At 58.4% G+C, this 121,896-nt stretch overlaps 7 protein-coding genes and 1 long non-coding RNA gene across 10 annotated transcripts in view; 7 read left to right on the top strand and 1 right to left on the bottom strand.

Annotated features, from left to right (window-relative positions):
- Positions 1 to 2,042: 2,042 nt before the first annotated feature.
- LOC121151751 (TBC1 domain family member 24) lies at positions 2,043 to 6,680 on the top strand. Of its 2 annotated transcripts, XM_040973539.1 has the most exons (8): positions 2,043 to 3,094; positions 3,375 to 3,392; positions 3,869 to 4,027; positions 4,800 to 4,863; positions 5,270 to 5,365; positions 5,518 to 5,746; positions 6,068 to 6,235; positions 6,488 to 6,680. In XM_040973539.1, the coding sequence occupies exons 1-7, from the start codon at positions 2,130 to 2,132 to the stop codon at positions 6,220 to 6,222; spliced, it is 1,686 nt and encodes a 561-aa protein (XP_040829473.1). In that variant the 5' UTR covers positions 2,043 to 2,129; the 3' UTR covers positions 6,223 to 6,235; positions 6,488 to 6,680. The 2 variants fall into 2 exon arrangements, with proteins under 2 accessions (XP_040829473.1, XP_040829472.1); XM_040973538.1 differs by lacking the exon at positions 3,375 to 3,392.
- Positions 6,681 to 15,824: 9,144 nt separating this feature from the next.
- On the top strand, positions 15,825 to 19,608 carry LOC121151767 (V-type proton ATPase 16 kDa proteolipid subunit). The gene is made up of 3 exons (XM_040973558.1): positions 15,825 to 15,981; positions 18,672 to 18,855; positions 18,953 to 19,608. Exons 1-3 carry the CDS (start codon positions 15,903 to 15,905, stop codon positions 19,155 to 19,157), a joined length of 468 nt encoding a protein of 155 aa, XP_040829492.1. The 5' UTR covers positions 15,825 to 15,902; the 3' UTR covers positions 19,158 to 19,608.
- LOC121151749 (N-acetylglucosamine-6-phosphate deacetylase) lies at positions 19,216 to 25,866 on the top strand. Of its 2 annotated transcripts, none has more exons than XM_040973536.1 (11): positions 19,216 to 19,817; positions 19,892 to 20,028; positions 20,110 to 20,249; positions 23,161 to 23,215; positions 23,325 to 23,537; positions 23,615 to 23,703; positions 23,784 to 23,928; positions 23,998 to 24,105; positions 24,242 to 24,310; positions 24,681 to 24,782; positions 25,015 to 25,866. In XM_040973536.1, the coding sequence occupies exons 1-11, from the start codon at positions 19,216 to 19,218 to the stop codon at positions 25,032 to 25,034; spliced, it is 1,680 nt and encodes a 559-aa protein (XP_040829470.1). In that variant the 3' UTR covers positions 25,035 to 25,866. The 2 variants fall into 2 exon arrangements, with proteins under 2 accessions (XP_040829470.1, XP_040829469.1); XM_040973535.1 differs by having other exon boundaries at positions 24,980 to 25,866.
- An 8,461-nt stretch (positions 25,867 to 34,327) lies between these two features.
- Positions 34,328 to 81,971, top strand: LOC121151750 (3-phosphoinositide-dependent protein kinase 1). Its single transcript, XM_040973537.1, has 14 exons — positions 34,328 to 34,393; positions 54,974 to 55,240; positions 57,306 to 57,348; positions 58,043 to 58,180; positions 61,174 to 61,318; positions 61,842 to 61,939; positions 64,192 to 64,267; positions 68,613 to 68,681; positions 68,914 to 69,010; positions 70,500 to 70,673; positions 73,330 to 73,547; positions 79,984 to 80,041; positions 80,484 to 80,636; positions 80,889 to 81,971. The coding sequence occupies exons 1-14, from the start codon at positions 34,370 to 34,372 to the stop codon at positions 81,003 to 81,005; spliced, it is 1,677 nt and encodes a 558-aa protein (XP_040829471.1). The 5' UTR covers positions 34,328 to 34,369; the 3' UTR covers positions 81,006 to 81,971.
- Positions 81,972 to 85,663: 3,692 nt separating this feature from the next.
- LOC121151762 (BTB/POZ domain-containing protein KCTD5) lies at positions 85,664 to 101,618 on the top strand. The gene is made up of 6 exons (XM_040973554.1): positions 85,664 to 85,915; positions 92,720 to 92,828; positions 93,954 to 94,045; positions 95,103 to 95,198; positions 96,636 to 96,761; positions 100,169 to 101,618. Exons 1-6 carry the CDS (start codon positions 85,664 to 85,666, stop codon positions 100,196 to 100,198), a joined length of 705 nt encoding a protein of 234 aa, XP_040829488.1. The 3' UTR covers positions 100,199 to 101,618.
- Positions 101,619 to 103,030: 1,412 nt separating this feature from the next.
- On the bottom strand, positions 103,031 to 106,811 carry LOC121151896 (serine protease 27-like). Its single transcript, XM_040973749.1, has 6 exons — positions 106,739 to 106,811; positions 106,483 to 106,581; positions 104,529 to 104,691; positions 103,829 to 104,100; positions 103,534 to 103,703; positions 103,031 to 103,365 (listed from the first exon to the last, which is right to left on the bottom strand). The coding sequence occupies exons 1-6, from the start codon at positions 106,809 to 106,811 to the stop codon at positions 103,072 to 103,074; spliced, it is 1,071 nt and encodes a 356-aa protein (XP_040829683.1). The 3' UTR covers positions 103,031 to 103,071.
- Positions 106,812 to 115,074: 8,263 nt separating this feature from the next.
- LOC121151895 (brain-specific serine protease 4-like) lies at positions 115,075 to 116,768 on the top strand. The gene is made up of 5 exons (XM_040973748.1): positions 115,075 to 115,080; positions 115,142 to 115,311; positions 115,384 to 115,661; positions 116,114 to 116,271; positions 116,506 to 116,768. Exons 1-5 carry the CDS (start codon positions 115,075 to 115,077, stop codon positions 116,725 to 116,727), a joined length of 834 nt encoding a protein of 277 aa, XP_040829682.1. The 3' UTR covers positions 116,728 to 116,768.
- A 2,895-nt stretch (positions 116,769 to 119,663) lies between these two features.
- Positions 119,664 to 121,896, top strand: part of LOC121151769 — a 4,680-nt gene continuing 2,447 nt past the window's right edge. Inside the window, exon 1 of the long non-coding RNA XR_005883207.1 lies at positions 119,664 to 119,750. This is a non-coding gene — a long non-coding RNA (uncharacterized LOC121151769). The remainder of the gene's footprint in view (positions 119,751 to 121,896) is intronic.

Below are 121,896 nucleotides of genomic sequence, written 5' to 3'. Positions count from 1 at the left end.
AGGCACGTTTGCAGAGCTGGCTGCTGTCGAGGGTGAGTGCAAGGCATGGGGGCACTGTGGACCCGTGGGGTTACTCTCATTCTACTCTGTAATTACACGTCCATGTGCCCCTCACGTAATAAACGTTTTTAAGCCAAGGAAACCATTCTGGATCTGGCTGGGATTTTTTGTGTTTTTAGTTTCCTAATGAAGCAACACCATCTGCTAGTTCATTGCTAAATGCCCATAGCAGCTGAAGCTGGGCAGAGTTCAAACCAGAGCCTTCATTCACCCAGGTGTGAGGGGTCCAGGTGCCTGGGCTGTCACCAGCAGGGAGTGGGATCCAGGCTTCCCACCTTGGGACTTGGGTGTGTTACACTCTAGAATAGCTATGGGCCCCTGGACCTGGTCTCTCCAGTCTTGGTGTACCCACCCTTGTTGGGCGTAGGTGCGGGGAGCAGGAGGGGCCCACGGGACATCCAGAAGGGTGTCCAGTGTGGCCCTTGCCTCCATGTCCCTCTGGAGCTGGTGTGTCCTTGGACCCCTTCGGCAGAAGCAAGTAGAAATGTGGGCCTGCCTCTGCCTGCAGGCGCTTGGCAAGATGCATTACTCACTGGGAGGTTTGGGTTTAATGTTCAACCTGGCTTGGGGCAGCCGGGCAAGGGCCAGCACGGCTCAAGCCTGCAGTTGCTGACTGGCCTGGGAAGGGCAGGCTTCCCTGGGCTTGCCCTGGATGAGCTCTAGCTGACCCACTGCCTTGTGTTCTGGGACAGAGCCAGCCAAAGGTGCCCTGCCGGTCTCTCTCTTCCTGGGGAGGAAGGGGCTGGACTTTCCAGGAATGCACAGTGGGACGGTGTTTGCACTCTTCTCAGAAGCCCTTGGTTTGGCTTCTTTCCCATGGGGACCCTTGCGACGGCAGCCTCTGAACTTAGGCCAGAAAGAACCGAAAGCAGACATTTGGGCTTCACTGCACAGCAGCAGAGAGGTGGAGCAGCTGGGCTCCGCCTGCAGCCCAGACGGCCACAGTGTGGTCTGTCCATGCCCCCATTGGCAGGGAGCCCTGGCAGGCCTGCACAGGGGCTGTATGCCAGGCGAGCCTCTGTGACCCCACTGCTGGGTGCGGGGAGGTGGGAGCCAGGGTTTACAGAACGAGAAGTCCCTAGTCCGGCACTGTGGAGGTGCTGCCTGGCACTTCAGCAGGATCCCCATCATGTGTGTTTTTCCACATGAAGCAGAGGGGTGCTGTCTGGACGCTGTCCTGTGAAGGGAAGGATGCATGCCGAATGCTAACAGTTGTGTGTGTTTGTAGATTCATTCATGTTGCAAAGAAGAGTGACAGAGAGAGATCGTCAGTCCACTGGTTCCCTTCCCCAGGGTCGAGCCAAAAGTCGGGCCCGTGTGGGTGCAGGGTCTCCTGTTCTTAAGTCACTGTCTGCAGCCTTCCAGGCACATTCCCAGGGCGCTGAATCTGTTATGGGATCTTCTCCGATGCTGTCATGTGGGACACAGGCTTCCCAGGCAGTGGCTCAGCCTGCAGGGCCACAACCCTTCCAGCATTTCTTGGTAGCAAGAGAATAGGCTTTGAGAGCATAGTAACAGCTTTATTTACTTACTTGAAAGGTAGAGTGACAGAGAGCGATTTCCCTTCCACTGGTTCACTGCTCGAAGTGGCCACAGCAGCCAGGGTTGGGTCAGGCCAAAGCAGGAGCTCCAGCCAGGGAGAGCCCAGCTCCTGGGCCACCCTCCACTCCCTTTCCCAGGAGCATCAGCAGGGAGCTAGATCAGAAGTAGAGTAAGCCCAATGGAAGGCTGGCAGCTCTGGGCCGTGGTGCAGGCCTGGGCATGCTGGCTCAGGTTTCTCAAGCCTCAGAGCTGGGATGCCCCTTGCAGTGCTTGCCAGGGCTTCCCGCACTGCAGCCCCAGGTAGGTCTCGTCGCATCCCAGTGCAGTTGTGGGCCCCCTAGGAGGGGTGTTCTTTTACTTCACAGAAAGTCGCCCCAGGAGGGTGACTTGTGACACATCCAACACGTGCAGTGAAAGTGTCTTTCACCCTGCAGGGTACAGCATGTCAGGTGGGCTTCCAGAACAACCCCCGCGAGGGCGCTGCTCGGTCTAGCCGCCCCACCACCCTTCCAGGCACCCCAGGCACCATGGACGCCCCTGGATACAACTGCTTTGTGGACAGAGACAAGATGGACGCTGCCATCCCAGACCTGGGGCCCAAGGAGCTGAGCTGCTCTGAGCTGCAGGAGCTGAAGCAACTGGCACGGCAGGGCTACTGGGCGCAGAGCCATGGCCTGAGGGCAAAGGTGTACCAGCGTCTGATCCGAGACATCCCCTGCCGCACGGTCACACCAGACGCCAGTGTGTACAGCGACATCGTGGGCAAGATCGTGGGCAAACACAGCGGCAGCAGCCTGCCCCTGCCCGAGTTCGTGGACAACACACAGGTGCCCAGCTACTGCCTGAACACACGGGGCGAGGGTGCCGTACGCAAGATCCTCCTGTGCATTGCCAACCAGTTCCCTGACATCTCCTTCTGCCCCGCCCTGCCCGCCGTGGTGGCACTGCTGCTGCATTACAGCCTGGACGAGGCCGAGTGCTTCGAGAAGACCTGCCGTATCCTGGCCTGCAACGACCCTGGCCGGAAGCTCATCGACCAGAGCTTCCTGGCCTTCGAGTCGTCCTGCATGACCTTCGGGGACCTGGTGAACAAGTACTGCCAGGCGGCCCACAAGCTCATGGTGGCCGTGTCCGAGGACGTCCTCCAGGTTTACTCGGACTGGCAGCGCTGGCTCTTCGGCGAGCTTCCCCTCAGCCACTTTGCCCGTGTTTTCGATGTCTTCCTGGTGGAAGGCTACAAGGTGCTCTACCGTGTGGCCCTGGCCATCCTCAAGTTCTTCCACAAGGTGAGAGCCGGACAGCCCCTTGAGTCGGACAACGTGAGGCAGGACATCCGTGCCTTTGTCAAGGACATCGGCCGGACTGTGTCCCCAGAGAAGCTGCTGGAGAAGGCCTTCGCCATCCGCCTCTTCTCCCGCAAGGAGATCCAGCTGCTGCAGATGGCCAACGAAACAGCTCTGAAGCAGAAGGGCATCACAGTGAAGCAGAAGAGGTAGGTGGGGAGCCCGGGGCCTCCTGGGCTGCAGTGCCATCTGTCTCCGTGTGTGGAGCATGGAGGGCCTCCCTGGGTACGGCCTGGCAGAGTAGGGTTGGGAATGAGGCCCCAGCCTGAGCGGGAAGGGCTGAGGGCGCCCCAGCCGTGGGTGTACTGACTGCCATGCTGTGGGCATGGCCTGAGGCACAGGCGTCCAGGGCCCTGCTGGGCACTAACCTCTGCTTGTCTGTTTTCTTTTCCTTATTCTTTGTGTCCATTGCTTCCTCCTGTTTCTCAGTGTCTCGCTTTCTAGAAGGTAGGTCTGAAACCACAGCTCCACGCCTGGCTGCCCTGTCCCTCTGCTGGCCGGCTCTGCTGCCCTGTCCCTCTGCTGGCCGGCTCTGCTGTCCTCCCTCTGCTGGCTGCCTCTCCCCTGCTGGCTTCCGCAGGGCTGTCTGTCCATCGTTGGCCTCTGTCTACCTCTGTGGCTCTCTCTGCTGTGATAGGCTGTCCCAAAGAGTGTCTCGCCACAGCTGACTCTTCCTGTGCCCTGAGTTCCTAGAAAAAGGTGCTCTGTCCCCAGTGGGCTGGGCACTGCCCCCTCTTGGGAGTGGGTCGGGAGGTGGGCCCAGGGAATGGCCCATCGGGTTCCTGCCACGCCAGCTCCTGGGATTAAGCTGTGTGCCTGGTCAAGCAGGTGACATGGGCTCCCAGGTTTAACTGCAGAGGCCGACTCTGGGGTGAGGGCACAGTCGGGGCCAGGGCCGGCTCAGCCCTGTGCGCTCTCCCCAGGCAGTTTGTGCACCTGGCCGTGCACGCTGAGAACTTCCGCTCAGAGATCGTCAGTGTGAAGGAGATGAGAGACATCTGGTCCTGGGTCCCCGAGCGTTTTGCCCTCTGCCAGCCGCTCCTGCTCTTCTCCTCCCTCCAGCACGGCTACAGCCTAGCCAGGTGAGAGGGCTGCACGGCAGCCTGGACGTCTGGCAGCCTGCCTCTTCCCGGGGCCTGAGCCCGGGACCTCCTTTTTGGGCTCCTGGCATTTCCAGACCTCCTGGACTTGAGGCTTGCTGCACTTTGCACCCCAGGTTGGAGCCCTTCTTGGGGGCCAACATGCAGGAGGCAGAATCTCCCAGCCTTGGTTGGAGGAGAACCCCGTGGGGACTGACCCCAACCTCACCGTCTGCCCTAGTCCCTGCCCAAGTTGGTCCCCAATGAGCACAACCCCTCGGTGTGCTGGCCACTGGGCACCCTGCCCCAAGGCGACTGTTCAGGGTGTATTGGTGACCTTCTCACCCCCTCACGTCATCCAGCGGTTGACCAGGTGACACAGCAGAGCTGGCCAAGCCCCCAGCCCAGCCCCAGTCGTGGCCCGTGGGCACTGTGACAGAACTTCACCCGCCCCCACCAGGGACCCCGCCAAGTGCTGAGCACCGTGCTGGCCGCCCCGAGCTGCCCCCTGCACTGGCTTCCGAGGACACGCTGAGCCTGCTGTGGCCAGGACCTGCTCCTCTGGTTCTCTTCCCAGGGGCTCCTGGCGCCGGGCTCTGCCCGTAAGGACATCTGCGAGGAGGCCCTTCCTGGCATCACAGGGGAGTGGCCTGGGCCGACAGAGAGGGGCCAGATGCCCAGGGGAGAGGGAGCCATGGGCAGCCCAGGCCGAGGGGAGGTGTGGGGAGGCCTGCAGGCTGCTGCGGCCATCAGCAACTCCATGCTCTCGGGCCAGGTTTTATTTCCAGTGTGAAGGACATGAGCCAACCTTGCTGCTCATCAAGACCACGCAGAAGGAGGTGAGGGGCTGGGAGCGTCCTCTGAGCTCAGGGGCGGGGCCTGGGGGCTGTGGGAGGGGCCGGGGGGCGGGAGCGTCCTCTGAGCTCAGAGCCGGGGCGGGGCCTGGGGGCTGTGGGAGGGGCCTGGGGGGGCGGGAGCATCCTCTGAGCTCAGGGGCGGGGCCTGGGGTTTGTGGGCGGGGTATGGGGGCGGGAGGGTCCTCTGAGCTCAGGGGCGGGGCTTGGGGGCTGTGGGAGGGGCCTGGGGGCGGGAGCGTCCTCTGAGCTCAGGGGCGGGGCCTGGGGGGCTGTGGGAGGGGCCTGGGGGCTGTGGGAGGGGCCTGGAGGCGGGAGCGTCCTGTGAGCTCAGAGCCGGGGCGGGGCCTGGGAGCTGTGGGCGGGGCCCTCACAGCCAGTATCCTCCCAGGTGTGCGGTGCCTACCTGTCCACAGACTGGAGCGAGAGGAACAAGTTTGGAGGCAAACTAGGCTTCTTTGGGACAGGAGAATGCTTTGTGTTCAGGGTGAGTGCGGCTAAGCGGGCCCCCAGGGCCGCCCTACCACCACGCCCTGTCCTGTGTCCCCCTCTTCCCCCTGTGTAGTCCCTGGGGTGAGAAGGGGAGCAGGAAGGGCCCAGGGGCTCGGTGTGCGGCGGCTCACGCTGCCCTCCCCTCAGCTGCAGCCCGAGGTGCAGCGCTATGAGTGGGTGGTCATCAAGCACCCGGAACTGACCAAGCCGGCGCCCCTCACGCCCTCAGAGACCTCTGCCTCCTCCCAACTCGTCCACTCCGTCTCCTCGGACCCTGCCGACCGGCTGTCACCGTTCCTGGCTGCCCGGCACTTCAACCTGCCCTCGAAGACCGAGTCCATGTTTATGGCTGGCGGCAACGACTGCCTCATTGTTGGTGGGTACCTGCTCCCCTGTCCCGGGCTGGGCCCACGGCCTGGGAAGGAGGCACAGGGACTGAGCAGCTGAAGCCCCTGTGCTGGCCCTGGCAGGCCCTGGCGACAGGTGCCCCATCTGAGCCCCTGTGGTGGCTGAGCAAGGGACCCCAGGTGGTTGGGATGGGCCAGGCCTGGGGGCACGAGGGCAGAAGCAGGGTCGGCTCATGCTTCAGAATGGGCCACTGGCGGGATGAGGATGGCAGAGACTGGCCGTGTGCAGGCAGTGAGGCACAGTGGAGGGCCGTGGCAGGAAGGCAGCTGCTGACCTGAGTATCCTGCAGGGGGAGGGGGCGGCCAAGCTCTCTACATCGATGGGGACCTGAACCGGGGCCGCACAGGGCACTGTGACACCTTCAACAACCAGCCGCTGTGTGCTGAGAACTTCCTCATCGCTGCCGTGGAGGCCTGGGGCTTCCAGGACCCTGACACCCAGTGAGCAACCACTGCAGGTGAGTGGGCCTGGAGGCCAGCCCAGGCTCCAGGAGCGCTGGCTGTGCCCCCTGGAGCACCTTGTACTGGGTGGCGGGGTGTGGGTGGAGCTGTCTGCCCTGGGAAGGCCTGAGGAGCCATTGCCAAGTACCGGCCTGTGCTGCCCCCTCTTGGCGGTACATGGGACCGCTCTCTGGTGAGATCTCTGCCCACCCAGGAGTGCCTGGCCCCTAGGGACTGGAAAGCTGACCATGCGTTCCATGTTTCTGCAGAGCCTGAAGCTGTCATGGGCCTCACTGTGCAGTTACACCCAGGGAACCTGTGTCACTTGGTCCCCAGCCATCCTGCTGCATCTCCACAGCCTGAACCAGAGGACCCTTAGAGCCTGCCACCCTCACCTAGCCCCATGCTCCCCCAAGGGCCCTGTGGTCACTGAGCAGCCCTTGCCCACTGCAGGCCCCTCCTGTGAGACCCTGTCCTCTGCAGCCTGGAGCAGCCTCATCAGGTGGACTCTGCCAAGCCCTACAGTGAGCATCCTGCCTGAGGCCCCTCTTCTTCAGCTGGTCCTGAGGGTCTGGGTCCTGTGGACGCAGGGACAGTCCGAGCCCTGAGTGGTGTGCAGGCTGAGGCCGCTGGGCTCCACCCTTCCCCCTGTGTGTCCTGTGTGTGCAGCAGAGAGGGCCAGGAGCCCTGGTGGTCTTGGGCAAGCAGGCAGAACCCCTTTCCCCGACCCCCCACTTTGGTATACACCAAACACAGGCTTGTTGTGTTGGCTGCTGTGGTCCTGGTCCTGTCTCAGCCAGAGCAGCCTCCGAGGCTTCCTGGGCGGGGTGGGGGCTGGGGGAGAGCGGGTGGCACAGGGTGAGGGGAACTCTGGCACCTGTGTGCCCGGGGCCTATCTGCTGGAACAGGTCAGACTCAGACGACTGCTGGCTGTGCATCGCTCCGACTGGGGGTTCTGATAGGCTAAGCCCACAGCCTGGCCTCCCCCAGGCCTCCCCCCAGGCCTTCCCCATCAGCCCCCCCCCCCACCCCCCCTCGCGTCTCCCGCAGCCATGGAGCCTTTGTAGCTGAGACGGAGACCGTCTGCCTCCCTGTCCCCTCACCGGATGACAGCCTCAACTGGGGCGAGACCAGGCTGTGGCCAGGAGCCTGGAGTCTGTGCCGGGCGACGGGCATTCCCCTGCTGCCGCCCGCATGTCCGTGGAAGGCTGTGTCCGAAGAGGGGCTGCCGGGCCTGGCCGGGTCCCCCGTCATGGGGACAGGGTATCGCGGAGAGACTAAACCATCCAACACGAGCCCCTCCCCGGGTGTTTTTACGATTTTATAGTTAGTGATTTCATTCTTGTGTGTTCTGTTTTGAGGTAATTTCAAAGAAAACAGTTTCTTAGCCCTTCCCACCATTTGATGTTAACACGAGGACAGCCGGGTCGCAGGCTGACCCAGAGGCCTCGGGCTCGACTGCAACTGGATTTGTTTCTCGTTGACATTTATTTTGTTGTATTTTCACTTAATTCAGAATGTCTTCAAACTCAGATCTAACACTGTCTCCAACTGAATTCATTTGGATTCTGCTTTTAAAATTAACAAAGGAGTTTATTTTTAACAGATTTACAGAGGGAGGGAGATCTTCCATCTGCTGGTTCGCTCCCCGGAGGGCTGTGCCAGCAGGGCTGGGCCAGGCCAGGGCCGGAGCCCCGGCCAGGTCTCGGGCCATCTCCGTGCAGTGGGTCTGAAGCAGTGCTCACATGGGGCGCCAGCCTCGCAGTGGGGCCTTGTGTGCCGCTCTTTGGTGCTAGTTTGTCCTTGGGATTCCTGGAGCTCCCCTTCCTTGGCTGGAGGGCCTGGGTGTGAAGTTGTCAGATGAAGCACGGTGCCAAGCAGCCCCACACAAACTTTCCCTCCAACATCCTTGGTGGGAAGAAAAAATTAAAATCTGAGTTGACGGAAACAGATTGTCATTTGCTGGTCACTGTCCAAATGCCAGGATTCCCACAGGCGGGGCAGGGACCCTGCCCCTTGAGCCCTGGCGGCAGAAGCTGGGACACCGAGCAGAGTGGGGGCGGTGGTGTGTCACGGCAGGCTAAGCTACTGCCCGCGATGCCAGTGTCCTTTGTGAACACCGGTTTGAGTCCCGGCTGCTTCACTCCCAGTCCACTCCCTGGCACTGCAGGGACAGGTGGCTAGAGACCCTGATGGAGTGTCGGCTTCCTGGCTTGGCTTGACCCAGCCATGGGAGGGGAGGTGAACCATCAGATGGAAGAACTTCCTCTCCCCTCCCTCTTTCTAACTCTGCCCTTCAAATCAATAAATGCTATGAAAAAAAAAAAAAAAAAAAAAGAAGAAGTAGAGGCAAGACTTGAACGCGGGCCCTGTGATGTGCCCGTGGTCGTCCTGACGCGCTGTGACCACACCTGACCTACATGTGTGTCTAACACTGGCCAGGCTGAAGCCAGGGACCCAGAGTTCAAACTGCGCACCATGCGGTGGGGTGCTAAGGATGGCAGGGGGCCCACACTGGCACACAGGCCCATCAGCGCCATGCCTAGGTACACCGTGAGATACCCTGCTGTGCGGGTGTGTGACCTGAGCTAGTGTGGAGCCTGTCTTCAGGGCTCCCACGCGTGGCTACCGGCCTTGCTGCCCGCGCACACGCTGGGTCACGGGTGGACGCTCTTCCCCGCCCCCTTGTGGAAAGAACAGGAACAGCACCTCCCCATACGCACTGCTGCACGCTGCAGACGACACACCTGGCTGGGCATGTACAAGCTATGGACGAGGGACACGTGTGGCCCTGCGCTTTGGGTTGCAGGCCCAGCCTGGCTTCCTGCTACCACTTGCTGTGGCCTCAAGCAGTGGCCCCATCGGGCCCTTCCCACCCCCAGATGCAGCTGTAGGCTCCATCCTCAGCCTTCCTCTCCCTGCCTCTGGCCATGGAATGTATTTTGGGACTGAACCAATGGAGTGAAGGGCCCTGTCTATCTCTCATTTCTCTCTCTGCCTTTAAATAAAATCCTAGACTGAAGGAGGAAGCACATGCATGGTGTTGGCTTGTGGTTGGGATGGCAGGAAGTGGTGGCTGGGAGGTGCCTCCCTGGTGGAGTTCCCGGGCACGTGAGTGGAGCAGAGACGTGCCAGTGCGGGACAAGTGCTGTGCTCAGTTGTCAGCCTGCGAGTGTGTCCTCAGTGAAGTGCCCCAGTGCTCACACAGCAGCCTCCCATGCAGTCCTTGCTCCTCACGGGAGCAGCTCAGCAGGTGGGCTGCCCAGAGCATGGCAGGGAGCAGGGGGTACTGTCCCGGCCGGACCATGGAGTAGACGGGGTCAGCGGGGCCGAGCTTCTCCCCCAGAGGAGGTAGGTGTGGCACCCCTGATTGCTCTGTCTCCTGTTTCCAGCTCTGCCCGGACAGGAGGCGCCTGGCCCCGGCCAGAGAGGGCTTTATTTGGAACTTGCTGTAAGTCCACGCGGACATTCCTCCCAACACCTGGCCATTAAGCAGTGGGCCCCTTCCCTCTCTGGAGGCCAGCCCCTGCCCAGCCAGTTCCGATTCTCCAGAGTCCAGCTCCAGCTGAGTTTGGAGCTCGGGAAGGGTGCGTGGAATCGGCGATAAAGGACACAGACACTGACATTTGTTGCGTTTTTGCTGCTTCCTTGCTCAAGAAGAAGCTGTCCTTTTTATTTACTTAGACACATCACAAGTCTCTGCACAAACATTTGATTTTTTATCTTTAGAACTAAGCATGCACAGATGTTCAATTAATTTTTACTTCATGGTCAACCAGGTGCTCTTAAAGATAATTCTGTAAGTTACTATAATCAGTTTCTTTAAAGCAAGCCGTTATTCATTCTTCAGAAGTGGCCACTAGGTGACAGCCTGAACTCCAAGGCCAAGGCACAGATGGTTACCTGCTAATCAGTAAAACATTCCTACTACATTTAATTTTCACAACTTATCACTAAATGGGAGAAATACATCAAAAGGGAAAAAACATAAAGATGGAAGACAAAAAGTTTCAAACATTAAATCCCCCTACAACTGCAGCCTCTACAACCTCATAAACAATCAAGCAATAATCAAAAGTATATCTCTATGATGTTAATAGAATCACCCTATATTTCCTCTAGTTAAAAGATTATGAAAGTGGCTAAAGCAGCTACATTTTCTATGCTCTAAAGAGTTGCAAGGACAAGCTAACCTTTAAGGTCACAGCAACTATATTTTTGCCATAGCAGTTTCAGCTCATACTCCCATCACTTCCATTAGTTTGTAAAATTCTTGTTAAGCCGTTTCCCAGAAGGCATGCTGTATGTCTGGGCCCGATTTCAGGGCAATGGGTAGGCACACAATAAGGTGTCCAGAAATGGCATGGGTTTAATTGTAGGTTTAATTGTACTCCTGTGTGCAAAGGCCCACTCACTAAGACATTATCAATAACATTAACTCTTAAGCTCACAGTAGTTGCCAAAGCCATCTCACAGGGGCAAACAATGACTCAATAGATTACAGAATTCTTAGTGGGGTGGTTGAGTGTCCATGCAAACAGGGGGTGAGACTGCGTCAAGGTGGTCAGAGAGAAATCCGCCGAGCCCTGCCAAACAGCTGGAAGCTCCCCAGGCCCTGCCAAGCAGGGAGCTGTTCTCTTCACACCTTCGTGTCATCCACACCTACTGCACGGACCCCAGCACAAGACCTGCCACCAGGTGGATGTGCCCCACCCCTCTTCTCAACTGTCCCCTGCTTTACTGGGGAGGTTGCCCGGTGAGTGGCCCCGGGATGGCCAGACACAGCCACACAGACCCTGGCTCTTTGTCCCTGTGGTAGCTGGGCCTTCCAGCTACACTCCAGCATGAGCAGACACCACCAGCAGCTCTGCAAAGCTAGTGTCCTGCAGGGTGGGCCACAGGCACCCCCTGCGCTGTGGTGGGGTATGCTGTCTTGCCCAGCAGGGTCTAGGTATCAAGGTGCTGACACAGGCTGGGGCTGGTGGGGACAGAGGCTGCCCTGTGCAGGAGGTGGGGTGCTGTGTGGGAAGGAAGCTGTGCCAGGAGGCAGAGCTCAGGGTCACTGGAGCGTCCACGCCGGCCAGGGCTGTGCACAGCAGGTCGGATGCCCCACTTGGTTCGCCAGATTGCTGTCCACCCCACTCTGGCCCCTGGTCTGCGATCACCCCTGGGGGTCACGCCCATCCAGGGTTTGGCTGATGTACTCTGAGTCACAAACCAGGCGGTGCCTCAGCCTTGCTCAAGATCCCTTCCCCTCTGAGGTCCACCTCAGAAACCCCCTTGCCAAGGTTCCCCACCTCCCTGCCCAATAACCACTTTCCTGGAAGGGCGTGAGCCCTGGGGTCCAGAGGCCCCTTCCTCAAGCCTGCTGGGGTGCAAGCCCAGCCCAGGCCTGGGCTCATTGCAAAGCAGCTGGCCCTTGGGCTCCCTGACCACCTGTTGGGGAGCCCCAGGGAAAGGGGAGCTACAGGGTCCCTGGAACCAGCTGGCGGCCTGCCTCTAGCCGCTCAGCCCTCACAGGGTGGCCACAGTCCAGTAGTCTCAGGAAGCTCTGGAGCCCCGACAGCCAGCTGTGCCCCAGAGCCCCTTACAGCAAGGGGGCAAGTAGGTTCCACTTGGTTCATTTACCAATAGGATTTTTAAAGTTTTATTTTCTAAAGTTTTATTTTTTTAAATTTATTTTACTTGAAGCTCATAGTTACAGAGAGAAATGAGAGACACACAGATTTTCCATCTACGGGTTCACTCCCCAGAGGGCCGTCTGAAGCCAGGGGGCTGCTCTGGCTCCCCACGTGGGTTCAGGGTCCCAAGGACTTGAGTCATCTTCCGCTGCTGCCCCAGGTCCTGAGTAGGAGCTATGTCAGAAGTGGGACAACTGGGGCTGCTGCCTGTATGGGATGCCGGTACTACAGGCCAAGGATCAGCCTGTTCGCCACTGTGCTGGCCCCTATTTAAAAAAAAATTTTTTTCTTTATGAGCCGTTTTTGCCATTTTATAACCTGTAAATTTAAAAATTATTAAAAATAAAGATGGAGCCTGGCGCATTAGTGGCTAAAGTCCTCATCTTGCATGTGCTGGGATCCTATATGGGCACTGGTTCTAATCCCAGTGGCCCCGCTTCCCATGCAGATCCAGCTCCCTGCTTGTGGCCTGGGAAAGCAGTTGAGGACGACCCAAAGCCTTGGGACCCCGCACCCGGGTGGGAGACCCGGAAGAGCTCCTGGCTCCTGGCTTTGGATCAGCTCAGCTCCAGCCACTGTGGCTGCCTGGGCAGTGAACCAGCGGATGGAAGATCTTCCTCTCTGTCTCGCCTCCTCTCTGTGTATCTGACTTTGAAATAAAAATAAATCTTAAAATAAAAGTAGACCTGTTGAGGTGAGCTCGTTGCGATGCAGTAGACACCTTGGGAGGCAGCAGGGGAGGCTCAAGCGTGTGCGGCCCTGGACAGGCCTGGCCCAGCCTCTTGGGGAGGGCACCCGAGACGGCCTCTTGGCCTTTCAAAGAAACACGTAATTTAGTAGATGAATAAGGCAGCAGGTCATCAGGCCTGCCCCCTGCCCCAGAGCAGAGCAGCTGTACCCTGCTCCACGACCTCCAGGCCCTGGCTGAGGCGGGGAGGAGAGTGCCCCTCCCAGGACTCTGCAGGGTCACCGCCCACTGGGGGCTCCGCTGCAGCCTGCCCTGTCCCGGCTAAGGCCCCGCGCCGGGGTGGTGTACTCTGGGAGGCTTGCCTGCCAGCCGCTGCGGCCCCTTGGATCTCTGCGGAGCGGCAGCTCTCCTTCCCCTATTCCACCGCTCCCTCCGGACCTCTGTCCTCTCCCCTTCCAGTTCCTGGAAACCTCCACCCCCGCCTGGCCAGGGGCTCGTGACCCTGATTTCACACCAGAGGGAAGCAGCAGTGGGGAAGCCATGGTGCATCCCTGGCTGGCCCCTTCCACAGCCCAGAGGGTTCCCACCCCACACTCCATGGGGGCTCTGGAGCCCTGTCCGGGGAGGGGGTGACCACAAGGCAGGTGACCTGGGCCCTTCCTGGACCCCTCACTGATCACGGGATGCTCAGTGAGCCCCAGGCTGAGGCCTGCACCCGTTGTGTGCTTTCATTTCCAGCCCTGCTGGCCGGCTGACCCAGGAGAAGCCCACAGACCTTCCTGGGATTGGCTCCACTTGCATAACAGAATAAGGGCAGTGGTGAGGCCAGAAGTACCGACACCTGTCTGCTGCCCAGAGGCCCCGGTGAGGCAAGGGTGACGGAAGGGGTCTAGGAAGGCTTTCCGGCGGGGAGGTTGAGGCCCCAGGAAGACAGGTGGAGCTGACTCAGGCTCCAGGGCACAAGTGAGGGGGTGGGCTGCAGACAGCACGGGGGTCCTGGTGGGAGCCCCAGGGAACTTGACAAGAAACACCAGTCCAGAAATTCCTGTGGCTGCCTGGGGATGGGGCCGGGCCAGATGCAAGGGCAGCTCCCCAACTCTCCACAGGGCAGTGTCTCCCCCGAAGTGTGAGGTATGGTGTGTGTGTGAGGTGTGGGGTGTGTGTGTGTGTGGAGTGTGTGTGTGAGGTGTGGAGTGTGTGTGTGTGAGGTGTGGGGTGTGTGTGTGTGAGAGGTGTGGTGTGTGAGGTGTGGGGTATGTATGTGAAGTGGGGTGTGTATGAGGTGTGGAGTGTGAGGTATGTGAGGTATGTGTGTGTGTGTCAAGTGTGTGTCTGGTGAGGGGATGTTTGCAGGGTGTGTGGTAAGGGCATGGGGGTGTTTGGAGGAGGTGTGCGTGTCTGTTGTGTGCGGTGGGTGTATGTGTCTGCTGGGTGTGTGTATGTGTGTTGGGGTGAGGGGGTGTTTGGAGGGTGTGTGTGTGATGAGGGTGTGAGGTGGGTGTGTATGGGTGTTTGGAGGGTGTGTGTGGGGGTGTGTGTGTGGGTGCACGTGTCTGGTGGGTATGTGTGCGGGGTGTCTGGAGGAGGTGTGTGGGGGCTGTATGTGTCTGGTGTGTGTGCGCGGGGTGTCTGGAGGAGGTGTGTGTGCGGGGTGTCTGGAGAAGGTGTGTGTGCAGGGTGTCTGGAGGAGGTGTGTGTGCGGGGTGTCTGGAGGAGGTGTGTGCGGGGTGTCTGGAGAAGGTGTGTGTGCGGGGTGTCTGGAGAAGGTGTGTGTGGGGGTGTATGTGTCTGGTGTGTGTGCGGGGTGTCTGGAGGAGGTGTGTGTGTGCGGGGTGTCTGGAGGAGGTGTGTGCGCGCGGGGTGTCTGGAGGAGGTGTGTGCGCGCGGGGTGTCTGGAGGAGGTGTGTGCGCGCGGGGTGTCTGGAGGAGGTGTGTGCGCGCGGGGTGTCTGGAGGAGGTGTGTGCGCGCGGGGTGTCTGGAGGAGGTGTGTGCGCGCGGGGTGTCTGGAGGAGGTGTGTGCGTGCGGGGTGTCTGGAGGAGGTGTGTGCGTGCGGGGTGTCTGGAGGAGGTGTGTGCGCGGGGTGTCTGGAGGAGGTGTGTGCGCGGGGTGTCTGGAGGAGGTGTGTGCGCGGGGTGTCTGGAGGAGGTGTGTGCGCGGGGTGTCTGGAGGAGGTGTGTGCGCGGGGTGTCTGGAGGAGGTGTGTGCGCGGGGTGTCTGGAGGAGGTGTGTGTGCGGGGTGTCTGGAGGAGGTGTGTGCGCGGGGTGTCTGGAGGAGGTGTGTGTGCGTGTGTGTGAGTACCAGGGCCTGGGACCTGATGTAGCCGCAGGGTTGGGGGAGAGGCTGAGGAGGCTCCCTTCAGGAGAGGCCACCCCAGCATCACGAGCCCACCCTATTGCAGGGACGAGGGCCCGGGGTCCTCGAGTGGGGTGGAGCCCCTCTGTGGCACACTGGGGGGCTTAAGCCAGTGATGGACAGCTCAGGTGCGGTCAGCCCTGCGGGTGCGTGCTTCCCGACGCCAGGGAGAAGGCGGATGCAGGCTGGGGCGCAGTCATCTGAGGACGGGGTGTTTGGGCCTGGAGGCGGCAGGGGCGGCGCTGGGAGGGGACCCAGGGACGGGGCTCGGGCCACAGCGCGGGCGGAGCGGGCTGCGGCAGAGGACGCCGGCCAACCCCAGCTGCGGTGGGAGGACTGTCAGCTTACTCTGCTGGCCCCAGAGGGTTTAAAGGGATCCCGAGGAGTCAGATGCGTCCTGCGGCAAGGCCACGAGAGCACAGGGGCGGCGGGAGTCCCCCGCATCCACGTCGCTAACGCGCACTAAAGCACCGCTGGGAACCGAACACCTGCCGGCTCCGCGCAGCCGCAGAGGAGGCGGGGCGCCCGGAGGCCACGCCTCGTATGCTAATATTGGTACCTCCCCGGCGGCCGGACGAGCCCAACGCCTTGCGGTCGCGGGGGCCGAGCGCGCCCGTCGGCGGACCGGAGAGGCCGCGGCCGGACGGGGCCCGGCAGACGTCCCGATCCCGACGGGCGGGCTGGCGGCGCGGTCCCGGGGCCGGCGGCGGCTTCCCGACGCCCGGGCTCTCCGCCTCCCTCCCCGCCGGCGCCAAGTGGTGCGGCCCGCAGGGGCGGGGCCCGGGTCATGTGACGCAGCCGCGGCCGCCATTTTGTTCTGCGGTGCTGGTATTTAGAGCGCAGCGGCTGACGAGCCGGGTCGCCTTCCCCGCCGCCTGTCCGCCTGCTTCCGCGCCCGCCTGCCGCGCCGCCCGCGCCCCGCCTCGGTCCGCTGAGCTCGCCCCCTGCCCACCCGCAGACATGTCCGAGGCCAAGAACAGCCCCGAGTATGCCGCGTTTTTCGCCGTCATGGGCGCCTCGTCCGCCATGATCTTCAGCGGTGAGCGCCGCGGCAGGGGGACCCCGGGGTCGGCGAGCAGGGGGCGTCGGGGGCGTCTGCGGGGCTTCGAGCCCGCGGCTCGCCGGGGTCCGGCGCGTGACGTCACCCTGACGCAATCCCGAGCTCACGTGACGGCGGGCTGGGCCGGGTGCGGGGTCCGGTGCCCGCAGCTTGCCCGCCGGGCCGCGTCGTGCGGGGGTGGGGCGGCGGCACTGCTGCCATCTTAGCCCCGGGAGGCGACAGGGAGGCTGGGTGGGGGGCGCGGGGGACGGCGCGCCGTCCTGCGCCTGCTCCGCACGTCGGGGTTTGGGGGCAGGTGTGACATCACACCTCGGACAGCTCCTGGCCCGGGGGGGGGCCTGAGCGTGCCCTGTGGAGGGGGTCCCCAGCAGCTGCCCCGGTGAAGGTGGGCGGCTTGGGCGTCGGGGTTCAGGTGTCTGGACCCCGGGCAGGTGCTTCCGGTTAGGGCTTGTCTGGGTTTCCCAATCCTGTCGTCTGTGTGGGTTGTTGGGACAGCTCAGCGAGGGCCCGCGCCTGTGGGGACCGAGGAGTGGGGCTGTGCGAGGGGTGCTTGGAGGAGGGTGGCCCCGGGTGGGGGGCTGTCAGCATGGCCCCGGGAGGGAGGCGGGCCTTGTGGACCTAATGAATGGATACGGAGTGAATGACCTTCTGGAGTGGGGGCAGGGAGAAGGGCCCTCCCAGGATCCTCACTGGAGCTGGAGGGAAAGCCGGAGGGAAAGTGTCCAGCCCAGGCCCAGGAATGTGGGGTTGGGAAGGTAAGTTCTGGCCCGACCACAGCCCCTCTGGACTGGTCTGGCCTGGTCTGGACCTTGTGGCTGCCTTTTGCCTTCAGTGGCCCCGCCCAGCCCCACCCCACCCCACCCTTACCTGGTGGAGCCCAGAGGCTGCCCGCGCAGGTATGTGGAGGGTTTGAACCCCAAACAGTGTCTGCTGACAGTAAACAGCTGTGGGTGGCGGCATACGGTTCTGGGGGGCCTGGCCCTGCCTGGGCCTGCCTGGCAGTCACGGGATGCTGAGTGAGCAAGGGGTCATTTGCGGTGGGACCCGATGGTCTAAACTTCCCCTTCCCTCCTGGGCCGCGCCTGCTGTCTGCACACCTTCACAGCTCGCCCGCCAAGAGCGCCTCTGCAAATTCTGCTGCTGACCACCAGCGCGTGGTCCCTGCTGTGGCTGCCGGTCTTTCAGCCGGGGCGCCGGTGCTGGGGCCCCAGCCACCCCACCGGGAAGCCTTCTGCAGCTCCCTTGGTGTCAGTAGCCTGCCTGTGGGGCTCTCCGGCAGGACCCTGAGGGCAGTGGAGGCCGGCCCTCTCCGGGGCTGTGGGCCCCTTCGGACCCTGGCCCACGCCTGGCTGTTCTCCTGCCCTGCCCCCACGCTGCCCTGTCTTCCAGCTTCCCCTTTCTCCCATGACAAACAGCCAGTTGATTGTTTCTTCATCATGTCTTCCACAAAGCTGTCACTGGCTCCTTTTCCATGCTGACCCACTTCCTCCCTGGGTGGGACACTCAGGCCCTGGGCTGCCCCGCCCTGGCCCTTCTCATCTGCCCTCGTGGCTCCGGTCTCCCCTGTCTGGCTGCCTTCTGATGTCTGCGGCCTTCCTGGCCTGGGCTGCTTCCCCCCACCCCGGCATGGCCACATGACCTCTGCTTTCCTCGGGAACCGGCCCAGTTCCCTTGCTGCGTCCCAGGATTACTCCAGCGGGTGCCGAGTCTGCTAGGCTGTCGCTCACCCAGGACACCTGCAAGCCTGTGCTCTGTACTGCTGACAGTCCCCTGGTGGGAGCCCTGGCATGCTGAGCTCCACACAAGGCCCCATCGTGACGAGCCAAGTTCCAGATGTCGGTGCTGCAAGACCACGGCCTTGTGCCTTGCACCCCGTCATATGCTCAGCCTTCCCCCAGTTGACAGTGTGAGGCACACCCCCATGCTGCTGTGCCTGGCAGGCACCACTCTTGTCCTTCTCTGGGCTCTGCACCTGACATGGCAGAGCTCCAGCCTCACCCTGCCCAGCCCAGGGCACGAACAGGATCCTGGGTGTGTAGGGATGGCCAGGGGTGGTCTGTCTTCAGCAGGTCAAAGTGGGGACAGCAGGCCGCTGGCAGGGGGGAAGCCAGGGGACCCTTCTCAGCACCTGTGCTGTGTTTTCCGGGCCATTGCTTTACTTCAAGACCTGGGCTGGGGGGAGCCCACCAGGAGGGCTGGCAGCCTCCTGGGGCCGTGGTCAGGCTGTGATGGCTCCAGCCTGCTTTCTCTGGCTGGCCCGTCCTCTGTCCCGTTAGGTGTCCAGGGCCTGTGGGGCCAGGCACACATTCACACGTCCTCAGCACTGGGGTTAGACCTGGGCAAGTGGGGGAGCAGGTCGGGGCACTCACCAGGGGCCCGGGACTTGGCAGGTCACAGCCTTGGCAGCCCATGCCATCTGGCATGGGGTGACTCTCCTGGATGCTGTCCCTGAGTGCTTGGGACACGCGGTGGGACAGAAAGTGCCCAATCTGAGGCCTCATGGCCATGACTGATGTCGTGGGCCACTGTCCTGGGGGTTCTGAGGACTGTGTCACAGGCTGGGGTTCCCTAGCAGAAGGGACTCTGGGGGTGCGGGTTGCACTTCCCCAGGGTCCTGTCCCCAGGTGAGTGGTGGGCAGCTGTGGGCTGACCCTGCCTCCCTCCCACAGCCCTGGGTGCTGCCTATGGCACGGCCAAGAGTGGCACTGGCATCGCCGCCATGTCCGTCATGCGGCCAGAGATGGTCATGCGGTCCATCATCCCCGTGGTCATGGCCGGCATCATCGCCATCTACGGCCTGGTGGTGGCCGTGCTCATCGCCAACTCCCTCACCGACGACATCACCCTCTACAGGTGACGGCCGGCCGCGGGTGGGGCTGCGGGCGGGGCTGCGGGCGAGCCTGGCCTCGTGCTGACCCCGGCGCTGACCCCCGTCCCGTCCTTTCCCCAGGAGCTTCCTCCAGCTGGGCGCCGGCCTGAGTGTGGGCCTGAGCGGCCTGGCTTCGGGCTTTGCCATCGGCATTGTCGGGGACGCCGGCGTGCGGGGCACTGCCCAGCAGCCCCGGCTGTTTGTGGGCATGATTCTGATCCTCATCTTCGCCGAGGTGCTCGGCCTCTACGGCCTCATCGTGGCCCTCATCCTGTCCACAAAGTAGCCCCCGAGCCGCCAGCCCGCGGATGACGTGACGGAAAGACCACCACCCTCATTCCAGAATGAACAACCCGACACATGCAGCTGCCCCCTCAGTAGTTGGTCTTGTAAATGCGCAGTGTCCTAGTGCCCATCGTCTGTTGTCCCGCCCCGCCCCCCGTGCTGTGGACACCCAGGCCCCGCGCATCCGCCCTCGAGTGCTGTGTTTGAGGATCATCTGCAGTTGTCATTTCTCTCCACTGGATGTTATTTATAAAGATTTGACCCGTTCACACGTGCGTGGAGCAGCCCTGCCTCCCAGCTCTAGTAACCTTAGCTCGTGTCGCCTCGTGGGGCCTGTCCGCCGGCACTGGCGTGGGGGAGCCCACCCGCCGGCCGCGCTCCTGGCCGGGGGCCGCGGGCCGAGCCTGCCCGGGCCGGCGCTGTGTCCAATAAAGCTCTCGGATGTGACTGGAGCCCGTGTCCGGACGGCTGGTGTGGGCGCGGGGCGGGCGGGAGCCGTCAGCGGGTCACGTGCCGCGGCGGTCACGTGGCCGGGGCCGTCAGCTGAGGGTCACGTGGCGCGGCTGTGGCGGCTCACCATGCGCGGCGGGCAGGGCGCGGCGCGGGCTCCGGTGCTCCAGTTCACCAACTGCCGCATCCTGCGCGGCGGGGCGCTGCTCAGGTGGGCGTGCGGGGCCGCGGGGGGCGGGCGGCTGGGGGCGGCCCGCGATGCCAGCGCCGCGGCTCGGTCCGCAGGGAGGACCTCTGGGTGCGCGGGGGCCGCATCCTGGACCCGGAGAAGCTGTTCTTTGAGGAGCGGCGCGTGGCGGACGAGCAGCGGGACTGCGGAGGACGCATTCTGGCGCCGGGATTCATCGACGTGCAGATTAACGGTGGGGCCCGGGGCGGGGCGCCAGGCCGGAGCGGGGGAGCGCCCTGAGCGCCCCGCGACCCTTTCCGTCCTGTGGCCGCAGGTGGGTTTGGTGTGGACTTCTCTCAGGCCACGGAGGACGCGGGCGCGGGGGTGGCCCTGGTGGCCCGGAGGATCCTGTCGCACGGCGTCACCTCCTTCTGCCCCACCCTGGTCACTTCCCCGCCGGAGGTCTACCACCAGGTGAGGTCAGGCTCGTGGGGTGAAGGAAGGCGCCGCCAGCCTCCTGCCCTCCCACCCGGGCCCGGTCCGGCCTACCCTGCCCCCGCTGCCGGGTCTCCCCGAGTCCCCGCCTCGCCCTCTGTTCCCGCAGTCTGCCCTCCTGCTTCCTGACCGTCCCCTCCAACCTGTCCCGGGGTGTGGTGTGGTGGAGTAGGCCTTCCAGAAAGGGCCACGCCTCCCGTCTCCCCATTTCCTTCCCACTCTGCTTGGGCCAGCCCTCAGCGCCCCGGCTCAGGCTCCGTCGGCTCCCCCCCCACCGTACTTTGGCCACAGGATTTGTCCCCTGCCTGCTGCTCCTTGCTGGGGTATGTGAGCCGGGGGTGCAGCCGAGGGCCCAGCCTGACCCTGCAGCATTCCTGCCGCTCACGCACCTCCTCCGCAGGCACATTCCAGGCCGCCGCCCGTCCGACCTCTGTGGCCTCCCTAGGGTGCAGGGTGCTGTCAGTGAGACTACTGCCATGGCCATTCCGCAGTGACACAGTGGGGCAGCACGCTAGAGGCCCCGAGTGAGGGTGGCTGTGCATGGGATGGGGGCTGCGGGTCAGTGCTGACCCCAAAGCCTCGGGGTCCTTGCCCTGGACCTTGCCAGCGCCAGAGGTGTCTCCGGCCTCATGTGCTGTGCCTGGTCATGTGCTGGGGCTCCTCAGACTGCGCCCCGGCAGGAGGCAGATCACACCCTGTTATTCCCTGTTACGGCTGCATCTGGGCCAGGTCCCTGCGCTACCTTCCTCTGCTGCTGCCTCACTCTGTTCTGGCTTTCCCGCAGAGCTCTTGAAGAACTCGGGTCAGCTGTTGCTTATTTTTTAACTCTTCGGTGAACCTGTCGGTCCACAGGGCTTGCTCCAGTCACTGGGGGAGCTGGCTAGCACTTGCCACCCCCTCACCCCTGAGGCAGCTGCGTTGGGCAGGAGGACAGGAGTGGGTTCTTTGCGGGCTGCTGCCAGCGCCCGTGGGAATGAGGGGCTGAGCGATCTACTGTTGGAGGGAAGTGCCCTCTAGTGTTTGTTTTTATTTGAAGTCAGAATTATAGGGGTGGGGTGGGGGGGACAATTCTTCCATCTCCAATTCACTCCCTTAATGGCTGTAGTGGCCAGAGCTAAGTCAGGCTGGGTCTCCCACACGGGTGCAGGGTTTCCCAAGGCTTTGGGCCGTCCATCCTCCACTGCTTTCCCAGGCCACAGACAGGGAGCTGGATGGGAAGTGGAGCTGCTGGGACAGGAACCGGTGCTCACATGGTATACTGGTGCCACAGGTAGAGGGTTAGCCTGCTCCGCTGTTGTGCCAACCCCTCTCTGCTTGGCTAGACACGGTGGGGCCCCTAGGGTGCCCCCCACATTCGGGACCTCCAATCCCTTCTGGTCCCGTCTTCATTTTAGGGTGCACGTTCTCCAGTAGCTTCCCAAGAAGGAAGGTGTGGGAGGGTGCTCAGCGGGTGACAGTGAAGCCCAGGCCTGGCTGGGAGGGGGTCTTGGTGAGCAGGTGCTTTGGGAAGTCGCGCTCAGTGGCCCCTGGCTGCTTGTGGGAGTGTGGAGATACCCTGGGCTCGCGGGTGTTTATCCCTTTGCTGGCTTTGGGAAATCTGTGATTGGTTTTGTTTTTGCTTCCCTTGAGTTGTTTCTGGGGTGGTTTTCTCCCCAGCCCATTTCTGCATTTGGGTCTCTCACGGAGCCCCAGCTGGTTCCCTGTAGGGACGGGGCAGTCGGAGCGCTGCTGCTGCTGCTGCTGAGGTTCAGGTCCCTCCTCTCATTCTCCCCTAGTCCCCTTTTCTTCTTTCATATTTATTTATTTGAAAGATGGACGGAAAGAGGAGAGACAGACAACTTTCTCCTGCTGGCTCATTCCCCAAATGACTGCAGGAGCCAGGGCTGGGCCAGGCCAAAGCCGGGAGCCTACACCTCTGTCCAGGTCTGCCCTGCTCACCGTGCTGTCTTCCCAGGTGCGTTGTTGGGAAGCTGAGATGGAGCAGGGCAGCCAGGCTCATGCAGGTGCCCTGGTGTGGACGCTGGCTCCACCAGTGTCCGCTGAACCTCCTGCCTGCAGCCGGCCCCATCGAGCTCCTGCGGCCTGGCTACCTGGGTTCTTCCTGCGCTGTGGGTCGCCAGCTCCACCCAGTCTTCCCTTGCTGGCTGTGAGCTCAGTCTCCCGAGGAACACCCCCATCTGTTGGGGACACTTGAGGTGTGCTTTGATGCCAGGCTGTGGTGGCTCCCCAGGAACTCTTGGTCTACATGCATCACCCCCCCACCAGCTGGATGACGGCAGCTGAGGCCTCCAAGGCTTCAACGCCTGCCCCATTGCCAGATTGTCTTGCGTCCCTATGTGATGGCCTCTGCAGGCTGGCCGGCCACCCCTGGGGGAAGGAGGTCTGAAGCTTCATGCCCCAACACCCCACTTTGTCACTGACCCATTAAGGGCTGTGTCCACCTGGGCTGCCCAGGCCACCTAGTGCCTTGTGCTTTGTGCCCCATGGGTCTGTATCTCCTGAAACTCCCCTTCCTTCAGCTGGGGGTGCTGCGTTTCTGTGGAGGACGTGGGCAGGCCCCTGCCCCTAGCCGGGCGGCTTGCCTTGCTGCAGGCTGTGGCAGGGCCAGTTGCGCATCCTCCTCCCAGCACTGCCGCCTGTCTACCTGTGCGTGGCCCTCTCGCCTCCTGTTCCTCGAGGCTGGTATCCCATGTCCCTGTAGTTTCTCTTTCCAACCATAAGTCTGGAAACTTCTCTGGATTTTCCTTGGACACTGCAGGGCCTCCAACATATTCTAACACTTGAGGGACTTGGTCAGGCTGGTGAGGGAGAGCTGGGCCAGGCACCAACCCTGCGTTCTGCCTGGCCTCTGGGTTGTGGGGGTGGGGCTTTAACAGCTGGTTCCCCCCAGGTCCTTCCTCAGATCCCTGTGAAGAGTGGTGGTGCCCATGGGGCGGGGGTCCTCGGTGAGTGGCGACTCCTTCCCCTGCCCAGCCTGGGAGGGTGGGCACCAGGGACCTGGCAGGGCTGGGGGGTAGGGGACCTGTTGGAGCCAGCCTTGGTCCCCTGCCACAGGGGTGCATCTGGAAGGCCCCTTCATCAGCCGAGAGAAGCGGGGCGCTCACCCCGAGGCCCACCTGCGCTCCTTTGAGGCTAATGCCTTCCATGATATACTGGCTACCTACGGGCCGCTGGACAATGTCCGCATCGTGACGCTGGCCCCTGAGCTGGGCCGCAGCCATGAGGTCATCCAGGCACTGACGGCCCGCGGCATCTGCGTGTCCCTAGGTGAGGGGGGCCCCCAGGGTGTGCCCGCCTCTGGCTCCCAGGCCAGTGCGGAGCCTGAGTCCAGCATCCACTCGCAGGACACTCAGTGGCCGACCTGCGGGTGGCAGAGGAAGCCGTGAGAAACGGGGCCACCTTCATCACGCATCTGTTCAACGCCATGCTGCCTGTGAGTGCCACCCTGTGCTGGGCAGGGCTGGGCTGGGTCCTGCTGCCACTCAGCCAGGCCCTCTTTTGTGCCCCTGCCAGTTCCACCACCGTGACCCTGGGATCGTGGGGCTGCTGACCAGCGACCAGCTGCCCCCTGGCCGCAGCATCTTCTATGGGATGATTGCTGACGGCACTCACACCAACCCTGCTGCCCTGCGCATGGCCCACCGGGCCCACCCTCAGGGTAAGCTGCCCGTGGGTGGGCAGGAGGGAGCCCTGGGCTGGCCAGGTCCTGATCGCCCTTCTTCTCCAGGACTGGTGCTGGTCACCGATGCTGTCCCAGCCCTGGGCCTGGGCAATGGCCGCCACACGCTAGGGCAACAAGAAGTTGAAGTAAATGGGCTGACAGCCTATGTTGCAGGTAAGTGACCCTGACCCAGGACAGTGGCCTCTCAGAAGAGGGAGGTAAGAGCTTGTTGGCCCTTGCTCACCACCGGGCCTCCTGGCCTCAGCCACCATTCCAGGGGGCACACGTCCCCCCACTTTCTGCTCTCAAGGGACCAAGACACTGAGTGGCAGCATTGCTCCAATGGATGCATGCGTCCGGCACTTCCTGCAAGCTACAGGTCAGTGTGTGCAGGCAGAAGCTTGGTCTGGGAGGCGAGGTAGTGTGGGGGTTGGCGGAGGGCTGTGGCCAGACATACCATCTGCCCAGGCCTGTTGAGAGTTGGGGTGGCCGTGCAGGGGTCTGTGGAGGATGTGTATGTCCCGGGCAAGGGGCCAGGGCTGCAAAGATGCAGGCCAGGCCACAGGAGATGCCGTCAACAGTGGTCCAAGGAGTGGCTGGAGCATTGCGGGGGTCCTGGGGTGGAGAATGCTCTCTGTCCTCAAGCACAGGGTTCCCGCGGGCCTGGGGAACAAGGCTGGTGCAGAGCAGAGCTGGGGGCACAGGGAGGGCTGGGCAGGGGTCCTTACCTGTCCCCACCTCTCGAACAGGCTGCAGTGTGGAGTCGGCACTGGAGGCCGCGTCCTTGCACCCCGCCCAGCTGCTGGGACTGGAGAAGAGCAAGGGCAGCTTGGACTTTGGTGCTGACGCAGGTGTGGACCCGACCCGGGAGTACCAGGGACCTGGGGTGGCTCGGGCAGCCTAGCCCGGCTACCCTTTTCCATCAGGGCCTGGAACTCTTGGTTCAAAGTCCTCTGTGGATCCCCAGTGGGTCAGTGCGTCCTGATCTCGGGGGCGGGACTTCAGCGTAGGGGTGGGAGAGCCCTGCTGACCCCTGGTTCTGCCCCAGACTTCGTGGTGCTGGACGACTCCCTGCACGTGCAGGCCACTTACATCTCTGGTGAGCTGGTATGGCAGGCCGATGGTGCCCAGCCGTGACCCAGGACCCCGGATCGCAGCTGGAGAGGTGGGGCCAGCGTTGACACTGCTGGACAGAGGTGCCCCGCAGGACGTGCCTGTCTGCCTGTGTGGGGCATACCTGCTTGGTGTGGCACCCAGGACATAGGCAGGTGGTGCTGCCAGCTCTGCCCAGCCCTGTGAGGGTCACCTGGCTGATGCCTGAGGCTTGCCGGCTCGTGCAAGTTGGTGCAGTTGGGAGTGGGGGGCACCCCGGGAGGCCCAGGCCGGGTGGCAGTGTGAAGAGGGGCACTGCTTGCTTGCCGACCTGAGCTGATCTGGCAGTGCACAGCCCAGCTCCCAGTCCCACCACCACTTCCTGTGTGGAAAACCAAGACCCCACTGTCTGCCCTGTGTACTCTCAGCAGCTTTGTCCTCTGAGCCCACCCACGGGGTCGGCTATGCTGACCCTGCTCGTCCACCCTGCCGCTCTCTCTTCACGTCCCACACAGAAAGCCTGCCTTCCAGGCACCTCCTGGCCCCAAGGACTGCGAGGCATCAGGGGCGGACTTTGGGGGCTGGAGAGGCCGGGGCAGGGGATAACCTCCACGTCGGAGTCCTGGTGCCACCCTCGCTGCCCCATGCCAGAGAACTGGCCAACTGGTCAGAGCCTGCACCTGCACACTGCCTGAGCCAACAGCCGCAGCGCTGGAGCCCCCACGGAGCCCCCTGCCCACCTCCACCAGATGGAGAGGGGCTGCTGGGGGCAGTGAGCAGGACAGGAGAAACCCAGCAGGACATTTTTTAAAACTTGTGATAAAAATACAGATGACCAGTTCAGCCATCTGAGTAGTTTCTGAGTGTGCAGGTGTCGCTGAGTCGCGCCGCTGTGCAACCATCCCCTTCCACTTTTCCAGTCGGAAACTGGCACTTTCCCAGCTCCTGCTGTGCTGTTTCCAGGGCTATGTCACTGTCAACCTTTGGGGTGCTGGGGACCCCGGAATCCAGCAGCTTGTTGCCCACCCTCCCCCCCCGCCGTCCCGATTGTGGATGACTGCGGCCAGGACAGGCCTGGGGAGCGTGGTACCGGGTGTCCACTGAAGCGCCGGCTGGAGAACTGGGTGGGATGCAGGATGGCCGCTGTGCCATATACCTGGCGGAGGTGGCGCGGGCGCGCTCCTGTGGGGCCTGTTTAGTGCAGCGCATGCGCAGGAGGCAAGTGCGGGCGCCACCTGGCGGCCACCCCTGAACACACGTCACATGGGCGGTGGGAGGGATTCGAGTGGCGATGCCAGGGTCAAGGGGACCTGGGGCGTCCAGCGTCGCCCGCTCCCTGGGGGCCAGTCACGGTTGATGTCGGCGCGTGTCCACGCCGGGCTTGTGCGGCAGCTTGGCCCGCCTTGTCCGTTGAGTCTTCCTCTCCGAGTTGCTCCCGAGTCCCAGTGCGTGGGCGTTGTATTACCGTCTCCTGGGGTGACACTGCATTATCTGTCACTTCCAAGCCCACCGCCCGTTTGTTCAGCTGTGTCCAGAGGCGCCCTGAGCCCTGGCCCGGGACCCAGGCCCAGCAGTTGAGCGAATTAGGGATTCCTTGTCTGCCCCTTTTCATCTTTCAGGGAACCTGCCTGGCTCATCAAGGTCAGCAGATAAGGCAGAAACCTGGGATCCCTTCCTTGGCTGTCCTCCATCCACGCAGTTGTGGCCACCCGGACTCACCTGAGGCACTCCAACTGGTCCCCCTGCCACTCCCTCCATGCCGTCACCCCTTGCTCCCTCCTACAGTGTAGCTGTACTGTGGGGCTGGGGGAATGCAGCCTGAAATGGGCCTGTGTGGAGGTGGCCCTCAGAAACCAGTGCAGGCTGTGACTCAGTGGCCACTTGGCTGGAGCAGGTCCACCAGGGCCATAACCACCCCCACCCCGGAAACAGAAGATGGCTTTTCCCAGCTCACTGTGTAGACCACCAGTCTGCAGGCCCCAGCCTCTCGGGGGTGCAAGCCACGTAAGGCAGCAGTGGGCAGCGGCGGCCTCTGGGTGTCCGTCTACCCCAGTGCGCTGCCCTGGATGGAACATGACCTCACAATGTCAGACCTGAAGTCACCCTGGGGCCGTAAGCAGAGGCTGTGGGCAGGCAAGGGACAGGTGAGAGCTGGGCATGGTCTGCCCAGCCAGGTCAGCTGCCAATGGGCTGTACTGGGCTATGGGGGACCGTTTCCCTGACACCCATTGTCCTAGGGAAGGACTGCTGCGGTGAGGGGACCCGTCGGGGCCGCGTACCATCTCCTGGAGCCTCCCTCCCTCCTTCCCTGTCTCTCTGTGCATAGCTCTGTTGGGAACCTCACGGATATGTTGGAACATCCTGAGTCACTGAGCGGGGAGGCATCTGACGGCATTGCGGAGAGAGCAGTGGGGTCCGCTGGCCCACAGTCCCCACAGGTTCCGTCGGGGGAGAAGGCGGGCGGCAGAGGAGCAGCTGGGCCTGACGCCCTCACCCGAGGGCTGGGGAGCCCCCTTTCCCCTATGCCACAACAGGAAGAAAGCTGCCCTCTTGGGAGCCACTCGGGTATGTATTTGCTGTGGCAGTTCAGCTGCTTGGGATGTACTTGCGCCTGGTCCTGGTGCTACTCCACTTCTTCACGAGCTTCCTGCTGATGCTCAGCCTGGGCGCCCACAGGTGACAGCCCACCCACACGGGAGACTTGGTGAAGGTCCAGGCTCTGGCTTCTGTGTGTCAGGCTCAGCTGTTGTAGCTCTATGAAACGCTCATTCTGCTTTTCAAATGAATAAAAAAGATTACCACTTGGGGTATCTGCACTCCATGTCTGAATCCCTGGGTTTGAGTCCCACCTCCACTTCCGATTCCAACGCCCTGCTGATGCGCAGGGAGGCCCCGCCTGCACAGCCCGGTGAGTCCCGGCCCAGTGAGGCTGCTGCGGGAATCTGGGCAGCGAACCAGCAGTAGGACGGAAGGGATCTGTCTCTGACTTAAATTAAAAAACAAAAATTAAAAAGAAAAATGTGGATGCCCAAGAAACCAGTCCATGGGCGTGTAGCTGGGTGGTCTGAGACCTGCATGCCCCGCACTGGAGCACCTACCTGTGTGTGGCAGTGTGCCAACTCAGGATCCTGGCTTCCCGCAGCTGCAGCCTGGGTGGCCGGGGCGCCAATGGAGGGCTGCCTGCCTTGGGGCTGACGCAGACTCATCACCTGGCCAGCCAGGGGCTGACCTGGGCATTTGGGGACCACACAGATGACATCAGTGTCTGTGAGTCTCAAACGCTAACAAGCAACAGAAGGCAGTCTGCTCGGTGAGAGTCCAAGCCGCGGTGTGGGACGCCTTGCAGGCTCCTTCGGTCTCACGGTGTGCATGCGGCTGTGGGATCTGGAACGGGCTTCCGTGCAGCTCGCTTCTCTAACTCGACGCTGGTCTACGCTGGGGCTGCTCAGCCCGCCTCTCCTCGCAGATGGTCACTGCTCAGTAACTTCCGGGTTCAGTTTAAAGCTGTGTGGTTCTGAACGTCTTTGCCTACTTGCTTTACATTCATGAGTGAGAGCCTTAGAATTTCCAAAAAGACATGCCCTTTTCCTCCCTTTTTATTTGAATCCACTTTTAAGATGGAAAATCGTGGGTCTGGTGTGGTAGCATATTTGCTAAAGTCTTTGCCTTGTGCTGGGATCCCAAATGGGCACCACACCAGTTTGTATCCCAGCTGCTCCATTTCTGATCCAAGCTTGTAGCTTGGAAAAACAGCGGAGGACGGCCTAAAGCCTTGGGACCCTGCACCCGTGTGGGAGACCCAGAAAGGCTCCTGGCTCTGCTTTTGACTATTATAATTTGGGGAATGAACCAGCAGACGGAAGTCTTGCTATCTCAGACTTTCAAGTAAAAATAAATATTGAAGAAAAATAATTAAAAACTATTGCCTGTTACTTATGTCCTGAATATCTTTGTTTTTTAAAAAAATATTTATTCATGTGAAAGAGTTAGACAGGGATAGAGATATGTCTTTCTTTTTTTGTAGTGAACTTTTTAAAATTTTAATATTTTGACAATCTTTTAGAGACATATCTTCCATCTGTTGGTTCACTTCCCAAATTGGCTGGGCCAAGCTGAAGCCAGGAGTCTGAAACTCCATCGGGGTCTCCCACGTGGATGCAAAGGCCTGAGGACCTCGTCATCTCCCACTATTTTCCCAAGCCATTAGCAAGGCGTTGGCCTGGAAGAGCAGCCAGGACTTCACTTGACTGCCAGTTGCAAGTGATACTCAGTCTGCTATGCCATAATGCCAGCCCCTCTGTTAAACTTTAATGATATAGTTTTTTTTTTTTTTTTTTTTTTTTGGCAATTTTTTATAAGATTTTATTTTGACATTTTTTACATAGTTAATTAGGGTAAGAAGGTTCAAGGGCTACATGAAAGTGGATAATACTAGTATGTTTTCCATATTGTTACCTTCATGTTTAAAGGGGGTTATTTAAGGGAGAAGGCCCACCCAATTTCCCACCCTCCCCAGGTCCCGGATGTAGGGCATGCTCTGAGGTTCTTGCTCAAGTGGTTTTGATATTGCCACAGTCATGAATCGCTGTCAATCTTGCCACTCCAAGCACTATGAGATCTTTGAAAAATCCACTGATTGACATAGTCCATCATAGCTGAGATGGTTGCTTGACCTGTTCTGTCTTCTCTCTTTTCTTCGTTAGGGTTCTGAGTCCAGCATTTAGATTAGGAAGATCTCCAAAGAAACTTCTTGTATGTGCTAACAAGTACAGGGCCTGGCACCGTCCATCGCTCCAATCAGCTGGTGGTTGCAGTTGCTGGGTTGGTTCTGTTTTCACTCCCGACTTCCACTGGAACCAATGGGTGTTGCAGTCCAGCCTGGTTCTGCCCAGCACATACTTGGCCCTCACATAAACCAGTGGGAGCTGCAGCCTAGGTTGGAGCGACCCACAATAACCCCCACCAGACCCACTCCCTACCCTGGTTTGCCAGTAAGTGTAGCAGTAATCCAGTCTGTCCCACACCCCATTCCACCCCAGCCTCTATCTTAGTTATCTTAGTTTTATGTCCTGTGAAAGTGGTAACCCAAGAGGGATGAGCCCACTATTTCCCTCCCAGGCCTCTCCCACTCCCAGATTCCAGTTGATGCTGCGTCTAAGCCCAAACAACCCTTGCCCACTTTAATTTTGCTTGCACCAGTAGGAATAATCCGCCGAGTCCGGCTTTTCCCTGATCTGGTCCGCATGAGGCGCACAGGTGTGGTAGCTCTGCCCAGTCTGGTCTGCCCCCATCCCAGCCCATGCTCTCCTGCGGAAGTAGCTGTCCTGCAAAGGAACCCTCCCTTATTCCCCTGCCGGCTCTGCCCACTTCCTTCCTTGTTCTCAGGCTGGTAGGGCGCTGCGGTCGCTTCCGGTACAGGCAACCTCACCTCGGCATTCCATAATGTGCACTAGTCTTTGTTGCGACCAACCCTAGGTCGGCCCACACTGGTGCCTGGATTTGCCAGTGGATAATGTGGACAGATTCAGCCTGGTCTTGCCCCCACATCAGCCAATTGTATGCCAGTGGGTAGCTTTCCATGGCCTTTTCTGGGCTGTTTCCTATCATGTTTCTTGCGTTTACCTGCCGGGTCTGTGTCCTGCCAGAGGAGTTGCTCAGGCTCCTCCATCAGAACCTCTCCCAATGCCAGGTTTCACGCTTACCAGTGGGTCCATGAGCCAACCCTACTCAGTCCACCTCCTGTAATAACAGGAACTGTGGCTTTTCCTGTCTGGCCTTCCACCCAATCTGGTTCTTGCTGTTGGATGTTCCAGCCCAGCCATGGTTTGTCTATACCCACATATGGCTCACACATGGCTCAGTAGGGGTTTGAGACCCTGCCTGGTCCATCCCACATCTGCCCTGGTCCTCCAGAACACCAGGGGGAGTCGGGGTCCGGCCCGGTTCGGTGCATCCAATCCCAGTCCACACTTGTGCCAAGGGAGACTACAACTGTTTCCAGATCAGAACGCAGCTCCCCTAATGATATAGTTTTTTAAAAAAAGATTTATTTATTTTTATTGGAAGTCAGATATACAGAGAGGAGGAAAAGCAGAGAGGAAGATCTTCCATCCACTGATTCACTCCCCAAGTGACTGCAACGGCCGGTGTTGTGCCGAACTGAAGCCAGGAGCCAGGAACTCTTCCAGGTCTCCCACATGGGTGCAGGGTCCCAATGCTTTGGGCCGTCCTCAACTGCTTTCCCAGGCCACAAGCAGGGAGCTGGATGGGAAGTGGAGCTGCCGGGACTAGAACCAGTACCCATATGGGATCCCAGCACGTTCAAGGTGAGGACTTTAGCCGCTAGGCACGCCGCCAGGCCCTTGATATAGTTTTTTAAAGAAGATTCATTTCAAAGGCAGAGCTGGGAAGGGTAACATGTTTGTATATGTGTGCAGGTATATGTGTATACCCCATCTGCTGGGTCACTCCTCCAATGTCTGAGAGTCAGGGTTAGGCCAATCAAAAGCCAGGCGCTTCATCCAGGTCTGCCCTGTGAGCACGGGGGGCCCCAGGCCTTGGGCTGTCTTCCACTACTTTCCCAGACACACTGGCAGGGACCTGGATCAGCGGGGGGCAACTGGGACTTGAACCGACGTCCCAGTGGGATGCTAGCGTTGCAGCACGGCGGCGCAGCATCACTGGGGTGGGCTCATCTTCTGTGCTTCTGCCTCCTGCCGCTGCACTGGGACGGCCCTGGGGGATCTCCACTGTGAATCCCTTGTTGGACTGGAAACACACTCCTGGGCCTTCACTGGTCTGCTCACGGCTGCTCTTGGGGAGGCACCTCCTTGCGTGGCTTTCTGAGTGAGGGTGTGCCTGACTCAGAGCCAACTATAGAGTCACCTGTGTGCGTCATGCAGCCGAATACACTTCATTTCTAGAATGAGGGTGAGCTGGAGTGAGAGAAAGCGCTTTGCACCCACTGGTTCACTTCTGCCATGTACACACTAGCCATGACTGGGCCAGCGACTCAATCCAGGCTGTCATATGGTAGCAAGGCCCCAAGGCCCTGAACTGCCCCTGCCGTTTCCCAGGGTCGGCACTGGCCATAGCCAGGGCTAGACTCCCGTTATTCTGATCCAGAGCAGTTGAGACTCGAACTGACGCCCGTCTGGAAAGCCAGCACTCCAGGCTGAGGTCCTACCCAATAGACCACAGCACCAAGTCCTGTCTGGTAAAAGTTTTGACATGGATGTGAATATGACCTATTTTATAAAGCTGTAATGCAAAGTAAATTGCAAAAGTGTCCAGCATTATCTTACTGTGTGAGCACAAAATAAACATAAGCAGAGGCTGTGGGGAGGGGCACCAGAGTTGGGCAGCACCGCGTTGTCCCCTATCGGCAGAGATCATGGGCCTGGCGCTCATGCCCAAGCAGTCCCCTGGCCCTGGTTGTCTGGGGGACACGAGCAGCAGTTCCAGAAGCCGGAGGGGGCTCGGCGTGCTGCCCAGAGCTGGTGGTCACCCTGGGCTTCGCCGTGAGCATGGAGGGTGAGCAGGTGAGCCGAAACAGCCTTCTTGGAGTGAGCACGCGACCTGGCAGCCCACCACGCTACTGTTCATCCTATGGAACAAAGCTGCAAGGCCTCTGCTCAGGAGGGAGCCACAGCCGAGGCTGGGGATGGTTCCAGAGTTCCTTAGGAGAGAGCTTGGCCCGGGGAGGGGGGGGCGCCCAAGCACTGCTTCTGGCCTCAGGTAGGATGTCAGAGTCTGGAGCTGCGGTGGAGAGGCAGTGGCCACAGGAGGGCACATTGTCAACAGAAGGAGCCAGGGCCAACAGGCATCAGGGCCTGAGCCCGGCACGGGTGGTGCTGCACCTGCCCTGCTAAGACGGGGGCGTGCCTGGGTCCCAGTCCTGCCCACACAGCCGTGGGCAAGTGAAGCAACTGTCCCATGTCTCAGTTGCCTCCTTGGAAAAGTGGGGTAACAATATCAGGTGTCCCCTACAGGAAAGTACTGAGTAAATGTTAATGCCTGTTCCTTTTCTTGTTTTTAAGATTCATTTATTTTTGTTCGAAAGGCAGATCTGCAGAGAGTACAGAGAGAAAGATTTTCTGTCATCTGGTTCTATATTCCTTTTGGAAATAGAAAAAAAAAAAAAACCCAAAGACACCTTGTTTAAAAATAGATGAGAGCAGGGGTGTGTTGTGGTATAGCTTGTTAAGCTGCTGTCTGCTACCCTGGCATCCTATATGGGCATTGGTTCAAGTCCTGGCTGTTCCTCTTCTGATCTGATTCTGGACTCGATAAGGCAGCGGAAGATGGCTCAAGCGCCCAGGCTGTTGCAACCATTTTGAGGAGTGAACCAGCAAGTGGAAGCTCTCTCTCCCTCTCTAATAGGGAGACATTGGTGGCAGTGCAGCTTAAACTACCACCAGTGACCGCAGCAATCCAAACGGCGTTGCTCCATTTCTGACCCAGAAGGTGGCCCAAGCACTTGGGCTGCACCCACAGTGCCTGGCTCCCCGTCCGGCCGTTGACCATCTGGGAAGTTGGACCAGTGGGTGGACAATCTCCCCCTCTGTGTAACTGTTTCACGTAAGTCAATCTTCCAAAACAAAATGCACACGCAAAACACAAGGCTTTGGGTCAAACCCGACAGTCGCTGTGCGAATGGACTGTAGCCTGAACTGTACCTGCAACCTGAGTGTGGGTGCCGCGGTCAAAACAGCATCATCCGCATAGAAAGAGGAACCCCCGGCCCTGGCGGGACGGGTGCCGAGGGTGTCCCTGCGACAACGGAGCGAGAAGCGCTGCTTCGCTGCTTCATCCAGGGCTTGAAAGTCCCAGTTTTCCTTCTGCAAACATTCACGACTTCGGAAACCGGCCAAGGGGCGCTTCTCGGGGTCCGCACCGCGGGTTCGAGCCCCGGCCGCGCCGCTCCTCGGGTACGAACTCTGGACCTTGGGGGCGCCCCCCGCCCCGAGCCTCGGCCTCCCGGCCGGGGTGCCGACGCGACAGGGTGACAGGCAGCCCCGCCCCGCCGGGCCCGGCATTGGCTCGCCCGGCGTCCCCGTCCCACGGCGGGGCAGGGCCGGCTCGCGGCCGCCGAGCCCGAACCCGGAAATGCGGCTCCGCAGGTGCGGGGGGAGGGGGATCCGCGCGGGCGCCGCGGAGCGACGTCGCGGCCAGCCAATGCGCGTGGGCGGCTGCGGCGGCGCTGCGGAAGTCCCGCCCGGCGTGGCGCGGGGGCGGGGCGGCGCCGGGGGCGGCGGGCGCAGGATGAGGGCGGCCATTGCTGGGGCTCCGGCGCGGGGCGGAGGACGCTGAGGGGGCGCCGGAGGCTGGGCGCCGGCGGGGGCCCATGGCCAGGACCACCAGCCAGCTGGTGAGTGCTCGGCGGCGGCGGGCGGGCCGTTAGCTCCGGCCGGGCCGCCCGCCTAGGGTCCCCGGGGCCGGGCGGAGCCTTGGCTGCCTCGGCCGGGCCGCGCTCGCTGCTCGGCCTCCCCGGGCCGTCCCGGGTCGTGGCGCCGGCCGGGCCGCGCGGGGAGGCCTGGAGGTGTCACCGGGCCAGGCGGGGTGGCAGTGCCTGGAAAGTTTGTTTCCGAGTCGGCGCGGCCTCTGCTCTGGGGCTCGCCTCGCGTCCGGTGTGCCGAGGAGCCGGCCGGAGCAGCACCTGATGCTCCGGGCGCCTGGCCGGTGGCCCCTTCCTGCTGCGCCCCGGGGAGGCTTGGGGAGGTCGGGCTGCAAGCGTCGCCCAGGGCGAGGGAGATAGCAGATAGAAGGGACCTTGCAGGCAAAAGACCCAAACAGAGCGGCCGTTGGTTGAGTCCGAGTCACACGCTGTCCTGCCAGGGGCCCCCAGGGGTCTCTGGTTTCCCGTGTTGCTGTCTCTCGGGGTGGTGATGTTTTCCTTGGGTGAACTTCCTGGAGTCTTGGGAGATGGTTGAACTCGAAGGTTCAGACCTTGGGCGGTGGGTGCTGGAAGAATGGGAGGCTGCAAAAGGCAGAGCCCCGCAGACGGGCTGACTTCCTAGCCTGCAGGCGCTCGGCCTCCTCGTGTGGGGGCTGTGGGCGCAAGTCTGAGTTCTCCTTGAGCCCCACAACTCATCCTGGGAATGACTGACCCGGAGCCTGCTGGGTGGAGGGCTTGCCCTGAGGGAGGTAGTGCTGGGCCGGGAGCCCCAGGGTGCATGGGGCTGCACTGTGGGTGGAGGGACCCATACAGCTGTCTGCAGCTTCTCACTGAGCAAGCTTGGGCGTGCAGGGAGCAGAAGTGGGTTTTGAGGGGCAAGCAGCCCTCCCCAGGAGGAAGTGAGTGCTGTGGCCGTGAGCTGGGGTCCCTACATAGGTTGCCTAGCCTGGGCTTTTTGCTCCGGGACAGACGGACTTGCCCACAGACGTCGGGGTGCTGCTGCCGGCCTGCAAGAACCCTGGGGCCTCTGCATTTGTGACTGTTCAGGCGTCCGGGAGCTATGTGCACTGTGCGGGGAGGCGGTGGGCTGCTCCCACTTCCTGAGGGGCCAGTCTGTGAGCTGTAGGTGCTGAGGGAGGCCCCTCCTGGGTACCGCAGGGAGAGGTGGGCTGTGCCTCACACGGGAAAGACCCGGTATCACCTGACTTGTCCTTGGTCTCCAGTGCCTCTGCCCAGGCCCCTGCATTGGTCCTGCGTGTCCTGATGGCCGGCTGGGGCAGGAGGTGTGTGTCTGTAGGCAGTTGGCTCAACTCGGTGACTGCTGGCCGCTCAGAAAGCCGTCAGCCAAGAGGCTCCGCCCTGTTCCTGGGGGGATCCGGACCTTGCTTGGGGAAAGGCAGCATGTTTTGGATTCGCTGGAGGGTAGAGCTGGGGATGGGCAGTGTGGTTGCCTGTGGAGGGACATACCGAGTCCTGGGAAGTGGAGCAGGTGTGTCTGTCCAGGGTGTCAGCAGCGGTGCTCAGCTGGTCCTGATGCTGCTGTGAGCTGCTTGGGAAGTGGTCCTCTCTCCAAGGCAGATGGGGCTCCCAGCTGTGGTTTTAGACAGGAGAAGCTGACGGCTGCTCCGGCAGGTTGGGGGTGCTTGTGGGCAGCTGAGTGGCCCTCCTGAGGGACAGAGTTGGCCCACGTCGGTGGGCTGGCAGGCATTGCTGGGGCGAGGGGTGAACAAGGCTGGTTGCCTTGGAGGTGACGCATTGGGAGGATCGTGGCCCCTTGTGAGGCCCTTGGTGTTTGTAGAGGGTTTGGGTAAGGATAGATCTCTGGGGAGTCGCCGTTGCTGCTGAGACAGCGGGTGCCCCTGCTTGGTGGGGGGAGTGTGGCCTTGCTGTGCGGACACGGTGTCAAAGGGTGGTTTTCCCGGGAGGAAGTAGCTCTGTGGAGAAGAGTTTTGTGCAGGAATCATCAGGTGTTCCCGGCGGTGTGTTGTGCGTTTCAGGAGACCCAGGGCTTTAATAGAGAGGATGGGTGATGTTCGGTGTCCAGCCGTCATGTCCCAGGCTTCTGGGCTTCCTGACGGCTATCGGGGTGTGACCATGTGGCTGCACAAAGTCTGTTTCCATCCTTTCAGTCTAGAACATTTTCCTGGTGTTGTAACTGAAACTTACTCCTAGAAGTGCTGGGCCATTTGGAATGTGTTCATTTATAGGGTTGAGTCTGTGAGTGCACTTGGGGTGCAGAGTTGTGTTCAGGAGTCACTGACAGTGGACTTGAGTGGCCCTGGCAGGGCGAGCAGGCATGAGCTTTCTCTCGGGGCTTTGCATAGGCCAGGGAAGGTGGGCACGTGGCTCCTGGGGCGCCCGGTGGCTTTCTTTCCACAGGCACGGTGAGGTGCCTGCTGTGTGGCCACTGTACTGGGGAGTGTTTCAGAGGGGCCTGCAAGGAAGGGCAGTGTGGGAAGGCGGGTCTGCGTGCCAGGGCTGGGCTGCCTGCCTCTGTACTCACTCCTGCTTACTGGTGAGCGGCTTCTTATAAAAGGTCCACTCTTGAGCCTGTTGTTCTCTTTTGGAATTTATTTTGTTTATTTATTTATAATGATAGATTCGTTTTATTTTTGATGATGTTTGATGATGAGAAGGATGCCTGCCCATTGCGAACCACCAGTCATGATGGGAAGAGGCCAGGAGTGAGGGAATGTGGGAGAGACTACTGCTTCCAATTTTCCTGTCTCTTCCTGTTTCTGGGGAAAGAGGAGAGCGAGACGAGGATGGGGCCGCTCCCAGCAACCTAACCACAGCAGTACCCGAGGATGTGGGACAGCCACTCGATGTCATCGTCTGGGTCCTCACTTGGAGCCTGTCCCCAGGTGCTGCTTCAGTGGTTCAGTGGTTCTGAGATGGTGGTGCTTGCTTCCGAGGTGAGGAAATCCTTCCAGGTCTACTGGCTGATGTCATCCACTTGAGTCTCCACTCATCCACATGCTTGCTGCTGGCCCTTAGCTGGGCGAGCTGTCCAGTTTGCTCTGCCTTCCATCCGCTGCAGGATCTGTCTTGTCCCCCTGTGCAGTCATTGCACAGGCTTCAGTGACTGAGGAGACCACAGAGCCTGGGAGCCCAGGAGTCCAGTTAAGGCTGGGAGTGCCCAAAGAAACCTCGTCAAAGGGGACCCAAACTGGACTCCTGTGTATGCCACTTTTGATCTAGTTCCATGTTAGTGGCCTGGAAGAAGCAAGAGTAGATGGCCAGGGCCCAGCGCTGCAGTCTAGTGGCTAATGTCCTTGCTTTTTTTTTTTTAAGATTTATTTTATTCTTATTACCAAGTCAGATATACAGAGAAGAGGAGAGACAGAGAGGAACATCTTTCCTACAATGATTCTCTTCCCAAGTGAGTGCAACTGCCGGTGCTGTGCCAATCTGAAGCCGGGAACCAGGAGCTTCTTCCAGGTCTCCCACACGGGTGCTGGGTCCCAATGCTTTGGGCCGTCCTTGACTGCTTTCCCAGGCCACAAGCAGGGAGCTGGATGGGAAGTGGAGCTGCCGGGACTAGAACTGGTGCCCAAATGGGATCCTGGCGTGTTCAAGGTGAGGACTTTAGCCACTAGGCCACGCCACTGGGTCCAATGTCCTTGCTTTGTATGTGTCGGGACGCAATATGGGTTAGTATCCCAGCTGTTCCACGTCCCTTCCAGCTCCCTGCTTATGGCCTAGGAAAACAGGGAATAATGACCCAAAGTGCTGGGCCAGGATCTCTGTGGGAGACTCTGGGGAAGCTAGGAAAGCTCCTGGCTTTAGATTGGATCTACCCCAGCTGCTGCTGTGACCACTTGGGGAGTGAACCAGTGCATGGAAGCTCTTTCTCTGTCTCTCCTCTCTGCTGTGGTTGGTAGGGGAGGTTGGGATCCTCTCTCTTGGTATCCTGGGGACGCGTCCTGCAGTTGGCCCGTATGTGCTGATGGGCTTGGGCCGCAGCCCGTGCCCTGCGGCTGTGTGCAGGCCTCCTCGGGGATGTGGTCTGGGACCTGTTGTAGCAGAGGCCCTCAGCAGTGCTGGGAGCGGGCACTGCCCTTGCTCCCTCCTGGCCTGTCACCTTGGCCCGCACTCTGCCCTGCACAGCCGGGGAGGACGCCCCGTTGTCCGTGGCTGCCCTGTTCCCCATTTCTTGTTCTCTCTGATCTTCCTCGCTGCCTGGAAACCCCCAGGAGGGTGTACTTTTCTGACCAGCCCACTCGCTGGCGGCCTGCCTGGTCCCCTGTGGTCTGTAGCACACCGTCCTGGGTGTCTCTGTCCCGTTTGTCCGCCTGTGACGCCCTGGACCGCACAGCCCAGAGTCTGGGGACGACTGTTGCTTTCCGTGCTTTCACCTCAGGTTCTCATCCCTGGGCCTCCTGTGGAGTGTTGGTCTTTGATTATTGAGAAACGCGGCCCTCTCCAGATCTGGGGCTTACTTGCCTCCTCCTACATTTAGTCCTTTTTTTTTTAATATGTGATTTATTTGGAAGGCAGAGTGGCATAAGGAGACACACACACACAGATTTTTTCCATTCACTGATCACTCCCTAAGTGACCCAGAACTCCATCCAGGTCTCCCACATGGGTGACAGGGGTCCACAACTTGGGCCATTCTGCACTGCTTTTGCAGAGCCACCTGTGACTCAAACCAAGACCTCAGCTGGTGTCACTGGTGTCAGGAACCCATGTGCCACAGTGCGTGCCACAGGGAGAGAGAGATGGACACGCACACAGGCACCTTCCACCGGCTGCTTCATTTCCCTGATGCCCACAGCAGCCGTGCTGGGCTGGGAGCCGGCAGCTGCCTCCCGTGTTTGCGCCATTCCCTGCTACTTTTCAGGGTCAGCAGGAAGTTGGGTCTGAAGCAGAGCAGAGTTTCAGATCTGGTCCTCAAGTGAGAGGCACAGGTGTCCCAAGCAGCATGCTGACCGTGGGCCACAGCGCCAGCCTCTTGATGCCCACTTATACTCCTTTCCTCGCGCCGAATGCCTGTAGCAGCTAGACCTGGTGCAGGGAACCCAGGGCAGGGCTCCCGCGGGGGTGGCAGGAGCACAGCCACGCTGCTGCTTCTTAGCACTGCATCAGCAGGAAGCTGCAGGGTAGCAGAGGCTGGGCACCCCCAGGCACTCAGATGCGGAATCCACCTGCCAAGCCAAACCCTGCCCGTCGTGTGATGCAGACATGGACCAGCTGAGTGCCACCGTGCTTGCTGTGGACTTGGGATTGAAAAGGAAGGTAGCACTCTTTTGAGTGTATTTTACCACAATAAAAATACTGTGTAGTTAAAAAAGCACTTTGTGGGGGCTGGCGTGATGGCTTTAGTGGCTAGATCCTTGCCTTGCATGTGTTGGGATTCCAAAAGGTCATTGTTTTGTGTGCCGGCAGCCCTGCTTCCTTTCCAGTTCCCTGCCTGTGGCCTGGGAAAGCAGTCGAGGATGGCCCAAAGCCGTGGGACCCTGCACCCGTGCGGGAGATCCAGAGAAGGCTCCTGGTTTCAGATTGGCTCAGCTCTGGTCATTGAGGCCGCTTGGGGAGTGAACCAGCAGAGGGAAGATCTTTCTATCTCTCCTCTCTGTAAACCTGCCTTTCCAAGGGAAAAAAAAAAAAAAAACGCCCTATGACTTTGCTGAGCAAAGTGAATGTACTTAATGCTCAAGTGGGGACAGTGTCTGCAGTGCCCACATTGCATACTTACACTAAGTCACATGGCTTCAGATCCAGCTCTTTGAAACAAAGATTGATTTTCTTTTAAAATTTTTTGAAAGATTTATTTATTTTTATTACAAAGTCAGATATACAGAGAGGAGGAGAGAAAGAAAGAAAAATCTTCTGTTGATGACTCACTCTCCAAGTGAGCGCAACTGCCGGTGCTGCGCCGATCTGAAGCCGGGAACCAGGAACCTCTTCCGGGTCTCCCACACGGGTGCAGGGTCCCAAACCTTGGGACGTCCTCGACTGCTTTCTCAGGCCACAAGAAGGGAGCTGGAAGGGAAGCGGGGCTGATGGGATTAGAACCAGTGCCCATATGGGATCTTGGCATGTGAAGGTGAGGACTTTAGCTGTTAGGCCACCGTGCTGGGCCCAGAAGTACATAAATCTTACCAGAAATATATGGGAGAGCAATTGAGTACAGCCCAAAGCCTTGGGACCCTGCACCTGCATGGGAGATCCAAAGGAAGCTCCTGGCTCCTGATCAGCTCAGCTCTGGCCTTTGCAGCCACTTGGGGAGTGAACAGGTAGATGGAAGGAAGATTTTTCTATCATCTCGGTAAATCTGACTTTCATGTATATGTGTGTATATATATATAATAGATATTTAAATCTTATCAAAATATATAAAATCTTATTTTTATTTTGCCAGACCATTTGGAAGGCTGATTGTCATAGAATGTTCTCGCACCTGGATTTGTCTCATTAGGCTATATCCAGGCTAAGTATTTATGGCAAGAATACGGTGCTCAGGAGATGATGTGCTGGGTAGGGACTCTTAATTTCTTCTCTTTTTATGATGGACTATTTTTAGGAGACTTCTAGGTTTATGGAACAGTTGCAGAGACGGCAAACACGCACACTGTGCCCAGACTTCTCAATCACTTTTACTGATGCCTTTGATTTTGTTCTGTGACAGGTGATGAACTAATATTGATATATGGTAGTCTGTGACTTATGTGACATTCCTTATTTAAAAGTTTTGTTTTGATTTATTTGAAAAGCACAGTGACAAAGAGGTCCTCCCTATGCTGTCTTATCTCTGAGATGTCCGTGCCGGCTAGAGCCAGGAGCCTGGAGTCTTGCTGGCTATCCAGGTGGACGTCAGAGACCCAAGTGCGCAAGCCATCAGCCACTGCCTCCCACGGTGTGCTTGAGTGGGAGGCTGGGTCAGGAACTAGTCAGGGGCTTGAAACCAGGAGTGGCATGCAGGTAGTTCGTGTTATGGCTGCTTTAAAAAAACTTATTATTTTTTTTTTGAAAAGTCGGAGTTGCACAGAGGGAGAAGAGAGATAAAGAAGAGAAGAGAGGGAGGGAGAGAGAAAAATCTTCTATCCACTGATTCATTCCCAAGTGGTAGGCTGGGCCGGCCAGGAGCCAGGTGTCTGGAACAGCGGGGTGTCCTGTGTCGGCGTCTGGGACCCGAGGCCTGCGCCTCCTCCGTTGCCGTCCCAGGAGTGATGGAAGTGCAGCAGCAGTCAGTGGGCTGCTGGTGCCGCAGGTGGTGAGCGCTCCGTCTTGAAACACTCTCCTGTCTGCAGCCAGGGCTCTGGGCGAGCTGCCTGGGTCCCCATGGCTTCTCCAGAGCTATGCTGTCGCTGCGGCACGGGCAGCAGTCCCACAGCGGCCTCACGGCTCGGGCCTTGTTGGAGCTGTGGCCGGGGGCCCAGCAGCTGTATGGGTCAGATCTGGAGTGCAGTTTGGGGTTGTGTGTAGTGTCCTGGCTGTGCGGTTTGGGGTTGTGTGTAGTGTCCTGGCTGTGTGGTTCAGGGTTGTGTGTAGTGTCCTGGCTATACGGTTTGGGGTTGTGTGCAGTGTCCTGGGCTGAGGCTCCCTGCCTTCCTGACCATTATGCTCACCTGAAGTCTCCAACCTGTGTGACAGTCTTGGGCGGCAGTGTCCCTGGGCACTGTGGGCGCAATTACCTGAGGACCGAGGAGACGATTGTTCTGGTGGCCCCTCTCCCCCAGCACCACGTGTCCCCTGCTCAGCTGTCTGTGCTTCCACAAGATCCAAGAAGGCTCTTCGGGCCCTTGACCGTACTCTCATTCCTAAGGCACCCATTGTGGGCCCAGGGGTGGGGGCAGCGCCTCCTCCCTCGGGCTCCAACACTTGGGAGCACGTCAGCCTTGAGAGTCTCCTGGGTTTTCCCTTGGGAGCCGTGGACAGGTGGCCTGGGGAGGTGCTCGAGCTAGCTGGTATTGCTCAGCTCTGGAGAGCCGCAGTAGCCAGGCCCCTGGGCAGAGAGGGGAGTGTGAGGGAAGCCACAGCTGGCTCACATTTCTTCCAGAGTGAAGAACCCTAGAGCCAGGCTGAGGGGATGCTGCTGCCTCGGAGCGGTCTTGGGGCCAGGGCTGCTTGCCTCTGCCAACTCATTTCCCTTCCTGCTCTTTCTCTTCCTTGTATGAGATTTTCCCCCGTGGTCACAGTTAATTACAGTCTACTGATTGCAGGCCCACAGCCCGGGACATATAGTTTTTAAAATGTGCACCCAGGGGCTCAACAGGCTAATCCTCCACCTTCAAGTGCCGGCATCCCCTATGGGTGCTAGTTTGTGTGCCAGCTGACCTGCTTCCCGTCCAGCTCCCTGCTTGTGACCTGGGAAGGCAGCGAAGGGTGATCCAAAGCCTTGGGACCCTGCACCCACATGGGAGACTTGGAAGAGACTCCTGGCTCCTGGCTTCAGATTGGCCCAACTCCAGCCATTGTGGTCACTTGGGGAGTGAAACAGCAGATTGATCTATCTCTCGCCCTCTATAAATCTGTCTTTCAAATAAAAAAATAAACACAAATATAGATTTTATTTGTGAATACACTCTTCTCATTCAGAAAAAAACCCTCATGATTTAGAAAAAATCATGTGGTTTAAATTATGTCATTTTGATTTGTTTATTTGGTTAATAAACTGTAGCAGACTGTCCTGGAGGGCTATGGCAGCTGGGGGAGGTTGGCTGTGGGCAGATATGACTTGTACTCGTTGCCTGAAGCCATTCCTGAGTGGAAGACGACTGGCCTATGCTTGCTGTGGGAGGGGGTAGCTGTGTGTGTCCAGTCCCTCTGGGAGGCCTGTCCACTGCCTGTCCATTCCCTCCCCTCTGTGGGGACACTCCAGAGGGTGTAGCCACGAGTCAGGCCCAGGGTGGGGACGATGGGGAAAGCTCCCTTTGGAGGAAGCTGAGGGCTGGGTGAGGGGTGCCACCTGCTGCTGCCTGCAGCTGGAGGCCCAGGCGGTGCCCTCGCCAACTACAGCTGGAGGCCCAGGTGGTACCCTCGCCAACTACAGCTGGAGGCCCAGGCGATACCCTTGCCAACTGCAGCTGGAGGCCCAGGCGATGCCCTCGCCAACTGCAGCTGGATTTTGCATGGTGCATGTTTTGTTTTCAAACTTGGAGACTTTCTGTCCCACCACAGAACTTGGTGGGACATGTGTTAAATTCATACTAAACTTTTTTTTTTTAAAGATTTATTTTTATTATTATTTTTTTTATTGGAAAGGCGGATATACAGAGAGGAGAGACAGAGAGGAAGATCTTCCGTCCGATGATTCACTCCCCAAGTGAGTGCAACGGCCGATGCTATGCCGATCCGAAGCCAGGAGCCTCTTCTGGGTCTCCCACACGGGTGCAGGGTCCCAAAGCTTTGGGCCGTCCTCGACTGCTTTCCCAGGCCACAAGCAGGGAGCTGGAAGGGAAGCGGGGCTGCTGGGATAGAACCGGCGCCCATATGGGATTCCAGGTGTGCAAGGCGAGGACCTTAACCACTTGTGCCACCGCACCGGGCCCGGGGTGTGTTCTTAAGAGGGGGAGCTGCTGGCAGAGCTGGGCTGCTGGACCTGTCTGGGTCTGATGGGAAGCAGCATCTGAGAGAGCCCCTGGTTCTTCCCTCCACCTTTCTCTGTGGGGTCTCTTCAGCTTCCTGGGAAGTGAGGAGCGTGGGTTTATATCAGTGACCTGGCCCGTGTGGGTGGTTTCTGTAGCTTTTCTCTGTAGGTGAGGCTACGGTGTTGTCTGAAGTCATACAACGCCTGGGGAGCTGTTACTTTGTTTGAGCCTCTTAGATTGAGCTGGAAGGAACCTTGTTCTTTTAACCCAGATAGATGTGCTTGCTTTGTTTGCCCTGTGCACCAGGTGGCCCTATGCCCTTCTTTTCTGTGGGCAGGACCATCAGGAATGCAGGGGTTGCTGGGAAGATAACCCTGAGGGGTGTGCTGGTGCTGTCTTCTGACAGTCGGCCTCGGGCCTGTGTTTATGACCCAAGCCTGGGGTCCTCCTAGCTGCTACAAGCCTTTGTTCAGCTGCTTGGAGTTGGCAGTAAGCAGTAAAATCTTGGGTCTGGCACTATGGCTGAATGGGTAAAACCTTCCCTCGTAAGTGCTGGGATCCCCACATCTCCTGGCTGCCGTACTTCCCATCCAGCTCCCTGCCTGTGGCCTGGGAAAGCAATCGAGGACGGCCCAAAGCCTTGGCACCCTGCACCCACGTGGGAGACCCGGAAGAGGCTCCTGACTTTGGACTGATACAGCTCTGGCCTTGTGGCCGCTTGGGGAGTGAACCAGCAGATGAAGGATCTTTGTCTCACCTTCTCTCTGTAGGTCTGCTTTTCCAGTAAAAATCTGAAAAAAGAAAAAAGGTCTGAGTTACACAGAAGGAGAATGGAGATCCATCCACTGGTTGGTTCACTCCCTAGGTGCTGGGCCGGACTGAGGCTGTGAGCTTCTTTTTGGTCTGGCACTTGGGTGGCAGGGGCCAAACATTTGAGTCATCCTCTGCTACTTTTCCCATGCCATTAGCAGAGATCTGGATGGGAAGTGAAGCAGCCAGAACCGACACCTAGCTTTAGCTGCTATGTCACGACACTGGCCTTTTGGTGGGCCTTTATGTGTAGTCCATATTCACTCTAAAAAAAATTTGACTTTTTTGAAGGATTTATTTGACAGGCAGTGACAGGGAGGAGAGAGGGAGAAAGCCAGTTGCACAGAGATCTTTCGTTGCTGATTCACTGCCCAAGTGGTCACAAAAGCGGGTTGTGTGGTACTGCGGCAGGGCGTCCTGTGTAGGTGCAGCTTCTTGCTTATGTCCAGGCAAAGCAGAAGCTGGCCCCATTCCTTGGGCCCATGCACGCATGTGGAAGATTCAAAAGAAGCTCCTGGCTCTTGACTTCAGTTCAGCTCAGCTCCAGCCATTGCAGCCACTTGGGGGAGTGAACCAGCAGACAGAAGATCCCTCTGTCTCTCCTCTCTGTAAATCTGATAAAAATAAATATATCTTTTAAAAATGTATGTGTCTATTTGAAGCATGGGGAAAATCCCCTATTTATGAGTTCCCCAGATGTCTGGAGCAGCCAAGCTGGACCCTCCCCCGGGTGTCATAGGGGCAGTGAGCAGTAAAGCACTGCAGCCAGGGACCTGGGTTTGACGGGGAGCCGCAGGCTTCGAGCTGGCACTGCAGCATTTTACAAGTCAGTTGAAATCTTTGGTAGAGGGTGCTGATGGGTTCTTGCCGTGGTGCAGTGCATGGGCCTCCCACCCTGTAGTTGGCATGCACATGTCAGAGTAAGGGCTGTGATTCCTGATGGGGGGAGGTCATGGTGACCCCTCTTCTAGAGCTGGCCCTGACAGCCTGAGTCTTTGGGGGTGGACAGTGCTGACTCTTGAGCCAAATCAACACTTCTTGGTTCCTCATCCCGTTTCCAGTAGCTGTGGCTTTGGTCTGGCCTGATGTGTACAGCATGATGCACCTGTGGAAGGAGAGGGCGGCAGGGTCCCTGCCTCCCGGGGACCGGGTTGGTTGTCGGCTGGGAGGTGGGTAAAAAGGGAGGCTGTGGCTCTGGAAATGGAAGACTGCAGGGGTGAGGGAGTCCTGCTGGCCGTGGGCAGGCCTGGCAGGGTGCTGGGTAGAGGGTTGCCAGTCCTTGCATGTAGAGAAGCCACAAAGAGAGGGCCTCTGGTAATGCTGCCCTGTGTGGACAGAGGGAGGGGTCTCTGCGAACTGTGACTCACTCATCAGGGGGAACACATGCTGGCTTAGCTGTCTCCAGAGGTTTCTGCTCAGAAGCTGTGAGTGACAAAGTATTCCTGTAGCCTAGTTTTGGTCACAAGGGATGTGGGACAGTGTTTGGGTGCTCTGTGCCGTGAAGGCCTCACTCCTGGGCCAGGGGTTGCTGGGCTTTCCTGGCATGCTGCAGGGCCACGGGCTGAAGGGGTACTCAAGCCCAGCAGGGCCCTGCCAGCTGCTGGCCACAGGCAGCACTGCGCCTCGGGGCCCAGCCTCACAGGGCATTTAGGTAGTTTGGGCACCACCTAAAAACGCTGTCATACAAGCTGCAGTACAAACATTCTTTACACCTTTCACACCAGAAGAAGCGTTCCTTCTCAGGCTTCTGATTTCACTGTGGGTGCTTGCAGGTGCTTGGGACCCTGCCGTTACTGTTCTGCACACATCCAGTCATTCTGTAGACTGGCAACCACCTCCTGCTGTGCTGAGAGGCTGGGGGCTGCGCTGACCAGGACAGGGCCTGGAGGATCCCGTCGTGGAGGGCTTGTCAGCCAGCGGTCCCGGGCTGGGCGGGTGGGGGACTGCTCTGGCCTGGGCCCCTGGTGCGGCTCTGTCTCTGCTTGGTGTCACCCTCCTGCCTGCTGCCTCGCCTGCAGTCCCAGTCCCAGCTCACTCTGCCCCTCTTGCCTTGGCCTCGCTCTGTCCTCAGGCGGGCAGCTGTGCAGGATGTGCAGTGGGTGCTCGCTGGGCATCGTGGTCTTGAGGAGGAGCTCTGGTGTCTCTCTGTCGCTGCCCTCTTTCGAATCCAGTGCTTTGACATGCAGATGTTGCTTTGATCATCATTGGTTTTCCTTTCTGATTCGTGAGGGCTACAGAGGAAAACGTAAGATGCCTGTTTACTCTTTCTGAACTTGACTGACCCTGTACTCACCATGCTGTCTAAGCTGTTGTCATCCTCTGCTGAGGCAGAGCCTTTGCTCTCTGCTGCTCTACCTGGGCCTCTGGTCAGCCCAAGGTCGGCCTGGGCCCCTGGACACTCACCTTTTCGGTGTTTCCATGCTCGCCACTTTGGGAGGCCCTATGACAGGAAGTGAGCTGTCCTGGGCGGTGACCAGCACCCCCAGCCTGGCAGCTTTGCAGCTGTGTCGGCTGTATACTTGCCTGGAGGGTGGAGTTGATTTACCTCCTTGAAGAAGCTTTGGTGAGCACAGCGAGTTAATATTTTGTAATAACAGATGAACTGGGACTTTGGATAGTGTGGTGGGCCCACAGCAATCACTTTGTGTCCTTAGGTGTTGCAGCGGGGCATGGTCAGGGTTCCAGGCTTCTCCCAGCTCCCTTCAAGACTACAGACACAGGGTGGTGGGGTGCATAGCATAGCCCTGCCTGTGGACAGAGTTGGAACTTCCTGAGGGGAAATTCAAGAGAGGTGGTCGCCATGACCTGGAAGAGCTGTGGCGGAGCATGCTGAGAGTGCGTGGGTCCTTTCCCTTCTGCCCTGGCGCAGGCCACTTCAGCTTACCCGGTGTGTGCCCTCTAACTCGGCCTGAGCCCCAGCCAACAGGGCTTCGCTCCGCTCAGCTCCAGGGCTTCCTGCCACTGCCTGTGCCCTTGGCTTCAGATGGTGTCAGCGGCGGAGAGAGGTGCTGGGGCGAGCATTTGCAGGAGAACGTTGTTGAGACTGTGTAGCTTCCCATTGGGCTGTTGGCATGAGGTGTGTTAATGCGTATGGTGATGGACCTGGAGGACACTGCTCTCTCTGGCGGGCTGTGCACAGTGGGGTGCTTTTATAGATGGCTTAGGGCTGCCTGCAGCTGGAAAAACCCTTGGCGGGAATCCTCAGGCTGCTTTGCCTGCTGCTGCAGCGTGGTGAGGGACAGGGTGGCTCCCGATGCAGAAGGTGGTGTCCCTGCTGGAAACTGCTGTGCATTCCCACCTGTGGGTCAGATGGGCTCAGCACTGGCTGTCCTGGGCAGGAAGCAGGGTGTTCTTCACAGTGGTCATACCAGGCTCCGAGGAGGGGTGTTTGTTGCTGAGACTTTGTTAGAAAAAGATATGAACCACAAACTATTGAGTATGGTCAGCCCAGCAGATTGTGGGAGATTGGCGTGTGGAAACAATGCTGTCCAGTAATTCTCCGGCCAAAGCCCGGGTCATGGCCAGCTGGGCCTGAGTCGGATGCACTGGGGGTGTCTGTGGGTCTTCCTGTGGGGAGCTTCCCGCAATACGTTGGGGTCAGCAGCTTCTGCTGCCCAGGAGGTGGTGGTGCCCCCTCACCCATGGGGGTCTTCCTCTTCTATCTGCATGTGCCCTTGGTTTTTGTGGTTCTTCTCGGAACCGTCTCCACTTCCCGCAGCTGCCTCTGTCCTCCCTTCCTTTACCCCACAGGCAGCCCTTCCAGGGCTTGAAGTGTGTGTGCGGTTGAGCTTGCTGTGTCTTAGCTGAGTCTCTAGTCCCGTGTCTGGAGTCTTACTGCTCTTGCCCACTGCCAAGGGTGTGGGCCTGGGGGCTGCTTTCCTAAAACACTGCAGTAGAGTCCTTGCCCACATTTGGGCACTTGGTCCTTGCTGGAGGGCGTTCAGCAGAGCCCCTATTTGCCCATTTGCTGCCAGCAGCACTTCCTTTGTGCAGAGGAACAAGCAAGAATGTTGTGAGATGTTGTATGGTGTCCTTGGGAGGGGGTTGAAGTTGTCCTGATAGAGGCTGCTGGCGTAGAATGTGTCTGGGTCCTGCAGTTCCTGACCCTGGGAGCTAATGGTGCTGGTGGCCTCTGGTGGGCGGTCCTGTGCCTGGCAGCTCCCAGGAGGAGCTCCGTGTGGAGACTGGCACCAGCCTACACCTGTGACTGGACAGGCTGACCGAGTGAGGACTGGACATGTGCGCTGCTCTCGGGGAAAGATCTTGGACAGCATCTGGGACAGCCAGTCGTTTGGGATTGGATGTGGCATCGGCTGACCGGCCCAGGGTCACTGGATGCCTCAGTCCTGTCTCAGTCCCCCCTCACCGCTGTCTCGGTGGCTGTGCTTGCACCGGTTTGTGTCTCATTCTCTAGCACCCCTAGCAAGCAGCACCAGGAACAATGAAACACACAGCTGTGCTTCAGATTCCTGTCTTCCCATGCGCCTGCTCAGCTGGCCCAGCCATTCTGTGTGGTGCTCCCCACCTCAGCCACCCCCGTAGTATGTGAAAAGATGGTGAGGAGAGGGTGGCGTGGCTTATCCATAACCATGCTCTACTTCTTCCTGGCCTGGCCTGTCAGGGACTGCTCCATGATGGGGTCAGCTTGAACTCTGGAGGTAGCCTGGTGCCTTCCAGTGGGCCCATAGTGCCTGCAGCTGCCGTGCGCTGCGGCGTGAGACCACATGGACAAGAGCTTGTGCTCTGTGGGGGCAGTGCTGTGTTTTGAGGAACTTTTCTAGAGACAAGTGTGATAATTGTGAAAGTAACTGTGATGGGAAAGAATGCTTCCTACCAGCCGCCTTGATGTTGCCTGGTGCTTGTCCTGTTGTCCTGGCCAGCCCCAGGGGCTTCCTGGGTGGTCCCAGCTAGGCAGCAGCAAGTCTGTAAGCCCTTGGATGCAGTCTGGATAGTCCTTGCTATCTTCTTTTATCTATCTGTTTGAAAGGAGGAGTTACAGAAAGAGAGGGAGCAAGAGACTGACCTTCCACCCACCGGTTGACTCTCCAAATTGCTGCAACAGCTGGAACTGGACCAGTCTGAAGCCAGCAGCCAGGAGCTTCTTCTGGGTCTCTCATGTGGGTGCAGGGGCCCAAGTACATGGGCCGTTGTCTGTTTCTTTCCCAGTCACAAGCAGAGAGCTGGACCAGAAGTGGAACAGCCGGGTCGTGAATCAGCGCCTGAATGGGATGCTGGTGCCTTAGCTTGTGGCTTTACCCTCTGTGCCAAAGTTCCAGCTCTAGTCAGGATAATCTGTCCCAGAATGCCCACTTTGGTGATGGGCTTATGGGAACATTCCTCCCCCATGGCCCATTTCTTCACTATTTCCTTCTAGTGATATGGGTGCCTGCTTCCTGGAGGCCCGGTCTCTCCAGGCCTCGTGCTGACCCTGTGGGGCAGTCCTTGTTGCTCTTGGGTGACTCTTGCATTACTGCCCAGGGCTGAGGTCCTGTCTGCTGCACAGCAGCCAGTAACTTCCACTTGCAAGCTACGTGGGCACGTCTGCCTATCCATGATGGGTGAAGAGGCATGTTGATGTGTGGGTGTGCCAGGTTCATGAGTCAGTGTGTCTCATTTTGCTGTTTAAAAAAAATTCCCTCATGGGCTGGTGTTGTGGTATAATAGCATCCATATGCCTGCTGGTTTGTGCGTGGCTGCTCCCTGCTACTGACCAAAGGCTGAAGTACTTGGGCTGCTGCCACCCACGGTGGCAGACCTGGATTGGCTCCTGGCTTTGGCCTGGCCCATCCCTGGTAGTGGCAGCCATTTGGGGAGTGATTCAGTGGGTAGAATATCTATCCCTCCCTCCCACCCTTTCTGTAGCTCTTTGAAATAAAAAAATTATTTTTAAATGTTTGAGATTTTACTCCATACATGACTTGTCAGTGTTTAAGTGGAAGCAGCACATCCCCTTGACTCTTAAAGCAGAATGAGCCCTGCCCCTGCCTGGGTGCTGCTGCGCTGTGGCTGGACTTCTCCCTGCGTGGCTCCTGACCCTTGCCTAGCAGGAAGCAGGGCTCACAGGGCGTCTCAGAGAGCCAGGAGACAGGACCACGTTGATGTTTCTTAGACATTTCGTGGAGCAACTATGGCGGGAGTGTGCTCGGCACAGGTGTGGCCCAGGCAGCGTGCAGCCCTGCTGTGTCACTTGCTCTGTGGAAGTGCTGGCTCCTCTCCTGTCCCTGACTGTCCTTGCAGGCAGCACACTGCTACTCCTGCAGTCATGGCCTGAGGTCTGCACAGCCGCAGAGGCCCCGTGCAAGCCGTTCCCTGCACACTGACCGTCCTGGGAGGACTCTGCAGGCTGCTTACAGTTCTTGTGGTGTCACCATGGCCCCTGAAGACAGGAAATTATTGATTTATTTGGTTCTTTTTAAATGTATTTGTTTTTACTTGAAAGGGAAATTAACAGAGAGAAAGATCTTCCATCTGCTGATTCACTCCCCAGTGGCTGCAGTGGCTGGAGCTGCATCTATCCGAAGCCAGGATCCAGGAACTTCTTCTGGGTCTCCCACGTGGGTGCAGGGTCCCAAGGCTTTGGGCCGTCCTCGCCTGCTTTCCCAGGCCACAAGCAGGGAGCTGGATGGGAAGTGGAGCATCTGGGTCATGTACCAGTGCCCACATGGGATCTTGGTGTTTGCAGGTGCAGGATTAGCCACCTGAGCCGTTGTATTGTTGTTGCTAATCTCCAAGGGGAGAGTGATGTGCTGTGTTCTAGGCTTTGATTAGAGGGACACCTCATTAGGGTCATGATTGGACTCCTGGTTCCTCTTGTGTAAGGCCCATTGACTTGGCACCGGACTTTAGGAACTGTGATCCACATGGTGGCGTGCCTGATGAGTGGTGCTTTGGTGCTTGGCTGAGCTGCTTGTTCTCTGCTGCTGCTCATATTTGCCCCTGGGAGCCTGCGGCTGCATACTTGGTGAGTTCTCAGCCTCGAGTGTTTGAGTCTGTGATGGGAGTTCATGGCCTTCCCCTGTACCTGTGGGGCTGCAGCCACTGCTGCTTGCCTGCCTGCCAGGCCACCTTCATGCCAGCATGGACGTTGGGGCCTTTGGTTCTGTTTTTGGGGGATAGGATGTTGGTGCAGAGTACTGAGAGTCTAGTCAGTTCGTGGCAGGAAGACCCTAAGTCCCCTCTAACACTCAACTTCCATCGTGTCTCTCCTTATCATTCTTTCTATAGGTACAGTGTCTGTACTTCCTGCACTGTTGGTTTTATTTAATCTTGCATGTATTTCTTTATTTTTATTATTATTTGAAAGGTGGAGAGTGTAAGACGGGAGGTGGGGGAATTGATTAATTGCTTGATTTGCCATCCATTGATTCACTCCCTTAATGGCTACGGTGGCAGGGCTGGGGCAGGCTGAAGCTAGGAGCCTGGAACTCCATTGGGGTTTCCTCCATGGGTAGCAGGCATGCAAACACTTGGGCCGTTCACATTAACAGGGAACTGGAATGGCAGCTAAGAAACCAGGGCTCTGACTGGTGTCCATTGGAGATGCAGCGTCGCAGGGGCTTAACACACTGCACCCCGACACCAGCACCGTATCTCACCTTACAGTTAAGTGAGTTCACATTTTGGAAGTGACCAGAAAAGAATGTAAAATTTCAGTGTACCTCAGTCCTGATTCACCAGGTGCCTTGATTTCTTTTCCTTTCTTTTCTTTTTTTTTTTTTTTAAGATTTATTTATTTTTATTGCAAAGTCAGATATATACAGAGAGGAGGAGAGACAGAGAGGATCTTCTGTCCACTGATCATTCCCCAAGTGACTGCAACAGCTGGGGCTGAGGCAGTCTGAAGCCAGGAGTCAGGAGCCTCTTCCAGGTCTCCCCTGTGGGTACAAGATCCCAAGGCTTTGGGCCGTCCTCAACTGCTTTCCCAGACCACAGGCAGTGAGCTGGATGGGGATTGGAGCTGCTGTGATTAGAACCGGTGCCCATATGGAATCCTGGTGCATTCAAGGCGAGGACTTTAGCCGCTAGGTCACAGTGCTGGGCCCGTGGCATATATTTTATTGAGCATTTAAATACCCATTAGCACCCTAGAAAATGAACACTTGCACACTTTATTTATCTGCTGTCTGAGGTTTTTATTAGTCAGTTATATTTCATTGACACTGTATATTTGGTTGTCTCATTTTTATACTTTTTATAGAAGGCTTATTTATTTATTTATTCATTTGAAGCAGCAAGAAGGAGAAACAGAGCAAAATATATTTTATATACTTTGTTCACTTCCCAAGTAGTTAGGGCTGGCCGAGGCTGAAACCAGGAACCAGGAGCTGCATCCTGACCTGCCATGGCCCTTGCACTTGGCCTTCACAACCACAGCGTCGTGTTGCAGCACAGTGACGCAGTGTCTGACATGCACAGTGACGCAGTGTCCGACACGCACAGTGACGCAGTGCTTGTTCCGACACGCACAGTGACGCAGTGCTTGTTCCGGCACGCACAGTGACGCAGTGTCCGACACGCACAGTGATGCAGTGCTTGTTCCGACACGCACAGTGACGCAGTGCTTGTTCCGGCACGCACAGTGACGCAGTGCTTGTTCCGGCACGCACAGTGACGCAGCGTCCGACACGCACAGTGACGCAGTGCTTGTTCTTACGTGCCTTTTCATCTGCTTGAAGGCCAGAGTAATACAGAGAGATCTTCCACCCACACTTCATTCCCCAAATGCCAACCTCAGCCAGGCCTGCGCCAGGTTGGGCTGGTGGCCTGTGCCTCCATCTGGCTCTGCAACGTGGGAGGCGGGGGAAGGGGTCCTGAGTGCTTGCCTTTGGTCGGCCTCCCAGGAGCCATCAGCTGCAGTTCAACAGGAAGCCGGTGGCCAGGACTGCCAGCACTCTGTTCACGGAAGTCGACACTGCAAGTGTTTGTTTAGTTTACTCAGCTACAACACCTGTCCCTGCAGAATGGGTGTGCTTTGTGTGGAGTTGGGATAACCTCAACAGCTATGGCCCAGGTACAGTTCCTAGTGCTACTTCCCTTTTGGGAAGTGGAGATGGGCTGTGTCTGTTGGGGTGTCAATGCCTGAGCTGACCTGTGCACAGCCAAGGCTCACTCCATGCTGTGGGCTGTGCGGCCACCTGCTGGTTCTTGCTGTCTGCTCCCTGTCTTCCGTTGCTTGTGTGTCTTGTCTTGTCAGAGGATGTGCTGTATAGCTTGCCTTCTGTCTTGGAACCCACTTTGCTGTGTCTCGGCCTGGCTCGGCCGCTGAGCGTCTTGGCAGCACACTGTGCTGACTCTGTGTGCCCCACTTGTTCTCGGGGGTTTCTTCCTTTCCAAAGCCCCGATTTCTCATGCTGATTAACAAGCACAGGTACAACAGTTAAGGTCCACACTTAATTGTGTTTTATTTTTTATTTATTTTTTTTTTAAAGATTTATTTTTATTATTTTTTTCATTGGAAAGGCGGATGTACAGAGAGGAGATACAGAGAGGAAGATCTTCCGTCCGATGATTCACTCCCCAAGTGAGCGCAACGGGCCGATACTATGCCAAGCCGAAGCCAGGAGCCTCTTCCGGGTCTCCCACGCGGGTGCAGGGTCCCAAAGCTTTGGGCCGTCCTCGACTGCCTTCCCGGGCCACAGGCAGGGAGCTGGAAGGGAAGCGGGGCTGCCGGGATTAGAACCGGCGCCCATATGGGATCCCGGGCATGCAAGGCGAGGACCTTTAACCACTTGCACCACCGCGCCGGGCCCTGTTTTATTTTTTTAAAGGTCATTTATTTTTAGGCAGTTACAGAGAAAGAGAGGGAGAGCGGAAGGAGGGAATCTTCCTTTCCCGCTTCTCTCCCCAGATGGCCACTCTGACCACAGTTGGACCAGGTTGCTGCATTGTGTGTGTGCTTGCTCTGGCCAGCCTTGCCAGCACTGGTTGTCTGTACCTAACCCTAACCGTGTTCATCCGCAAAAATAAACATACACACTCTGTCTGGTTGCTTCAGTCTGGCAGCAGGAAGATGGCCAGGGGCGCTGTGTGCGGTGCTGAGGAGCTGAGGACGGGGCCTGAGGAGTGAGGGTGGGGTGGGGTTGGGGTGGCACAGCAGAAGGCTGCACAGGAGCAACTTGCACTTGGCAGTGTTCTGCGTGGCGCTCACTTTCGTGTGGCACTTGGTGGGCACTGTTTGACTCTCACCTCTCTTCTTTGTGTCCATCAGTATGACGCCGTTCCCATTCAGTCCAGCGTTGTGTTATGTTCCTGCCCATCCCCATCCATGGTGAGGACCCAGACTGAGTCCAGTTCAGCCCCTGGTGTCCCAAGCGGTGGCAGCAGGCAGAACCCCACCATGGATGGCACCACAGCCGAGTCCCGGCCGAGTGCCACCTCCTTGCAGCATGCTGCCCAGCCACCGCCTCAGCCTCGGAAGAAACGGCCGGAAGATTTCAAGTTTGGGAAAATTCTGGGCGAAGGCTCTTTCTCGACCGTGAGTATCTGCTGCTGCCGTCTGACCTGTCGCAGTGCTTGGAGCTGGAGACTCAGGCCCGGGTGGGTCATGGGCATCCTGGAAGACCCCTACCATGGCAGTTCCGAGAAGTGGGGACCCAGGCTGCTGGTGGACGGGAAGCTCTGGAATTATTTCTTACTAGTTTATGGTTTTTCTTAAAAAATGTGATGAGTCTACCCTGACGTGGCAGCAGCAAGTCCCCTGCTGTGTCCTCAGGCCGCTTGGCAAGGCCTGGGAAGCCCCTGTGTGCACGTGCCTGCTCAGGTCTTGGGGAACACGGAATGACCTTTGCCCCGGGCGTTGGCCCACCTTGTAGCCTGCACACTCTGTCCCGCTGCACAGCTGTCACGTCACATGCCTGGGGTTCCCTGTCTGGCATTGTTTTCTGCTTGAGGAGCAGCTTCTTGGCTAAGAGGAGCACACAGAGCCATGCTGGCTGCGGCTGCCTTGTGACACCTGCTGCCTTCAGGATGCAGCCCCAGTTGGCCTCCCTGGAAGAGCTGGTCCTTGCCCTGGTCTGAGCTGGCTGCTCTGGATGGGGAGTTCCAGAACAGCTGAGCAATTTTTTGTTCAGAAAGCAGGTGTGAAAGTTGCATTCTTTGCCTTTTTTACCTTTATGAAATATTAAAAGATTTATGTGGAAGACAGAGTGGCAAAGGGTGAGGGAAAGACAGGGAAATCTTCAATTCCCCCAAATGTTTACTCCCCCAAATGGCTGTGACAGCAGGTCCTGGGAGGTGAAGCCAGGAGCCAGAAGCCGCAGTGCCATCTTCTACGGGGTGGCAGGGGCCGAAGGGCTTGAGCCACCTGCTGCTTCCCAGGCGCACAGTGCCGCTGAGTCAGAAGTGAGTCAGCTGGGGTCACACTGGACCCTCCTGAGTGACGTGCGCCTCTCCTGCTACAACACTCACCCGTAGGACTTTTTCAAGATTTATTTAATTTTATTGGAAAGTCAGATATACGGAGAGGAGGAGAGACAGAGAGGAAGATCTGTCCACTGATTCATTCCCCAAGCGGCCGCAATAGCTGGAACTGAGCCAATCTGGAGCCAGCAGCCAGGAGCTTCTTCTGGGTCTCCTCTGAGGGTGCAGGCTTCCAGAGCTTTGGGCCATCCTCCGCTGCTTTCCCAGGCCACGGCAGGGATGGGAAGTGGAGCAGCCAGGACACAAACCAGCACCCATATGGGATCGTGGCACGTGCAAGGCGAGGATTTAGCCGCCAAGCCGTTGTGCTGGGCCCAGACCAAGGTTTCACAGGGCCTGTGTCCTCTGCCCCTGGGCTGTGCTGCCCTCTTGCAGGAGCCTTCTGAGACACCTTTGATTACACTGGCTCCTGTGCGCGAGCTGCCTGCACTGTGGCCCGAGTGTGGCCGGGAGCCTGGGCTGCTTCCAGGCTGGCGGCTCAGGGTGCCACTTGCTTGTGCACAGTGGTCTTTTTATGTGAAACGCTGCTGGGCTGCACTCTGTCCCCAAGGGACTCTGACTCCAGGGCTCTGGGGGCGCCTGTTAGGGAGTAAGGGGGCCTTGAGGGAGGGTGCTGGGCTCCTCGGGACGGGACTCCAGGAGGGCTTTCTGCTGCTGGGCAGTTCCTGTGGCTGTTTATGGTATTTGAGCTTTTCAGTGAGTGAAGTGTGTGGTAACAATTGGCCTAAAGCCAGGACCACTTTATACACTGGCCATGTACTCAAGGATGTGTTCTTGAAGTTCTGTCTTAAAGAAATCCTCAGTGCACGCGGTAGGTGCTGTTTGCCACGTGTTCTGCTCCTTGCAATGGCTGTGGCAGTCTGCAGGGTTCCTGAATTTACGCTTTCATGGCATTGTGAGAACTACTGGCAGCTGATGAAGAAAGGAAACTGCTGATAATATGAGAGTATATTAACACACACGTCGGATTTCAGGAATTGTTGATGTGCCTGCACACTGGGTGGGGTGGGAGGTTGCGTGGTGTCACAGAGGTACTTGGGAGACTGGGGTGGCATGGCTATTACAATGTCTTTTTTCCCCCTCCCCTCCCCCCACCAAACTCCCTCCTGCCCCGCAACCAGGTTGTTCTGGCTCGAGAACTGGCAACTTCCAGAGAGTATGCTAGTAAGTACTGACTCAAGTAACCGTGGATGGTGACGGTGTGTGTGTGTGTCAGTGTCAGGAGCTGCCTGAGCAGAGTGTGTGTGTGTGTGTGTGTGTGTGTGTGTGTGTGTCTGTGTGTGTGTCTGTGTGTGTGTCTGTGTGTCTGTGTAGGCGCTCATCAGGAGCAGCCTAAGCTGTGTGTGTGTGTGTGTGTGTGTGTGTGTGTAGGCGCGCGTCAGGAACAGCCTGGGCAGTGTGTGTGTGTGTGTGTGTGTGTGTGTGTGTGTAGGCGCGCGTCAGGAACAGCCTGGGCAGTGTGTGTGTGTGTGTGTGTGTGTGTAGGCGCGTGTCAGGAGCAGCCTGGGCAGTGTATGTGTGTGTGTGTAGGCGCGCGTCAGGAACAGCCTGGGCAGTGTGTGTGTGTGTAGGCGCGCGTCAGGAGCAGCCTCTGTGTGTGTGTGTGTGTGTGTGTGTGTGTGTGTGTGTAGGCGCGCGTCAGGAGCAGCCTGGGCAGTGTGTGTGTGTGTGTGTGTGTGTGTAGGCGCGCGTCAGGAACACCCTGGGGTGAATCAGGGTTGAGGGCACTCTTGGTTTCTGACACCGAGGAGCCAATGTGTGCAGTGTTTGGAGAACTTTAATGGTACCACTTTCCTTTATGAGCTGTTTTTACTCTGTCATTTTCGATTGTAGTAACTCACTTCTCTCTCACCTTAAGTTAAAATCCTGGAGAAGCGGCATATTATCAAAGAGAACAAGGTTCCATATGTGACCAGAGAGCGGGATGTGATGTCGCGCCTGGATCACCCCTTCTTTGTTAAGCTTTACTTCACTTTTCAGGACGACGAAAAGCTCTGTATCCTTTGTGTGGTCAGCGCCATGACCTCTTGCTGGACTCCCACCCGTGCGTCTGTGGGACTCTTTGGGTTGCTGCTGTCCCCAGAGGCAGCGAGCAGGGCTGAGGCTCCTGAAGTAAGAAGGGGACCACACTGGGCAGCTGGACAACGATCCTAGCCCTCCTTCTGCCCCACTCAGCCCTGAGGGAGGAGTCTGGCTGCTATTGGAGGGTCCCGGGAGTGACTCACAGGAGCCTGAGCAGTCTGCTGGTCCTGGGGCTGCTGCCACCGCCTCCCCCTCCCCCTGTGGCCGCTTCTGTGTGCTCCCCAGGACTCCCCAAACTGCTGCTCCAGCAGGGATGCGCGTGACCTCACACCAAGCCCTTGTGGCATTCCTTTTTTTTTTTTTTTAAGATTTATTTATTTTATTACAAAGATTTATAGAGAGGAGGAGAGACAGAGAGAAAGATATTCCGTCCGATGATTCACTCCCCAAGTGAGCACAACGGCTGATGCTATGCTGATCTGAAGCCAGGATCCAGGAACTTCTTCCGGGTCTCCCATGTGGGTGCAGGGTTCCAAGGCTTTGGGCCGTCCTCGACAGGTTCGCAGCAGGCTCTGCCGACTGTCTTCTGGTGCCATCTGGGTCCTTTCCTTCATCTCCATCTCTGTGCTAGTGCTCATGAAGCAGCCGCCAGGGCCCCTGCGTGTCTGTTGTGTGTCTCTCCTCCTGGGCTGTCCTGACCCCTGCTTTCCTGTCCCTGCTTGCTGGCTGCTGTTGGCTGTGGCAGAATCCCACGGCTCCGTGTCCTCCCAGAGTGACAGGTGGAGAGACTTCGGGTCTTTGTTAAGTAGCTTGTTGCAAAGTCCAAACTACTGCAGGGTTCTGAGGGCGCACTCACCTCCACAAGGATGGGCCCAAGACTCCTGGTGCAAGCGGAAGGAAACACTTTGCGTGAAGGCATTGCCTGGCTGTTATGCTGTCCTCCATTGCGCTGTCATGTCACTGAGGCAGGAGGGGAGCATTCATTTGCCTATTGCTGCTCTTGGGCTTACAGGCAAACCTGCAACTCCCAAAACAGGCGCAGTGCGCTGGAGCCTAGGGACATGGCCACAGCAGCTTGAGAATAGGCATCCAACTCAGAGCCTAAGCAGCTGGGTCCCTCCTCCCCCAGCCCTGGGGAAGGCAGAGGTAGCCGTCAGCTGTGGTGGTTCGGCTGGTTGGTTCCGCTCAAGCCAGTGTACACATGCTGTCCTTGTGATGTTCCCAGTGCCGGGGAGGGACAGGATTGCCACATTAGGCTCAGGAGGCTATGCCTGGTCCTGTCACCTTTGCTTTGTGACCTGGGGTCAGTTGCTAGGCTTTCTGGGTCAGTGCCTTGTGTAGGCATCTCCCCCAGGAATTCCTGGCCTGCAGGAGAGAGCAGTGTGCCCTTATGCTCGCTGACCCAGAACCTTGGTTGCTACGGGAGAGGTAGCAAGTGTGCTGAGAACTCACAGTGGGCTGAAGAGACATGAGGGGCTCGCCTGGGATGAGAGAGCAGTAGGCTGGAACAGTAACCCTGAGCATGCACTCATGACTTAGTGAGGTGAGATCGGGGATGCCACTTCATGGCTGATTGGGCTCCTGGTGAGGCTCTGGCCGTCTCAGTGGAACTGCCCATCTGGCCTTGCCGTTGAGGTGATCATGATCATGAGGCATTGGACGAAGAGGCCCATGGGTGTGGGGACAGGGTACGATGAGGAGAGCCTAGCATAGACCCTTTGCATTCTCTGAGGAGTGTTTTGTTTATGGTTCTGGTTCCTGAAGCAGTTATCACACTGTGTCCAAGGTGAGAGGGCCTGGTGGTCCTCCTGCCGGGTTGGTCCTCATTGTCTGAGGCCTTCAGCTCCTTCCTTGCTGTGGGGTGATGGTGCATCAGTGGGCAGGTCAGTCAGAGCCCCAGCTCTGCTCAAGGCCAGCAGTGACTTGTGTTGGAGACTGCCAGGGAAGATTAGGAATCTGGGGGGATGGCTGCCAGACACATGCTTTCTGGGAGACGCTTACGTGGGCTTTAATCCTTGTGAGTTTTCAATCCTCTTGGCAAAAGTCATAGAAATGGTACAGCACTGCGGTCCTGGGCAGCAGAGGGCGTGTCCCGTGTCTCTCCTCAGCGAGTGCCTTACAGATGGAGCTGAGGAGTTGACACAAGGGCTTGTCTCTCAGGAAATGTGTCACTTGTGCACAAAGGAGCATTTGTAGAAGGAGGAGGCACAGGGGTAGGCTGTGGAGAGCCTCAGACAGGGTTAGCCAGCAGCTCCAGCTCTGTGCTGACACTTGGATGTCGGAGACCCCGGCCTGCTCTCCTGAGGCCGCTGTCACTTCACATGTGTGTCTGGACTCTTGCTGGCTGCTTGTGTGTTTCTTGTAAACTCATTGCACATGCGTTTTACACTTAATAGTTCTGCACACACATGTACTTGACGTGTGCTTGCAGGCTAAACGTGTGTCTGTGTGTCTTGTGCGCTTGCTGGCTGCACACGCATGCCCACGTGCTTGCTAGTTGCACACGTGTGCCTGGTGTGTGCTTACAGGCTCCACACGTGTCTGCTACGTGTCTTACACCCTTGATGGCTGTGTACGTTAGTCTGTTGTACCCTTACTGCACACGTGTGCCTGCTGTGAACTTGACTGCACAGGCGTGTTTACCTGTGACCAAGGCTGCAGGTCCTGCTGGGCGCCTCTAGTGGAACTCTCTTGATACCTCTGGGGATGGTGTGGTCCAGGGTGGCTACCAGGCTGAGAGTGCTGTCCGTGTTCTCCAGGGACTGCGTCAGGGTGCTCCTGGTAAGGCACCCCATGCTGGCCCGAGGGCTCAGAGCTGGCCTGGAGTGCTGGCACAGCCAGGGACCAGGAACTGACTCCTACTTTCCTTGGCCACAGTATGCACTTAGCATTGAGGTGGAAAAAGTTTTTTTTGTTGGGCTGTCAAGGCTAGTGCTTACAAATGCTCTTCCTTAACTATGTAATCAGATTTTGGCCTTAGTTATGCCAAAAATGGAGAACTACTTAAATATATTCGCAAAATTGGTTCTTTTGATGAGACCTGTACAAGATTTTACACTGCTGAGATTGTGTGTGCTCTGGAGTACCTGCACGGCAAGGGCGTCATCCACAGGTAACTGGCCTCGGGCGGCCTTGGCAAGTCACTTCAGTCACCAGGGCAGGACTTCAGGACTCATTGCTTCAGTTGATGCCATCGCTGGGGTTGGCTCTCTGGGTCTGCCATGTCTGACTCTGTGCAAGGCGGGAGAGGTACCAGATGGTACCTCACTATGGGAGCTGCAGAGGGAGAGACCAGAGACAGGCAGCTCTGGATGAGTTGAAATTCACCTTTAAGTGTTGGAACAGCAGGCAGCCCAGGTGTCATTTTTGTCATTTTGTCAGTTGTAGCTTTTTTGTGTACTTCTCCTGTCTCATTTTCTGTTAAAGCCCTATTAGAAGTGTTTCTAAACCCTTTGTGTATGAGTCTGTAAAGTGGTGTGTGTAGTCCACACGCCTGCATGTCCTTTTTTGTCCGTGAATTTGGGGTTGTGCTTCTGGTTGGCCCTGCCCATTGGTTTGCTCATATTCAGCAGTGCCCAGGGGTGTGGTAAGCCTCTCTTTTAAGTACTTCACTTCCCATGTGAATTCTTTTATAGGGACCTTAAACCAGAAAACATCCTGTTAAATGAAGACATGCACATACAGATCACAGACTTTGGAACAGCCAAGGTGTTGTCTCCAGCGAGCAAGCAAGGTATGTGAGTTTCTAAGCCCAGAGAGGGCTCAGCTGTGTACTGGGGCCTGCTTCCAGCCCCTTGGGAGTGCACTACTCCCGAGCGTGTGGGGCCTTTGCTGCTGAAGGCAGGGGCTGGGCTGTCTCAGGCGAGGGTCCTGCATCGGGGATCTCTGTATACAGAAAGGAGGAGAGATAAAGAGGAGGATCTCCCATCTACTGATTCACTCCCCAAGCAGCCGGAATCCAGAACCAAGAGCCTCCTCCAGGTCTCCCACATGGGTGCAGGATCCCAAGGCTTTGGGCCGTCCTCAACTGCTTTCCCAGACCACAGGCAGGGAGCTGGATGGGAAGCAGGGCCGTCAGGATTATAACCAGCGCCCATATGGAAACCCGGCGCGTGTAGGGCGAGGACTTTAGATGCTAGGCCACCGTGGCAGTCCCTTTATTATCATTTTAAAGATTTATTTTCTTACTTGGAAAGCAGAAATTATAGAAAGGGAGGTAGGGAGGGAGAGGTCTGTCAGTCTGCTTGTCCATTCTCCAGGTGGCCGGCAGCCGGCAAAGCTCCGGCGCTTGCTCTTCTGCTTGCCCAGGCGCGCTGGCGGGGAGCGTCATTGGGAGAAGGGCTACCAGGAGTCAGAGCGATGCCCACTTCCGTAGTCAGACCCTGAGAATTCCCTTGACTTTCTCTCTGCTGATTTGATGCACCAGGTTTTCATTTGCATCTCTTCGGTTCTTTATGTAGTCGAATGGCTTTCATTGTGTTTGGCTCTATGATTTCTTCCATTTTAGAATTCTTTCTTTTTTGTAACATCATTCAGGGATAGAAATGATACCATGTTTTTGTTTTTTTGTTTATTTTGTTTCTAAATTCACTTATTTTGAAAGTCTAGGTTGCAGAGAGGGAGGAGTGATGAGACAGAGATCTTGCAAGCCTTGGTTCACTCCCCACATGGCTATGACAGCCAGTCCTGGGCCACGCCCGATTTAGGACTCAGGAGCTTCATCTGGGTCTCTCCAGTGGGTGGCAGGGTCACAAACACTTAACCATCTTCTGTTGCTTTTCCCATGCTAATTGCAGGGAGCTGGATTGTAAGTGGAGTTCTGGGACAAATTGGCACCCATGTGGAATGCTGACGTGCACTACCCACAATGCCTGCCCCAGCCGTGGTCTTGGCATGAAAATGGTTTACTGAAGGGACCAAGGCTGTGAGCCTCCCCGGGCCTGGGCGCAGGACAAGGAACGGGCAGCCCAGGGCGCTGTGACTGCTGTGTTGAGGTCTGGGCCTTCTGTGCCCCAGGCTGCTCGGTCAGCCATTTGGCAGCTGAGGGAACCTCTTGGTTCTTGGCAGCACGAGCATCTCCAGCGAAGAGGGGTTCAGTCTTGTGTGTGCAGGGAGTTGTGCATCCTGTGTCGCAGGTACCAGGACCAGAGGCGGCAGAGCCTGAGTCTTGCTCCTTCTGTGGGCCCTTAGTTCCTGAGGGCTGTCCCTGCGTGACTATGACTTGTCTGCTGTGTGTTTTAGCAACTCAGTTCTTTTTTTTAAAAAACAACACTTTTTTTTTAAGATTTTATTAAATTTTTTAATTGGAAAGGCAGATATATAGAGCGGAGGAAAGACAGAGAGGAAGATCTTCTGTCCATTGGTTCACTCCCCAAGCGGCTTCAATGGCTGGAGCTGAGCTGATCCGAAGCCGGGAGCTTGGGGCCTCTTCTGGGTCTCCCACACGGGTGCAGGGTCCCAAGGCTTAGGGCTGTCCTCCACTGCTTTCCCAGGCCACAAGCAGGGAGCTGGATGGGAAGTGGAGCTGCCAGGATTAGAACCGGCATTCATATGGGATCCCAACATGTTCAAGGCGAGGACTTTAGCTGCTAGGCTACTGTGCCAGGCCCAGCAGCTCAGTTCTTACTGGTAGAATAGACATGTCTCTGTCCTTTGGGTGCCCCATTCTTGTGGGGCTACTGCCTGCAATGATGGGTGAGTAAGATGAGCTGTTTTGTAGGCATGTAACAGGCGGGAAGGGCCAGGAAGGAGGGGCACAGTATTCTAGGACCAGCAGATGTCCGTGAGTGGAGGGCCTTGGAGGCAAACCCGCAGGCACTCTGCCATTCCACCATGGGTAACCAGGCTGTGCTGCCAGGGAGGTCTGGTCCACCCAGTTGAGGCCACGCTGTCTGTGGGATAAGCCGTGCTGGGGCTGCTCTGCTGGTCCCTGATGGTCCCTGGAGGCATCTCTGAGCATGACCTTCTGTTTCTCCCTCTTCCCAGCCAGGGCCAACTCGTTCGTAGGAACGGCGCAGTATGTTTCTCCAGAGCTGCTCACGGAGAAATCAGCCTGTAAGAGGTAACCAGCTTCAGTCTGCCCTCAACTTCTTCCTCCTGTGGCTAGGAAGCTTTTGACAGAGTACCTCAGGCTGTAAATTGTCCCAGCATGCTTTGCAGGAAGTTAGCATTCTACTTCCCACCACTGTTTTCCCTGACTCATGCTTGTTATGTAGTTTACACTTCCTGGGTTGGTGGTTGCTTTTTGGTTACTGGTTTGATCCTGATCTTCAGGAAATCTGCCCTGCCAGGTGGGGCAGGGGGGATGTCCACCGTGTCCATAGCACTCGGGACCCCTCTGTCACCGGCTGGGGAGCTGTGGGAGGGGCAGCCAAGGGTAGGTGGAGGAAGTTGCAAGTGGTGCTCTCTGAGGCTTCCAGTGCTGGGCCGGGGCAGGAGGCGGGGCAGGTGTTCTCCTGGTAAGCTGTGAAAGTGCTAGTCGGTAGGGGGAGCATCTCTCCACAGGGCAGCTGAGCCTCAGAGGAAGGATGCTCGCACAGCTGCTGGCCATTTACAGGGAGAGCACAAGGCCCTGTGCTGCGTGGGACCAAGAGGTGGTATTAGAATGTGGAATTCAGAAGTGTGGGGAGCTGGGGTGTCATGGCCTAAAGGGTAAAGTTGCGACCTGCAATGCCAGCATTCCCATTTGGGTGCCAGTTATTGTCTTTCCTGCTCAGCTTTGGATCCAGCTTCTTAGTGGTGTGTCTCAGGAAGCAGTACACGATGGCCCAAGTGTTGGCCGTCCATGTGGGAGACCCCGGTGCAAGTTCCTAACTTCTGCCTGGCCTAGTCACGGGGAGGGTTGAGGTGGGAGGTTGTGAATGACAGATGAGAGGTCTCTGTCTCTCCCTCTCTCTGTGGCTCTGACTTCCTGTGTGGGAAGTACCTCCAGGATGGCAGGGCTTATGGCAGGAAGGATGGCTGGGGTTCCTTGCACGCCATGCCAGGCAAAGACTGCTTCCTGGCACACTGATCCCTCACCTGAGTTGGTAGTGCGGTACTGTCCATGTCTGGCTGTGGGAGGTCCCAGGGTGTGACCTTAAATGACAGGAGCCACTCTGAGAGAATAAATGACGGAGTGCAGGGATTTCTAAGGTTGACAACTTCAAAAATAAATAAATAAATAAAATTGTAGGTTTAGGGAGCCCTGGACAGAAATCTTACGACAAGACCCGAAGGAAGGGTGAGCAGCACCCTGGGGCGATGCAGTCTCCAGGCTGCTTTGGTTTTTACAAATGTTTATTTAGGGCCCAGTGCAATGGCTTAGCTGGCTAATTCTCTTGTGAAGCGCCAGGATCCTAATGGGTGTAGGTTCATATCAGCTCCCAGCTCTATAGTGGTGGCCTGGAAGAAGCAAGAGTAGATGGCCTGGGTGCATTGTGACAGCCCAGTGGCTAACTCCTTGCCTTGCATCTGCCAGGATTCGGTGCCAGTTTGTATCCTGGCTGCTGCACTTCCTATCCAGCTCCCTGCTTGTGGCCTGGGAAAGCAGTCGAGGACGGCCCTAAGCCTTGGGACCCTGCACCTGTGTGGGAGACCCGGAAGAGGCCCCATGCTCCCGGCTTCGGATCGGCTCCAGCCATTGAGGCTGCTTGGGGAGTGAACTAGCGGACAGAAGATCTTTCTATCTTTCCTCCTCTCTATATACCTGCCTTTCCAATAAATAAAAATAAAATAATTTTTAAAAAAAACAACAAAGAACGATACCCCAAGTCAAGTGTTTGGACCCTGCGACCCATGTGGGCTGTGCAAAGAGAGCTGGGTGCGAAGTGGCCCAGCGTTGGCCATTGTGGTCAAGTGGGAAGTGAATCAGCAAATAGAAGATTCATTCTCTCTCTCTCTCTCTCTCTCTCTCTCTCTCTCCCCCCCCCTCCACCTCCCCATTCCTCCTTCACTCTTTCCTCTTGCCTTTTCTCTCTGTTTTCTTCTTTTCTGTCTGTAAAATAAACCTTAAAAAGATTTCCTTCTTTTTTTTAAGATTTATTTATTTTTATTGGAAAGTGAGATATACAGAGAGGAGGGAAAAGAGAGGAAGATCTTCCGTCTGGTGGGTCACTCCCCAAGTGCTGCGGTGGCTGCAGCTGAGCCGATCTTAAGGAGCTTCCTCTGTGTCTCCCACGTAGGTGAATAATGGTCCTAAGGCTTTGAGTTGTTCTTGACTGCTTTCCAAGGCCCTAAGCAGGGAGCTGGGTGGGAAGTGGAACAGCTGGGACATGAACCAGCACCATATGGGATCCTGGCGCATGCAAGGAGAGGACTTTAGCTAGGAGTCTATCACGCCGGGTCTCTGAAAAATATTCTTGGAAAATAAATCTCCCAGATCATTCAGTACTTAAAAAAGTTTGCTATATGTATGTCTGGTCAATTTGTCCCTTCCATTTTCTGTATTTTACAGTAGTTCTTAGCTGTTAGTGTCATCCTGGATGGCCAATTTCTGACCATTGAGATCATTATCGTGAACCTTTTCCCATATGATTGAAATTATCAGCTGCGTGATTTTCTTTTTTAAGATTTATTTTATTCATTTGAAAGGCAGAGTGATAGGAGGAGAGGAAGAACGAGCTGTTTCCATCTGCTGGTTCACTCCCCAGAAGGCCACAGTGGGCGGTTTTGGACCTGGTCCTGGCTGAAGGCAAAAACTGGAGCTCCATCCAGGTCTCACCTGAGGAGGCAGGGGCCGAGCGCCTGCTCAGACACATTGACAGGAAGCCAGATTGAAAGTAGAGCAGTTGGAAATCATGCTAGCGCTGCATCTGCGTTGGCTTTCCACACAGCGCCACAGCGCTGCCGTGCTGAGGTTGTTGTGTCTGATGTGTTCCTTGCTGCTGGGCTCTGCGTGGCGCTCCTGTTCCCGCATGTGGCAGGGCCTCTGTGCTACCAGGCTGGGTGTCGCAGCCTGGCTGCGGTGAGTCCCTCTGCATTTGAAGGGCTGACCCAGCTTGTGCCTGTTCCCAGGGCTCTGCATGGCACCCGTGGTAGAGCTCTGCTTACAGTGCAGTCCCTGCTCAGATCACCGGCTGCCTGCCAGGAAGCATTAGCAGGAAGCTAGATTAGCAGTGGGGTCTACTGGGGCACATGCGCCAAGTGCTCTGATGCAGGAGGCTGGTGACCTGCCGCACAGAACCTGCCCGTAAGCGATTATAGTTTGAAATCTACCTCCAGTGCCTTGGCTGTGCCAGGCCTTGTGGGTGCTGGTGATCTGCAGTACCAGGACATAGACTTCCCCCAGGAGCCTCGTACTGTGCTGGTCTGTTGTTTCGAGGGATGGTTTTCACCACACCTTATTATTTCATCCTCCAGAACCTGTGTTGGCAGCCCCTGAGCCCTGCATAAACCCTGGTGCTTAGAGGGAGGGGCCAGGAATAGACGAGAAAGCTAGACCCCAGACATGCCTGTCAAGCTGCTGCCCATGCAGCAGGGCTTTGAGCCTGGCTGTGAGAATGAAGGCTAGGAGGTGGAGTGAGAGCAGATGTGAAGGGCAGAGCTCAGGACGGGGGCCAGGGTCTACAGTTGGCCATGTTCTCAGAAAACAACTGACAGAAATTGATGGCTAGGGACTAGCACTGTGGAACAACATCTTAGACCTCTGCCTGTGCACCTGCGTCCTGTATGGGTGCTGGTTCGAGACTTGCCTGCTCTGCTTCTGAGCCATCTCCTGCTGATGGCCTGGGAAAGCAGCAGAGAATGGCCAAGTACCTGGAACCCTTGCACCCACGTGTGAGAGGCCTGGAGAAGGCTGCTGGGTCCTGGTTTCACACTGAACAACCCCAGCCTTTGCGGCTATTTGGAGAGTGAACCAGCGGATGGAAAATTCTCTCTCTGTCTTTCTTCTCTGTTATTCTGCCTTTCAAATGAAAGCTAATGAATCTTAAAAAATAATAAGAAGAAATCGATGCCTGTACTATTTTATTTCTGCAGTACTTAATGGGAATGTTCAGAGGAGGCACAGGGTGTGCAAAGCCCTGCCCTTGGGCGACTGTGCCTTTACACGCTTAGACGTGCGCAGCGACTGGGTCTGAGCTGTCCTGACTTGCTGCTGACTGGGGCAAGCCCTCCTGCTGACCTCAGCACCTCCACACACAGGGAGGGTGCTGTCGAGTCAGGTTTTCCTCTGAAACTGAAGTTGGCCTTGCCTGTAACAACTGACCCGTGCCCAATGCGCAGCAGCTCAGCTCTCTCCCTTCATGGAAGTTTTCATGGCTTTGCAGGCCAGCTGCTGAGCAGCGTGGGTCTCGGGGAGGCCTCCCAAGGAGGGCGGTGTCCTCTGCTGGCCTCAGCAGAGCGGGGTGCAGACAGATGGAACTTGAGCTGAACTTGCTGCTTCAATGTTACCAATGCTTTTTTCTGTTCTTTTCCACACCTTAAAGTTCAGACCTTTGGGCTCTAGGATGCATAATATACCAGCTTGTGGCAGGATTACCACCGTTCCGAGCCGGGTAAGGAGATGGCACCCCTGAGCTTCCGAGCCCCTCGCGTGCACTGCCCACCGCCATACTGTCTGTGCCTCCCTGGTGGAGTCGTGGTCGGGGCGGAGCAAGGGCTGTGTCCAGTGACTCCGGTCACCTCTGTCTGACTGGCACTGGGCTCCAGGGCGAGTGCTGTCAGCATGGGGAAGTGTGTGCACCTTGCTGGGAATGACTGCTGCTCGTCTCTCTTTGCATCCCACAGGAATGAGTATCTTATATTCCAGAAGATCATTAAGTTGGAATATGACTTTCCAGACAAATTCTTCCCTAAGGCAAGGGACCTTGTGGAAAAGCTCCTGGTAAATGTTTCTGTGCTTCTGCCGGGCGGCGGGGGTGAGGCGCAGGCTCTGCTCATTCTCTCTGATTCTTAGTTCCTTTCTCCAACAGCCTTGACTTTATTAAAGAAAAAAAATTAGTTTTAGTTTCCAGCAGATTCAGTGTAGTTTGTAGATGCAAAAAAATTTTTTTTTGGATTTTTTTAATTTGAAAGGCAGAGAATATAATGATATTCCCTTCCTCCTGCTCCCCTTCCCTCCCTGACACAAATGATAAGATGCAAGTTATTGTCTCGTTTGCTCTTCAGCATCTGGAGTTACTGATGGGAGAGTCCAGGGGCTGTGAACCCAAGTCTGTTTGTGTCAGATTTTTTTCTCTTTTCTTTTTTTGAAGATTTATTTATTTTTATTGGAAAGTCAGATATACAGAGAGAGGAGAAACAGAGAGGAAGATCTTCCATCCGATGATTCACTCCCCAAGTTAGCGCAAAGGCCGGTGCTGCGCCAATCCAAAGCCGGGAACCAGGAACCTCTTCTGGGTCTCCCATGCGGGTACAGGGTCCCAAAGCTTTGGGCTGTCCTCGACTGCTTTCCCAGGCCACAAGCAGGGAGCTGGATGGGAAGTGGAGCTGCCGGGATTAGAACCGGCGCCCATATGGGATTCCGGTGCGTTCAAGGCGAGGACTTTATCCTCTAGGCCACGCTGCTGGGCCCCAGATTTTCTTTATAAATATTTATTTATTTGTTAGAATGTAAAGTGACAGAGGGAGAGACAGAGAGGTCTTGCATCCATTGGCTCACTCCTCAGGAGCCTGGACCTTCGTCTTAGTCACTGCCGTGGCGGCAGAACCCCATGTGCTGGGGTTGTGTCACCAGGAGCTGGGACGTGAGCCAGCATGCTGCGCTGGAAATACTGATTTACGTGCTGAGCCGTGTGTTGGTCTTTCTTTCTTCCTTTCTTTCTTTCTTTTTTTTTTTCAAGATTTATTTGAAAGGCACAGGTAACAGAGAGAGAAGGGGAGACACAATGAGATAGAGAGCTCTTCTATCCATTGATTCATTCCCCAAATAAGTGCAGTGGTCGTCCTGGGTCAGATTGGAACCCAGAGCTTCCTCTGGATCTCCCGCATGGGTCTGAGGGCCCACTTGGGTCATCTTTGCTCTCCCAGGCTTATTGGCTGGATTGGAAATGAGACAGTTGTTGCCCATGTAAGGTGCTTGTGTTGGAGGTGGAAGCTGCCTGCTGCTCTGCATCACCAGCCCTGATAGAGTCAATACTTTAAACAGTTGACTGGCATCATGGTGCAGCACAAGGTGCCACCTATGACACTCGCATTCCAGATGGGTACTGGGCCAAGTTCCAGCTTGACTTGCTGTTCACTGTATCCTGTGATTGCATTTGAATGCACCTGTAGGAAGGAAGGATGGAGAGGAGAGAGAGGTGGGGGAGCCCCAGGCTGGGCGTGAGGATGGCCGTGGACCTGCTAGTGACTTACCGTGACTATGACTTAAGGTTTTAGATGCCACAAAGCGGTTAGGCTGTGAGGAGATGGACGGGTACGGCCCTCTCAGAGCTCATCCCTTCTTTGAGTCCATCACATGGGAGAACCTGCATCAGCAGACACCCCCGAAGTTGACCGCCTACCTTCCGGCCATGTCTGAGGACGACGAGGACTGCTATGGCAACGTAAGTGATTTTGGTGTGGCCCGGCATGGCAGCTGAGGCTCCTGCCCTGCAGGCCCAGCGTCTGTTAGAGGAATGAGCTAGGCCTGTGGCTGGTGGAGCGCTTGGCTGCCACAGTCAGTGGTCTGCAGGGGACCTTTGGTTGGATGAATTTTTCTCTCTGGTTTCCCTCCCCTCCCACCAGTCCAAACAGACACACTAAAAGTTGTGTGCTGTCGGTGTTACTGAGTTTCTGAGTGAACTCCTGTACTCGTGACATTCCAGCCAGGGACAATGTGTGAACTTCAGTGCAGTGGACAAAATTCTAGATTGCATCTAAAAATCAACCACAGCCAGATTACAAGTGCTACTGGTTTTAGCTCTTGCAGAGAGAAGGTTCCTATGTTTTCTGCCTGCTGTCTGGCACAGCCTCCACCTCCTCCCCACCTCATTTTTTTATTTATTCGAAAAGGAATAGTTACAGATTGAGCATGCATGAATGCGTGCTCAGGAAAGAGATTTTGCACCTGCTGGTTTACTTCCCAACTGGCTGCAATGACCAGGGCTGGGCCAGGCTGAAACCAGGAGCCAGGAGCTTCCTCTGGGTCCCCCATGTGGGTGTAGGGACCCAAGCACGTCCCTCCCAGGCACGTTAGCAGGAAGCTGGATGGGAAGTGGAGCAGCCGGGACATGAACCAGTGCCCCTAGGGAATGCTGGTGCTGCATGCAGTGGCGTAACTAACTGTATGGCAGAGTCACAGTCTTCTCAGCCATCCTTCTCCTCTCCTGAAATGCCCTTTCTGTTCAGACTCAGGGAGCCAGGCTTGGAGAGCGTCTTTGGCCCCCTTGTTCTCCCACTGCACCCCACTCTCCTGCCTGCGGCCCTCTTGATGCTCCATGGGATGCTGTTCTTGGGGATCAGCTGCCGCAGCCAGTGGATCCCACAGAGCCCACCATACCAGGTCTGCTTGCCCTGTGCCAGCTGCCACAGGCAATGGGTCCCACAAAGCCCACCCCACCAGGTCTGCCTGCCCTGTGCCAGCTGCCGCAGCCGGTGAGTCCCACAAAGCCCACCCCACCAGGTCTGCCTGCCCTGTGCCAGCTGCCGCAGCCGGTGGGTCCCACAAAGCCCACCCCACCAGGTCTGCCTGCCCTGTGCCAGCTGCCGTAGCCGGTGGCTCCCACAAAGCCCACCGCACCAGGTCTGCCTGCCCTGTGCCAACTGCAGAGCCCACCCCACCGCACCAGGTCTGCCTGCCCTGTGCCAGTGTCACGGACTGGCAACTGGCATTTTAGTCGTTAGGTCCCATACCCTGTTACTGGTCACTGGTGTGGGGCAGCTGAGTTCTGAAGGTGTCCAGGGGCTGTAGTGCTTGGTAGCTCAGGGACTGGGCATTTGTCTGGAGGAGGCAGTGAGCGCTTGCTGCCCTCTCCGCCCAGTGCTGGCTGCCCTGTGTGTCTGGAGGCGTTACCTCTTGGTTCACTGGCTTGCAGTGAGTTGGTTTGTGCTCAGCCTTGAGAAGTGCTGCCTGAGAGCTCTGTGGAGCTGATGTCACAGACAGTGAGGCAGGCAGAAGATGACACCGTGAACAGTGTCTGCCGGTGTGGGAGGTGTTGGCCATGTCCCCACAACAGGAAGCATCTCCGCCTGACCTGGGCGTGAGGCAAGCAGGTTCCCCCGTGTCCCCACATGTCCTGATGTCGCAGTTGTGGTTGGGGAAGGGACCTTGCCTCAGTCTAGGTCTCTCTCAGGCGCTCATCCTGCATGGCCTTTGAGCACGTGAGCAGTGGCTCTGGCAGAACTGGGCGTCTTTGGAGGAAGGGGGTGGGGCAGCCCTGCGAGGCCCTGATGCATGTGAAGCATGACCTCAAGCCAGTGTTTATTTGTTTAAGATTTCTTTATTTTTACTTGAAAGAGTTAACACAGAGAAGGAGAGTCGGAAGACAGATCTGTTGGCTAGTTCATTGCCCAGTAGCCACGGTGGCTCAGGTTAATGTGAGCGTCGGGAGCTCAAGCACTTGTGCCATTTTGCGCTGCTTTCTCAGGAGCAAAGTGTCAGCAGGGAACTGAATCACAGCCGTGGGACTTACCTGGCCTCACCAAGTGATTGTGCTGTTACTGAAACTCTTTCCCAGTTTTCTCCTGGCAACCTTTGTGTGTGTATCGTGTCTAGTCTTTGCTGAAATTAGAAGAATACTCATTTTCAGAGTTGACCACCAGCACTGAATTAGAGCGTCATTACTGACGCCAGGGTTAGGATCCCACAGAACACTTGGCCCAGCTGCCGTCATGCCCCTCCATGGAAATGCTGCACGTGCACTGGTCGCCTCTCTCCCTGGCAGGTCTGGTCTCTGGGGACCTGTTGGGGTCACGTTGCGTGAGGGTCCTAGGGCCCCTCTTGGAAATGAAGACTGGACGTTCACCCTTTGCTTACCCCTGTTCCTATGGGGAAAGACTGCCTCAGTTCTGTGGCCAGCTGTCTAGGGGAACAGCATCAGAGCTGCCCTGGCCTTTGCAGGAGAAATAACACTACTTCCCTTGCTGTGGGAGAGGTGGGGGGAGGGGGCTCTCCTGGGTGTGTGAGTATGTGTGTGTGGGTGGGTGGGCTCTCCTGGGTGTGGAGTGTGTGTGAGAGAGACCTGGGGAGGTGAGTAAAACGCTTTCTGCTCTCTCCTGCAGTACGATAACCTCCTGAGCCAGTTTGGCTGCATGCAGGTGTCAGCCTCGTCCTCCTCCCACTCCTTGTCTGCCACAGACGCCGGCCTGACCCCGAGCTCCGGCAGCAACATAGAGCAGTACATCCACGATTTGGACACTAATTCTTTTGAACTGGACTTACAGTTTTCTGAAGATGAGAAGAGGTTGTTACTGGAGAAGCAGGCCGGTGGAAACCCCTGGTAAGGTCCTCCTTTAGGAAGGTGTGGGCTAGGGCATGGTGGCCCAGGATGGCACTGCGGTGGAACCTTGCTCACGCCTCCAGTGCTCCAGAGGGAACAGAGCAGGGCAGAGGGGTGTGGACAGCCTCCATGTGCCCAGGCCCCGCTCCAGCCGAGTTCGGAACTCGAGAAGGGTGCGTGGAGTAGGTGTAGAGAAAATAAAACAGACCACTACGATTCCAGGATCGTAATGGACCGTGCGAGAAAGCTGTCCGCTTCATTTATACAGAAACAGTCACAAACTCCGGCACAGACTTTTTACGTCAAGGTCAAATAGGTGTTTCCAAGGGTAATTCTGCCATTTGTTTCACCTTAAAGCAGGATGTTCTCCATCCTGAGCCTGGGTCAGGAAGTTCTCAATATCGTAGCAATCAGTAACACATTCCAGCTACAGTCTTCATTCTACAGCTTAGTCTTGAATCAGTTAAGGGAGGAAATGCATCGCAGAAGGAAGGACCTGAAGGTCAAGGATGGTCAATGAGGGCAGCAGAGACAGGGACAGCATGAATGTAAAAAACCCTTCAATAGAGTAGAGAGAGAGAATCAGTCTTCCATCTGTTGGTTTACTCCCCAAATGGCTGCAATGACCAGAGCTGAGCCTATCCAGAACCAGGAGCCAGGAGCTTCTTCCAGGTCTGTCACATGGGTGCCAGGACCCAAGGACTTGAACCATCTTCTTTTGCTTTCCCAGGCCGTAAGCAGGGAGCTGGATGGGAAGTGGAACAGTAGGAAACAAACCGGCACCTGTATGGGATGCTGGCGCTGTGGAGGAGTTCTGGCCTGGTGTGCCATGGCACTGGACCCGCCATCCTCATCTTCATGTCAGCTTCCCCCTGTCCTAGGCATGGCCAGTGTCAGTGTGGATTCTGTAGGACATCTGATGATCTGGACCAGCAGTGCAGGGAGCTTGTGCTTCTCAGTGGTCCTGCCTTCTTCAGTTCCTTGTGAATTTTTATTTTTATTTACTTTTATTTATTTGGATGACTGAGTGACAGAGATAGAGATCTTGCATCTATTGGTTCACTCCCATACTGTCTACAGCAGCCGGGGTTGGCCCATGCAGCAGCCGGGAACTATGCACTGTCCCAGGCGTTCCCAGGACAGGTGTGGGCGTCCGAAGCAGCAGTCCTCACATTTTGACATTTAATCAGCTACTTGAGAGGCATAGAAAAACAGACAGACACATGCCCTAACCCCTCCCCCACCCACCTTTCAGCTCCTAATTTCCCCTAAATTCTTGCAGCAGCCGTGCCTGGGTCAGGGTGAAACCAGGATCCCAGAGCAGCACTCAGTCTGGTCTCCTTTGTGGTAATTTCTGCGAGTGCCTGCTGCTGTCCAGGTGTGCCTCTGCAGGCAGCTGGCATTGGGAGCCAGGGCTTGAAGCAGGTTCTCTGATGGGGGGCAGGCATTCTAAATGCCATCTCAGCTGCCACACCTAAGGCCCACCCCTGTTTTGCATCTTAAGGCACAGATGTATATGGGGAAGCCCTTGGCAGATGTTTGCTTTAGTGTGTGTTTAGTCTGGGGATGGTGTGTTAGTTGCAGATGCTGACACCCTCTAATGCCCAGCCCAGGGAGGGAGAAGCCCTTTCTGCATGAAGCTTCTTCGTGTGAGTCACGCTTACCTTCCATGTGCAGAGCCGAGCAGTGCTCCTGGCAGACGTGCAGGCCTGCTGGGTGGGAAAAGGCAGGAGGGAGGGCATGCATGGCCTAGAGGACTTCAGCGGGGAGGGGTCAGCTGTTAGCCATGGATCCCTGAGCAATCGGGAGGAAAAGTTACGTGTAGGTAACAGTTCAATATTTATAATTCTGGAAGCCAGCTTTGTGGTACAGCAACATTTCTCATGGGCGCAGAGTTGAGTCCTGGCTGCTCCAGTTCCAACCCAGCTCCCTGCTAATGAACTTGAGAAGGTCACAGAGCATGCCCCAAGGGCTTCCCATGTGGGAGACCATGAAGAAGCTCCTGGCTCTTGGCTCTCCAGCTCCAGCCATCATGGCCGTTTGCGGATTAAACCAGTGAATGGAAGGTGTTTTTCTAAGTCTGCCTTTCAAATAAATAATTAGATCAGTCTTTTTTTTTTTTAATCTACTTTTCTGGGAATTTACATCTATCCCTGAACTCACTGTACCCTGAAGTGAATTTGTACTGAGTGGAAGGAAAGAATTTTGACATGAACAGAATTTTGGAGTATACTGTGCGTAGTTGCAGGCTGCGTTGACACGGTCGGGCAGCAGCTCATCACAGGGCCCTGCCGCCTCTGCCCTGAGCTTTTAGCGGAGTGCTCGTCAGGCCCATGCCCTGCACCTGGCGAGGACACGGGATGCCCTCAACAAGACACCCTTGCAGGCCGATGTGGCAGCCCGTGTCTTCTGTCCCTCAGCACAGTGACTGTGGGGTGTGCACAGGGACCCTGGGTCCAGCAGCGTCTGTCCCTCAGCGCAGTGACTGTGGGGTGTGCACAGGGACCCTGGGTCCAGCAGCGTCTGTCCCTCAGCGCAGTGACTGTGGGGTGTGCACAGGGACCCTGAGTCCAGCAGCGTCTGTCCCTCAGCGCAGTGACTGTGGGGTGTGCACAGGGACCCTGAGTCCAGCAGCATCTGTCCCTCAGCGCAGTGACTGTGGGGTGTGCACAGGGACCCTGGGTCCAGCAGCGTCTGTCCCTCAGCGCAGTGACTGTTGGGGATTGCACAAGGACCCTGGGTCCAGCAGCGTCTGTCCCTCAGCGCAGTGACTGTGGGGTGTGCACAGGGACCCTGGGTCCAGCAGCGTCTGGCTGTCCTGAGATGTTGCTGCCTGCCTTCTCCTTACTCCTCCGGTGCATGAGGAGATTCTTATGCCACATGGGTTCTGTCATTTTCACATCTGGTTGGGTGTGCCTTGTCTTTTCTGGAATTTTCTGAAGTAGATTTATGATATAAATACATGAAAATCTAGGGATTCGTGAGATCTTGGTATTGTTGTAAGCCCCAAAGTTCTCAGACCTGCTGTAGTTTCTGTGACTTTATATCATCTTGTCAGTCATTACCTTAAAATCCTGGGGTTTTCTCTGCAACAGGAAGCCAATACCCGCTGTAGGTTTACTTCACAGTCAGCTCTTAAACATTCTCAAAAACTGCTGTCTGGTGGGTCTTTTTTAAGATTTATTTATTTTTATTGCAAAGTCAGATATACAGAAAGGAGGAGAGACAGAGAGGAAGATCTTACAGAGTGCCGCTGATTCACTCTGTAAGTAGCTGCAATGACCAGAGCTGAGCCGATCTGAAACCAGGAACTTCCTCTGGATCTCCACCGCGGGTGCAGGGTCCCAAGGCTTTGGGCCGTCCTTGACTGCTTTCCCAGGACACAGGCAGGGAGGTGGAAGGAAAGCAGGGCCGCTGGGATGAGAACCAGAGCCTATATGGGATCCTGATGTGTGCAAGGTGAGGACTTTAGCCACTAGGCTATCATGCCAGGCCCAAGATTTATTTTTATTGAAAAGGCAGATCCACTCCCCAGGTAGGCATAGTGGCTAGAGCTGAGCCAATCAGAAGCCAGTAGCCAGGGACTTGTAGGTCTCTCATGTGGGAGCAGGTTCCCCAAGGTTTTTAGAGGATGGGCTTTCACACGCAGGCTACAAGCAGGGAACTGGATGGGAAGTGGAGCAGCTGGGACATGCCTGGTAGATGTTTCTCTCTGGAACCTCGTGTTTTCTTATAAGACTGTTATTTGTACTTAAAGTAATGGGTCTGAGTTTTTATCTCTCAGTTTTGTTTATTTGAAAGACAGGAACAGAAACAGAGCTCCGCAGGTTCACTGTCCACATGCCTGCCGACAGCCGAGGCTAGACCAGGCCAGAGCAGGAGCTGGAACCCAGTCCGAGTCTCTCACCTGGGTAGCCGGAAGCCCGAGGCCTGGAGGCGCCACTTGTTGCAGTGGAGCCGGGACTGAGATCCCTGCACTGCAGGCGTCGCACTCGCCCCAGGCAGTGTCTGAGCCGCTGTGCCAGATGCTGACCCCGCTGTTTCCTAAGGAATTCAGTACCGGGAACGGTCTTGGATGGCGCTTCCATGGAGTGTACATCAGTTGATGTGACAGAGAGGGAGGAAAGTGCTTTGGGCATTTCTATGAAGTCCTGCAGCTGGTGCTGCAGAATGGGCATTGGCCCGTGCCACCCAGGCTGGCAGCCCTGCTGCAGGTTCAAAAGCTGCAGGTGAATGTCACACTGCCCTCTGGTGGTTGGGACCTTCCCTGATGCAAGCTGTATCCTGCCCCTGGGTCATCGAGCTTTGCAAATGTCTTTTCTATCAGTGGAGTAAGATTCAGGAGGAAAGAACCATGGCATTGCAGGTAGGAAAAGGGAGTGTGCGTCATCATCCTTGGGGTGACTCACGGGCCCTTTGCCCAGCGTCCCTGTCTGCAGGGCATTGCTGCAGAGGTGCTGGGTTGGGCCAGGCACCGGGTAAGTCCTGTCCACGCCGGCACACGAGTTGGGTCTCTTGAGTCTTTTACTAAGCAGAAGTGGGGAGCCAAGCCAGAGTGGAACATTTTTTTTTAAGAGTGGAAATTGTTTGAACGTAAGTGTGTTAAGTAGGTAGCTGTTTCAGAGTTGATCAATAACCAGCAGTAAGCTGTAAGTGAATGGGTTAATTACCAAGCAAACGGCCCCAAATGACTGCAGTCCTGGAGCTTGGCGCCTCCTTGATCTCGGCCTCTCTGCTTCAGCCACTGGGGCACTGGCGAGCAGGACTGGGTGCTGTGAAGGTGCCGTTACCTGGCCTGGCTCCTTGGGGCAGATTGCCCAGTCACTGTGTTGGTCAGGCCTCCTCTCAACCCTGGGCCTGTTGGGAGCACTGCTGTGCAGCACTTAGCCCTTGGCTCGGCGGGCCCAGGGAGCTGTTGTCAGGAGCTGTTGCACTGAGCTTCCTTTGCGCCAGCCATTTCTTCTTTGGACCGTGTTTCTCTCAGTCTCCCTGAGCCTCAGCCTGTGTGGCCCTTGTCTGCGCTCTCTGCAGTCTAGGGCCGGCCCTTTGGCTGCTTTTTCCACAGGCTCTTCAGCCAGTGCTCTCGGTTGCGCTCTGAGTATCCCTCTGTTTAGAGCCTGTGCCCTTGTCCCAGAAGAACCTCCCTTGCAGATTGAGCAGTATTTCATTGGAGCTAATGTCTCAAACAGCGCAGGTAACAATACCAAGAAGCCTCCTCTCTGCTCTGCCTGGTGAACTTGCCTGGCTGAGCTGGCCTGTGCTCAGGGTGGCCCTTTGTCCCCTGTGTGGACAGCCGTCTGGACGAGGCCTTCCAAGTCTTCCCTCGGTTGGTTTGTATTTATTTACTTCCTTACTTGCCACTGGCTGTCTATGAGCCAAGAGCCACGATTAGACCGGGCTCCGGGGGTCGTGCTCATGGGTCTATGTGCTTTGTGTGCTTTCCTTAAAAAAACTAAGTTCTTACAAACTCATTTATTTGAGAGCAGAGAGCATGCTGTTCTCGGCTGTTTTGCCCCCATACTTGCTCTTCCTCCAGATCACCCCTGAACGCCTGCAAGGGCCAGAAGGGTGAAAGCTGAGAGCTGGCTCTCCCTCATGGGTGTCAGGACCATCCTCTTGTGTTCTCAAGGCCAGGCCTGAGTGCACAGTGCAGACGCTGGGCTGCTGGGGTTGGGTTTGGCGCATGGACCTGGTTCTGCCAGCTGAGCCACTGCTGAGCTTGTGCCCAGCCCTCCCAGTCGGCAGTACCAGAGAGTGGGAGTCAGGTGCTAGAGCTGGGGGGTTGAACCCAGGTCCTCTGCTTGGGGAGGCCACATGTCCATCCTCATTTATATCTCCTTTAAAAATCTTGTGTTTCTCCTTGTTGAAAGTCACATGGGTGGTGAGTGCACATGTATGTGCAGTGCCCAGCAAGGGTGAATTGGATCACAGGGTTTCCCTTGTTCAGAATCTTGGCCCTGGGCGATGAAGCCTCGGGTGGCTGAGTTCAGAGGACAGCCAGGTTCCACCAGCAGGGCGGGTCCTTTGGTGAGGGCTGTGCCCAGGGACCTGCGGGAGCCACGTTGCCTCTCGAGCCTTCTCAGATGTCAGACACAGGTTTGGGAGTAGAAGCTCAGATCGGGAATTTCCAGTCTGGTGAGGTCATGAACTGGTAACAGAAGAGCTTGCAGAGCCTCTCAGGCTGAGGGTCAGTGTCAGGACTGTCTGCAGATCTGTGCTGGCAGCCTGCTCTTCCACATTCCTGCTGTGGGAGCCAGGCCAGCTCGGCTGTGGCAGGGAGTGTGGCTTCCAGCCGCCAGTGGGCCCTGGCTAGGGGGTGCATGCTGCCCGCTCCCTGCACCTCCCCTGCAGTGTGGATGAGAAGCTCTGCAGGAAGCGGGGTGCCCAGGCGAGCTGCGGGGCACTGGTGTCACTGACTCTTGCTTTCTTTTCCTAGGCACCAGTTTGTAGAAAATAATTTAATACTAAAAATGGGGCCAGTGGATAAGCGAAAGGTGAGTTGGATCCCTGCCCCTTCCCTGGCAGCGGGAGCTGTCATCCTGCACGTTGTGCCCACGCCCACACTGAGGCGGCACTTGCTGGACATGATGTCCTTGCTCTCCAGAGCCAGTAGCCAAAGAGGCCTAACCAGACACAGGGGTGTGCAGCCTCTTGGCTGAACCAGCAGTCTGGCCGATGGAGTCTGTGCGTGCAGCTGCTTAGACAGTTCCTGCCACTTTGTTACAGCAAGTGGTCTAAAATGTCATTACAAGTGCTTTAAAACACACACAGTTTGCTTTTGTGGGATACCTGTTAGAACATGTCAGCTAGCTGATATAGTTGCATCTAGACCTTGGCTTCTGGCCTGCTTGACCCTGTGCCTGGCCAGTGAGTCGGGGACAGACGCTGGCAGCCCCACTCTGCAGCCTTCTGAGCAGCATCTTTCCTTCATATCAGGGTTTATTTGCACGACGAAGACAGTTACTGCTCACAGAAGGGCCACATTTATATTACGTGGATCCCGTCAACAAAGTCCTGAAAGGTGAAATCCCATGGTCACAGGAACTCCGCCCGGAGGCCAAGAATTTCAAAACCTTCTTTGTGCACACAGTAAGTCGGCGCCCAAGGATGCAGGTGAGGCAGGTGCCCCTGCTGTGTTTATCCCTGTGCTTGGGTAAGGGGCAGCTGGGCTCCAGCCGATGTCTGCCCTTTGCCACATCCCAGCAAACCTGGGGGGAGCTGGGAAACGCCTGAAGGTTGCAGTGACTGGCAGCAGGACTGGGCTTCCCATGGTGGCCAGGTGGGGACACACGGTGGGGGGAGGGGAGGGACTTGCTGAGGCCGCTGGCTCTCTCATTGCAGCCCAACAGGACGTACTACCTGATGGACCCGAGCGGTAACGCGCATAAGTGGTGCCGGAAGATCCAGGAGGTGTGGAGGCAGCGGTACCAGAGCCACCCTGATGCCGCCGTGCAGTGACAGCCCTGCGGCCGGGCTGCCCTTGGCTGCCAGGACACGTGCCCCAGCGCGGCTCGGCCGCCCCACAGGACGCTGTCAGACCACCTGCCAGCCATCTCAAGGGGAACACAGACGGCGCAAACCTTGCAGCTTTTTTATTTAAAAGAAAAGAAAAAAAAATACCCAACCACACAAAGAACAAAATCCATAACAAGAAGGAATTCAGGGTCGCTCTGCTTGCTCTGTGCGCCTGGAGGCTCCGCGTGCCAGATTAGTGAGCAGACCAGCATCTCCGGCTTCTCCTAGCGCAGTCAGAACACGCATCGCACCCCTCCCCGCGCCGACCCCAGGCTGTTCTGCTGGGGCTGAGGGCACAGATGTGTCCTTGGTTCTCTGAGCTGCACCCACCCCAGTCATCACGGAACCCCTCACCTGGGAGCAGCTGCGTGCCTCTGCTGGTTGGCTGGCAACCCTCCTTGGGCCACAGGGCTCTCTGCTTTTGTGCGTGTGCTGTTTCTTGGGTCCCTCGTGTTTGACCCTAGAGATGTTGCTGGGCCCCCATCCTGGCCCCGGCATAGTTCTGATGGCCCCTGCTGTCTGTCAGCAGGCAGGCTGCTACAGGGGGTGGTGGCCTGCAGTGCCCATGAGCCTCGAGCCTGCCTGGGAAGGGTACTGTCCCAGGCGGCCTGCTCATTGTCCAGCTGGGTCATTGCACAGGAGGTGTCATTCTTCCCCCAGCCTGGGTGAGACCAACAGGTGCTGCTGCACTGGGTTCAGTGAGAGGAAACGGCACAGTGTCCGTGTGCAGGGGTGAGGCTCTGGTCCTTCCTGGGATCTCTGGGAGGGTGCGGGCCTCCTGCACTGGATGTGGGGGGCTGAGAGAGGGTCCTGCCTTGGCCCAGGTTGCTTCTGTCTTCTGCAGACGGCTCCTGGGGGTACAGGCACACAGCAGCCTGCGCATCCTGTTCTCATTGTGGTTAAACATTTCTCAGAACTAACGCTGTGGTTACGTCTCCACTTGGAAAATGTGGAAGCCTGCTTGTGTTGCCAGGCCGTCTGGCCCCATAAGAATGAAGTGTTTGCACAGGAGGCAGCAGCAGCGCCCTGCACCAGGGTTCGCCCAGCCTGGCATCCCCTGCCAGCTTCAGGGCCATCCCCGTGGGGGCTTTGGTGCTGGGACAGCTTGGGATGGGCTGCACACGCCTCAGTCCTGGAGGTCTGTCCAGGTGCCTGGAGGGCAGCATTGGTTTGCTGGGAGAGAGAAGGTACCCAGCCCTCCCAGGCAGCAGCTCCCAGAAGTGCGGGCCCCTGGGGCCCCCGGGAATGAGACTTCCACAGTGGCATCCGCAGGGTCCCCCTGTCTCCCACCTCCTGTCTGTTGGGCCCAAATTGAGAGGAAAGATTTTTTTTTTTTTCTCAAGCTGTTTGACCAAGGGTAGCTTTATACAAATTGGGGGTGAGTGCCATGGAGGGGTGTGGTGGGAGCAGAGGTATCCCCAGATTGTTCCAGTAGTTTCTGCCTGGGCCTTATCCACTCTGTGGGAGCTGTGTGTCCCCAGGCCCAGGGCTCAGTACAGGCCCTGGTCTGCGGCTTGGAAGCCACCCCACTCCCCCAGCTTTTGGGAAGGCTCTCCTGTGTCAGGTGAGCCTCACATGGCCGTTTCAGGAATTTCCGTTCAGGCTCATGTCCCTGTTGTGGTTTTTCCTTCTCAGAATGCCCTGTGTCTGTGTGCAAGTGACACCCACAGGTACAGGAAGTCACCTCCCCCTGGTGCAAATGGGCTCCTGGTTCCAAGGAAGTGGGCAGTGCCTCCATGGCCGGTGCACTCACAGGCACGCCCGGCAGGCTCCTGGGGAGATCTGGCAGCACTCTGCCCCCTGGCGGCCCCACTACCTCCTGAGCTTCGCCTCGGAAACCACAGTGTCGGCATTCAGGGCCGAGCGCCGGCTGACCTCGGGGTCACCTTTTCCTCAGAACCTCCCTGGTCCAGATCCATATATGTTTTCTTTCCCACCGTTACTCACATCCACTTTGGTTTTCTTCAGCCATCCTCTGGACCTTTGCTGGCATGCAGGTGCCTGACACCGAGTGTGCAGGCACAGCTAGGTGGAAGTGCAGTCGTGGGTCAGTCCAAGTGGGGAGAGCAGGGCGCTGTACTCTGATAGTTCCTGGAGCCCGGGCTTGCCGAGAGCTGGCAAGGACACACTCTCCTGGCCTCTCAGCGCAGACCATGCGGTAGGGGCTCTCAGAGCCCACTGTGCCCTGCCCTCGGGGGACACGGAAGCCACGTTTGAGAGCTGTTTCGTTGCTGTGGAGCACTGAGCCACTCCGCCTGCAAGAGGGCCCTGTGTGTGACCAGTGTGCTGGAGGCCTGTTAGGAGAGACACTGTGGCTGAGGGTGACCCCTGCTTGTCCCCCTCCGTGCTCTGTGGTATTTGTGGAAACGGTGCCCATCAGTACACAGGCTGCCCTGTACCTCCTTAAAAGTAACATGTCATTATTTAAATCCACTGTAGGCTGCCCACCCAGGGGAGACTCGTGTGAACACTGGGTCTGCAGCCTGCCCCTCCCCACCTCCATACACAGTTGTGAGCGCGCACGTGTGCCCTTTGCGTCCACCTTTTCTCACTGGTGTTTTATCTTCCCATGCCGTGAACCGTTCTCCAAACACACTCTTAGTGTGGTGCCTGATGGTCATCGGTGTCACCCTGACCACTGACCGTTTCCCTCTGTGAAGCTCTGAGTTTCTCGCTGTTGAAATAATGCTGTGACGAGTGTCCTTATAAATCCTTGATTTGTAACTCTGGTTTTCTCCCCCGTAGGTGCCTAGAAGTGGTAGATTTGGGTCAAAGAGTTTGTTCATTTCCAAGATGCTGCTCTCTCCTCGGACGCTTAGACGCCCAGAGTTCAGGAACAGAACCCCTTAGTTGTGTACTGCAGGTTCCCACCGCATTGTGTTCCAAAGAATGTCTCGATACAACCGCTCTTTTTCCTAACGCTAAGGTGACATCGTCGCGGTGGATGCACTGCAGCGTTTTCCTGTTTGCAGTGTGAGGATCTGGCTGTGCTTGCGTGCTGTTCTCCCATCTGCTGCTAGGCTTCCCGTGCTTGGTGGGGTCTCAGACCCTGTCCTTGTGTCTACAACGGTACTGCGTTTGCATCCGCACAGTCCGCAGAGAGAGCAGGCGTTGAACTGACCTGGCCATTGCTTAACGGTCGGAAAATGCATGGGGCCGTTCAGAACCGTCAGCAGGGCAAAGGCCCCGCCGGAAACCCTGCCAAGGGCAGATCCCAGGATTGCACGGTGGTATGGCTCCGGGCTGGTGTGGAGAGAGGGCCTTCTCATGCTGCCTCGTCACTTCAAGTCCAGCCACCTCAGTTTGGCTGTGGTCTCTGCGCTGGGTGAGGCGCTGGATTCGGAGGGCAAGCGTTGCCAGGAGATGCTGTGAGGGCACCAGTCTCAATGCTGTCTGATTTTGCAGCATTGGGTCTGCCCCTGTTCACACTGGTCCACAGAGCCCAAGTGCTTGCTCGCCGTCAAGTGGGTGGCAGCTGTGAGAGTGGGATGGAGAAGGTGCCACATGAACTGATTGACTAAAAGTGTCTGTTTCTGAGGGAGCATCCAGGTGCCATGCTCATACCCTCGCCCACCTCCTAGGTGACACGGCCCGGGCGTACATGTGCTGGTCTGGAGGAGGCAGTGCCAGCAGGTTGCATGGCATGGAGCAGAATGGGCCTCCCTAGATGCTGAGTTTTCCCCCTGACTTTCCTTCAAAGTGAAGAAACCCAAACGCATACAGACACCTTTGTTGCAAGAGGCGAACCATTTTTAGTCATTTAACTCCACACTGTTGTAACCTGTGGCCCAGTGGACGTGAAATAGGTCATCCTGCTGGTGAGCAGCTTCTCCTGGGACCGTACCTCGATGGGACGTTGGCTGAATCGAATCGTGACTTCTTGGAGCGGCTGTGGCGGCTCTCCAACAACAGCCGCCAGGGTGGATCCTGGGCACAGTCTGGTCAGTGGCAGCGAGACGCCTAACTCTTCCCGATCTGTAGCCGTAACTGTGATGTACAGGCAAAGCAGAAGTTTTTAAAAAGTATGGAAACAAATAATGCAATGATATTAGGATTTACACTTTTGTATTTTTATTCTTATATAAGGTTATTTGCTGGCCCCTGGCCTCTAGTTCACCCTGTGTTATTTAAATTCTAATATATGAATTATTTGGATTGAATTCATGTTCGGGGCCACGTTGTTGTATGTATTGATGTACAGCCTTGAATGTGAATAATTATTGTAAACTATATTTTACAACTTTTGTTTCTCGCTTTATTATATAACTTTTCTATTTGGTCGATGATTTAATCATAATTTAATGAATCTGTGTATCCTCTTTCAGATATTTGTGCTGTAGATGTAGTTACTGGATGATGAATTTTCGTCTATGCTCAGTAGTCTTGTAATAAAAGCATGTAGCGTGGAGACTGGCTGGCCTGGCTCTTCTGGCGGGAGGAGGGGGGCGGACCGCTTCTCCGGCCCGGAACTTCCGCCTCCCGCGTGACGCTGAGGCGAGCGCTTTAGGAAGGTGGACCGGTAGGCGGGGCGGAGCGCGGAGGACGGTATTAAAGAGGGTACGCTTCCGGCGCCGTGCGCTGCGGCGGGGCTTGCTGGGATCATGGCGGAGAACCACTGTGAGCTGCTGCCGCCGGCCCCGGGCGGCCTCGGGGCGGGGCTGGGGGGCGGCCTGTGCCGCCGCTGCAGCGCGGGGCTCGGCGCCCTGGCCCAGCGCCCCAGCTGTGTGTCCAAGTGGGTCCGGCTCAACGTGGGCGGCACCTATTTCCTCACCACTCGACAGACGCTGTGCCGGGACCCCAAGTCCTTCCTGTACCGCCTGTGCCAGGCCGACCCGGACCTGGACTCGGACAAGGTGAGGCCCGGGCGGGAGCGTCGTGCGGGGCTGGGCCGGAGGCGCTGCGCGGCGGGGCTCCCCTCGTCCCGCCCGCGGTCTTGGGGGCGAGCCCCCAGCCCGGAGCCCTCGGGCTGCCCGGGAGGCCCCCGCCGGCCCCCGTGACTTGCATTTAGCGAGGTGACGGCGGCGTGAGGCGGACTCTCCACCCGGAACCCCGCTCCGGGTCAGGGCTGGGGCCGCAGAGAGGGCCGGGAAGGGGTTGCTGTGCGTGTGTCCCCGAGCTGCGCTTCTCCTGGTCAGTGCCCCCGTTTCTGGGATTGGTGCGGGGTCTCGCCGGGAGGGGCCGCGTCTGCTGCTAGCCTGGCGGGGTGGTCTCGGTGCCTGAGCCCGACGCCGTGTGGTCAGGAGCCCAGCGCGGCCCCCGCCCTCGTCCTCAGTGGAGTGACCTCCCAGAAAATGATAGCCTGCTGCGGGACAGAAATAAACTTTTGTTAGCTGTGATTTTCCTGTGAGAGCGTGGGGTGTGTTTTGCTGTGGGTTTAAACAGTAGCCTTTCATTGGCACTCGCTGGCCTTTCTGCTCCAGCGTCCCTGTTGTGCAAGTTCAGTCGGATTTTACAGTATTGCACACTTGAACAGTGTCAGCTCCGTCCATTTTACTGTCTCAAACCTGCCTTAAAAAGCGGGCTTCACAGGAATAGGACTCCTTGGGGGAGGGTGCACAGCTAGTCCGCCTGGCTGTGTCTGTTGGTGACCGCTGTCCACTGCACCAGCTCTGGTCTCCGAGCTGTGGTCTCTGTCAGTAGGACACGGGGTTGGTTTTCCACCCGGGGAAGTTGCCAGAAAGCAGAGCTGATCGCTGGGTGTGTGCCTAGCGCATCTTCAGGGAGGGGATGGGTGAGCTGCCTCGCCCTGAATGTGTCTCCCAGGAGACTGTCCAGGTAATTAACTCCTGAGTGAGCACTGCTGAGGAGGGCAAGTGTCAGCAGTAGGAGGCCATTAGCAGCTGATGGGGACACAAACAGGATGTTGTTGATTCAAGTAGCAAGCTCTCCAAGCATTGGGCTCGTGAACACTCATACCTCCTGGAGCTTCCCTGATGCCATCATGGGCCGTAAGAGGGCTGAGCCACACGGCCTGGGCCTACCCCCGGCTTCAGACCAGCTTGGGACCTGCCAGCAGCCCTCGCCCTGCTGCTTTTGTCTGCAGGGCAGCTCCGGGCCTGTGCTGCCTAGGGTGGCCTTCCCAAGGCAAGACCGTGCGCTGTGCATCCTGGCATTGTCGGTGGGCATCCAGGGAGCTGAGCAGCTTGTACCTGCGTCACTGTCCTTGCTATGGTGGGGCACTGGTGGCAGATGCCGCTGCTTGCCTGGCAAGGGTTCGTCTGTGCCTGAGCCAGGTCTCGGAAAGCTGGGGAAGGGGGGCTCTGGGCCTACACCCATGGAGCAGGGCTGTCCCCGCCCGGGCCCCTGCAGATTTTGAGTGGGATTTTATAGGCGACCTGGCTGGGGGAGGTGGCTCCTGAGCTGGGAAGGGCAGTTCACACTCTGTGTCTGCAGTGCCGGGATGGTGGCTCTTAGTGGTGCCTTAGCCCTGGTTGGCTGTGGCACCAGTTCTCGGGGAGCCCATGGTCATCTTGAAGACCTTGAGACCTGGGCCAGGTTTACTTTGTGATAAAGTGGGCGCTTCTGGGAGGAAGTCAGACACAGGACCTTGGACAGGTGCCGGCCCGAGGGGACAGGTCTGTCCGCCCCGGAACACCAGGCCGGTCTTCCTGGGCCTGCACTGGCCGAGGGCTTGTGGGCATGGCTGCCTTTGTTCTGCACGAGGGTCCCCCAGAACATTTTTGGGAAAATGAGTCGCAGAGGACTTGAGACATTCCATTCTGGGTTCCCAGAGCAGATTAGACTTGGGGCTGCAACCTGTCCCTCTGCTGCTGTGTGACCCGGGGTGAGTGTCTGGACCTCCCTGGGCTTTTGCTGCTAAAGTGAAGACAGTGCCCCAGTGCAGTGGTTGTGACAGGTAAGAAAAAGGGTGAGTGCCCTCTGGCCCCGTGGTCCTGTGGCAGGGAGTGTCCAGGCCTTCTCCTCCTGGGCTGTGCTATGTGTGGCTGGTGACACATTATCTCACAGAGCTCTGGCACCTGGGCCCTTGGCCCGACGGTATCGGGTGTGGCACAATAGGTGCCCCGACATTACAGTGGTTGTCCCTTCACACTCTCCCCAGTTCCCAGGCCTTGACTGCCTCTGCTTCCCCTTCCTTCAAGGGGCTGCCAGCATGTTCAGGAAGGGCGAGTTGACTGGGTTTCTGTGCCTCTGGTGTCCCCAGGGAGGAAGTTACCTGAGAAGTGCAGCAGACTGATGCCCCCTGCCATGCAGCTGCAGCCTGCACAGGTGGCCGGAGCCCGCTGCCCTGCCGCGGAAGGCTCCCCAGTAGGTGGCCTGGCGGAGGCCTCACTGTGACGTGTGACACACCTCTGCTGCAGCAGCAGCCTCGGGGTTGGCGTGGAGTGCTTAGAGCATCTACTCAGCAGGCATCCTGGGCCCAGGGAGCCACTGCCTGCTGTGTCTGGCCGAGCTTGACCTTGAGCCTGGAGGAAAGCTGAACCCACTGAGGAGCCGTGGACAGGTGCCCGCGAAGCCTGTGGCCTGGCAGCGTCCATCTGCCCGAGTGCCTGGTTGTGCCATGGGGTCTGGCCCTGGGTGATGGGCAGCCCCACAGCTGTGGGGCGAGCTGCACGTGTGGCCAAGCTCCCACCTCTCCGAGCACTGCTGTGAACTCGTGGGGAGAGGGCACATGGCCGTGCCATGCTGCCCTGGGAGGCTCGTGTGGCTGACACACTCAAGAGCGAGCTCAGGGAATCCCTTTCTTGTGCCTTTGAGGAGAGGTTTTGTTTTGTTTTTTAAGATTTGTTATTTATTGGAAAGGCAGATGTATAGAGAGGAGGAGAGACAGAGAAGGAGTCTTCGTTCCAGGATTCACTTCCCAAATGGCCGCAACAGCCTGAGCTGAGCTGATCCGAATCCAGGAGCCCCTTCCGGGTCTCCCACGTGGGTGCAGGGTCCCAAGGCTCTGGGCCGTCCTCGACTGCTTTCCAGGGCACCGGCAGGGATCTGGATGGATAGTGAGGCTGCCAAGGTTAGAACTGGTGCCTAGTGTGTGCAAGGCAAGGTCTTTAGCCACTAGGCTACTGCGCTGGGCCTGAAAAGGGTGTTTTCCAAGTCAGCAGCACCACAAGTAGGTCAGATGGCAGCGCGAGGAGCGGGGAAGGCAGGCCAGGAGAGAGCAGGTGGCTCCCACACGGTCCAGTCTGCAGATACAGCACGTGCTTGTTACGTCACTCACTGGAGGGACAGTGGAGAGGAGGAGGCCCCCGCGGGGCCGCCTGCCAGGTATGGACCGTGCCATTGTCCTGCGTGGCCCGGGTCCTAGAGCAAGTGCCACTAGTGGCAGTGTGCTCAGCAGCCCAGGAGACTCCTCTGGCAGCTTTCCTGTTGGCGTGAGACCCCTGGAGTGTCAAGGCCCCGCTGCTGTGTCGGTCACCGTCTGCAGGTGGGTGCCTGCCCAGGGGTGCGGGGCCACACAGCACTGAAGGCGCAAGACGTGGTCAGGAGTGTGCAGCATCCTGGGGACCCCAGCACGTCCTGCGCAAGACCTCCAGGCTGCTGCTCTGCCCTGAAAACAAGCATGCGTTTTTGTAAATTTACATTTATTTTCATTTTATTTGGAAGGCAGAGAGAGGGAGAGAAATCTCCCCATACTGGTCACTTAAGCAGTGCCCTCCACGTCCCAGACAGAGGCCTGGAGCTACACTCAGGTCTTCCACTACCCACGCCTATTTGGCTTTTTTTTTTTTTAATCTCATTTTTTTGAAAACATTATTGATTTGAAAGGCAAGTGACAGAGACATCATCCATCTGTTGGTTGTCTGTGTACACGGCTGCAGCAGCCACATCGAGTTCCGGGTACAGCAGTGAATTCCATCCCGACTTCCCACTTGAGTGCCCAAGGACTCAGGCCCTTGGCAGGGAGCTGGACTGGAAGCAGGGCAGCCAGGACTCCAACCAGCATCCATTGTAAGTGGCAGCTTTGCTTGCTATGCCACTTTGCCACTGCCTAGATTGTCCAGTTTAAGAGGCAGCAAGACTGAGTGAGCCCCTGTGGACCGACTGCTGGGGCATGGCAGAGGTCGTTCTAAGTCCCCCGCCCTGATCGCAGGCCCCCACTGCCTGCCCAGGCACACGGTAGGAGGAAGCTGCAGTGAGGACCCCGGGCTGCCCGTGGAGGACCCCGCGCAGCCTGGTTTTGTCATGAAGCCCATCTGATGGAGTAGACCTCGCAGAGGGAACATCGGGTGAGGTGTGTCCTGCTCTGTGTCCTCATCTACCGGTCATTGGCTCAGGAGCTGTCAGCGTGACGTGGCCCGCCCCACTCGGGCCTCTGAAGGCGTGTACTGGGCAGCTCCCTGGGAGAGAGGCCTACAGACTCGAGAGAGAGCCAGGAACTGTGGGAGGCCGTCCAAGGAGAGCTGAGAGCCTGGTCCAGCTGGGATGCTGCCCGACCCCCTGCTGGTTCCCTCTGTCCAGTGCTGTGGCTGGGCGGTGTGCCTTCCTCCCCCTTCGGATCTATTTCCATTTCCCTGAGTGTGATTGGAGAGCGGACTCTTGCGTGACTGGTCTGCCCGGTGGATTCCTGCAGCAGCTGTGCTGAGTGAGGCAGGAGCCCAGATCGCAGTGGTGGGCCTCCCGGTTGTCACTGCGAGCCCAGCACTCGAGCGTCCCCTCCAACCCCAGGGGTGCGCAGGCAGGAAGCTGGACTGCAAGGGTGCAGCTGTCCACGACTGAGTGCACCCCCTTCATGGAGTACCCAGGAAGAGGAGTGTGGCCCTTTGGCCTGTGCACGGCCAGGAGTGGGCCTGGACGCCAGCCCAGCCAGGTTTGCTACCTCACTCAGGCTGCCTTGTGGCAGTGTGGGCAGCTGCTCTTGCCTCAGCTGCCGGGGGTCCTGGTCTGGGCCTGTCATTCGCATGATGCCAGCAGAGACATGAGGGCTGAGTTGTTCTTCCCACTCTGCCCTGGCTCCCAAGAGGGTCAGCTAAGTGTCCAACTTACTTGGTTTCTTTCTAGAAGCTCTGAGAGGCTGCATCTCAGGTGCAAGTTCCCATGAGGTGCCTGCACTGCAGGCTCCCTGGCTGCTGGGACCGCTACCCGCGTTACCCTGCACTGCCCACACCACGCCACACTGCACCTCCTACCTGCACTGTCCTGTCACTTTGCCAGGCTTAGGTAGTGGGTCTGTCCGTCTGGGGAAACTCCTGCCCAGGGGCTGACAGAAAGCTGGCAGAGGTCAGGCCACCATGAGGGAACTGCACAGTGGCCAGGGTCTCCCTTTGAGCGTCAGCACACTGATGAGAAGTTATATAGACAGCCTCTGGCGTGTCCTGTCCCGGACCTGCCAGGGCTGCTGAGGGCTGGGAGACCAGGTACCCAACAAGTGGGCTCCTCTGCAGTTGAATCCAGTGCCCAGTAGGAGTCTGGCTTGTGGTCAAGGCCAAGGTTCTTCCTTTCTTCCCTGGGATGTGCTGCAGGTGCGCGGGACCACTGGGGAACAGCCTGCCTGCAGCTAAGAGCTGGGTTAACTCCTCAGGGCTCCGACCCTTCGTCGTGGCCTCCCTGACATTCCCTGTGATCTATGGAAAAGCAGTTGTGTGTGGCCACATGCATGTGATGCAGGCCAAGGGGGAGGTGTGCTGGCTTCCTGCTGCACTTGGGTGCTGTGTGGGGCAAGGGGAGCAGCATGGAGACTGGCTTTTTGAGCAGTAGGTCAGGACTCGTCCAGAAGGTGGCCTGGGAATCCAAAGGGCTGGGAGCAGGGCAGGGCCCCTACGGGTTCCCTTGGGAGCAGAGTGGGCTGGGGTGGGGACTCTGTCCTGGGGGTGTTGGTGCCAGCAGCCTACCGTGGTGGCGTGGACTTTGGTTTGAGATCTTAAGGCAGGACTTGATAGCTCTGTGGAGAGAACTCTGGAAACCCTTGAAGCCAGTTGGTCTCACTGTCCAAAGGCAGCCTTGAATGTCGCGAACAAAAGCCAGGGTCCTGGCAGTGCGGACAGGCTGCTTCCCTGTTGTGATCAGGAACACTGCGTCCAGCCCTGCTGCGGTCAGCCACTTCCTTCCCTTGGTGCCCAGGGCCCACCCCGGGGGTCTGCCTCAGGCCCTCACGTGAGCAGGTTGTACAGAAGGCCCAGGCTCTGTCAGCTTGAGCCTTAACAGGTGTAGAGCCAGTCAGGGGGCCTCCTGAGAATTTGGGGTGAGCCCCAGTCTCCTGTGCTATGTAACTCCCCCCACCCACATCCCCTGCAGGGCAGCCCCTTCCACAGACAGCAGCTGTGGTGGCCATGGATTGAGACAGGGAGGAGTGGATGCTGAGGCACACCTAAAGACTGCTGGGTCTGTGACATCCTAGACCCCAGCATCCAGGCTGCAACACCTGGACCGCATCGTGTACAGCTGTTGGACAGGTCCCGCCAGAGTTCCACTGTCATCCCAGCCCAGGCGAGCAGTTCGGCCCTAGCTTGTGAGGTGTGTGTCCCCCCCAGGCAGCAGCCCCACCCTAAGGCCCAGGGAGGCTCTGTGTTAGGCCCCTTACGGGTTTTCTTGGAAGTTTCCTAAGCTGTGAGGAGAGTACCCTATATACCATCAGTCAGGGCAGTTCTGAAACACAGAACTGGGTTGGTCCTGGACCGGATTGCCTGTGCGGACCCGGAGCTGCAACTGAGGGGCCTGCGGTGTCCTGTCCTGCACTGAGGGTGTTGAATTCTTTGCAGGATGAAACAGGTGCCTACTTGATCGACAGAGATCCCACCTACTTTGGGCCTGTGCTGAACTACCTGAGGCATGGGAAGCTAGTCATCAACAAGGACCTCGCCGAGGAAGGTGAGTGTGGAGGTGTGGGCAGGGCTTCAGGACTGTTCCACAAGCTGCTGGCAGCAGGACCTGCAGGCCTCTTGCCAAGATTTGACCATCACCACAATCCTGGCTGGGGCTGCTTCATGGTCTCCCTCTTGCAAAAGACGCTGGCATTGATGGGGCTTCCCCCATGAACTCGCCCACTTTCCTAGTCACTTGGCTGACCTAGCTGGGACCCCAGGGGTATGGGCGCCTGCACCCTATCACTGTAGCTGTATCCTCCATCGCAGCGCCCTGGTGGTGCCCGCGTACTACCTGGGCACAAGATGACCCTGAGGTCTGGACACCTCTGTGCAGAGGGCCTCCGACAGCTCTGTCTGGGCCAGCCTTGGCACCTGCCCTCCTTCCCTCAAGCTCTGGGTCCCAGCTCTCAGAGGTGGATGCGTGGGCTCTGCCCTGTGCCCTGAGGAGACTCCCGCCTTGCAGCAGCATCTTCCCCACCCAGAGTAGCCTGTTACACTTAAAAACAATCACCAGGTACAAACCAGGCCCCTGTGCCCCACACCACCCACCACCCTCAACCAGTCGTGGCAGGGGCTGGAGGGGGATGTGCTCTCTGGCCTGTGTGCAGGGTTGAAGCCTTGGACACCATGCTGCCCGGCACGGCCAAGCGGTCAGGTACCTGGTGCAGTCGTCTTTCAGACACAGCTTCCCTGGGGCTGAAGGTGCACAGAAGGACCCTGAAGCATGGCCCTAGGAGTCCCAAAGCTCAGGAGGCTTAGTGCCCCTGCCTGTGGCATGGCTTCCGGAGGGCCCCAGCAGCGGGCAATCCCTCAGCCCCATCTTCCATTGGGTACCATGAGTCAGACCACACACAAGGCCCACCGGGCTAGGCCTCCTTCACACTCCTCCAGCCAGTGCTGCAGGCACCTGCTGGGGCCCAGCAGAAGTCCCTGGCACCTGGCGGGCCTCCAGGCAGTGGCAGAGAAGTGCAGGTCCCATGGGAGCAGGTCATTGGAGGGCTGTCCCTGTTTCTGTGTCAACACCCCACTTGCCTGAGTTGCAGTTGAGTGGGGAGAGAGGGGGACGCAGGTGCAAAGTGCTTACTTAACCTCAATTGGCGTGATAAACATCACAGTTTCTCTATTCCAGGAGTATTGGAGGAAGCAGAATTTTACAATATCACCTCACTAATAAAACTTGTAAAGGATAAAATTAGAGAACGAGACAGCAAAACATCACAGGTGAGATGGGTGACTAATGTGGCAGAAGGTGCCTAGGCTTGGTGGTATGTCAGTGTGGCCCAGCCAAGGGACTCCCCGTCTCAGCCCAGTGCCTGGGTTCCTCCTTGGAGCCCACCCAGCCCTTCAGGCTGCCCCCAGGGATCCCCACTGCAGCGGGTCCAGACAACACTGTGCAGGCAAAGGCAATGGGAGGCCTGAAGGGAGCCATTCCAGGCCACTGGATCAGGTGTGTGAGACCTGCTGTAGGGGCAGGAGGCAGGCCAGCCAAAGGGTGCTGCACAGGCACCCTAAGGTCCTGTGCCCTGGTCAGCAGTGGGTCTTGGCCAGGGTTGGCACCTTCCACAGGGGGTCCTGGTCACCCTGTGCTGGCACAGCTGGGCGCTCCAGCGGGTTAAGCCCCTTCAGGTCTTCTCACACCCCTCCCTCTCTCCTGGTGCCTGACAGCCCTCTCCTGGTGTCAGGCCAGGCCTCGCTGGGGGTTCAGCCACTAGGGAAGCTAGGGAGGCCCCTCATCCTGCCCCTCCCATGTGGGCAGAAGACACATCCACGGTGTTCTTGGTGAGACAGCCAGTTTGCCTCCATCCCAGCCACCTCGGTCACAGGCACGAGGCCTGAGCTGGGCCGCCCCTGCCTGCAGCAGTTTCCCCACTGTAAATGGAGGTGGGCAGTCAGGGTAACCTTGCCTCTGGGAAGTTGCAGCCCGAACATAGGGGCCCAGGACCTGCTACCACACGCGTGGTGCTCAGGCGGCCTGCATCTGAGGTCGGAGGGGGTGCTGCTGTGCTGTGATGGGCTTGTCCTGCCTGGGTTCCTGTTACAGCCTTTCCGGGCCCCTGGACTGCACGTGTCTGTACCCAGTCACAGTTGCTCTTGGGACTACAGGAAGATGAGCCGTTTAACTTGGGGATTTTAAGAATAGGAAAGTGTGGTAAGCAGGAGGGGCGAGTGGACAGCAGCTGTCACAGGCCCCTGTGGGCAGCTCCAGGTGGTTCTGGGTGATCGGGGCTGTGCGGGCAGGCCCGGGCATGGGGTGGTCTCACTGCAGCCGCTGTTGCAGGTGCCCGTGAAGCATGTGTACCGCGTGCTGCAGTGTCAGGAGGAAGAGCTCACGCAGATGGTGTCCACCATGTCTGACGGCTGGAAGTTTGAACAGGTGAGGGACTGGCCCAGCCAGCCTGCCTCCCATGCCACTGAACTGACTTACCGAGGTCGCAGGTCCTCGGGGGTCAGGGAGCAAGCATCAGCTGCGAGGTGGAGGGGTCCTGTCTGTGCCCACAGTCCTGAGGCTCTTACGTGGCACTAACCACGTTGGTTGTGACGTGGCCTCTCCACTTCCCCACCTTCCCACTGGCTCATTCTGTGGCCGCTCTTCTTGTTACATCTCTCACGTTCGTGTGTGTTGGGGTGGGTGTCCCAAGCTTGTGCTTGCATGGTTGGCAGGGAGCTGGGGACGGCTGAGGAGAACGGGCCCTTCCTCGGGAGTCTGGGAAGCTGTAGGTCTGAGTTGCAGGTCTCTTGCGTTCTGACCCTGTCCTCCCTGCCCCGCTGCAGCTGGAAGCTGCCCCCATGTTTTAGAGCTGTGAGCTGGGTCTCTTTGTTTGGAATTTGGTGCTTGTGACTGTGGCTGGGTGGGGTTGGGGGTGGAGGAGTGGAGGAGCGTCCTGTACGCGGGCATAGGTGCCACCCATAGGACTGGTGTGGGGCTGACCTCTGTCCCCAGGGAGGGTTCCAAATCATCACCAAGAATTGGCTCCCCCTCGACTCTGGCACATCCTACCTGTGCATCAGCCCACCTGGCCCCGAGCCTGATGTGCTGCTTCAGGAAGAGCAGGAAAAGGCCCTGTCTGTGCCCACAGGCCGGGCTCAGGCTGCAGTGACCTGAGTGAGAGAGTGCCGGGTCTCTGGCCCTTGCGAGGAGAGTCCTTCTGGGCTGGAGCAGTCCTGATCTCTGTCCTCTTGCCCACGGCAGAGGGGCCAACGCAGTGGCCATGTGGCAGTGTGCAGTGTGTGCCTGCTTGTCACACCTGTGCAGGGTGGGGGGAGAGATGGGCAGAGTGCTGCCGCCTTTCAGCCGTTCTGTATCACAGCCTCTGAGATCATGCTGTGGCTTGGGCAACTTTGTTCTGGTTAGTTCTGTGTTTAAAAGTGCAGACGACTCTGGAGGCTCCCTGCTGGAGTGTACAGCAAGGTATGCCTCGAGCCTGGGACGGCTGAGCGTGTCGGCGCTCTCGGGCTGCTCTTGCCGTTTCTCCATCACATGATGCTTGTCCAGCTGCGACCTCGACCCCAGACCACGCCAGGTCCTGCTGCCTGGGACAGCAGCTGCCCAGTGCCTGCCCCTTTCCCTCTCCTAAGGCAGGGTAAGGGTCCCTGCAGAGACAGAACCTGTCCCAGCACATCACGCAATTAGAGGGACACAGGTGTGTGTATGTGCCCCTGGGGCAGCTCGGGGAGTCCTTTCCCCGGCTCAGTGATACCTGCTGGCTGGAGCCTCCTCCACCTCCGTGTGCAGGTGGTCTCTGCCTGGCTCAGCCTGGGGAGACGGCGGGCCCTCTGCACCTGCTGTCACTCAGGGACGGCTTCTTTCCAGCTGGTCAGCATCGGCTCCTCCTACAATTATGGAAATGAAGACCAGGCTGAATTCCTTTGTGTGGTCTCCAAGGAGCTGCACAACACTCCATACGGTACGACCAGCGAGCCCAGTGAGAAGGCCAAGGTGAGTCCTGGCCAGCTGGCCGCAGCACTCCTGGGGGTGGGAGCCTGTGCAGGAGGCAGTGCTGTGTGCGAGCAGGCTTGGCAGACTTTTCTTCCCAGACTCTCACCCTTTCTTTCTTAAAGATATCTTTACGTATGTGTTTCTTTGAAAGAGTGATGGAGAAAGATCTTACATCTGCTGGTTGCTCCCCAAGTGACCGCAGCAGCCGGGCTGGACTAAGCCGGGTGCCAAGACACATCTGGGTCTCCCGTGTGGGTGACGGGGACTCAAGCACTTGTGCCTGTCCTGCTGCGTTAGCATGGGTCTGGGTCACAAGTGGGGTAGCGGAGACGTGAGCCCCATTCTACTATGGGGTTTGGCTGTCCCAGGTGCCAGCTTCTCCCGCTGAAGTGCTGCGTGTGCCCTAAGTCTCACCATTTCCTATCTCCTGCAAGCTTCCCTGTGATGCCTGCCTGCTCACAGGACTCCCAGCCCACGTGGCACGGTTCCCTGGAAGCATCCTCAGGACTCTGGGTGTGGCCTGCCGTGTACTCTCCAGCCAGCCCACCTCTGGGAAGCTCCGGGCACATGGCTGCACAGGCTGACCTGGGACAGCGTTCTGCAGGCCGTAGCTGTGGCCTGCCATGTGGCCAGCCTCTTGTCCCCTGTGGAAGGCGGTGAAAGCCAGGGAGCCACCTGCTGTGTTTGCTACCAGATGAACTGTGGAGCCTGCAGGTGGTCAGGTTCAGATGGCGTCTGCCCTGAGCTGGTGAATAGACATCACAACACACTTCCAGAGGCCCATAACCTTAGAGGCCAGCTGTGGCCTGAATTCACAAGGTCTACACAGGTTCTTGACAGATCCAGGAGATGGGGCAGGACATGGGCAGCCAGGCGTGGGGTGTGGCTGCAAGTGCTTGACCTGAGGAGACTGGGATGAGTTCAGCCTCAGGACATTTCACAGCACAGGTCCTGGTGGCCAGACCCGGTCTTTAGGGAAGAGGTTCAGCAGGAGGCATGGTCACCGAGTGGGTCTCCTGGAGCTTCCCGTGCTGGAGGGTCTCCTGCACCCAGGTGTGACCCCTGCAGTATGTGGGTGGCGCTGTGATGCTGCAGGTGGTGGCTGGGCTAGGCTGGGTGTGGCTGCCCCTTGAGTGTGGTCCAGAAGGCAGCACAGTCCAGAAGGCCCCCGAGTGACCATGTTCTCTCTTGGGTTTATTCTTCCTTTTTCACCCATCTGTCTGAGCAGACACCATGACTGGTGTCCCTTGGGTGCTCTTTGGTTGCAGAAAATGCAGCCTCTTAGCACACACAGCTGACCAAGACCAGGTCACTTTGCTGTGGAAAATACCTGTGTCTTTCCAGAACACTGGCTGTAAAGTGGGGCGGCCCTAAGGGGCTTCTTTAGGAGGTGGGGGTGGACTGGCTCCTGGGGCAGCTGGGCCTGCAGCTACCTTTCTCATACTAAACCCAGACCCCTCATGTCGCTCGAACAGTTGACGGTATCTTGGGAGCGAGGGGGATCAGGGTTCCCGCACTTCAGTGGGTGCTGCGTGGTTACTCAGAGCCCACTGGGAGTGCTGGTGGTCAGGGTCCCTGTTCATTGCATAGCTGTGAGGGACGGCAGGGTCACCCACTGACAGCCTGTCGTGGAGAAGGCCGTGTCCTGGCCCGTCGGTTGGGAGGCCCCAGGACTCCCAGTTCAGGTGCCTACAAGTCCCATCCTGGAAGCTGTGGCTGGCAGGCCGCTGCCCCAGAGCCTATGCCCCGCCCCCCAGCCTGTGCTGTCCTTCCTGGGGAACCTGTGGGTGTCCCTCAGGCCTGCACAAGGCTGACGGCCCTGTCTTCTCCCCTTGCTGCCCGCCGTGCGCCAGCCAGAGTGACAACGAGGAGACGGGGCACCAAGGCAGTGACTCAGATTAAGTGTAAAGGTCCTGGTGAGCTCTCAGCCTGGAGATCAACCCACATGCCTTCATCTGCTTGACCCCTGTGACCTTAGCCTCCTTGAACCCATGACCTTAGCTGGCCCTACCCTCGGCCTTCCCCATGTGTCTGTCCACCTCTGCCCCTGCTTGATGAAAAGCCTGCGTACTGGGTGCCAGCTCTGGTCCTGTAAGGCAGGGCCATGGCTCCATCGTGCCCCTCCACCAGGAGGCCCCTGGACACGGTCCTGCTGGGCCTCATCTGGGACCTCCTTCCAACTAGGTGAACCCTCAGCCCCCAGCCTTCCTCACTGCCGGCCTTAGCTGGCCAGGGCCCAGGCTATCTCAGCTGCCCCTTTAGGAGGAAAAGAGGGCAGGGGACAGGTAGGGCTAGCCCCCCGAGGGGCACTGGCAATCACCTGGCCAGCTGAGCGTTCCATGCCAAATGCCCAGTGCTGGCACTGCAGGTTGCGTGGCCCATGGGCCAGCAGTGGCCATGCTTGCTAGGTGATCGGTATTCGCCTGCCAGTAGAAGTGACCAGTGCCTTCAGCCTTGCCCCACATAGCCCTTAGCTGTTTACTTTGGACCCTTTAGAAGAGTTGTTGAGAGCTCCATCTGCCTATTAAAATGTCCTAGTAGCTACATTGACATAAAGCCTGTTTCCACCCAGGACATGATCATGGAGACCCTGACTCCAGCCTCGGTTTGGTCTCTTGTCCCACTTTGATCAGGACTGCCTGGCAGGGCCTTAGCAGCCAAGTGGACTGAGCTTCCTTCCCCCAAGACCCCCTATGCCCGCATAGCACAGTGGGGGGTCTGGGAATACAGGAAGCCACACCCACTACCAGAGATGGGGTCACCAGCAGATTGGCTGGCAGGTGTGGCAAGGTCTGGGCTGTGGAAGATGGGCAGTGCCGTGTTCCGGTGGGCAGTTGTGCGTCTTCCTACTGAGGCAGAGTTGGACATAAGCCTGGCTGGCACACACCCAGCTCAGTCTGGGCCCTTCTGGAGGCTCTGGCCTCCTAAAGTTTCAGCCCTCTTCATCTGGTGCCAGGTAGCCTGTGCCCAGGTGCAAAAGTCACCACTGAGAGACCTCCAACTTCAGGCTCCTTACCTGAGGTACAAGTTGAGACCACCTCCTCCTGGCCCTCAGGGCCACCTTGGCTAGCTGGTGATGCTGGGGGCACCAGGGCAGGTAGGCAGCAGGCAGGCGGGAACATCTGAGGCCCAGCGAAGAGCTAGAGTAAGAGCCAGCAGCCGGCAGGTGGGCTCTGCCAGGGGAGAGGAGAGGCTAAGGCGGGAGGCTTTTAGGGACGGTCAGGGTGCTGAGCCCCACTCTGTTCTGGCTTGGAGGAGAGTGGGGTCCTGGGGCCACCCCAAGGAGCTGTTCGCTGAGGTGACCTGGGGGACGGGGGTGGGGGACAGTCTGCTGTGTGGCCTGCACTGCTGGGTTCCTCATCCTGGGCCTGGGGTGCACCCTCATCCTGGGCTTTTGGTGTTTCCAGATTTTGCAGGAACGGGGTTCCAGGATGTGAGAGGCACTGCCGACAGCTCAAGAAACCATTTACTTTTTCCCAAGATGCAATGAGCCGCCATGTCCAGGAAGCTTGGCCGTGAGAAGAAATCTGCTTTTGATTATTTTTCTAGAGATCTGGGTGTGAATCCTTCTTTGCCTCTGAGGTGGGTGGTGAGAGACGGCCCATCTGTCTGAGCTCAGGCCTCACCACAGACGAGGCACAGTGGCTGGCTGCGCTGTGTAGGGCCTGAGGCAGCTGCCGGCAGCTGCGCAGCTGCAGGACCCACAGACCCTTTGGAGGCCGGCATTCTTGGTGCTACACACATTCTTGGTCGGGGGGGACAGCCTGAGCCGAGGGCAGTGGCTGAGCCCGTGGCCGGCAGGCGCTGTGCGAGCACCAGGCCTCATTTCTGGGGCAGGGCCTTGGCGCCGGCCGTTCCCACCCACTGCAGTGGGTCGACCGAGGTGGCCTCTGTGTCTTCACTACTTCCGGGCGCTGAGGCTTCTTAGCTGGTGGTTTCCCGGTGAGCTGGTGTGTGTGTGTGCGTGTCTGTCCCTTTTTTCAGGTGTGGGTAGGCCACCTGGTGTTGGTACTCGAAGATGCCTCGGGGTGGGCTGTGCTGTGGTGGCTGTGCCGGTCGCTGGGTGGGAGGTGGAGGGCCTGCCCGGGAGTCCAGCAGAGCTGGTACCCACCAGTGCCTTTGTTGCCTGGGGGGGGGGGTGGCCACTGGGACTGTGGGCCATGTTGAAGACGCGGGCTGTTAACAGTGCCCCACAGTCTGCCTGTTTCTTGTGTAACTATGCATTCTGCCGTGTTTACGGATGTGAGATGCTACACGGCCGATGCGGGAGCTGCTGGGGCCCCTCGGAGTCGGCCTGTCCCGCCACCAAGCTCCTGGTTACTCCAGCTGTGGCTTGCAGGGTGGCTGTGTTTCCTGACCCTGGGGCTGCCCGGCGAATCCGAGCACTGACACCGTGCAGTTCCAAATGCTTCTGGAGGCTTCTGGCCCCGATCCTCGTTCCCCAGTCCCCCAGCGTCTGGGACTCACCTCTTTTTTTAAGGTCTCTTGTATTTTGTTAAATGTTTGGCTTGAACCATTTATAACAATCTTTGTAGAGGATGGACTAAGCCCCCAGCTGACCCCACCGCGCCCAATGGAGCCCAGGAGGAAGCTGGCCTTGGTGTTGGGGGGCATTCTGCCCGGGGACGCTGGCTGCTTAGCGCTGTTTGATTTGTGACCTTGATGTAATAGGTAGGCTTGTGGGTTTTGTTTTTGTTTTTGTTTTAATTTAAAGACATTAAGACTTAATTCACTAAAATTTATTCTAAGGGGATATTTATACTTTTATACTTTTTTAGGTATCCGTATTTTATCAGCTTACCGTTTAATGCCTAAGTTTCCCCTGAAAATAGCAAATAAAATTGTGTATTTATGAAAGTACAACGGCTATTGGTGATGTCCACTGCACAAAGAGGCTGCTGCTCTGGCTAGGGCACTGCCACTTGCACAGGGAGCCAGGAGTCCTCATGGGGCCACCTGCGGAGGGAGCCGGGGGTCCTCGTGGGGCCACCTGCGCAGGGAGCCGGGGGTCCTCGTGGGGCCACCTGCACAGGGAGTCGGGAGTCCTCATGGGGCCACCTGCACAGGGAGTCGGGAGTCCTTGTGTCTGTCTAAGAGAGTGGCTCCAGCCAAGGCTGGTGAAGTACAGCTGTCTGTACAGGCCTGACCCTGGACACCTGCCAGGTTCCTGCTGGCATCACCCCATCCTAGGGACAGGGATCCATGTGTTGGACCTCCTGGGCAGTGGGTTGCTGCTGAGCTCTCTGTCCTGGGCCTAATGTCCCCCATCCCGCTGTCCCGCCAGGTTGGGTGCCCTCTGGGCGGCTGCCTTCTGGAAGCCCAGCCCCTCGCTCCCTCAGGTCAACCTAGGAGAGTTTGGGCCCCTCATTGAGCCTCAGGCTGTCCCCAGGGGCCCAGACCTGGCCCCAAGACTGCCCTCCAGACCCACAGCCTTCCTTGTCCCCATTGTCAGGGCTTCCAGACACCCACCCTGATGTGGGAAAGGGGTTGTGTGAAGTGACCTGTGGGATGGAGCTGAGCCTGGTCAGGCACAGAGGTCTGAGAGGGTGTCCCTTCATCATGTCCTGTGGTTTTCCAATTCCAGTGTCCGTACCTTCCCTCCCTGGGTGCCCAGCCCCCTTGCCTGCTCTGCACTCCGCAGCAGGGGCAGAGGGTGCCGTTGGGGCTGCACTCCAGCGGGGCAATTGGGGCTGGGAGCTGTGGGGTGGCCCTGTGCTCTGCACTTTGGGGGAGCGGTCTGGCTGGAGATTGTGGGGTGGCCCTGTGCTCTGCACTTTGGGGGAGCGGTCTGGCTGGAGACTCTGGGGTGGCCTTGTGCTCTGCACTTTGAGGGGCTGGGGCTGGGGACTGCGGGGTGGCCCTGTGCTCTGTATTCCCGGGGGGGGCGGTCTGGCTGGAGACTGTGGGGTGGCCCTGTGCTCTGCACTTTGGGGGGCTGGGGCTGGGGACTGCGGGGTGGCCCTGTGCTCTGCACTCCCGGGGGCGGTCAGGCTGGGGACTGTGGGGTGAAGGCTACTGCTGGCCTTCCCTGTGTGGTCGTCTGCCTCGTGTAGGTGTCCCGGGTCCAGCATGGGTGGCAGCAGGGGCTTGGGGGGATCTGAGACTGTCCTGAGCTGGACATTCCCCACACCTTTCCCAGCAGGAAGCATGCACTCTGAAGTCTTCCCCAACGCTCAGCCTCAGCCACCACCCCAGGCCTCCTGAGGGTCAGTGCCAGCAGCTCGTCCGAGGCTAGGTTTGTGTTGACAGGGACATAAATAAAAAGCACCCTGGGACCGGGTGGGGGTGGGGCGGGGCAGGCCTGGGTGCCTCAGAGAGCAGCCAGCAGCACTGTGAGGCCCAGCAGGGCTGTATGGGCCACCAGGCAGGGCGCCAAGTTCTGGTCCACGGGCTGCTGGCCCCGGGGGTCTCCTCTCTGGCCCCCCAACCTCCCCGATTGGAACTGCAGGTCTGGGATGATCTGGTGGATCCAGTGCTGGTGGGCGGTGACCCGCATGTAGACACCCGGGCGGTTCCGGCGGGCACAGCCTTCACCCCAGCTGATCACCCCAGCCTGTAGCCACGCCTGGCCCACGAGGCACACAAGGGGTCCTCCTGAGTCACCCTGTGGGGAGGAGGACGAGGAACAGAGGCACCTTCAGAGCAGCTGGAGCCCAGGCAGCCCTGTACCCTGCCCAGCCCTCCTGCTCACCACAGTGAGGGTGCTGGGGGCACCCACCCCACCAGGTGACAGGCAGATCCTGGCACCCATGCGCATGGCCAGACCCATTACCTTGCAGGCGTCTCTCTTGCCCTCTGCAAAACCAGCACAGAGCATGTCCTCCTTGATGGTCTTGGGCTGGAAACCGGCCACGGCATCCTTGCTGTACAACAGGTTGCACCACGGTGTGTCCATGATGGGCACCTTGAGCTTCTGGAGCACCCGGGGACTGGGCAGGCGGTCTGGGGAGTGGCAGCAACCTGCAGCTCAGCCCGGTGGCCATGGAGCACTCCCCCAAGGCCGTGCCCACATGGACAGGAAGCAGTGGGGTCAAGGCTGCCCTCTTCCTTGCTGCCCCTGCCCTTACCTTGCTCACTGGGGCTGCCCCAGCCGGTGACCCAGCAGCTCATGCCCGCCTCAAAGACAACTGAGGAGTCGGGCACGCACACAGGGAGGATGTAGTTGGTGAAGGTCATTGGCTCTTCCAGCTGCACCAGGGCCAAGTCAGCACTGGAGGCCATGCCCTCGTACAGCGGGTTGCTCTCCACCCGCCTTACCCGGGCATAGCTGGAGTGCGGCCCTGGCTGCACAAGCTGCCGCGCACCCAGCAGGACCCGGTAGAGGGACGTCTCGGAGGTGCTGATGGGAGAGGGCTAGTGTGAGGGGCCTGCCCTGTGCAGGAGAGTAGGGCCACCCCATGCCCACCTTGGTGCACGCCCATGAGAGAACCAGCCCTGGGGCTTGCAAAGCCACATGGCCCACCTTCGGGTCTCAGCCTCTTATCTGTAACTTGGACAATAAGGGTCCCCTGATGGGCCTGTAGAGAGGGCTGAAGGCCAGAACCGGGGTGTGAAAGTGAGGTATGTGGGACCACCACGGAGCTTCTACTTAAGCCGTGGTGGGCAGCCTCAGAGGGGGCCTCATCTGGGAACAGCCGTGCAGCTGCTGCTGGGGCGGGGGAAGGGCCTGGCTGTGGCTGGCAGGTCAGAATTGCCAGGGGAGGTTCTGGCCGGGCAAGCTGCCAGCTGTTGCCTGCCCAGCAGGCACTGTCCACAGTGCTGACTCACTTGGTGAAGCAGTGCGCAGCTGTGAGGACCCACTGCTCCGAGATGAGGCTGCCTCCACAGAAGTGGCTCCCATTGCGCTGGATGCTGACCTGCCAGGGCCATTCGCCCTCCAGGGCATCCTGGCCGCCCACCATCCTGTTGAGCATCCTGGGGTGTCCACAAGCTGGAGGAACATGGCAAGGTTTGCACTGAGGCCTGGGTCCATGCTGCTAATTCCAGCCCCAGCCCCTCCCACTGCCTTACAGGACCCAGTGCTCATGGGACAGGTAGCTGCATGTCAGTCCCCTCCAAGAGAGAAGGTCACCCACCTAATCGGCCCTGCCTGTCACTCTTCCTGACCTTCCCCTCCTCGTGACCCTCTGCTGCAGCCTAGCCTCATGCACAGTGTCCTGGCTGCCCTGGGCCAGTCTGGGCCAGGTGTGGAGCTTACCTCTTGAGGCTCTGGATCCCCGAGTCCCTGGAAGGAAGGAGAAGGGCTGACGGGGGGACCACGCTGAAGCCGAGAGCTGCTTCTCCCCATCCAGCCCTTGAGGGGTTCAGCAGGGACAGTCACGGGGTTGTGGCAGCAGAGGCCAGCACTCCCATGCCTGGCTCTGCGGTGGCTACAGCCAGGACCATCTGCAAGAACCTGCTGTGGAGCTTGGGGCAGTCTGCTTCGTCCCTGGCCCTGCGGGGCCCCTGCTTCCCACCCTCCATGTGTCCTTGGCTGGAAGCCTTCTGGGAGCTGACTGGAGGGCCAGGATGAGCTATGCCTCACTGTGGAGTCTGGGGACCCCAAGACTCTGCTACAGGATACACAGGTGTAGGACAGCTCCCTAAAGCCACCTGGAGGGAGGACATGAAGAGGGACCTGCTGGGTGGAAACGTAGAAGGTCCACCAGCTACCTTGCCAGGAAGGGGCCAGGCAGGTGGGCAGGGAGAAACAAAGCTTGGCTGGGCATGACGGTAAAAGGAGGCCTCCTCGGGTTTGGGTGCGGGCTCCTCACCTGGCTTGGTGTCCCCCAGGCCAGTGAGGCACTTGAGGCCTCGGACTGCTTGCCAAGCGCAGCCCCTGTTCTCATATGCTCCACACACTACCTACCGCGCATGGCACACAGCACCTCCGTGGTACAGACCACATCCGTGTCCCACAACACCCTCTCCTCCCAGCGTGGGCAGATCCAGACAGAATCCTAACCAGAATGCGGTCTCTGCTGGGACATCCTAGGGGAGATGTCCCCATGGAGCCTCCTGCTTGTCCCCTGGGGGCTGCGTGGAGCCCTGCAGCCCAAGGTTGGAACCCACGGTCGGGGTGTGCACGGGGACAGTGCACGTGGGGAGGAGGTGAGCACAGTGGGGCTTGGGGCAGACATCCTGTGAGCGCTGGACACCACTGCCGAGTGTGTCAGGGCCCTGTGTCCCTCATGTGGCAGTGGCCATGATCCTGGGACCCGTGGGGCAGCAGCAGCCTTGTGTCTCATGGGAGTCCAGCTGTTGCTAGCCAGGCAGGCCTTGTTGGGGACCTGCTTGCCCTGAGCTGGAGAATGAGGAAGCTGGCCCAGCCCTGGGAGGTAAGCTGAGGACAGGGAAGTGCTGTGGCTACCAGGCTAGCCGGGCTGGCCCAGGAATGTGGGAAGGTGTCCCCAGCAGAGGGCAGCCACCCTGCAGGTGGGCCCTGGCATCTCCTGTACCTGCAGCCTTCACCCCCACTCTGCTGGGGCTCCTAGCTCAGATGGTCCAGGGGTCTGAAGCCCCATTTCTATATCTACTGAGGAGGAAGAAAGCGATGAGGGGCCTGCACCCCAGCCAGGCTGTGCTGCCCAAGGACGGATGGGGTGCTTCTGCCTGGGGCTCATCCCAGCCTGCCTGTGTGGGAACCCCAGCACCAGCATCCGGGATCAGGGTTCAAGGCATGGGCAGTTACCAGCCTCCCAACTGCCTCCTGCCCTCGTCCCCATACCCCCACCTCACTCACCCAGTCCCAGCAGCAGCAGCAGCAGCAGCATGGCCCGGGACAGCCTCATGCCCATGGGCCTTACTGGGGGCACTGGGGGCTGTAGTGGCAGTGGCGGCTCTGGCAGCGCAGGGAGGGTGTGGGCTCCATGAAGTGGGGTTTTATCCTGGAGGTGGGTGTCGGCTCAGCTATGCAGCTCAACCTGTTGGCCCGGCCGACCCAGCTCCTTTCCATTGGGAAGGAGGCACCCCAACTCCTCAGTGACCTGGCCCTGAACCTCTGAACCTCCACACTACTGCCATGGGATCCTCAGGCTCATGGCGGCCCAGCATGATGTCCAGCATCCGCATGCCTGTTGACCACTCACTCTGGGTTAGCACCTGCCAATGCCTTGCAGGGCCTGAAGCCCTGGACTTGAAGTCAGGACACTGAGCGGGCAAGGGGCGCGTCCAGGCTGTGCCCTCTGTCTGCCATGCCGGGTCCTGGTTCCAGGATGTGCCGCTGTGAGAGAAAGTTACTTGGGGCAAAACAGTCAGAGTTTGTGGCTGGGTGGCCTCGTTGAGGACTCTCCATTCCCTCCTGGCTCCGCAGTGGGCTCTGGGCAGGGTCTTTCCAGCCTGTCCCTAAGCAACAGCCTGGGGAAGGGCATTTGGATGGTAAACCAGCAGCAGTGGGGAACTCCCCAGCCCTCTGAAACACATTTAAAAAAAAGTGGGGGACTGGCATGATAGCGCAACTGGCTGATCCACCACCTACAAGCAAAAGCATCCCTTGTGAGTGCCAGCTTGTGTCCTGGCAGCCCCACTGCCCATCCAGCTCCCTGCCTGTGGCCTGGGAAAGCAGTCGAGGACAGCCCAGGGCATTGGACCCTGCACCCGTGTGGGAGACCTGGAGGAAGCTCCTGGCTCCTGGCTTCAGACCAGCTCAGCTCCGGCCGTTGCGGCCACTTGGGGAGTGAACCTCTCTATCTCCTCTCAGTAAATTTACCTTTCCAAAAAAAAAATAATGTTAAAATATTAAAATTTTTTGAAGGAAAAAATTTCAGGACATGTGCCCAGGGAGACTTGGTTGCCCCTTGAAATGGGCAAGGACTGGTCAGGAAGGCTGTGGGACCCGAGGACGGACAGCCATATCCCAGCAGCTCAGGGCGCAAGCCGGGCTCTGCGCTCCGGCCGCGGCCAGCTGCCATCCCACCCGACAAGGGAGACGCATTCCTGCCCACAGGCTGCATTTGCACAAATGAATCAAAACCTGACAAAGAGGCCCCGCCTGGGGTCACCCCTCCATACACGAGTGTCCGAGTCCTGCTGCCCCACTTCCAGACCCACACGCCGTGGTGAGGCCAACGTCCAGCACCTCACGGGCTCCTTCCCAGAGCAGGTTGCAGATGACAGCCTTTCTGCGCCAGAGGGGACAGCCCAGGGGAGGCTGCTGCCCAGCGGCGGGACCGGGACCTCAGCTCAGAGTGGAGCAGGGAGTCCGGCGCTGCACCTCAGGAACACCCCGTTTAGGGGACACTGGGACCTCGACGCCGACAGCGGGACCTTCTTCCCACCGGACCCGGCACCAAGACCAGCAGGTGGGGAATGCTGGACGTGGTGGGGACTGGAGGGACCGGCCACGTGCACCGGGCGCAAGGCAAATGGGGCGCCGTTCCTCGTGCCGCCACCGGGGGGCGACAGACACAAGGCAATACTCGCGGGGGTGGGGCCGGGGAACCCCAGGCCCAGCTTTGCGCCAAAACAATGAGCCCCTTTTCCTTTTTTTTTTTTTTTATTAAAGATTTATTTATTTTTATTGTAAAGTCAGATATAGAGAGGAGAGACAGGAAGATCTTTGATGATTCACTCCCCAAGTGACTGCAATGGTCAGAGCTGAGCCAATCTGAAGCCAGGAGCTCTTCTGGGTCTCCCATGTGGGTGCAGGGCCCCAAGGCTTTGGGCTGTCCTCTGTTGCTTTCCCAGGCCACAAGCAGGGAGCTGGATGGGAAGTGGAGTTGCCGGGATTAGAACCGGTGACCATATAAGATCCAGGTGCATTCAAGGCGAGGACTTCAGCCGCTAGGACACCGCGCCAGGCCCTTTCTCCTTTTGTTTTAGGCATTTTCCGGCAAGGGGCCATGGCAGGGGGCCTAAGGGTGCAGGGCGACACCCCGAACCCCAACTCAGGCCTCAGGACCCAGATACTGCACAGGCGCACCCCGGAGCCGGCGCAAGCTCCTGCCAGGCAGCCTCTGCAGCCAGAAGTGGGCCCTGTGGGCCTCCCGCATCCCTTGGTCGCACAGTGAGGTGACGTCCACCAGCAGCGAGTGTAGACTGACTCAGGGAGGGTTGGTTCATGACCCGGCGATCAGCTCGAGTCGCCCATCCTCACCCTAGAGCGGAGCTGCCTCCCAGGTTACCTGGGGCCACTGGCCATGCGGGCGCAGCCTGCAAAGAGGGAGGAATCCAGGACCCCACACCACCCAGGACCCCACACTCCTGGATACCACACCACCCAGGACCCCACACTGCCCACGACCCCACACCGCCCAGGACCCCACACCGCCCATGATCCCACACCGCCCATGATCCCACACTGCTCGGACCCCACACTGCCTGGACCCCACACCGCCCATGATCCCACACCGCCCATGATCCCACACTGCCCGAACCCACACTGCCCGGACCCCACACTGCCTGGACCCCACAACGCCCAGGACCCCACACTGCCCGGACCCCACACCGCCCGGACCCCACACCGCCCATGATCCCACACTGCCCAGGACCCCACACCGCCCATGATCCCACATCACCCAGAACCCCACACTCCGGGACCCCACACCACCCATGATCCCACACTGCCCGGACCCCACGCCACCCAGGACCCCACACCGCCCATGATCCCACACTGCCCAGGACCCCACACTGCCCGGACCTGACACTGCCCAGGACCTGTGTACCCTTGCGAGGGCGTGGCCAACATTGCCCCCTCCCTGTTATCCTCCAGTCTGGCTGCCTCACAGCAACTAGGAACCGAGCAGGGCGCCCTGCAGAGTTGCCAGGGTGGGGTGTCCAGTGTGCGGTGAGCCCTTCCATGGAGTCACCGAGTGAGGATCACGTGAAATTAGGATTAAAAAATGATCCGTCAGAGTCCACACTTTGGATTAGGCCACTGTCTGTGGCACCAGCATCCCGCGTGGCCACTGGCTCGTGTCCCGGCAGCTCCACTTCCCTTCCAGCTCCCTGCTTATGGCCTGGAAAGCAGTGGAGGACAGCCCAAAGCCTTGGGACCCTGCACCCACATGGGAGACCTGGAAGAGGCTCCTGGCTCCTGGCTTGGGCCTGACCCAGATGGGCTGTTTCAGAGGTGTGCTTGGGTCCGAGGGGGTGCTGGTCCTGGTGTCAGGCTGTTGCTTTCTGGGATGAGTCATCATGTGATGGGGTTCCCCAATGGGCGCACCCAGAACCCCTTGAGGGTTTCCTGTATCTGGGGAGGGGGAATGAGAGCAGATCAGGTACTGGGGTCTGGCAAAGGGGCACTTACACAATCTCCAAATTGTGAGAAGTTACTCTTCCTCTCGCATGGGAAGGGGGTTCTGTGAAGGCTGCCGGCCATGGACTTGTCCCCGCGCTGCCTTGGTGCAGTGGTAGGGACACCCACTTGGGCACATGACAGCTGGAGATGTCTCAAATGGCCACCTGCTATCATCCCACAGGGGCACCAATTTGAGTCCCAGCTGTCCCACTTCTGGTCCAGCTCCCCGCCAATGTGACTGGGGAAGCTGGGCAGGGTGGCCAGCTTCTGGCTCCATGCACCCCGTGAGAGACTTGAATGGAGTTGTGGCCCACGCTTTCTCTCCCTCTGACTTTGAGAGGGTTTGGTGTCTGGTTCCTGGACAGCACTCTGGGGAGGGGAGGTGGGTGCTGATACCCCAGGGCTGCTTGCACTTGTGGCTGCAGTCACTGGGGCATCAGCAGGTAGTGCTGCTTCTGAGTTAGAAAACCCTGGATCCCCAAAAGCAAGTCCCAGCCGGCTCCCAGATGGCTGTGTCCCTGTTTTCAGCTCGCCCCACCTGCCAGCTCCACGTGCCTGAGCCTGCAGCCCAAACTTGGGGAGCCCAGGGCTCGGCTGCCCTAAAGCCCTCTGCCGGCATGAGCAGTTGCTCATTGCCCTGGAGGGACGTGGAGGACGTGGCCAGCCTGCACAAGAGGCTTGGGACGGTCCCTGGGCTGCCTCTCCCACAAGGCTTGACTTGGCTGCCTGATGTGCCTCAGGCTGGGCCACAGAGCCAAGCCCCCCAGGTGGCCAGAGCCAGCTCCAGCTGCGCGCACCCCTGGACCCCACTTGTGGCCCCCTAGATGTGGCCACTGTGTGTGTCAGCCACTCCCCACCCCCCCACCGCCGCCTCATGACCCTCAGACACCTAGGGCAGGGGGCAGCCGGGCCGTGACCTCTGCTCCAGCGCTTCTGGTCCTGTCCCCTTGATGAGTCACTGTTGAGTCACAGAGAGCAAGAGCTGCCCGGGCCAGCGCGGCATCCAGGGAGCAAGCTGGGCTGCCTTCCGCCTGCCGCCTCCCTAGCCGCTCTTCCCAGCAAGCAGCCCCGGCCCTGCGGCTGCGCTTCCCTCCAAAGGCCTCTCCCTGCTTCCGGGTGGCAGAGCAGCACTCAACTGCAGACTCTGTGAGGCATTGAGCGGTCACCCAGGAAACCTTGGGCAGCAGAGGATGCCCGCTGGCCATGTGGGCATATGGCTGTGGGCTGTGGTATCTGCCAGGCTCCTCCGTGGTCGAAACGGCTTGACCGTGCAAGAGCGTCGGTGGGTGTCAGTCACCCACAGCTGCCCTAGTTCTGCAGGCCAGCCCCAGGCCAGCACCAACGCGTGCCATTACCACCCCATGCCACAGGGCAGGTCATTGTGCAGACCACGCCAAGGGGGTGACAGTTCCCTGCCCCAGAGAGGAGGCCAGACCCCAGCAGGCAGGCCAAGGCCTGGGCAGCCCAGGGCTGCTGCTGTGGGGCTGCCCACTCACTCGCCCACCCACCTGCACTACATGATGGTTTTCCAGAAGAGCCACAGGGGTCAGTGGGCCAGTGTCCAGCCTGTTCCTCCGAGGGGAAGCCCCGAGCATGGTCACGGAGGACGGGACATTCTGGGCGACCAGGAGGGGCCAGGCAGTTGCAGGTGGGAAGACGAGGCAGGCCCTTTGCATCTGGCCAGCTGGGCCAGGGGAGGGGGTGGGAAGGGGTCCCTCAGAGGAGGGGGCACCCAATCTTTCTTGGCGGGCAGGTTGTTGGCTGCAGTGGAGCCCCCCAGGAAGCGTGCTTGGGTCTGTGTCCTAGCCTGCAGCTTTTCACTATTGGGAGGCAGTGGAAGTACCAAGTGCTTGGCTGGCCAGCCAGCAACCTGCCTGGAGCCCCAGGCTCCTGGTTTTGGTCTGGCCTGGTCCTAGCTGCTGTGGCTCTTAAGGGAGTGAACCAATAGATGGAAGAACTCTCTATTTCTGTGCCCTTCAAAGAAATAAAGATAAATTGTGTTTTCATAAAGATGACACAAAGATTGACTCCCCAGGATGACAAGAACTGAGCCTGGGAGGGACCTGGGGCAGCCCCACTTCAAGTCCCCCCATCACCCGGAGCCTGCAAGAGGCTTTTCCCTTTCCCCCAGGTTGTGGCGAAAGAGGATGCCACAAATACCTTTCTAGCCATTTCCTCCGCCGCTCTGTCTCTGACAGACGGAGAGCCTCCATCCACCGGTCACTGAGCAGGACAGCCAGCACCGGGAGCCCAGAACAGGACTCAGACCTCCCATGGGGGTGGCTGCGGCCTAAGCACGTGGGTCATGGCCACCGCCTCCCGGGGCCAGGTACGCATGGGCACCGAGACAGGAAGCAGGCATGTGACTGCCAGGCCATGCCTCACGTGGGTTGTTTGCCCTGCCGGCTGCCACGCCCAGCTCTGTGCCCTCTGACCCGCGGCCTCAGCCTCACCACCTGCCTTGGTCTCCACTGGGAACCTCGTGTGGGAGACTGCCCCGGTGCTGTCCGACCCTGGGTCTCCCCTGCTGTGAGTGTGTCTGTTTTGACAAGTCTGCATGTTAGATATAAACATGTTCACAGCAAGAGGGGCTGGAAGCCTCGGGGACCCCACTGCACCCCCTCCCGATCCAGGAACTCAGCAGAGGCCTTGGCCCTCCCCCACCTCCCCAGCGCCTAAGCCTGGTCACTCTCACGTGTCTGGCTTGTAGCCAGGGACCTGCCATTCACCGACTTGTGCTCAGTCCCTGCCGACGTCCAGGTCTTGCTTGGGTCTCAGCCCCTCCCTCCAGCTGTAGCTCTCGCTGGGACCACATGGCCTGCTGGATCCCGCAGGCCACTTGGATTTCAGCAGGATCTTAGCCAGTGGGCAGCGCAGTGGGGCCGAAAACGCACGTACTGTTTCCACCCCGAACCTCAGCCCTGGACTGGTGCTCAGCTCTGGCTGGGGCCTCATGGGCCCTAAAAGCGTGCCAGCAGCCTGCCCCATGGCTGAGCCACGTCATGGTCCTGCCTGTGTGCATGTGGACAGGGCCCAGGACTGGGATGGCAGGCCCAGGACATGGGGTGGGGGTGGAGGGAGGCCCTGGCAGGCTGCACGAGCCTGCTGTGTGGGGTCCCTCATAGACATGGTGGGGCACCTGCTCAATCAGGCAGGAGTCTCTGGAGCCAGGCCTGGGGCCCCTCACCAGGGCTCGGCAGGAACCTGGGGCTCCTCAGGCTCCTCCTGGCCTCTGCATCTTGTGCAGGGAACATCTCAGTGTGCAGGCCTGGCCCTCAGGTCCCAGGAAGTGGGGCTCAGGAACATGGAGGGGGCTGTACCGGGCTTGACCCGGGAACTCCTACCCTCCTCTGCCCTCCCTCGGGCAGCTGGGTCATCAGTCCTCAGCAAAAGCGTGGTGCACAGTAGGTGCCCATTAAACAAGTGAGCAGAAGCTGCCAGCAGCGTCAGTGTCCAGCAGAAGGGGCTAGGAAGCACGAGGGCCCCTCAGCAGGGCCACCTGCGTGGACATCTCCTGCCTCTGGGGGGAAGGGTCTGTTACAGACCCCTGCGGACTGAGAGGCAGGCCCAGGCAGGCCCGGACGGCCGGGTGTGGGGAGGCTCAAAGACTCCATCCTCCCTGTGGACAGGCTCCCCCTTTCCGTGCCACCTGAGCTGCCATGTGTCCTCCAACAGCCCAAACCCACAGTCGGGCCCGGCATAAGCCAGGCATGAGCCTGGCAGCTGGGACCCGGGGCAGCAATTCACCCTGGGAGGCAGTTCAGCTGCTTCCGGGGTGCTGAGGGGCACGGGCGCTGCCCTCTGCGGCCGCAGCAGGCACTGCAGGTGGAAGGGCTGGTTGGACAGGGACCTGTGGCTATTGGTGAGCTGCCCCAGGTGGGTACTTACTGCTGGCTCACAGCGGGTGATGGTCCAGGTGCCCGGGTTCTGGAGGCCAGGTGAGATGAGGCATCCTGGTGGTGTGCTGTGGAGTCGGGCTGAGCCCCCAGGGACAGCAGGAAGGCCAACAGATCCCTGGGGGCCTGCCAGCCCACTGTGCTACAGCCTACACCCCAGACTCAGGGCGTTCCTAACCCTGGACTTCTAACCTTCCTTTCAACGCTGGGGGCTTCCTCTGGCCTGCATGGTGTCAAGGTCACAGTCTATGTCCACTGCCTGGCCTGCAGAGACCAGGGCCCAGAGACACTCAGCCCCCATAACGGCCCGCTTCCTCCCAGCAGCTCCGCCCCCTCCATGACCCACAGCCTGGGTGGCCTGGACTGCGCCACCCAGGAGACTGGTCTGACAGCATTCCACCTCCCGGGATAAAACCTGAGGCCCCTGCGGGAACCCTGCCACCCTGCCACTGCCCCACCCATCACAGCTGGCACAGCCGGCACAGCCCTCAGGTCCGGGCCCTGGACATTGCCGCCTGGTGGGTCTGCGGTCCCTTCCAGCCATGGTGGTTTCTAGAACTTTCAGAGCCCTAGATGGGGGCTGTCTCAGGATCTTAGCCTCCCTCCTTCTCCTGGCGTCTCGGGGTGAGTCTGGGCAACCTCTACCCCCTCCCCCACCTCAGCCAGAGGAGGGGGACCTGGAGTCAGCCCCTCTCCGCAGGCAGGGGAGCGCTCAGTGCCCACTGGGTGCCAGCGCCCAGCCGTCCTCGGGCCTCGTGACTGTCACCGCACGGCTCCTCCCCTCCCTCTGTCTCCCCTCACCCTTGCTCCAGCAAGGGCAGCTTGGGTCACACGCCTGCTCTGGGGCCACAGGTCACAGAGGAGGGTGCTGCCCAGCCCTGGGGGCAGGGAGCCTCCACTGCCACCCTTACCCCCCAGGAGGAGCACAATGAGGGACTGCTGGGCCTGGTTGGGAGGCAAGGGGACATGAGGCCCCAGTGACCCTGGCTCCAGGAGCGGGGGTGGGAGCTGCAGCGCTGTTGAGGGCACCCTCCTGGCCGCTGGCCTGACTCTCTCCCCTCCCTGTCTGCCCCAGCTACCCTCCCTGCGGCCAGCATCTTTGGTGAGTGGGCACTGGCCCAGCTGCCTGGTGGGGGGCCACGGGTCGGGCCACCTGGATGCAGATCAGAGGGAGGAAGGCAGGAGAGATGGGTCAAGAGCCATGGGGGTGAGGTGGGTGGGCAGGGGCTCAGTCTGCAGGGGGACAGCATGCCACTGCCCCGCCAGAGCCCCCCGCCTGTGGGCAGCCCCAGCAGCTGAGCCGGATCGTGGGCGGCCAGGACAGTGTGGACGCCGAGTGGCCGTGGATCGTGAGCATCCAGAAGAATGGCACCCACCACTGCGCCGGCTCCTTGCTCACCAGCCGCTGGGTGGTCACCGCCGCCCACTGCTTCAAGGGGTATGTGGGGAGCCCGGGCCCTGCCAGGCTCATGGCCCCCATGGAGGCACTGAGAGACCCCTTTCCTTCCAGCCACCTGAGCAAGCCGTTCCTGTTCTCCGTGCTGCTGGGGGCCTGGCAGTTGGGCAGGCCAGGCCCTCGGTCCCAGCAGGTGGGGGTGGCCCGGGTGCTGCCCCACCCCGTGTACTCCTGGAAGGAGGGTGCCCGTGCTGACATCGCACTGGCACGCCTTGAGCGGCCTGTGCTGTTCTCCGAACGAGTCCTGCCCATCTGCTTGCCAGACACCTCCGTCCGCCTCCCCGCAGACACAGACTGCTGGATTGCAGGCTGGGGGAGCATCCGGGAAGGAGGTGGGGCTCACCAGTGGCTGGGGGATGGGCACAGGCTCTAGGCCGGTCCACTGTGGCAGGTGGGAAGTCACGGGAGCCTAGGGAACCGATATGGGGTCATTTTAAGGTGACAAGCTGGAAGTGAAACCTCACTGTCTGGGGGCTCCTGTAGGCCACTGTGGGTAGAGGTGATGGAGAAACAGCCCCTAGATGGCAAGTGGGAACAGACCCCCGGGGGGAAAGGCTGTAGTTGCAGGCAGCGTCGCCAGGAGGCAATGCTGACGTCCCGTGGTCTTCAGGATGGAGGCTTGGAATACACCGGCACACGGGCCAGGCGCGCCGTGTGCTGGAGTGCCAGCATCTCACATGCGGCCTGCTCCTGGCCCATCCAACTCCCTGCCTATATGTTGGGAAAGCAGCAGAGGATGGCCCAAGTGCTTGGGCCTCTGCCTGACCCCGCTGCTTGTTCCCAGTGCCCCTGCCCCACCCGCAGATCCTGCAGAAGCTCAGGGTGCCCATCATCGACTCGGAAGTCTGCAGCCGCCTGTACTGGCGGGGTGCTGGGCAGGGCACCATCACTGAGGACATGCTGTGCGCAGGCTACCTGGAGGGGGAGCGGGATGCATGTCTGGTGAGCAGCCTGGTCCCCGACATCTCCCTCGGGCGAGGAGCCTCCCTCGCCCAGCTGGGCGTAAGGTGTAAGCCTGAAGGGCACAAGCGGCTGAGCTGTGCACCCCTGTGGGGGCATTCATTTCCTTGGGAGGGGTCCCCACTGCCGACGTACCCAGGGCCTACTCCAGCCTCCTGCTGGTGACAAAGTGTGTCCACTGCCTCACGTGGCTCCCTAACCCCTCCTCTCCCACAGGGTGACTCCGGGGGCCCTCTCATGTGCCAGGTGGAGAATGCCTGGGTGCTGGCCGGCATCATCAGCTGGGGAGAGGGCTGTGCGGAGCGCGACCGCCCGGGCGTCTACACCAGCCTCCTTGCACACCGCTCCTGGGTGGAGAGGATTGTGCCGGGCGTGCAGCTCCGCGGGCGCTCGTCCGGGCTGCGTGGAGCGCCAGGCCCGGGCTCCGTGGGCCACTGAGCGGAGCCCTGCTGGAAACACTCCGTCTACCTCTGGGGGCGCCCATGAGCCTTTGGCCACGGCGTGGGGGAGGAGCCTCGCCGGCCCCGCCCCGCGCCAGACCCCGCCCCGGCCCGGCAGGCCTTTGTGCACATAATGCTGATGATTTTTACACTTATTTGTAACCCTGTCCACGTGGCTTATTTATTCCTCCGATTGCAATAAATTATTTATTTCCTCCAATCGCAATAAATTTTTTTTTTCATCTTTATGCCTTTTGGGTCCAGTTAGGGATCAAATCGGGGTCCCTGTGGTTGGCCTGGCCAGTACAGCATGTCCACCCCGCCGCCACCGAGGGCGTGACAAGCTTCAGCCAGGCTGTCAGGGCAGACTGAGTGTGTGCGTGCTCGGTATTGGGACACAGCTCTGAAATACTCGTTTGTATTGTTTTCGTCACCAGGTAGCTATCAGATCACAGTCAACATGGTGGGTTGCTTTCATGAAAAATAAACAAACAACCCTCGCGGGCCTGCTCATCCGGGAAGCGGCCTGGGAGTGACCGATGACTCAGTTGTCTGCTGCAGCTGCGCCGCTTGGCCTGGCCCAGTCCCTGTGGGGAGCCTCCCTGTGTGCCCCACCGCCCCATTCCCTGTCCTCCCCACCCCGCCCGACCTGTGGCCTGCTCCCCACTCTTGCCTCAGCACCCCACCGCCTGTCCCTCCAACTCTGCTTTGCCACTCCCTACCCATGAGCACCCCTTCTTCCCACTGGGCTCTCCTCCTCCATCCTGGGGGCACCCCCAGGGCCCCCCATCCTCCTTTTCTCCCACCTTTCGCTCTTTGCCCTTCTCTTCCCCACTCACTCCTGCTCCCTCTAGGAGCCTATACATCAGCAACACCCAGGAACCACCCACAAGAGGCCAGATGCACAGTGGGGATGGTCTTGGGTGGCCCTGAGCTGGTGGCGGAGTGCAAAGGGCTCTTGTGCCCTCCGTGCGACCAAGAGACAGACTGGGCGGTGGCAAGCGCAGCGGTGGTCCCCACCTCCCTGGCCTACACTGGGGTGGGGGGCACGTCGCAAACAGCTGCAGTTGCCTTCCTTGGGAGCTGTCCCCCACACAGCCTTGTGGGTTCCCCCATCCCCAGGCTGTCACAGGTTAGTGGCCGTGCTCCCTGCTAGCAGCCTGGCCCAGGCTGGGAAGGACAACACCCTTTTTAGTCCCCTGGACCACATGTCTCCTGGGCTGCAGATGGAGAGCTCCCACATGTGGGCCTGTCCGGCAGCATCTCCAGCCCAGCCTACCCTTGGAGCAAACTTGACTCAGCTACCGCTCCCCCCGCTTGGCCAGCTCTCCTGGCCTGGGGGGCAGGGTGGGGACCTGGAGCCTGGATGACAGCTGCAGGCTCCAGCCCACTGCTCTGCCACATCACCAACCCTTCAGGGGACTTTCCCTCCCAGGCTTCTCTCTCAGAGCGCACCTGGACTCCGGAAAAACACGCATGTGCACACAGCACTGCCCTGGGGGGCGGCCCCTTCGCTGGCCAAGGCAAGGCCCATTCTGGAAGAGCAAAATGCCTGTTGCTCAGCTTCCGCGGAATTAGCCAACAGGGTAGGTGGTTTCCGGGGAAAGCTCTGTGTGTGTGTCTTCTGATAAAAGGATCAGTCAGCCATCGTCACCCTGGAGTGGGAAGAGAGCAAGTGACACGGAGGTGACTGTACCAGCAACGCCCCTGCCAACACTCTGTCCCCTTCCGGGCCAGCGTGACACCAGCTGGCTCCCGAGAGGGGACAAAAGGAATCCCATGGGCAGCCCTGTGAGGACTCTACATAAACAATTGTTAGGGCCCGGCGCGGTGGCGCAAGTGGTTAAAGGTCCTCGCCTTGCACCCCCGGGATCCCATATGGGCGCCGGTTCTAATCCCGGCAGCCCCGCTTCCCTTCCAGCTCCCTGCTTGTGGCCTGGGAAAGCAGTCGAGGACGGCCCAAAGCTTTGGGAACCTGCACCCGTGTGGGAGACCCAGAAGAGGCTCCTGGCTTCGGATGGGCATAGTATCGGCCCGTTGCGCTCACTTGGGGAGTGAATCATCGGACGGAAGATCTTCCTCTCTGTCTCTCCTCTCTGTATATCCGCCTTTCCAATGAAAAAATAATAAAAATAAATCTTTAATAAAAAACAATTGTTAACTGGGTCTGAGGTTGAAAACTGGTTCAAGAGGGTTTTTAACCACCTGCAGGAGGAAGCTACCCACCCTAGGCCAGGCCACAGGTGGATGAGCCCTCTGTAGGGTAGAAGCTAGGTACCCAATGACACTGGCCCAGATAGCACTGGGCAGTGCTGGAGGTGTGGGGGGACGACCCAGAATTTTGGAGGACACTCCCCAAATTTTTGCAAGGATGGAGCTGGGTCAGCCTGAAACTAGCAGCTTCTTCTAGGACACTCATGTGAGTGCAGGGGCACAAGCTTTCGCAGGCCACTAATAGGGAGTTGGATGGGAAGTAGAGCAGCCAAGACTTGAACTGGCAACCATGTGGGATGCTGGTACAACTCGCTGTGCCACGGCACTGACCAGAAGCTGGTTTCTTAACTTGGCACGTGAGCTGGAACAGGACCAGTTTGTTCTATTAGTGTCCTAGTCAAACTTCAACCTGGATTCAGGGGCTGCCCAGCTTGGGTGCCGGGGGCAGAACGTGCAGGGCAGAGACGCCCTGAAAAACCGCACAGCGGCAGGCCGGAACCCACTGGACGCGCCCCCGTGGTCTGCCGGAAGACCACCCGGAGCTCCATGGGAAACACCGGAAACAGGGCGGGGCGGCGTGACTGGTCGGCGCCCTGAGGAGGGCTCCGCGGCCTGCCAGGCCCAGTGCCCCTTAGCTGTGAGGGGTGAGTGGGCAGCAGCCCGACGCCTGCGCGTGCTTTCTGGGGTCCATGGATTTCAGTGTCTGCCTCTGGCGACCCCCAGACGCCCCACAGCCCCGGAGCGCCCCGTGCCAGGGCCGCCTGGCTCCGCAGTGTCCATGGGGGCCCACAGCACGGCTGCCCTGAGGTAAGGACAGCCTGGCATGGAGTAAGGAGGTGCTGGGTGAGGATCCGGCCCGGAGCGGGGGCTGTGTGAGGACAGGAACGTGGGGCGCACGGCCCTCCACGGGGTGTGCAGGGCGCAGGCCACGGCCGGTGTGGCAGGCGAAAGGACCCCTTGTAAGCCTGTGCGTGCTGCCAGGGTGCCCGGGGCTGGGGACTCCTTGGTCATAGGGTCTAAATGTTGCCCATTTCTCGTCGTTGTTGGAAAGTCTCAGACATATCACCATGTGAGGTGTGTAAGATGTGTGTCACGAGGGGAGTGTTGGCCTCGAAATTGCAATTTTAAAAAGGATTATGTATTTGTTTGAAAGCATGACAGAGCCAGCCAGGGCTGGGCCAGACCCAGGCCAGAAGCCTGCAGCTCCCACCACCCGGGTCTGCCACAGGGACAGGAACCAGCGCCTGGCCGCGCGGCCCTGCGGCTGCCGGTCCTGCTGCTGGGGCGCTGGGCTCACCTGCTGCTGGGGCGCTGGGCTCACCGGCCTCCAGGCCCCGGCGGCGGGCGCCCTCGCGTGGCCAGCCTGGCCAGCGCTTTCCCGGCTGACCTGCTTGCCAACAGGGATGAGGATGCCAGGTGAGGGTCTGGAACAGCAGGGAGGGCACTCTGCTGCTGCCCAGCTTGGGAGACCCATCCTGCCGCCCAGACGGAGCCGTTGGGCTTGGTTACCAGCCCCCCCAGGGTCTTCTCCGGGTGCCCAACTTGCAGTATTGCTCAGGTGCAGCTAGTCTCCACCTGGCAGCCGTGAACGCTGTGGTGTGGCCTCTGCAGGGCTGGCAGAGGTCTGGGCAGGGTTCCCACAGCAGCAGTGAGGGTTTCTTTTTTCTTTTTTTTTTTTTTTAAGATTTATTTATTTATTGGAAAGTCAGATATACAGAAAGGAGAGACAGAGAGGAAGATCTTCCTTCCAATGATTCATTCCCCAAGTAGCCACAATGGCCAGAACCGCACCGATCTGAAGCCAAGAACCAGGACCCTCTTCTGGGTCTCCCATGCAGGTGCAGGGTCCCAAGGCTTTGCGCTGTCCTCCACTGCTTTCCCAGGCCACAGGCAGGGAGCTGGATGGACAGCCGGGGTACAAACTGGTGCCCATATGCGATCCCAGCACTGCAAGCTGAGGATTAATTAGCCTCCTATGCCAGCCCCCAGAGAGGTTTTCTTTCTGGACTCCTCTGTTTGTCCTCAAGAGGATTACTTCATGAAGCCAACTTCAAGGACTGGATGTCCTGACTTATCAACTTTAAACTCTGTAGTTCTGTTTTGTGTTGTAAAGACAGTTATATATAGAGTTGGCAAGTGACAGGGACACGAGAGAGATCTCCCTCCCACTGCTTCACTCCACAGATGGCCTGGGTGGCTAGAGCCGGCCAAGCTGGAGCCAGGAACTTCTGGGTCTCCCGCAGGGTGCAAGGGCCCGGGTGCTCGGCCGTCTTCTGCTGCTTTCCCGTGAGCATTAGCAGGGAGCAGACCGCAAGTGGAGCATTCGGGACTTGAACTAGTGCTGATGTGCAACGCTGCTGTGCTGCACACAGGCCCTGAATTCTTTGTTTCTGAAATGCATCTTACTATCCTGCAGGTAGACTGTCAGAGCCTGGCAGGGTGTGCTCTGGGCAGGGGGACCTCAGATGGACCACATATCAGGGGGCTCAAAAATTAGAACAAGTGCATATCATGAAAAAGGTGTGTATGAATTTCATTTTCTTGTATCAAAGTTTATCTTTTAATTGCATTTCCAAAGACCTTTTCTCTGCTGAGTTGGGAAGCTCTGCAGCAGTTCCTCATACAGTTTGTATAAGAGTCATCAGTCCCAGGGGAATGAAGACTTGTGTCCACACAGACTCAGCCACCTTATTCAGAGCAGCCTGAGACAGACTGCCCACGTGTCCTGGAAGACACTTACACAGTGAGGTGTCTGCAGTCAGCGTGGTACCTCAACAAGCTAGTCCTCTGCCCTGCAGCATGGCATCCCATGTGGGCACCAGTTCATGTCCCAGCTGCTCCCCAGCCAGCTCCTTGTGTATACCCTAGAAGTGGGGCAGCAGAGGATGGCCCCAATCCTCAGGACCCTGCACGCATGAGGTATTCCTGGAAGAAGTTCTGGCTCCTGGATCCA

Source organism: Ochotona curzoniae, unplaced genomic scaffold (genome assembly GCF_017591425.1).
Source record: "Ochotona curzoniae isolate NIBS_2020 unplaced genomic scaffold, NIBS_Ocur_1.0 contig_2321, whole genome shotgun sequence".
Lineage (NCBI taxonomy): Eukaryota > Metazoa > Chordata > Mammalia > Lagomorpha > Ochotonidae > Ochotona > Ochotona curzoniae.
Note: the sequence above shows the minus strand (reverse complement) of the source record. Positions and strands in the feature narration are given on the sequence as shown.

Bases quoted from the DNA above. Each gene is read 5' to 3' on its own strand.
- LOC121151751 (XM_040973539.1), top strand. From the start codon at position 2,130: ATGGACGCCCCTGGATACAACTGCTTTGTGGACAGAGACAAGATGGAC. The intron at 4,028-4,799 runs GTGAGAGGGCTG...CTCTCGGGCCAG, and splicing joins CACGGCTACAGCCTAGCCAG to GTTTTATTTCCAGTGTGAAG. The intron at 5,366-5,517 runs GTGAGTGCGGCT...CCCTCCCCTCAG, and splicing joins GAGAATGCTTTGTGTTCAGG to CTGCAGCCCGAGGTGCAGCG.
- LOC121151767 (XM_040973558.1), top strand. From the start codon at position 15,903: ATGTCCGAGGCCAAGAACAGCCCCGAGTATGCCGCGTTTTTCGCCGTC. The intron at 15,982-18,671 runs GTGAGCGCCGCG...TCCCTCCCACAG, and splicing joins GTCCGCCATGATCTTCAGCG to CCCTGGGTGCTGCCTATGGC. The intron at 18,856-18,952 runs GTGACGGCCGGC...TCCTTTCCCCAG, and splicing joins GACGACATCACCCTCTACAG to GAGCTTCCTCCAGCTGGGCG.
- LOC121151749 (XM_040973535.1), top strand. From the start codon at position 19,216: ATGAACAACCCGACACATGCAGCTGCCCCCTCAGTAGTTGGTCTTGTA. The intron at 19,818-19,891 runs GTGGGCGTGCGG...CTCGGTCCGCAG, and splicing joins CGCGGCGGGGCGCTGCTCAG to GGAGGACCTCTGGGTGCGCG. The intron at 23,929-23,997 runs GTAAGCTGCCCG...CTTCTTCTCCAG, and splicing joins CCACCGGGCCCACCCTCAGG to GACTGGTGCTGGTCACCGAT.
- LOC121151750 (XM_040973537.1), top strand. From the start codon at position 34,370: ATGGCCAGGACCACCAGCCAGCTG. The intron at 73,548-79,983 runs GTAAGGTCCTCC...TTCTTTTCCTAG, and splicing joins CAGGCCGGTGGAAACCCCTG to GCACCAGTTTGTAGAAAATA. The intron at 80,042-80,483 runs GTGAGTTGGATC...CCTTCATATCAG, and splicing joins GGCCAGTGGATAAGCGAAAG to GGTTTATTTGCACGACGAAG.
- LOC121151762 (XM_040973554.1), top strand. From the start codon at position 85,664: ATGGCGGAGAACCACTGTGAGCTGCTGCCGCCGGCCCCGGGCGGCCTC. The intron at 92,829-93,953 runs GTGAGTGTGGAG...TCTCTATTCCAG, and splicing joins CAAGGACCTCGCCGAGGAAG to GAGTATTGGAGGAAGCAGAA. The intron at 96,762-100,168 runs GTGAGTCCTGGC...TGGTGTTTCCAG, and splicing joins AGCCCAGTGAGAAGGCCAAG to ATTTTGCAGGAACGGGGTTC.
- LOC121151896 (XM_040973749.1), bottom strand. From the start codon at position 106,811: ATGCGGATGCTGGACATCATGCTGGGCCGCCATGAGCCTGAGGATCCC. The intron at 103,704-103,828 runs GTAAGGGCAGGG...GCCACTCCCCAG, and splicing joins GGGCAGCCCCAGTGAGCAAG to ACCGCCTGCCCAGTCCCCGG. The intron at 103,366-103,533 runs GTAATGGGTCTG...TCCTCCCCACAG, and splicing joins GCAAGAGAGACGCCTGCAAG to GGTGACTCAGGAGGACCCCT.
- LOC121151895 (XM_040973748.1), top strand. The intron at 115,662-116,113 runs GTGGGGCTCACC...GCTTGTTCCCAG, and splicing joins GGGGAGCATCCGGGAAGGAG to TGCCCCTGCCCCACCCGCAG. The intron at 116,272-116,505 runs GTGAGCAGCCTG...CCTCTCCCACAG, and splicing joins GGGAGCGGGATGCATGTCTG to GGTGACTCCGGGGGCCCTCT.